This window comes from Ochotona princeps, chromosome 22, assembly GCF_030435755.1.
Source record: "Ochotona princeps isolate mOchPri1 chromosome 22, mOchPri1.hap1, whole genome shotgun sequence".
NCBI classification, from domain to species: domain Eukaryota; kingdom Metazoa; phylum Chordata; class Mammalia; order Lagomorpha; family Ochotonidae; genus Ochotona; species Ochotona princeps.
This window is the reverse complement of record NC_080853.1, coordinates 28,642,066-28,760,539: the sequence shown is the minus strand read 5'-3', so window position 1 is coordinate 28,760,539 and position 118,474 is coordinate 28,642,066. Positions and strand designations below refer to the sequence as shown.

Genomic DNA, 118,474 nt, shown 5'->3' with positions numbered 1-118,474 from the left:
GTCTCTGTCACCTAAATAAATGAATAACTTAAAAATACAGTTTCTCTTGAGAGCAAACCTTGTCAGGAAAAATAAACCAGAACATTCTGATACATTTATAGATAGTTTCTATGATGCTCTTCCTGCCTGGAGCAGCAGATAATTCTCCAATATTTCCTGCAGGATCTGCCAGCGATGTGGAGGCATATTTCACCAAAGCATTGGAGCCCACATCCTCTTTATGATTTTAACTCTTACAGTTACCCCACTGAACCTCCTTTTTTCCTATCTTGGTAGCAGTGGAAGTCTCTGCTCCTGTAAATCATGAGCCTCTGAAAGTACTAATCTGTTTATCCAGTTATAGCAGTAGAAGTTTACTCTGTGACCTCACTTCTCTGAGAGATCTAGGAAGAGCTGTTGGTTTTTCAGTTTGTTCTTCTTTGTATTGATAGGATGTTGCGAAGGCTTATAAGCTTCTTACATGCCAGACTCACAACCACAAGTCCTGAGTTGACATAGTGGCATGGTGTGTTGGGTCACAATTTGCCATACCAGCATCCTACATGAGCCCGGTTCATGTACCAGTTGCTCCACCTCCAATCCAGCTTCCTGCTAATGTGCCTGGGAGGACAGCAGAGGATGGCCTGAATGCTTGGGCCCCTGTATCTATTTAGCAGACCATGGTGGAGTTCCAGACTCCTGGCTTCAGCCCGGTCTAACCCAGCTGTTGAAGCCATTTACTGAGTGAGCCAGTGGATGAAGCATCAGTCTATTTCTCATTCTCTCTCCCTTTCTCTCTGTATCTCTGCCTTTCAAAAAAATAATTCTAAGGAAGAAAAAAGAGGAAAAAATAAACTCAAAACATGGGAAGCACTGAAAAGTCACTGAAATAAATACATTTTTAAAAATAAATAAAGAGAGAGACTAAAGGGAATAGAAGTAGAAATTTTAGGAAATTTGCTTTCAGAATGTAGGAGAAAAATATGCTCCTGTTTAACATGGATGGCTCCTTGTTAGTGCAGAAATGTGAGGTACCATGAGAAGAACTTCGACCCTGCTCCTCCTGAGTGCCCGCTGAGTGCGATTCCCTCAGCCGTGGTTGTTGCTTCACTCTGGGACAGCAAGCTCTCCAAACTAGCTTCCAAAATACAGTTCTTGATTGAACTCACTTCCCAGAATTTACTCCTGGCCTCCTTTTCCGACTGCAGAATATGAACCAAAATCATGGTTAATGTTCCTGAAGAATAAAACTTCAGATGTTCTTTATATTTGAAGAATAAAATAAATTCACTGTGAAGTGTCTTCTGATGCATTCCAGACTGATCTTCATGTTAACTCAGTGAGAAAGTAATTAGACTTCCTCTGAAGCAGAGGAAAAGGTATCTCCCACACGACATACACACAAAACCAATATCACTGGATTCCAGGGCCAGGAGCTATTATAAATGTTCCCATTTGTTTGAAGAGAATTGGTTCTGATCTCACTTCTAATGGACTCAGCATATGGGTCTTGGGTTGATTTTCCATTTGCTAATTAGGAATTCCTTGTCAGCAGTATTTATCGTTATTATTATTGGTGAGTGAATCATCCTCTTTTTCCACCAAATCTATTTTCCAGACTCTTCCATTTCAAATGTTGGCTTCCAGCTCACTTGTTCGTGCCAAGACAACCAGTCCGACGAGTCTCTTATGCGCTTTTCTGTTAAACACCTTTTTCTCTCCAATCTGACACTGAAAGTCTTATTTGAATAACTGCCGACTAATAAAAAATTTTTGGATTGACATTTGTCTTACACTCAAACCATAACATTTTTTGCATTCTTCCAAGACCAAGTCAGATATCTTCAATAAGGCATCATGAAAAAAAACAGATTTGCCTTCAGCTTGATATCTTCCAGGAAAGAACTGTGAATAATCAATCTTACAAATAAATGGATAGCCAGGAGGGGATTTTGCGAGAACCCATAATTTCTCTTCTTCATGCAAAATCATGGCAAGGGAAATTGCAATCAATGTATTGATTCAAACCTGTCCTTCAGGTTTTGAATTTTTAAAAATCTTAACTCTTAATTTTGAAATAATTTTCGACCTCCAAAACACTGTAAAATAGTATAAAAATATTCATAATCCTCTCCACAATTTTACCAAAATTTAACAACATACATAACCACAGATCGTTAAGCTTAGGGAATTGACACTGTTTTAATAGTGACTCACCACTATTAAGACATCTATAACACTTAACTTTTGCTGATCAGCCCACAAAATCTACTTTTTCTTTTCTAAGAGCCAGTTCAGGGTCACATGTTAACATATAATTGTCGTGTCTCCTTGACCCTTAAAATTGGGACAACTGCTGAATCCTTCATTGTTCATGATCTTGATACTTCTGAAGGGTCAGTTATTTTTACAGAAGTTCCTCAGCCTTGGAAATATACTCCTTTTAAAAAAAAGATTTATTTTTTATTGGAAAGTCAAGTTCATAGGGAGAAGGAGAAACAGACAGAAAGATCTTTCGTCTACTGGTTCATACTCCAAGTGACTACAACAGCCAGAGCTGAGTCAATCCAAAGCCAAGAGCCAGGAGCTTCTTCCAGGTCCTCCACGCAGGTGCAGGGTCCCAAGGTTTTGGGCCATCATCTACTGCTTTCCCAGGCCACAAACAGGGAGCACGGGGGAGTGGAGCAGCCAGGATACAAACTAGTACCCATATGGGATCCCAGCACATGCAAGGTAAGGACTTTTGCCACCAGGCTATCATGCTGGGCCCCTGAGAAATATACTCTTAAAGAATGGCTTAAGGCCCAGCGGCATGGCCTAGCAGCTAAAGTCCTTGCCTTGAATATGCCCCGGGATCCCATATGGGCACCAGTTCTAATCCCGGCAGCTCCACTTCCCATCCAGCTCCCTGCTTGTGGCCTGGGAAAGCAGTCAAGGATGGCCCAAAGCCTTGGCACCCTGCAACTGTATGGGAGACCTGGAAGAGGTTCCTGGTTCCCGGCTTCGGATCAGCGCAGCACTGGCCGTTGCGCTCACTTGGGGAGTGAATCATTGGACGGAAGATCTTCCTCTCTGTCTCTCCTCCTCTCTGTATATCTGACTTTGTAATAAAAATAAATAAATCTTTAAAAAAAAAGAATGGCTTATTCTCTTTATGCTCCTCTATCCAGAGTTCTGGAAGCATATTAAAGTTCTATGCTTATTAGGGAATGCATGTTAAGTGGGGGAGGAGAAGGTGAAGCTATGTTAATAAATGCTTCTTGTTTCTTCATGAAGACTCTACAGCTAACTGAATCAGAAATTTGGTCATTCTGTTTCAAGAAACACTCAAGTCAAATCATTATATAAAACAGAAACCCAAATCAAACTTAAGGAAGCAATGGATTAAACTGCAAATGAAGTTGAGAAGTTTACAGAATAAATCCAACTTCAGGCTAGCTCTCCAAATGGTTACTAATTGGCTACCAAAGAATACTGAGTCACTCACTCACTCATGTACGTGCAGAAAACAACAGAATGGCTTCGTACCTAGTCTCTAAGGCTGATTGCCTTAAACCAGTTATAACTCTCTTTGCACTTGACAGTAAGCCTTTCCACCCAATTCACAGGATGTGTACTGTTACCAAGGGAGAAGTAGACAATTACCTAATTTCACCATAAGCCAGAATCTTTAGAACTACTGACAGTTGTGTATACGAGGACTAGAGATTTTATGTCAGTATGTTTCAGTGAACTCTCGGTGCTGGATGGACTTGGTGAAAATGTCAGAGAAAAGACGAATTGCAAGATGTTATGTCTGAAAATTTGGAGATGATGGAATATTTAGGAATACATTATTTTAAATTGTTTATTTGTTTGAGAACCACAGACAACTTCCCTTTGCTGGTTCCCTTCCCAATTGCCTGCAATGACCAGGCAAGAACTGGCCTACAGCCACTAACTGGACACCATACATGGCTCCATGTGGGTGCCAGGAATCCCATTCCTTGAGCCATCTGTGCCATTTATCACAGTGTGTATTACTAGGAAGCTACAGTACGGGCCTCAACCAGGTATTGAACCCAGGCACTATGATGGAATGTGGGATTCTTGAGATTTGTTGACATCGTAATATATTTTCTTTCATGACAATACTGTGAATCCAGTGTTCTACAGACATTCATTAATGAAAATATAGTTCTTACTGAGTAGTGTGGTCTCAACAGGTCACCAAGAATCACCCCTAATGAACAACTCCCAATTGCCATGCTCTTTAGTTGGCCTACTCTCCACTCACATTGAATCTGGGTGGCCTGTGACTTGTATCAGTCAATAAAATGACAAAAGTAACCCTACAAACCTAGCCTTTTAGATGACAGGGCTTAACATAGTCCTCCATTCTCTCTCCCTTAAAATATTTACCTTTGGTAGCTTTGGGTCACCATGGAAGACTGGATATCATATGGGCGAGCCCGTGTAAGAGGGACAGATTGTGTAAGACAGGGCAGAAGGAAAGAGCTGCAGCTGACCAGCATCTTAGATCACTCCCCAAGATAGTTCGAGCCTAGAACACCATCCAGTTAGAACCCAAGTCAGACCAGAACTGCCCAGTTGAGGTCAGTCAACCAACACAAACATAATTAAACTAAAATGTTTCTTGCTATAAGTCATTCGTTTTGGGTTTTTTGGCTATACAACTACAATAGGTAACAAAGAGAGATAGTGGTAGAATAGAGCAATCAACTTGTAATTTTTAAGCTGCCAACAAAACAGAAGGTGTAATACAAATATTTCAGTATATGATTTGTTGATTAGAGGATTTCTTGCTATGCTCAATGTAATTTACTAATTTATTGCGGGGATTTTTTCTATTAAAATTTCATTACAGGGCCCAGCGGCGTGGCCTAGCGGCTAAAGTCCTTGCCTTGAATGCCCCGGGATCCCATATGGGCGCCAGTTCTAATCCCGGCAGCTCCATTTCCCATCCAGCTCCCTGCTTGTGGCCTGGGAAAGCAGTTGAGGACGGCCCAATGCATTGGGACACTGCACCCGCGTGGGAGACCCGGAAGAGGTTCCTGGTTTCCGGCTTCAGATTGGCACGCACCAGCCCGTTGCGGCTCACTTGGGGAGTGAAACATCGGATGGAAGATCTTCCTCTCTGTCTCTCCTCCTCTCTGTATATCCAGCTTTCTAATAATAATAAAAAAATCTTTTAAAAAAATTTCATTACAAATGTCTGTCTGCTCATCCACTAAAAGAGATGAATTTTTTTCTGAGTACCAGGTCGTAAAAAAAGAAGAAAAAGTATTTATTTTAAAGATAGTTACAAAGTGTGAGGAGAAGACTTCAAGAGATGGTGTGAGAGATAGGTCTTTCATCCACTGGTTCGCTCCCCCAAATGGCTACAATGGGCAGGGCTGAGCCAGGCCGAAGTCAGGAATGTGGAGCTGATTCTGGGTCTCCCACTTGGTGGAAAGGACTCAAGAATCTGAACTGTTCCATCCTGCTTTTACAGCTGCATTAACTGGGAGCTGGACCAAAAGCGGAGCAGCCAGGACTCCGACTGGCATCCATAAAGGATCTGCAGCAGCAGGCAGTGGCATTGGCATATCATGTCACAGAACCTCTGACAGCAGTGCTGTAAGGAATCAACCCTTCTGATGCAGTTCATGTGAGGTCTACCCTGGCTCACTGGGTGAATTAGGAATACAGGCATGCCCAATGAGAGCTCTCCTTCATTAGTCACAGGGATAAGTTCAGGGGATAACGATGATCTAAGGCAACCGACAAAAATCAAATATGCTGGCCAACTGATCAAGAAATAAATACTTTCTTTTCTATTGAACTTGCGTTGAGCAACTAAGCTATAAAATTGAGGACTAAAGATTAAAAATTAGTGGCTGGCATGGTGGCTCAACAGGCTAATCCTCCACCTACAAGCACTGGCTCATATTACAACTGCTCCACTTCAAATCTGGCTCCCTGCTTATAGCTTGGTTAAGCAGTAGAGGATGGCCCAAGAGCTTAAAAACCCAATACCCATGTGGGAGACCCAGAAGAGGCTCCTGGTTCCTGGCCTTGGATAGGCTCAGCTTTAACCATTATGGTGATTTTTGGATGGAAGATCTTTTTCTGTCTCTCCTCTCTGTAAACTTGACTTTCCAATAAAACTAAGTAAAAAATTTTTAAAAAGATTAAAAACTGTCCCAACACACTCACACATGCTGGCCTACAATCTGGATATCTCTTTTAAAAACCAGATATATGCAACCTTGCCTGCTATCTCCATTTACATGCTGAGTAAGTATCATAGCTCAGCATGTCTAAAACCAACTCTTTGGAAACATACCAGCTTTGAAATGCTCTTTTCCATTCCATGAATGACTCTGCCACCAACCCACTTTCTCTGACCAGAAGCTTTTCTTCCACATCATATATTCAAAGACATCGGGAAATCCTTTCCAATCTATGCTCAGAGAATATCTAAAGTCCAGTTATTTCTCATTAGTCTCACTAGCCTATTTCAGCCCACCATTTCTCGCCTTGCTTGCTGCAGGAGCACCTACGTCTGTTTGCACATGCTCTTTCCTTCCTCTAGAATGTCAGCTTGCCAATGACTATAAGAACATAAATTTGTTCAGTGGATTTCTTGGGCCCAGCACGACGGAGTAGTGGCTAAAGTCCTCACCTTGAACATGCCGGGATTCCATATGGGTGGCCCAGTGGCCCTGCTTCCCATCCAGGTTCCTGCCTCTGGCCTGGGAATGCAGTTGAGGACAGCCCAAAGCTTTGGGACACTACACCCATGCATGGGAGACCTGGAAGAGGCTCCTGGCTTTGGATTGGCTCAGATCCAGCCATTGCAGCCACTTGGGGAGTGAACCATCAGATGGAAGATCTTCCTCTCTGTCTCTCCTTCTCTCTGTACATCCGCCTTTCCGATAAAAGTAAATAAATCTTTAAAAAAATAAATTTGTTGAATGGATTTCTAAACACAGTTGTATGTTACTGATTGCTCTAGAGAAATGCTTTGTCTTTTTTCTCTTTGTGTCTGTAACAATGAATTACTAATAGCAAGTGTTCAATAAATATTTACGTATTTAATAAATATACACATAATAGAGTCCCCAAATTAGGGAAAGAAGAAAAGGTGCTTCGAGTTTGAGTTTGGGTTTCTTGATTAGCTGAACCTGATGCCTTATCCTTGGGCTTTGCAAGCACATTAGCCAGGAAGTTCTCATTTATGATTGGGCCAGTTTTGAGCTGGATTTCCAGGAATAACTTGAAACGCTATCTTAAATAAGGGTTACTAAATTAATTTACCAAAGAGTAAAATGTAAAATTATTATTATCTTCCCAAATTATTTTATTATTATTATTTAAGATTTACATATTTATTTGAAATAAGTAGAGTGACAAAGAGAGATACAGCAATACAGAGACACAGAGAGAGATCTTGCATCCACTGGTTCACTCCCCATATGATGGCACTGGCCAGGGCTGGGCCAGGCCAAAGCCATAAGCCAGAAACTCATCCAAGTCTCTTACATGGATGAGAGATGCCCTATTAATTAGACCATCATCTGTTGCTGTCCCAGTATATTAACAGAGAGCTGGATTAGAAGCAGAGCAGCTGGGACACAAATTAGTGCAATGATAGGGGATGTCAGCATCTCAGGCAGTAGCTTAATCTACCATACCACAATGTCAGCTCCCTTAGCTACTTTCATAGGCTTGTTAACATTGGTGAAGCTCAAATGAGTTGCCTTAAGTGGAAGTATATTGCTGACTTCAGTATAATTCTGCACAAGGGTGAGCTATTGTTTCTCCTTAATTATGTGAACAATAGAGTCTTAGCATTAAAAGGAAAAGTGAGCTGGGAAACCATTGTTTACAGGTTATCAGAAAGCTATTCTGCTTGCTTAAATGTTTTTCCAGGGACAAGACAAACCCAATTCCACTGACTGAATGACTGAATTCAAAGGGATGATGTAAAACTAAGAATAAAACCGGTTTTTATAGGTTTAAAAAAGGGAGGTGGCAGGGGTGGAAGCGCAGATGGCTGTTGGGTGAGGTGGGGAGATTTTAAGACAACCAGGCCCATTCCTCCAACTGTCACGGAAAAAGCCAAGAAAATGTCAGTTCTTTGTTCAAGGCCACACAACTACTTTTCATAGCAGAATCAAGACCAGAAACCCAAGTTTCTTGGCTTCTTATCTCATACTTTTTCCAATACCGCAAATGTACAATTTCACTCTTATGATGTCTTTCTCTTTGTTTTTCCTCACTCCAAAATTTTGGAGATAAACTGCAGTTTTGGAGATCAAATCTGAAGTCTCCTCCACTGCAGATTATGACCTGTGGTGCAGTTTATATTCAGGGAAGGACAGAAAGAGGCAAGGGTTCACTCCAATATTTCTGAGCTTTCTTGCCCAGAAAAAAAAATCTCAGAAGTTCAAGCCATTGGCTGACTTCTAGTCTCCAAAGACCTGAAACAACTTCTTCCAAAGACTTCTGGCTACAAACTCTTTAAATTACATTGGTCTTGTAACCATTCCTAAAGTCTTTTCCACAAAAACTGAGCTATGTAATTAAAGAAGAGGAGGAAACTGAAATCTCCAAGTAAGAGTCACAAAACTGTGAGATGTGAAGACGGAGGGAGGGGGTCATAGCCACATTTACATACCTGGGCTCAACTCTTCATGGGGCACTTTCCAGGCTAAGGATCAGACTTCGGCAAAATCAACAAAGGAGGACACTAACTTAGACACTTAAGTCTCTATTTTCTGTGACTTTTCAGCAGTCCTCATCCAGCCCTTTAGGTCCATGCTGTGGCTCGCAATCTCTTTCCCACTTTTGAAACGGCACATGGATGTCAAATTGGCAGTTGTAGAAAGATTTGAATTTCAGAAGATACACTTCTGAGTCATTCACACCTTAGAGATTTCCTTAGCTACAAGGAGCTATCTCATCTCAAGTCACTCTCCATTATGATTTGGATATAGTTTGCCCCCGTCCCCCGCCACAAAAACTCACAGGCTGGAAACTTGGTTCCCAGTACAGGGTGTTGGGAGGTGGTGAGAACAGTCCAAGACAGGGCTGAGTGGCAGGTTCTCAGGCCCTTACAAACACTGTCGTTGAAAGAGAGTATTGACTTCTCATATGGTCCTGTGTCCCTTCCTGAGAGAGGGGTTATCACGGAAGAGCAAGACTGGTCCCTTTCCCTGCCCTTGACTTCCTGCATCATGCCATTGCTCCCACTTTCATGGGCTCCCGTTACAACATTACTAGCCATTAAACCTTCCAGAAACTGAATCTATGCAGCTGCCTGCTCTTAGAATGTGAGTTTCCAAAAATGTGAACCAAAGAAATAACTTTTCTTTATATTTTATGTAAACTCAGGCATTTTGTTAAAGCAGCAGAAAATGAATGGAACCATACACTATTTCAGTCTGCTTCTGGGGACTAATCAGTCCCCAAGTTCCGCATTCTTCAATGGGATTCAGATCAATCCTGAAGGCCTGTTCTGGCTTCTGAGCATCTCATAAACTGGCTGAGTCTATCATCAGGCCCGTATTGAATTTTCTTTGCCCCTTTCTGCTCCATTTCCCTCCTTTCGTCAGATACTGAATTTAAGAACATTGATCCAGGAAACATCCTGCATACTACTCCCTTGGAACACACCCCTCCAGTCCTTCTCTCTTGGCCACCCTACCAGGAAAACCTTGGGTGTGCTGAAATGGGGTGATTACATTTTAAGACACAAAATATTGTGCCACCTGTCTACACTGGCACCGCTTGGCAGCCTGGGAGTTAGCCTTTGAACTCTAGTCATTTCTGAAATACCAGCGAGCTCACCAGTGAGTTGCTGAGGTATTAGATGACAGTCACATAGGAAAATGATATATAATGTTTGGGGCTTTGTTTTTTTTTTTTTTCAAATGTTACTACTCTTACCCAGATTCATTTAAACTTTGGCCTTGTTACAGCTCTCCAACTTGTACATTTATGAGGTACTTGAGAGAGTTCATGGAATATGCATGCTATTTTGAGTTCAATTTTCCCACAAACCTTTGGGAGTACCCTCATATACACACTCAAACTACTTCATTGTGTCCTTACTAATATGTAATTAAGTTATCTCATAATTTGCCCATTCACTTTCTAAGTTAAATTCATAAGTGAATGTCTACAAATAGAGTAACCAACTCTCAGAACTTGAGGTTCTGTATTTTATTTAAGCCGAAAACCTACTTCAAGCTTTCAATGACATGAGCCAATATGTTCTCCATTTGTCCTGTGTCATTTTGAGCTAAATTTCAGATTTTAAAAAATTGCAACTAAAAGAATTTCCCTTCCTTTCTTTTCCCTCTCTCTGTAACTATGCCTTTCAAATAAAAATAAAAATAAAACCAGTCTTTAAAAAATTATTAGTATAAAGAGAACAGATTTTATGCATTATATAGGTACAGTTCCAAGAAAACAATCTCTTTTCTCACTCTCCTTTTTCCCACAAATCTTCCTCCCACTCTCCTCTATTTTTCAGTTTTTGCTAAGACGTAATTTTAAGCCACTCTATATTTACAGGTTGAATTCACCACCAGTAATTCTGAACAAGTTAAAAATAGGAAGACACCAGTTCCATTGATTGTTCCGTAAATGCAACAATCATATCCCAAAATGACCATTTCATTGCAACATATTTTTTTGGTATTCTATCTTAACTGCTACATACATCAGAGAAAACATATGATATTTGTGGTTTTGAGACTGGCGTATTTCATTAAGTATAATGATTTCCAGTTGCATCCATTTTGCGACAAAAGACAATCTTTCTTGAATAGGATTAAGCTCTAGTTGTTCACAGTGGCAACCTAGCAACACGCTTTCTGTTTGCTTCCCTCCCTTCCTTGTCTCACTTGTCTGCCTTCCCATTCCCTTTCCTGGAACCTTAGCTCCATCAACGTGCCATTGCCATGCACCTTCCTCCCAGGTTCTTCCTTGAGGAGAGCTGAAATGAAGTTACACTCTCCAACACCTGCTGGACACAAAATACTCTGCTTGATTTCCCTGTGACAGAGACATTGCCATGTTTTGACCAATTGAAGCAGTCTAAACTCAAGCCATCAGTGCAGACTTACAAGTGTAAATGCTAATGACAGTTCATCTCATTAAACCAATGTTGTCAAATTCTTCTTTTTATTCCATAAACAAGTGTGTCTGTTTTTCAAACAATTCTCTGAAAATGTTCTCTTCGATAGATTATGGAGATAAAAATGATAAGCAACTCTAAATTCATAACACTCTCTTCCTTACAACCAGCTAAAAATATATACATGTTTGTAGAAACAATTACATAAACAGGATTAGCATGAAGGAGGCAGAATGTATTTCCACACAATGATCCTGAGTCCTGCAGGATGTGTTGCACCAGAAGTGTCTGCTATGACTTTGAGCAGCTCTTGCACCCGTGGGGATAAGAAACGATAAGACTCTTAACGAGCAAATCCGTGAGTTAATAACCAACTGCACCCAGCGTCAGGCCCAAAACAAAGAGGAAACGCCATATGTTCCCAGGATGGAAGACTGTTGGGCCCCAATGGTCTTATCAGCAACACCTGCACTCCCAGCTGGGGCACATTACTTAGTGGTGTCATCTTCAAAAGCAGAGGACAGCAAAGGAGGCACTAAGAAGCAGCAGAAATGTGGGCAGATTGGGCTAGTGGCTTAGTATGAGGCCCCTGTGCTCACTGAGCTGGAGAGCAGCCAGAGTGGCTTCGGTTTCCTGTGCTGTGACCCCAGCACTGATCTTGCCAGCAATGCATCTCTTAGCAAGGGTGTTTGAGGACTTCCTCGTTCACCACAACCTTATCACTGCTTTCCCATTCTGCTACTTATCCCCAAAACTACATAGATTTCCTTAAGAAAAGCAGAGGCTTGTTACAATTGCACTACTCAAGTGACTGAAACTGGTGACTTTAAAAGATCACAAAAGCATCTCTCACGGTTCTGGAGGCTGAGAAGTCCAAGAGCCAGTGACTGGCATTTGACCTGGTGTGCTGCAGGTCTTCCTGAGGCAGTGGAGCTGCAACCGGCCAACCTCCTTCTTAAGGGCAGGGTGGCTTCTGAAATGTCCCACCTGTAAATAATATAACATTGGCAACTCCTGAATTTTGCAAAAGACACAACTTAAACCATAATTTATATTTGGTTTGCTCCTCTGCCTCAATTTCTACTATTATTCACAGTGTTCTAGAATAGCCGAGTTGTAGACCTTAGTAATAGAAGATAAGAAGAGGAAATAGAAATGGTGAGGAAAAGGTGAGAATAATCAGGTGAATGCGGTAAAATTCCCAACTGGGGAATATGGACAAAATGCTTGTGGGAGTTATTTATTCTATTCTTGCAAACCTTAATCTATGAAAATCATTCCTAAAAAAAAAAAACAATCTTAACTATTAAAGAGGTAAACCAATTCCCAGGGCACTGCCGTGGTTATATATAATTATGGCTACAGCTGATAGTACGTTTTACTGATTAAAAAGCCTATTTGTTACCAAGGACAGAACATCTTAAAAACGAATGTTTAAAAAGATTTTCTTTATGTTTATTGAAATAAGATTCATACACCACAAAACGAATCATCTTAAATTATCTAAACTGCAATGTTTATACAATTCACAACATCAAAACCTTTTATCATCCCCAAAGGAAACGCAGTACCTCTAAGCACACCTTCAGAATCCCATCCTCAGGAAGCCAGGGCCCTGCCTCTATGACTTTGTATGTTCAGGATAGTTTATATACATGGAATCACTCATTTTGCATAACTTTTATGTCTGGCTTATTTCAGTTATATATTTTCAAAGTTCCTCCTATTATGGCGCACGACGTATTTTAAAGACTTATTTATGTACGTATTTGAAAAGCAGAATTATATACACACATACAAGAGTGAGAGAGAGAAGGGGGGGGACAGAGAGACATCTCTGTCTGCTGATTCATTCCCCAAATGGCCAAGACCAGGCTAGGCCAGAGCTGGAACTCCATCCAGGATGCCCATGTAGGTGGAGTCATCCTCCACTGATTTCCCAGGTGCATTGGCAAGGAGCTGAGTGTTCATCTGGGATGCTCTCATCCCAAGAGGCAGTTTAACTTTTTGAGTCACCACACTGCCCCGGCAACAAAATCTGCTTTTTTAGGGCTGGATTGTGCTCATTTTTATACATATACCACATTTTGCTTACCCAATAATATGTCAATGTACCTATGGCTTTTTCTATCTTTTGGCTGCTGTGAATAATGCTGTTAAAAACATAGATGCATATATACATTAAAATTATGTGAAAGCTTGATGCTTGGTGACATGTGATGATAACTTAAAATATAAACTCACCCCTGAAGCACGCCCAAGTGCAGTGTTCTCAGATCCATGAGAAGTATTCTGTGCTTAAGCTATCTTGCATTGAGTTTCTGATGACTTGAAAGAATCCTGACTATGAAATTGTAAAATGTGATCTTTTGGATCTTTGGGGGAAGAAAACTGCTCATGAAAAATACGCTTTTGAAATGAGAACAAATAAAAGTTTTTAAAGCTCAGAGCTCTCCTGTCCCCAGAGGAAACTTGCAATGAATAAGAACTGGAAACATTTCTGATCTAGAAGAATGAGCCCAATGAAGCACAGAACATTCTTGAACTGTGTCTATCACCACAACAATATAATCACAACACACAATCACAAGCCAAAGGCTTTTATGTGAACATTTTAATTATAAATCATCATAATTTAAAAAACTGAATCTTCCCTAAGTCAATAGGCAATCCGTTTTAGCAACCTGTCTGAGCATGAGTCCCCAAGTGTTCTTGCTACCCTTTATTTCTCCTTTCACCATCTGCCTGCGGCCATCCATCTTTCATCCCTTGTGGTTACAAGAATTATAGCATTTTCTTTTCAAAAAGCTTCTAGGAATTGCCTTCGGTTTACTTGGTGAAATCTGTTACCGCACACACTTCTTCAAAAGACCATTTTTTGCTCTAGTTTCTATTGCAGAAAAGCCAAGCAGCAAGAGACTTTATCTGCTGACAACCTCTTTCACTTAAAACAAACTTTCATTGCTTTCAGTTCGTTTTGATCATGGGGTTCTTTTTTTTATTATTATTATTTTTATTGTTTCATTTTATGACACAGTTTCATAGGCTCTGGAATTGCCCCAGTCCCTCTCCAAGCCCTCCCATCGTGGGGTTCTTAGCTCTCTTGGTTAGCCAGGAGACGAGTTTGGTCTGCTTTTTATCCAGTCCTCTTCTATATTACCAATGTGCTCAGCGGGCAGTGGAGTCTCTGCCTGTCACATCCCTCCACTTTCTTATTCTTATCTCAAGGTGACAATGCATCTAACCAGTCGTAGTTCTGCTTTCAGTGGTGAGTGATTGGCCCAGATCTTCTTTTAAACAACATTTATTTACTGAGAAGGCAGATTTACAGAGAGCAGGAGAGACAGAAAGATCTGTCCACTGGTTCACTCCCCAAGTGGCCACAATGGCCAGAGCTGGGCAGATCTGAAGCCAGGAGCCAGGAGCTTCTTCTGTGTCTCCCACATAGATGCAGTGTCTCAACACTCTGGACAATCCTCGACTGCTTTCCCAAGCCACAAGCAGGGTGTTGGATGGGGAGTGGAGCATGCAGGACATGAACCAGTGCCCATATGTGATCCTGGTGCATGCAAGGCAAGGATCTAGCCACTGAACCATTGCACTGGGCCCTGAACTAGATTTTAAAGATGCTGTTTGGGATGTCCAAATTCAATACTGAAATATGTGGGGTCAATTCCACCCCAGCCCTGCTCCAGTTCCAGCTTCCTTCTAAAGCAGAGTCTAAGGCTATACCACCTTGAAAGTGACTGATCTGGTCTGATCTTGGAAGTCAATGCACAACCCAGGAGGTAATAGGTGATGGTTAAGTATCTGAGTGCCTACTACTAACATAGGAAACCTGGAATGAGTTCCAGTCACCTGACTTCTGCCTAACCCAGCCCTGACTGCTGTGAGCATTTAGAAGCAAACTAGCAGATGGAAGGTTTCAATTTCTCTAAGTAAAAATAAATAGATAAAAAATAAATAGGGCCTGGCAGGGTGACCTAGTGGCTAAAGTCCTTGCCTTGAACGCTCCGGGATCCCATACGGGCACTGGTTCTAATCCCGGCAGCTCCACTTCCCATCCAGCTCCCTGCTTGTGGCCTGGGAAAGCAGTCGAGGATGGCCCAATGCTTTGGCACCCTGCACCCGTGTGGGAGACCCGGAGGAGGTTCCTGGTTCCCGGCTTCGGATCGGCGCAGCACCGGCCGTTGCGGCTCACTTGGGGAGTGAATCATGGACAGCAGATCTTCCTCTCTGTTTCTCCTCCTCTCTGTATATCTGACTTTGTAATAAAAATAAATAAATCTTTTTTAAAAAGTATGATTTTGATGCAAGATATTCAAATTCAATGTGGGTTGTTTATTTTAAACAGATGAATTTAGGAATAGCAGTCATTTGGGGGATTTGTGTTTTGCTTTGTCACCAATGACTGGTGATCTGAAGAGTAAAAGGAAAGCAGAAGGAAGAGAACAAGATAAAGACTGAAGTGTGGATGAAGAGAAAAGGGAGAAAGGAGGGGAGCTGAAGAGAGACTGAGAAGAGAAGGGGAGGAAGAAGAGGATATGAGGTAGGGTATTGCAGGTATTTCGTGGTAGTTTAACAGAGAGAGGCATCATAACTTCTGATGTCACTACTATGAGATGTTTGTATGATCTGAGGAATGTTACATAATACCTTTGTGTCTCTGGTATCCCCATTAATGAAATGGAATATTATACTATATATACTGTATATACATTATATATTATATATGTACATATATATGTACACCCATTCAGCAGTATGTGGTGCCAGAGCGGTTGTTTCCAATGGTGGCTGAAAATGGTTTGGGCGCTGAACTTCTTCTCTCTGGATGTGGAGTTCTTAGTGCCTTGAGTGAGAATCTACTTCCTTGTTTGTGTGCGGTAATCAACATGCTTGATTTCATTATTGTGGCCTCAATGGTCATAGGATGAGTAGGGATAAAACAGGGTTTCCAGGATAGCTGTAAGCTAAGCTGATGGTATGTGAAGTTAATGACCCAATAAAAATCAACAAATCTTTTTAAAAAAGAATTTGCATATCTTAAAAATTAACAAATCCTGAGTAATTTGGAATTGCTAAAGATTCTAAAGCAAAATACAAAAATAATTTTTATTATTTTCACATCTAGTTTGGAAATTTTATGAAACTTTTAAATCTTAAATAAGTGCACAGTTTTTAAAGATAAAACAAGTTTTTATTTATACCCTTAGAGTAAAGGGAGAAGCCTTAACTTGAAAGACAACCCTCGGGCCTGGTGCAGTAGCCTAGTGGCTAAAGTCCTCACTGGGTGCCGGTTCTAATCTTGGCAGCCCAGCTTCCCATCCAGCTCCCTGCCTGTGGCCTGGGAAAGCAGTTAAGGATGGCCTTGGCACCCTGCACCCACGTGGGGGGACCCAGAAGAGGCTCCAGGCTCCTGGCTTTGGTTTGGTGCATCTCCAGCCATTGTGACCAGTTCGGGAGTGAATCAACAGACAAAAGATCTTCCTCTCTGTCTCTCATCCTCTCTGTATATCTGACTTTGCAATAAAAATAAAATAAATCTTAAACACACACACACACACACACACACACACACACACACACACACACACACCCTTGGGCAGAATGGAATCAAACAGACTGAGAAATCAGCAAAGGCCAGAAACAGTAGGAAAAAGACAAAGCAATGAGACCTAAACGCACAGACCCCTTCACTTGGGAGCTGCTGATTGCAGCCACGACCAGGGCTGGCTCTCATAAGAAGTTCCAGAGCAGAAGAAAGGGCGTGGGGTGGCGTCCTCACAGGATACGTGCTTAATACCAGATTAACTGCTCTTGCTATTCACATACAAAAGAAACTAACGGCCACACACACGGGGAAGAAAGATTTGATCACCTCTTGATGTATCTGTGGCTTTGTAATACCAACAACAACAGAAATAGATACAGTTACTCAAATTTCACCTGTCAGTAGGACATGAATATCAAAACCTCATTACCCTCAGTACAAAACTTCGATCCCACCCAATCCTCCCCACCCTATCCCACCCCCTAAAAACCAGTTCCCACCATTTGCTGGGGGCGGGGACCTCATACTTACCACAGTAATGTCCCGGGTTCTCCCCAAGGCTGTCGCTGTGGGCGTCAACAGCTGTCCAGGAGAGGCGGGAGACGCGCCCAGAGTTCACGCACTACAAATGTGTCTCCACTTTTGGATGCCACTTCTTCAAGCATCCAGTCTTTCACTAGGAACGAGAAAGAATTTTCCAGAAAAATCCTTCCAGAGGAGGGGAGTGATTCTGATTATTCCACAGGGGTCATGTTCTCCATACAGAGCAGGTGAGCGGTTCACGGAGTCATGAAGTCCATGGCACAAACCCAGGTGCTGGGCAGGGAGGCCCTCGGGCGAGGCCAGGCCCGGCCGGGTGGGCGTCCTCCAGGTCACAGGGCCCGAGGAGCCTGGCCTTACGAGGGCGCCCCAGGCCTGAGGTCGGCTGGCCAGCTTGGTCACAGAAAAAGCTGCCGAAAGGCTGGGTGTTTTAGTTTAAAAACTCCGGATGAGTTCCCCCGTAAGGTCCTCGCCTCGTGTGCGCTGCTGGGATCCCATAGTGGCACCTGTTCATATCCCGGGGCCCTCTTCCCATCCAGCTCCCTGCTTGTGGTCTGGGAGAGCAGTCGAGGACGGCCCAAAGCCTTAGGACCCTGCACCCGTGTGGGAGACCCGGAAGAGGTTCCAGGCTCCTGGCTTCGGATTGGCTCATTTCCGGCCATTGCAGCTACTTGGGGAGTGAATCAGTGGACGGAAGATCTTCCTCTCTCTCCTGTAAAATCTGACTTTCCAATTAAAAAAAAAAAACTTAAAAAAACTTTAAAAATCTGAAAAGAGAAATACAGAAGGAGCATGAGCGCTGTTGTGCAAGAGCGTCTACAGAAAATAATGTTGAGAGAATAAGAAGCCTCTTCAGTGGTCCCGAATGTTCTAACAAGGAACAGAAGGAGGTTGGGACTGGGGAGAGGACAATTTGTGCGACCAGGACCCTCACTTCTTGCTTGCGGGCCCCTGGGCACTGATCCTGCAGGGCGGCCTCCCGCCAGGACCGGCCTTGGAGTGCAGGGCCCCTTTTGTGTTAACTTATCTTCATTTTATTTGAAAGGCAGAGGGACAGAGAGAAAGAGAGAGAGAAGTCTTCCATAAAGTCTTCCCTCCCCAAAGTCTGTAACAGGGGAGTCCCAGGCCCAGGCGGGGAGCTTGGGATGCTATCTGGGTCTCCCGTGTGTGTGTGACAGGGACCCACCTGATCACGGAAGACGTCATCTGTGGCTTACCAGGATGCACATTAGCGGGAAACTGGATTGGAAGCCGAGTAGCTGGGACGGGAACCAGGTATGTGGATAAGGGATATCACTGAATTCAATGTTAATCTCGGAGTTGGTGTTTGGGAAACCCTTGCATGAAATTCTGGATTCCTGGCTTCAGCCCAACCTCCCCACCCCAACCTCACGCCATTGTGGCCATCTGGGGAGTGAACCCGTCTACAAAACCTCTCTCTTCTTCCCTCCTACCCTCCCTTTCTCCATCCCCTGCCTCCATAACTCTGGCCTTTCAAATACTTACTTGTTAAAAAGAGAACACTGAGCATCAGTAAGAACTTGATTATTTACTATCATGATAGAGCTTTTAAAAGGTTACCAAGAGAATAAATTTTCTCAGATTTTTAACACAAAATTTGTTCACTAAGGATCAAATTGTGCATGGTTTTAACATTTTATTTGCCTCTTTAAAGACACTCAGGATTCTTTTGTCATTTGGTTCGAAACATCTTCAAAATTATTGCCTAAATGGTGAAATAGTAGTGAGAAAATTGTTTTTTAAATTGTATCAGTTGGTTTAAGATATTCAAAAAGTAAATTTACTAAGCCACTCTCAAGACTGTGCTGTATATGACACTATAAATTTATTTACCCAATTACATATACTTTGGTGGCATCCTGGAGAAAAATTCAACATTTATTCCCGAGTCACAACTTGGCACAAAATTCCTTTTATTCTTCTATTTAGGTAATGAGCCTGTAACTGAAACGTGTGAAAACTCTACTGGTGTTATCTTACTCTACTCAGCCAGGGGCCTAAGGAGAGGGCACTGTTAACCAACAGCGTGAATGAAGCCAGATGGCCAGAGAAAAGCAGAGCTGAGAGCAGGGGAGTCCTGAGGGTATTCTAGTTCCTGTCTGACCACTGACCGCCTCTGCCTTTGTGTTTTTGACACTGAGGCTCCACAAGTGCCTTATGATAAACATTCATCCTGTATATTTACTACCTGCATCTTTGCTTAAAGTTTTAGTTGGATTCTGTTATATGTGATGTTCCTTAGGCAATGGATTGGGAAATTGAAATTTGAAGGAACACACAGCTATTATTTTTATTTTTTAGATTTATTTATTTTTATTTGTTTTTTTTTTTAAAGATTTATTTATTTTATTACAAAGTCAGACATACAGAGAGGAGAGACAGAGAGGAAGATCTTCCGTCCGATGATTCACTCCCCAAGTGAGCCGCAATGGGCCGGTGCGTGCTGATCCCAAGCTGGGAACCTGGAACCTCTTCCGGGTCTCCCACGCAGGTGCAGGGTCCCAATGCATTGGGCCGTCCTCGACTGCTTTCCCAGGCCACAAGCAGGGAGCTGGATGGGAAGTGGAGCTGCTGGGATTAGAACTGGTGCCCATATGGGATCCTGGAGCGTTCAAGGCGAGGACTTTAGCCGCTAGGCCACGCCGCCGGGCCCAGATTTATTTATTTTTATTTGAAAGTTGGAGTTACAAAGAGAGAAAGAGAGCTGCGTTCCATCCACTGGTTCACTTTCCCAATGACCGCAATGGCGGAAGGCGAGCCCATTCTATGCCTGGAGCCAAGAGCTTCTTTTAGGTCTCACATCAGGTGCAGGGGCCCAAATTGTTGGGCCATCTTCTGCTACCCTCTCAGGCATTAGCAAGGACTTGGATCCGAAGTGAAGCTGCCAAGATTCAAACTAGTGCCCATATGGGATGCTGGTATTGGAGGCAGAAGCTTAAGTTGGTTCTGATACTTCACTGGCTCACTAGTAAAAATTTAAAATTGTCACAGGGACACAAGTGCGTGAACCATCTTCCACTGCCTTAGCTGTATTAGCAGGAAGTCGGATTGGAAGCAGAACAGCCGGGATCAGAACAGCATTTTGGTATGGGATACTGAGATCACCAACAGCAGATTAACCCAACTATCTGAACAGTCAGAGGGTCAGGCCAGACCTAAGCCAGGAACATCTACCCAGTCGAGAGTTCCCACATGGATGACAGGGATGCAAGTCCACGAACCTTTACCTGCCGCCTTGCAGGGCATGCATTAGTAGTAAGTTAAAGTAGAAGCAGGGCTGAGACTCAACTCGGATTCTCTAATACAGGATGAGGGTGTCCCAATTGGCGCAGTAACCTCTGCTCTAAACTGCAACCCTTGCTACATCCTGTAGGGTCATTCCACATCCTACAAAAAAGTCTTTCCTCACTAATTCTTAGCTTAGTTGAAGAATTTTTCCAACTTTTTAAAATGTCATGTACTTTATGGACCACTTCCTGTAATGTTCATCAGAAGAACTTTTTGAAGTGTGATATGGCATGCTGCTTTTTACTCATCCAAAAGAAAAGGCACTGTTAATTGATTTCATAATTTATTTAAAACAAGTTCAAAAAGCTCATGACAGGCTACTCAAGACAAAAGCATGTGTAGTGATGATTGATAATGAATCAATTCCAATTTAAAAAATTTAATGAAAACAGCTCAGAAGTCCAAAGCAAGCATTGCTCACAAATTTCCCTACAAAATATAATTTGTGAGTCTGTTTGCTTTGGCACTGTCAGCAGTGTGGAGTTTTCATGTCCACATTTTGGCAAAATTTAGGTAATGTAGAACCCACATTTAAGGCTGGGTAAAGATTCTCACTTACACTTCTTCATTGTCCCATGTGCCTGATCCAGGCTTTCTCTTGGCAACTGCTCCTTTGTAAACTTTTAAAGGGAGGTGATAATGTGAACCTAGAGATGCTGAAAATAGTTTCTAACTCCAATGTTGGTACTTCTTGTAGAACAAAGGGTCCCACTTGCCTCCTAGAGAGGTTGGTCTCACTTCTTAACTCATGTCCACACCCAAAGACCTGAGAACGTTCCAGGACTGAGCACTTTATTCCAGCAATTTTAAGCTACATCCACTCTGACCACAACATTTCTTTGAGAAGTAGCCTCAAAATAGAGTAAGAGTCAACAAATACTATGGTCCAACATTATTACATTTGGCTGTACGTGTGTTTTAAATGTATATACATATACAGAGATGATTATGTAGCAGACTTGAAAGAATGATTCTCAAAAGAAAAATTTTTTTGTATCACATAGAGGTTCACCACAAGGCACCAGAAGAACCAAGTATTGGTCATGTTCTACCAGTTCTCCATGATCACAATTCAGTCCAGTTCACCACTCCATCATCCCTAGATAACAGACTCTGGGTTTGTCTTCAGGAGCCAACATTGTGGCTAAAGCTACAGCAACTGTAGCTTTAGCTGTACAGCTGTTTGCATTCCAGGGAGAAAGTTCAAGGAGGTAAGAAGGCACAAGGTAAAATGACTCTCATGCTGATTTCAAAAAGAGGTTTCTAGAAGCTGTCATTTGTTTCGATATCAGCTTGCAAGAGAATGGGAAATAATCTTGATTTATACAAAGTTCTTTGCACAGATACATGGTTCTGTTATTGGAGTTGATGAGAAAACAGTATTGTTCTCATGGAATAGTTCGTTACAGTTCCTTGGGGAGCATGCATAACCTTAGTCTGCCCGGCTCAGTGATCTCATTTTATGATGCAGTGGTTGGTGGAGCGTTGACTCTGCTCATCTGGAGTGTTACTTAAAGTCTTGTTTATAAAGAAGAAAGGATTCAATAAAAAACTCTCAAATTGAACCTTTATTGTAATGACTGTCCCTTGGGATCCCCAGACACTTATTCCAAGATCCCCCGTGAATGTCAAACTCAGAGTCTGCTCAAGTCTCTTCTATAAAATGGTATTTTCATAGAACCCACAAACATCCTTCAGTATATTTTATATCATCTCTTGATTGCTTACAATATCTAATGTAATGTAAGTGTTGTTATATTGTTCAGGGATTAATGACAAAAAGGAAAAAAAAAAAAGCCCGTACATGTTCTATACAGATGCAAAGACTTTTTCCAAATGTTTTCCATCCGTGGTTAGTTGGATCCACAGATGTGGAGTTCACAGATTCAGAGAGCTGTTGGCCACACGTTTCTAAGAACTGGGGATAAATTTTCATCAAATGGCCAGTGCAGATTTGATTTTCCAAAATGGCTGTAGGAATGCAGAGATACTTCAAAGACTTCATGGAAACTGAAATTCAAACAAGTTTATTTTGATGCAGATATTTTTAAAATTCATGTGCATGAATATTTCCAGACATACACTCTTTCAGAATCTTGCTTCTCACCATAGGGAGTGGATTTTATATCCTTTATCTGGAAAGACTTGATGACTGCTTCAAATAATTGTACGGATGGTGGCAGTAACAGTCTGTGACTTTATATTCGCTCAGGAACTCAGCCACCATGCTCTCGGCTGACAGACTAACTTGTAAGCCACATGGTCAGGGGCGGGGGAGGACCCTCTTGCTCTCTGGGTGGCCATCCCAGCAGGAGCCATGTAGGAAATAGGTAATTCCCCTTAACAAAACTCTGTAAATTGAAATTCTCAAGATCTCATAATCATTGTTATAACATTTGAGGGCTATAAAAATGGATAAATAGAAAAATCAGCAACTCATGGGAACTTATTTGAAAGGTGGAGTGACAAACTCACACACACTAAGTGTGAGACACAAGAAGAGAGAGGGAGAGGGAGAGAGAGAAAGAGAAAAAGAGAGGGAAAATGAAATCTTCCATCCTCTGGCTCACTCCACAAATGGCAGCAACAGCTAGGTCTGAACTCCATCCTGGTTCCTGAGATGGGTGGCCAGGACCCGAATACTTGAGCCATCTTCTGCTGCTTTCACAGGCCTATTAGCAGAAAGCTGAGTGGCAAGTAGGGTGGTCAGGACTAGAAATAGGACTCCAACATAGGATGTGTTGTAAGCAGCAGCTTTAATCACTGTGTTTTAACACCAGAGTACAAGTGAGTTTTGATGACTGAGAAGGAAAATATAGCTGGACCTCCCATGTGTTGGAACACAAATGTAGGACCAGGATGATCTTTTGGGATCTAGTATGGTTCAAGTGACTGGATTATGTTGGTACACATGAGGATCGATCAACATCCAATTAGGACTTACAGTTTAGACAAGTTTAATCATGCACTGCAACAGTAGTACTACAGACTGAAAATGAAGGGGTAACTGGGGGAAGACAGAGAACTCTGAATACAGGGATCATGTATATAGGGAACAGATACTAATTATAGGTCCAAAGCAGAGACCTCAGATTATAGGCAAATCTGGAAGTCTCCTACCTCAAGGCAGGGGTCTGGAGTCTATTGCTGCCCACTTAACAGTCTGCACTGTGGGGAGTTTGCAGACACACCATGGTGATGGGACTTGTGTCTAACTTTTTACTCCTGCTGCAGTCTCTATTGTATCTTCCTCAGAAAGCAAGTAGCAACATACCTGTGTTATCAAGGTGGTACCCAAGGTTTTTGATGGAACTTGAGGAGCCAGAGCTTCACTGTTGGATTATTTATGACCCTTCTTAAATAGGGCCTTCTTCCATGGTTCTAAACAACAAAAAGTCCAAAAATATGACCTTCAGATCACCAAAGCTACCCTCACTTCTTGCTGAACTGAGGTTGTGTCCTTTAATTTCCTAAATTTTACAACCAGTAATCATTCGCTGATCTGGAGTTGTTGATGTAGCTGTTTAAAAAAAAAAAAGCAACACGTGGAGAGAATCTTTGGTCTGCTTATTCACTTTTCAAATGCTTGCAGTGGCTTGAACCAGAATTCCATCTATGTCTGCCAGAGGAGTGACAGGAGCGCAGCTAACTGAGCCATCGCCAAGTTACAACAGCAAGAAGCTAGATGGGAAGTGGAAATGACTGTAACTCAAGCCTTGTACTCTAATATGGGATGCAAATACCCCAAGTGACAGGCCCAAGGTTCTGCTGCACAATGGCAGCCCTTTGTTCTCCTATTTTTCCAAAAAGATCCTTTTCCAAGAGGAAAGGAGTCAGGGCTGTGTATAACTTACATGTTCAACTTATTTGTTTTAATTATGCGCCTGACAAGTGAAAGGAGACTTTATAATTAAATGCAGTGACTTAAAAACAAAGCTCAAAGACAACAACAACAGAAACCAAACCAAACCAAACCAAATAAAACCAACAAAGGCCTCAGTTTCAGAGGAACCTTCAAATCAAACTCTTGTAATCCCTACGCTATGATTAATGAAACAGCTTGATGAGAACAAAATTTTTGCCTTGAATACAATGAAGTATGAAACATCACAGAAATGTTTACAGACTATTCCCATAAACATATTAAGGTTCATGATCTCTGAGATGATTCAGTAAGAAGACTATTTCATCTGGCCAAAAAAGCTAAAACGGCAGTGCTTCATGATGAAAGCCCAAATCCCTGGTGACATGTGCTGCTGCTTTCCTGTCACAAACACTGACTTCAATGTCCTCTTTCACCACTTCAGGGACTATCTTTACTCCCTTCAGATTTTGTTATCACTTACTCTTCATTTTACATCCCTTCACTCTTAAGTCTAAATTTGCATGGCATGAACGTCAACCTTCTTATTGACCACAAACGTGGCCAGGTTCCTACAACCTGTAAGAAGATTCCGTATTTATAATCAGTTTGGCGAATACTCAAACAACTGAAAATCAACATACCATATGATCCAGCAATAGCACTCCTTGGGATATATCCAAAACATCTTCTACTCAAGAAACCAACATGCACGCCTATGTTCATAGCAGCACAATCTACGATCGCAAAAACCTGGAAGCAGCCAAAATGCCCATCAGCGGAAGACTGGCTAAGAAAGCTATGGTTCATCTACTCCATGGAATACTACTCAGCTATTAAAAAAAACGAAATGCAGTTCTTTGTGGACAAATGGGCCCGACTGGAATCCATCATGCTAAGAGAAATGAACCAATCCCAAAAGGTTAAATACCACATGTTTGCCTTAATCTGAGATGAAAAGAGAACAACTTGGAAAATAGTACCTGTATATTGTAATATTAGTGCAATCTCTAACAACCTGTATCCAATACAATAAGATAATGCGATATAATCTATAAACCAACAATTAATGTCAGAATACTTAAGATCTACATCGAAAAACTGTAAAACCTACTATACCCTCAATACGCTATGTTAACCTGTAATGGGGGGGAGTGCAGGGAAATCTTTCAGGACCATAAAAAGAGTGAGAAAAAAGTACAATATAGCCTATCAAGATCAAATCTGGTAATTCATAGATAACAGACTCAAAACGGCACTAAACAACAATAAAACTACTATACCAATGCATGAGGGGGGAATCGGGTGCGATCCTGACAACCTCTTAACAGGAGGTCATGTGCGTGGAGCAGGGGAGCACTCCAGAGTGGAGCAGGTGGTAAGGAGGAAGCTTGGATCCCAACCATGAAGACTGCCAGACCTTCACCACAAACTATTAATACGAGCAACAAGGACTATATCCCAACTGCCAAGGAGGCCACAGGGAATTGGATGCCCTCGGAGGCCCAGTACTCTGAGGTCACCCACCCCCAACCGGAGCTTCCACAGGGGATGGAAGAAGTCCAAACACTACCGTGCAGAAACCGTCATCGGAAAGACAACCAGAAGCCCTGAGTGGTCTGCAGAAACAGAAGAACAATAAACGTCCTTTGGGACCAGGGAGGAGAGCTTTCTCTGGTCCGAGCCTGGCTCCACCTCTGGACCCCCCCTCCCTCGCAATGACCATCGGGATCGCTTCGAAAACCCCTCACAGCAAACAAACAATCATACAAACTAAAAAAAAAAAAAAAAAAACAAACCTAAAATAAATAAACAACAGAAAGTAGAACTTGAAATCTGACAGGAAAGAGCTGGCATGGATTGGCTCATGCCTCGCTGGGTGGGTCACAAAGATTAGTTACTCCTCACCATGGTGTTGAGGATTTTCCTGCACACCCCCCCCCCCAAAAAAAAAATGTTCTGCACCTAAAATGTTGACATATATCTTGTTAGAGTTACAAGCCAGTCTGGATTATCCTAAAATCTGCCAAGATCAGCAAAATTTTACTTCAACACAACAACTGGCTAAATACTAAGATGAAATGGACACAAAACAGCTGAATGGTGCCTTATGGCCATTTTAAGGTATAGAGCAGCCGGTCCTGTATATGAACTAAAATTGAAATGTCAATGAACTAATCATAGGTGGTGGCTAGGACTTGTTTTCCCTTTTTTTTTTTTTTCTTTTTAATACACTGGTTATTCAAAACCATGTCAATTCCATAACATTGCAAATTGCTGTTGATGTTATATTGGGACTCTTAATAGAATGGGATGATATTCTACCAGCTCTAACTTCGGACCAGAAATGGTCTCCAAGAAACTGTTCAACCCACCTGGACAATAAGTAGCTGGACTCTATGCTTGGTATATGTTTGCAATGAAAGAATCTTGATTGAATTTGAACTGTAATACTGCATCAAGGTGGAGGAATCCACTGGGGGGAGGGGAGGGGGAGGGAGGGGGGGATTCCCAGAGCCTATGAAACTGTCACATAATGCAAAATAATTAACAATAAAAAAAAGAAGATTCCGTATTTATAATTTGTACAAGTGATCGTTTTGGTCCTAGTTCCATCTAGTTATTCATAGTACAACTGATATTCCTGCTCAAGTGGTCAGTGAACAGTTCAAAAATACGTAGGCCAGATAAGATCCAAATGTGTTAAGGCCTTGACAAAGTGTTTCATTTTTCATCTAAAAAAACCCACAAAATTTAGATTTTCTTAAACTCTAGAGTAGCATATCCACCCTTTAAAACATCCCAAAAATGTCAAGGACAGACAGAAGAATTTTCTGTTGCCACAAATAAAGAAAAGCCACTATGATTCTCCTAAACATTTCAAACGCAATCACACGCAATGCAAACCTGGAAAAGAAAGGCTCACATTTTCCCCCACAGTTCATTTGAGGCAAAGCAAAATGGTGTTATAAAAATTTTTTAAAAATTTTGTACTTTTACTCATAAACTATGAGCCCATACTAAACACAGCAAACAACAAAGACAATTCCTGGGTTCTTTCAGTTACAAACATAAATTATTTTAATAACAATCTAAACTGCCTTCTGTCTCCATAGTAACTAATGTATCACATATACATATTTTCAAATTATTCCTTTATGTAGACTTAAGAATAGATACTGCTCTTTTTTTTTTTTTTTTTTTTTTTTTTTTTTTAAGATTTACTACCCACAACCAACTGGATCTGAGCCGATCCAAAGCCAGGAGACAGCGGCCTGCTCCAGGTCTCCCACATGGGTGCAGGGTCCCAAGTCCTTGGGCCGTCCTTGACTGCTTTCCCAGGCCACAGGCAGGGAGCTGGATGGGAAGTAGGGCTGCCGGGATTAGAACCGGCGCCCATATGGGATCCCGGTGTGTGCAACAGGGGGACTCCAGCTGTTAGGCTACTGTGCCAGGTACGATATTGCTCTATTTTTACACGGAATTGTAAAATGCCTTTTACAAAGCTAAATTATAATAATTTTCCACTAGAAGGCACTGAACTTGATAAAATATAAATATTTTATGTATTTACTAATTAAAATAAATTCGTTTAAAATGACTTATTTGTGTAAATATAAAGAGTAAATGTGAAAAACATGGTATAGTAACTATTTATAAACAAAACATTCACTATGGTCAGAATAAGATTATATTCATATTCTTGAAAGGCGACTTTATTCCCAATATTCCTGTATTATTTCTGTACACTTAAAAAAAAAAAACACATTCTTAATCGAAAATGAAAATATGTCCCGTTATTTAACTTTTTGTTTTTTTCTTGCTTGAAACTGCTCCGTTTTGCTTTTCACAGATTTGATCAGCATTGACAAAGCAGGGTCCATGGACGACTTCTGCGATTCCTTTTCCCTCTCATTCTCTTTTTGCTTTATTGCCAGAGTGAGTTCTTGTTCTTTTAGCTCCCTTTGCCGGGCTTTCTCCTCAAGGATTTTTTCCATAGCTTTTGTTTTCTTGAAATTGGGATCTGAAGGATCCAGATTGAACAAGTGCGAAGTATACATAGCCTGAAACCGCGCATCGGTCACGTTCACCTGAAAACGCCAAACCGCACAATCAGTAAACCTAACGGCCACGAATGGGCTCCAATTTATAATGCCTCTGAGTTGCTCATTACATGAGTCTGAGAATTTTGCACTGATTCATCTCCAACAGAGTTTAAGAACTACCTGGACCACAATGTGTAAAGGACACTTGTTAACACAATGAAAATTTCTTTGAAAGGGAACTATTTTGTAGTTCAAGCATGCTGTGACCTGTAACTATAATGACATCCAGACTGACTCAATACAGAAGTAATCCTCATGGCCGGCTTCCCATGTCTACGGTACAGAACTGATTTCTGGAGAGTTAAAAATACATCAATGAGGACATATCCTGCTGGAGTTTCACACGGAATCACTGGACTCTGAGTCCATTTTCAGAAAGTTTAACTTTGGCACCAAAACTAATCTTGGTGCCTCAGTAGCTTCTGAAGGCAGTTTAGAGATCAAAAGATTGAAAAGCTGTGATGGGAAAGAATTCACATCTGAAGCCAAGGTCTGGTCAGATACAAGTCCCAACTTTATCTTCTATCTTTCTTTAAAAAACAGTGTGGTTTGTCTTGGGAGTTTACATTTCACTTGAGCTAGGCTTTTGAGTGTTGCTGATCACAGGCGTGAACAACAAATGTTCACTTGGAGATGGAATGTAGCTTTCCCTTGTAGTGCAGCTAACAGACTTGATACTAAGGAAAAAAAGTCCTGGAAAATATTTAGGCATGACTGTTAACATGTTATGCAGATCTTGTAATAGAAGATTTGATTACAAATTACTCTTTGCTTTTTATAAGAAAACCAATTCATTGAAAACTCTAGTGGGACAGAGCAGATGTCAAACTGGTAACATAAACTGGAGTTCTGTGGCCTCGAATATGCAACCTAGAAGGTAGCTGTATCATAATCTCCATTCTTTCAACAATTTCCCTCATCTTCTGGGTCTGTTCTCCCTTACTTGTTGGAAATCATTAATTGGTTCCTAATAGCTTTAGTTTTTCTGCAGAGTGTTCAAACTATTGCCAGTGGCTGGTTGTGGCCACTGGGCATGTGTGCTCATTTTCCACAGACACAGATGATGGCAACAACAATGCAGAAAACGGCTGCTGTGCACAGTGACGGTGTGTCTCCATCTGTGTCATGGGTTTACTTCTGCAGGTGTTTCCCAGAATGAGCCTCCCACTACACACATGTGGTTCTAACATCACAAGCTATATATTTCCAGTACACAATTGTTATCAAAATACTATTACCTACTTTATCTGGTGCTCGACAACAACAAAAATCAGTGCTTTAATTTACTCTACAAAGCAACTGGTTGCGTTGGCTAACAAACAGTAGCCATTACTCCACCATGGCCCTTCCTCAAACATTTCTAAGGTGCCTTCAATTACACCCAGTTTCTAGATCTGGAGTCGGCTTCAGACTCAAGCTCAGCTTTCAGAGGCTAATCACTGTGTCCCCGCTTACCTCAAAGTCATCCTCCACTAATTCCTTCCTCTTCAGAAGCTGTTTTCTCTTCTTTTTGCTCAGATTCTGGTGCTCCACAATCTTGTCATAATTGAAGTGTTTCTTGCCATCTTCTTCCTCATCCATCACAAGCAGAGCCATTTCAGCCTTAGGAAAGAAAAATGCTCAGATGCACAAGTTTTCCCCTCCAAAGACCCTGGGACTAAGATCTCGCTGTAGGAAGGGGGACTCCATCACTAAAGCTCCAGTGCAATGTCAGAACCTACAGATTGCCGGAACTGGCAGCAATAATTTAGAATCCATGGGACTAGATCGGAGCCCTCTGAAGTTGGGAACACCACCACATGTAGCAGAGAAAACAAAGAATATGCTTCCAGACCTTTTTGGCTCTTCTGATTCTAGCACCGAAGACCATTTCAATTTCCTTTTATTCCATCACTGGTGCTTCCAGTGGCAATGGCTTTCTTAGAGTTACTGCCACTAAGGGAAGATTTTTCTTGTTGTTGCCCGTTGAGGAACTTTACGAGTATTACAGTATGTGCAATGAATAGAGAACAGAAAGATACATAAAGATGCAGAGACTGAGCTCACCCAGTTTCTTGCCTAGACAATGACATACAAACATCAGCTATGTGGCAGTACTTTTTAAAGCATATTTGTTTATTTTTTAAAATCTATTTGAAAGGTGGAATATGAGCAGAGTCTCTACCATGGGTATGACAGCTGGTGTTCACCCAGGCCAAAGACAGGAGCCCAGAGATCTACCCATGCTGCCTGTGTGGGTGGCAGGCTCAAGGCCCTTTGGCCATCTTCCACTGCCTTCCCAAGAGCATTAGCAAAAAGCTGAACTGCAAGCAGAGCAGCAAGGATTCAAATGGACACTCCAACATGGGATGCGAATGTCCCAAGTGATGCTACATCTGCTGAGCCATATTACCTGCCCCAAAGGGGCATTGCTGACTTCAATTTTTTGCCTCAATATAAAATGACTCCAGACTTCTGGGATCACTGAGGCACAAGGCTGAAAGCACTTCTAAGAATACTTAATTTTGGACATGGAACTCATGCTGTTTACAATAATAAAAAGGCAAATTACCTTGCAACAAGGAATAATAACATCTGACATTATATTTAGGTCATAATAGTATTTTTTGTTAAGATTTATTTATTTTTATTTTAAAGGAAGATTTTCCAGAAAGAGGAGGTCTGCCAATCCATGTGAGTGCAGGATCCCCCAGTACGTGGGTCACCCTCCACTGCTTTTCCAAGCCATCAGCAGAGGAGTAAGTAGAGCAGGTACAACACAAAATGGTACCCAGGTGGGATGTCGGGATTGGCATGCTGTGCCACCATGCTGGCACATTAATAGTATTTTCTGTCTCAATTATATTAATAACTGATTGTTGCAGAGTAATGAGGTAGCTTCCACTTGACCATAAAAGGTTGAAGGAAACTTTAATGTAGTAATATGAGAAATCATGTTTGGTAAAAAGGTGACTGTGCTGTCAAAATAATTATGTACCTAAAAGTTTCTTAGTAAATATAATTGTTAAAATCATTATTTTTAGAATTAGGGACTTTAGACACTCTTGTCCATGACATGATTTATACTGTACATATCAATACGTCATTTTACCTTTTGTTTCTCCATTTCAGTTTCTTCCTCTGGAGATGTGCCGTCTTTTGTAGACTTCACTGATTTTTTCTTTACACCTGGCCCAACACACAATGTCAGAGGATTAAAAATTACACGGGTATTAGCAGCACTCTACTTACCCTGTGAACAAAGGTGAAAGACATTCAAACTTTTACTTTAAATCTGTCAAATTGACAAGAATTATATACTACCACACAGTTTTAATTATATCGACTTGAGTGATTTTGTAACTATTTATAATTCTACTTTATATCAGTGAAGTTGAATGTAAGTTAAAAGTATATCAAAAAACAAATATCAAATAAAAAAGATGACATTTAGGAATAATCAGCAATAAGCATGTCATAACTCAAGGAAGGAAAAAAACATGATTTAAAGATTACAATTATGAATAAAATAAAGACAATGATTCCGCTTAGGGCATATGAATATCATAAAAGAATTTCCTCTAGAAGTAATGTATAATTCATATTATCAACTGAAGTAGAAAAGCCATAGAAAATTCCAACAGATAGAGTAATAAGCATTTAAGAAAATTCAACATTCATGCTTGATTAAAGCAATACATACATTAATAAAATTATAAATAAAATTCACTTAAGGAGATTTAAAAAATAGTAAGATTTCACATACTGATGATACAGTGTACTGAAATTCTTACAGCCAAAGTAATAATAAGTGAAGGCAATAGAACAATGGCTTAGTATGTAATACAACATAGGTAAGTGGAAAAAGGGATTATTCAAAACCGGTGCTGGGTTATTTGTTTTATTTTGGAAAACAAACTAGATTTCTGGCTTTATCCCTTAATATACACAAAAGTACAGTGCAAATGGATTTAAGAGTTAAACACAACAAAAGAATACTACAACTTCGAGAAAACAGAAGAAAAGTAACTACCTAATCTTAAATAGAAAAAACATTTTCTTAATGTAAGAACACTGGAATAAACCATATAGGAAAGTGACTTGAATACAGACACTCTCAATACTATACATAAAAAAAAAAAAAATATAAAGCACCACCACAATGAAAAGCTTATCCCTACCCTGGCAATGTGACAGGTGCCACCTGGAGGTACCAGGTGAACAAACACCTCCTCTTCTAAGGGCAGATTTATCTCAGCTGGCTTTGGCCCTTACAGCTAGCCTGCTAGGCTCAGGGGAGGAAGGCGAGAAGGACTGAAAAAGGAAGTCAGAGAAACGAAGCTGAGACACACTTTTGCTCTTCCCCAACCCAACTCAAACCCCATTTCCCTGGTCTGAGCTAATGGCTTTACTATTTGCTATAAAAATAAGAGATCAAAGGTTTTAATAACATGAGTACTCTATGGTACAGGATGGTTTGGAGCTCTTAAGCCAGGTGGCCTACAAGGCTAACTTCTCTGTGCTTCAATGTACTCATTCATAACATGAGCTCTCAACACTATCTATGCTTTTGTTTGCATTAAATTAATGTATGTTGATTGCTGACAATAGTGCCTAGTATAGCGTAAGTACTATGTAAGTGTGGGCGACTTACTGTTGCTTCATGGATAAGCTGTGGACACTGCGGTCTAGGTCAACCTCCTGAGTGTGTAATGGATGTTGCTTTCTTTCTTATCCTGTGCATTTCATTCTGGTCATCATTCCCTTTCTTTCCTGCAACATCAGTTCTGCTCTACTGGATCATTCCCTTAACATACAAATATCACAGTAAATCTCAACTTAAAAATCCAAGGAGAACACTGTGCATTTTCATTTCTTGACATGCTTTGTTTATTTGGCCTCTGGGTCACCTCCCATTTCTCTCCTCCTGGACATGCCCTCTCAAATTCTCTAGTTGTTCTTAAACTCTACACACGATCTGGTCTTCAGGGTTCACTATTGAGATACCTGCTCTATATTTGTTTCCCAGGTCTTTCATGTGATCTCAAGATCTGAAACGCTTTCTGCATGCTGTTGACTTACAATTTTTATTGCTAGTCTGAAATCCTTTCCTCGACTTTAAACTTGAATTCCAACTGATACTTGAGATTTCCTTGCTCCAAAGAACAAAGGTAGAATATATTCCTAAGAAATTTTTGAAATTCTTCCTTCAGCACTGCAGATAAATATTAACTAAAGATCAGGAAATCAAGAATAAAAAATACAATTTGCTCCAAATCAGTGTTACTGCAATGATCAACAATCCTTAAAGAGAGGCAGTAAGCCACAATGGCTACAGGCATTTGATTATGGAGGTGTGGTTCCTGTCTGACTGCACCACCTTCCAGTTGCAGTAGTCTATGCATGTGTCTGAGGGTGTTAACAGAAGCATCTCTTTTATAGAGTATTGTGAATTCCTCAGTATACAGTACAGAGTGTAGATAATGCCTGACACAGGCAGGCAGCTACATTATTGTGTGGGCAGCTGACTGCACGTACCTAAGCTAGCTTGGGTATTTTGATGTAGGTATTCACATCATACTGTTCTTCCTTTTTTGTGTCATTAGAGTGGGAGAAGGTTACAAGGAGTAAGTGTTGGGGGACAAGTGTGAAGAGCGATCAGGCTCAGTATCACAAACTCATCTTGTGTGATTCTTGAATGTTAGCGCACAATGTCAGTCCTTTCTGACCTGCTGCTTTGACTGTCTTCTTTGGTTACACTGTGTTCTATGCTCCTGCAGCAAGGGAGACAATGTTCCCTGCAGTAGTTTCAGTTAATATTGTACCTGTTTTGTGTCAGGCAATAGTACTGTTCTATTCACATTAAGTTAACTGGTCAACCCTCACAACAGTGCGATGATTTGGGCTTATTATTTATTGCAATTTTAATGATTTTGTTGATAAGGAAAAAGGCGTGAAGACAGTATATAACCTGTCTCGGGCTTAGCAAACGAAGGAACAGTGAGTCAAAGGCAAGTACTGTAACTCAGCCCCTGCTGAACTCTTTTTGCTAGAAAGTATCATTGTCTCTGTGACAGCCCTTTAAATTTATGATCTTCTTGTGAAATAAGAAAGGTCAGGTATAATAACACCTAAGGAGGGCTGAGTAACTGCAGCTGGTGAGGGGAAACTGCAAAAGCCTGCAGTGGGATGTGGCCTGGATACTGCTGTGCAGTAGGTCACCTGCAATATCCGTGCAGACAACAGAACAGGCCAGTGTAATGAAGCTGCCAGCTCTGTCCTCAGGGTGATGAAGGCACTTGGTTGATATTCCTAGGGATAAACACTGTGTGCAACACCTGTCCCTGAGGTGGAAATCTTTATTGTCTTATCTCAAAGTTTTTCAGGGAATGATGCTTTGCCCTTAAGATGCAAGCTTTTCTGCCAGTGTATACATGTTTACATATGTAAGTGTCATCATGGCTGTGCGCTATCAGGATCTGAACTCCCATCTTCTCTGCTCCTATGCTGGCAAGTCAAGAGCTCCTTTTGAATGAATAGACAAGTGACACAAGCAGGGAGAAGAACCAGGCTGTAAATGATTAATACATAAAAGAGATCAAGATTTTCACATACAGCTGTGGAAACTTCATTTCAAAAAGACCACAATGAACTGCTCTGGATTTTACAACAACCTGGTGAAAAGTCATAAAAATAAACTTGAAAGGAAGATTACAGCAAGGAAAAGACATGAACATCCAAGCTGGTGAAGGGTAAAAACAATACCCAATTCCAATGTGATGAAAACGTCTTTGCTCACAGAAATTTACTATGTACCAGACTGAACTGTTTAGTCAAAAGATAAATAATGTACAGAAATATTAGTTTTGCACTGTTAACAAGATCATGGTAAGACAGCATATTAAAGTGCCTTTTCTTCTCTGAATACTTTCAGACTTCAGATAGAGAATTAAGGAAATTACAGTTCCTCTTCTAAAATGTTACCTTTATTTTCAAGTGAATCTTTTGGCAAATAAAAATTTTTATCTCCCATAACTGTATATCTGGAATGATCTCAATAAATCAAATACTAACACAGGCTTAAAATCAATTTTTAGAGTTTTTACTTTTAGTTAATTAAATAATTTTAAACAATCCTGACTGAAGCTACTGCTATTGATTTTAGTACAACAAGCACTGGGATATACAGAAAAAGCTGAGTAGCAAAAACATAAAATCAAAACCCCACAAAAATTATTTGTAAAGGATATTTTACTTTTGGTTATCTGTCATCTTGAGAACTGAACCCATTAAAAACATTAAGTTCTAGGTTTTGTATCCATGATCACTTACTGACAATCAGGTAGTGTCTTCCTCCAGGGCCAGGAAATTCTGGCTCTGCTTGGAAGTACAGCAATTTTTCATGCCCAGCTCATGTGGGTCATGGTGTGGACTCTGGTCTTGAAAACAAATCTGAAGAATTACAAAGACTAAAGGGAAGTCCAGTAGGGTTCAAATTTTGTCAGTTACCATCTGGCCTTTGAAGCTATTCAGCTATGTTTCTTGAGCTTCAGCTTGCTCATCTTTAAACTGGGCAGAAGTATCGATCAGAGGACTCAATGTAGATAAAAAAGCATTTGTATGTTGTGAAAGAACCAGTAAGCAGCACATTGCAAGCACACGACATACCATTGGTTGAATGAACCACATCTGTGTACTGCATATTAGATTGTCAGAGTGGTCTATCACTATCTTAAACCAGTAAGATAAATGAAACATTTTGATAGTGATGTGGTTTATTTCAGAACCACCCTTCCATGAACAAAATCTTCCTTAAAAGTATATGTAATTTTTTTAAAAAAAGTATATGTAATTACAGACCAAGAAGCATCCTGTTCCCCTTCCCCCGTTTTATCGCTAAAAGAAAAAAATAACTTCAAAAAATGTCTAATTTGCAAAGAAGGGAGAAAGAAAGTTCACACAACAGTGCATTCCCATCTGTTGGTTTATTCCCCAGAAGCCACGAAGGCTGGACCTGGGGTTGGGGCCAGGAGCAGCGAACACAGGTCAGGCGTGCCACATCCTAGGCACCTGAAGCCACCACTGCTTCCTCCCAAGTCGGCATTGATAGCAGGCTGGAGTCAGCATCTAGAGCCGGGAACCAAACGTGGGATGAAGGCCTCTTAACCATCTGGCTAAATGTGTGCTTCCAACAAAAAAACAGCTTTCAAATCTACTTAAAAATACATTTTTTTAAAAACTTCCATTAGCTTTCATTTGTACAGTTCAGGTAACAAGAAAAGGACACATCATAAAAGATCTCTAGCATTAACAGTGCCTCCTAACATAAGCCAAATATAGCAGGTTTGGCAGCAAATCATTCACACAATTCCTTCCTTATTTGGAAAGGTGTCCAGCTTTCTATGGGTCAGTCTAGAAAAAAAGGTTGTTGTGACTATTCATAATGAAGGCAATACTGTGGCAATAAAGTGAAATACCAAAACAGGTCATCTGAGTTACTTAATATCTATGTTAAAAAGAAAGAAAAAGAAGACAGCAGCAAGCCCCTGGTCTAGTGCCTGAGCTGCCTACCTGGCTTGCTGAAATGCCTTAGCTTCGGTACCTGCTGCCACTCCTGAATTCAGCTTCCTGCTACTCTAGACCCTCGTAGGCAGCAATGATGGCTCAAGTGAATGGGTTCTTGCCACTTTCTGGAGGAAGTAAATTGGGTTCCCGCTGCTAGCTTCGGCCTGCTCTAAGCCCCAGCCATTGTGGGCATTCAGGGAATGAACCAACAGACTGAAACTCTCAAAAACAAAACAAAACAAAACAATCCTTCAACTTCTCTTATTTTTTAACCTGCTTATGAGTCCATTTCCATGAAGTTATAACTCCACGTGCCAAGCATTTAAACTGATCTCCTGGTGGCTGGTATCCCATGTCCGAGAGTCTGGCCTGAATTCTGGCATTGCTTCCTGTTCAGATACACCCCAGGAGGCACTGGATAATGAATGATTCAAGTCCTGGGGTTCTTCCCACCAGGTGAGAGGCTAGGACTGACCTCTGGGCTCCTGACTTTGGCCTAGCTAAGTCCTATTATCGCGGCACACGGAGAACGAAGTAAAAGATCTCACAGTCTGTCAGTATCTCTTTTGTCGTTTCCAATAAAATTAGAATACATGAAATATTCTTCTAGATTAGGAACACAAAATTTCAACATTCAATATTTATTTTTCTTCTGTATACTTTTAAACACATTTTAGCTTTTTTGGAAGGGGTTCTGAGTTGACTAAAAATTCCTTAAACTCATCTATTTTAACATACTCCCAGTACATTATCTAACATATTTTTGAAAACCACAATATACCTTATCTAGTCAGACTGAAATGTTTGAGAGAACTACGGTATTCTCATATATAGCCAAGGTGGATATTCTGAGAACTGCATTATTAGGCAAACCCGCCACTGTATGAACTTCACAGGTGAAAAGTGACACTATGAGGTGACACACACTAACCGACTGCCATAATATGTGTAGTCTGCCACTGTCTTACATATTATACTGTGCGGGACTATATTTAAATATTTTTCAACAAGTACTGAAAATAATACAGGAAGGCTGGGTGACTAATACTCAATAACTGTTAGCTGACTGAAAGAGTTCATAAGCAAATGAGGGTACATGCCTTACGCTTTATGTGTGAACAGTCACGCCTGGCATTATTTACAAATGGTTAATGTTCTTGGGACCTGCACTGTGCTGCAGTGGGTAAATCCTCTGCCTGAGACAGACGGCACCCATCCCATAGGGACCCCAGTTTGAGAGACCTGGTCGCTCCACTTCTGATCCAGCTTGCTGCTAATGCGCTTAGGAAAGCAGTGGCAGTCGGCTAAATGCTTAGGTCCCCAGCTCCAAGTCAGAGATCTGGGGAAAGCTCCAGACTCCTGGCTTCACCCTAATCCTGCCCTAGTCATTGGAGCCATTTGAGGGGCTGAACCAGAGGATGAAATATCTCTGTCTCTCTTTCCTTCTCTCTTTCAAGTATATATACATATATATATATATTTTTTTCAAAGGAGGTTGCATTCTTCCTTTAGATCAGCCTGACCATGTGGTTCTGGTGGCTCTCCCCTCCATTTCGGCCGCCCACCCTGCTGCCTTTGTTGCACATTCCAGTTGTGCTTCTGGGCTGGCCTGCAGACATATTTGGCCCATCTCTCTCCATTTCAGCTGTTCTGACAGTAACACTCCCTGAGAAGTCTGGTAGTTTAACAATCAAGTGTCTTAGGCAGTAATCCTTCTCAGAATTACAATTCTAGGCTCTTACTGTACCTTACTTGCCTACCCAGGACAGCTGTACTTCTTTTTTTTTTTTTAATTGTAATGGAAATTTTTTATTATTTTTAGTGGAGTAGACTTTTAGAACAAGATACAAATTATGCTAACCAACAAACAAAACGAACTTGGTAAATTATGTTAGCATCAAGTATTGTTCATCAAAACAGAACTTAAAGTGAAAACAAGCCAAACTATAAAATTTATCAGATACTTGTATGATACAGCAATTATATCGTAACTTGGAATGCTTCCATTCCGTATCAGACTGCTTGGTTCAAGTCCACCTTCTTCATGTCAAATCTAACTTCCTGCAGGTGACAGTTCCAAGGCTCGAATCCCTGCTACCCACATCAGAGAAACAATCCGAGTTCCAGACTCCTGGAATTGGTGTGGCCTACCCCTGACTGGTGCAGGTATTTAGGAAATGAACCAGTGCATCAAAGACATCTCTCCCCTGCTCCCCGTCTCTCTCTCTCTTACTCTCTCTCTTCTTGTGTGTCTCACTTACTGTGTCTGGTGTCTTGCATTTGTGGGAAAAAGACAGCTGTACTTCTACAAGTAAATGGACAAATATAAATATATAAAGTACTCAGGAAAATTCCTTATATTTGTGCCACCAAATAGACATGTTTACCCACTCAGGTACTTAGTTTGGTCTCCCTCCTGGCTATTTCCAAGTCAAACTCCTGTAGCTATGCTCTTAACAGTTAAAAACATCAATCTCAAAAACTAAATAAAGTATTGAGGCTATATTGCAGCACCTGCAATGCCACCATCCCATATGGGTGCCAGTTTGAGTTCTGGGTGCTCCATGTTCATGCATCTCCCTGCTAAGGTTCCCAGGAAAGCAGCGGAAGGGATTCCAGGTATTGGGTGCCTATATCCATGAAGGAGACCCTGATGGAGTTCTAGGATCACAGCTTCAGTCTGGCCCAGCACAGGCCATTGCGGCCATTTTGGGAATAAATCAGGAGAAGGAAGATCTCTCTTCTCCTCTTTCTGTAACTCTGCCTTTCAAATAATTACATCTTTAAAAAACTACTAAGGTTTCTAAAAGAGAACACTTATTTACCCACATTCAGCTGTGTTCCGTGTCTTCGTTTTCTGTCACAATAACACCTCTGGAATGTTCTACCTCTACTTCTTTATTTCTTATTCATACCTCAACCTACTAAAACTACAAGTGAAGTCACCCAATGACCTCCCTCCGATCAAGTGTCTGTAAAAGATTTCTACATATGCCTGATGGCACCAGACACAATCCACCACATTGCTGTAAGCACTCTTCTACCCTCTTCACTTCACATGACACGTAACACCAACATTTTTGGTCCTTTTTTCACAGCTGTCACTTAGTTTCCTAAGCTTTTCTGCCACCTCCCAGGCAGCACCTTGTCCAGTATGACAGAGTAATGGCATCTTTTGTCAGCTCCGTCTGACCTCAAGCTCCAATCCAGCATCTTATCAATGTTTTCTCCTTTCAATCCCATGCTTTGAAGTACTGTATGTCTTAATTTTACATGCTACTGCTTTAAGCATGTTTGTTCTCTGATCTCTCTACTGATTTCCCAGACTTGTGGTATAAATATCCAACTGACATTTCCATTTGGATATCTAACTGACATCTGAAAACAACTCTGCCCCAAAAAGGACCTATGTACTTTACTTCTGACCCAAACCTATTGCTTCCATTTTCCTTCCTAACTCAGAAAATACAAGGACATTTTCCCAAAGAGTTATGTTGAACTTACTCTTTATCCAAATAGATCAGCAAGTTTGTCTCCAAAGTACACCTAGAATCCAGTTCTCTGAGCATTTCTATTAAAAGGATGTAGTCTTGATCATCACATTTTATCTAGACTCATGAAAAAGTCTGCTCCCCCAAATTTTATCATATCCTTTCTTTAACCTGTTCTTTTTGCAGGAACCAGGATAATATGCAAATAAGATATATTAGATCTTGTTATCTCCTTGCTTAAAGAAGTGGGTTTCCAGTGTCAGCAAATTCAAGTTTGTTGTCATGGCAACAAAGCCCTGCAGCTGCAGCTCCTACATTTCCAACCTGACCCAACACTGAATGTCCTGACTGTGCTGGTGTTTCGATCCCTACAACACTACACACGTCCTTCTCATCGAGGCTTTCCCATTTGCTTCCCCTCGTTTTCAGTGTCTTCTCCTCAGCCCTTCAGACCTGGCTTCTTATTCAGTATTACCACCTCGGATTCCTTTCAGTTTTCTCTATGAAAAGTGATCCTTCTTTCACATCTCATCCAGCTCTGCCCTCTACTCTACTCAAACCCTTTCCTTTAAAAACATTTACGACACTCTTATATTCTTACTTACCTGTTTAGAATGTCCTAGCTAAAACCAGATCATCTAGCGACGCAATCTTGCTTGTACTATTACTACAGCTTTTCTCTAAGAACTTTTAAGAGAAGTTTGTTTACAGTTTGAACATGTTGACTCTAAGAACCTGGTTATACCTGAAGCCATCAACCATTTAACTTACTCTTTGAATGCTACCCAGACTTTTGAAAACTGACCTGATTTCACATGCCAAATGAAGCACTTTGGATACAGAACAAGGAACATGTAAAGCTCCGCATTTCTCCATTTTCAACTTGATTTTAGCCAGAGGATAAAGCTCAAATCCATCATCTTATAAAAGGGACCTCTCAGGTATGATAAAAAGCAGAATATGTAAAGTTTCCAGTTCTCTTTCCAATTCCCCAGAATCTCACATCCTATAATAGACTTTATTCATCTTCATCTCCTTTTCATCAATAAAATGTCAGAGCTAACAGGCTGTAACAACCGGGAAATAATTTTGAGCAATTTTGACTTTCCTGTGGAGAACTATTCTGGCCCACTTAGTCAGGAGGGACAAGAAGCAGGAAAAGTTCATAAAATGTTTCTCTTTACAATGCCAGCTTGGCCCTGCTCCAGGAGCAGGCCTTTTGGGGATCATGTGTGTAGTATAAAGATCAGGAGAAAGCAAAAAGCATGAGAGCCAATGGAAAGTGCTCCCAACAGCCTGTGAACGGACTTGGCCAAATACGGCCTGAATCTTTCTTACCAAACCTTACACAGACCAAAGAAGTAAGAACGGGGGCATTCAGGGGAGAATGGATGTTGTACATGAAATGGAAACAAGCTCTTCAGAAGCAATTGCAGCATTCAAAAAAAAAAAGGGGGGATGTGGAGGAGGAAATTAAGAGTTCCCTTTTAGCTTTAATTAGGCAGGATAAATGCAAAAGGGATAAAATGAAACATAAGTGCTCCTGTATATGCGAGTAGAAAAAGATGTTATGCAAGTCAGTGTATAGATTTTAAAAATTATTTTAAAACTTTAAAAAGTAGGCTATGTGTTATACTAAACATGTAAAAAGATTCAATTTATACTTTTAATTCTTCATAGCCTTCGCAGAGAAAAAGAGAGTGAATGTGTGATTAAAAAAACAAAAACAAAACAAAAAAAGTAAATCTAACTGGTTATATGACTATTTCCTAGAAAGGAATACCCAGTAAAGTGTTGAGTAAACTACGTTACCAAAAACCTCCCGAGATAATACTTTTCCATATATAGTATCATCCACTCAGTGTTTGCAGCATAAAGGGTAGAGCTGCATGTACGTGACTAATGCAGCTATACAGATACCAGCCATTTTAAAATGACTGATTATTTCCACAAAGCCAAAAATTCTAATAGAAAACTACAAATCAAAGTTGGCTTACCTATTTTTTTAACTTCTTCAGCAAAGTACGGGTCATTCAAATCAACATCAGAGGGAAGCTCATCTTCACTGCCCTCTTCAGCAAGCGCCTTCAAGTACATTGAAAAATACATAGAGTCCCATTACTTAGCACAGAACTACAATAAATGTATATGGAGAAAACATATATGCATTTTTTAACAAAAATTAGTAGTTCAATCTAAAAGTTTTCTTTCAATATAACAATTTAAATAACTGCCAAGACAGTGTCTTATTTGTCCAACAATTATTTTATAAATTGAAAAAAACTAAGTAAGCCTGTTGGAAAAAAAGAACATTATCCAACACATAATCTCTGGCCTCAAAATTCTATCACTCATTAAAAGTAATTAGACATGTAAAAAACCATATATAAGTAGCAATACTTCACAACAAGGATGCCAGAAGAGAAATGAGACACATAAAACAGAATACTTGCAGCTGGTTGATTAGTGAAAACAGGTAGCCTTATTCCTTACTTTATTTATCTTTTCCTGCAAGATTTATTTATTTATTTTTATTGCAAAGTCAGATATACAGAGAGGAGGAGACAGAGGAAAAATCGTCCACCCGATGATTCACTCCCTAAGCGGCCACAACACCCAGTGCTGCGCCAATCCAAATCCAGAAGCCTAGAGCCTCTTCCAGGTCTACCTCGTGGGCGCAGGATCCCAAAGCTTTGGGCCATCCTCCACTGCTTTCCCAGGCCACAAGCAGGGAGCTGGATGGGAAGCAGGTCTGCAGGGACATGAACCAGTGCCCATATGGGATCCCGGAACGTATAAGGCGAGGACTTTAGCCATTAGGCTACTGTGCGGGGCTCTCTTCTTTTTTAAAGTGAGAAATGGCAGTGACTATCCACAGCTTGATTAGCGCACTGCAGGTCAGCTCTTCAGGTATTATTTCAAACACTTAATTTGCTGGTTAGTGGAAGTTACTAAATTTTATTATGGAATTTCTAAAAATACAGAAAAATGGTAAGGACAGTATAATCAATCTTCTGTTCTCATGATTCCATTTTGATTGTATCTAGTTTTGACATCTGGAAACTACCAGGCTATTTTTAAAAATAAGTCTATTATTTAAGGTTTCTTCATGAAATTTGACCACGCTGTTCTTTAGATCAGTACATTAAAGATGAGAAATCATGTTTATAAAACAAAGTTAAGATCAGATTAACTTCATTGAATTTAATCTTCAGGATCTAAAAATTGCTATGTCATTTTAACAAAAAACATTATTATTGCTAAATATCACCTTACATGTAAGAAGACTCACTAAGTCATCAGGAATATTCATTTTGACACTAACACCCTTTTAAGAACACGTACTTCTAAAAACTTTTTCACCAAGCCATTACAATGATTTAGCGGCAACACGTCATTACTGACAACAATGGAATACATATATCTATCTATACATGCGCTCACAGATTTCCTTAAATTGAGGTATAGATTAAATAAAAACAGCAAATACAATTGCACTTAAACAGCTTTTCACTTCTTCTGCAGCAATTTCTCAGAATCAGAATTGAAGTCCTCATGGGAACTGGGGCAGAAATATTTTTAACATGGAGGAAACACATGGAATTCTTCTGCATCAGGAGCAACTGTGTGGTTGAAAGGGATTTGAGTCCTGAAGCTCAGTATGGATATGCAGTCAAGAACATCCTGGACACTTATCAAATGTGGTTTGAATGCTCTTTCTAAAACCGTCCAAACTCAGCCCAATTAAGGGAAAAAGTAAAAGATAAACTCAGAGCTCCTGGCAAATAAATATCAAACAGAACAGCTGTCAGAAGTTTTGGAGTGCCTATTATACTGACCCCATAAAGACCAGCCCCAAAAAACTCCCAACTGCTGGCTTAATCACTGTGGAATCATACATTCAAAAGGTATTCTAGTACCCGCTTGAGCTTTAAAGGAAGTTCAAGGAAAGAAAAAAGGTAAGTTATCAACGTAGGTACGGTTTGTATTCCATTTCCCCACTTTGTTGCCCATTTCCACCAACTGTGTACAACAAGGGAACAAACATTATTCCATGGCATTGTTTGGCTTTGCATACCTTAACAGCACAAGGCACAGTTGTACCAAAGGCACTGCAAGTTCACACAGTGCCGACAGAAATGACACTACAGTAGAAAGCACACTGGACCAAGAGATGGTGGTTTTTAGTCTTGGATGGGCCACTGACAAGCTGGGTAATCTCAGGCAAATTATTTTTCTACAGGTATAAAGCAACAGGGTTGGAGTAGAATTAATATTGTAAGATTTCCGAAGTAGGGAAATTTTCTGGTCATCATCAACTGACAACACGGAAAGGCAATAACCGCACTACCAGAAGGCTAGTATTTACAGTGGTCAAAGCCCTAAGGGATCACTGTTATTATGAAAGACTCTAAGCAAATGACGGGACTCAAATGATAAAAACATGTGAAAAATACAGGTTGAGAAATGAAAAGATATGGCATATCTTCTCACAGAAACAAGACTGCATGTACTTGTCTTCCTCAAAAACACAGAGCCATATTGTTTACATACAGGTACCAACTATACTGCGTTTTACTTAGATCACATGCAAAGCAACAATATTACAGCACGATGGTTAAAGTGGCTCGGGCTTTTCCAGGCTTTCTATGAATACGGTCCTACAGTAAGGACTGACTTTCACTTTCTTCTTTACACTTGAGATAACAAAGCCTATTCCAGTTCACAGTGCATTTTGAAATAATAGTGCCATGCATCTTGTGATGGTCAGTATTCAATAAATAGATAACCAAACTTAATACTGATACCTTCTGTTTCTTTTTCAGTCTTTTTTTCTCTTTCTTCTTCTCTAAAAATTGTTCCCACGGGGTCAGCTTATCTTTTCCTTCCAGTTTATTTCTGACCATCTCTTCTGCACTTTCTTTAAGACCTGAAGAAAAACCCAGATAATTTCATTTGAAATGTTATATCTTCAATCACTTTAAAATGCAATTTATAAGAAAAAAATCAAGAAAATAAAAATAATTTACATATTTAGTAGAATAAAACGTAACAGGTACAAATGAATATCTCTAATGCTCCCCAGACAACACAGTGACACAGAATCTATTTCTCTACAAGCTCTTCCTTAGGAAAAGTAGTAAGAAATAGCAGCAAACAAAATCAAATGGACCAACAATGAAATCCAGTAAATTGATAAATGGTTAAGTCACTGCAGATAATCCTATACTTAGATTCAATTTTCATTTTTCTATACTAGTGATGAACCTAAGAAAAACTCTAGAATGAAGATCTTAATAGCTTATGATTGGCTAGTTATTAATAACCAAGCAGCTGGTTTTGTGGCACAGTGGAGTCAGGTGTCACTTAAAATGACGGTATCTGGTTTGAGCTCCAGCTGCTTCACTTTCATTTTGGCTCCCCACTAATGTGTCTGGGAAGGGAGCAGCAGACAGTTCAAACACCTAGGCCCTTGCTCCCAGTTGGGAGACCTGGAGGGGGTTCCTTGCTCCTGAGTTCTGCCTGGCTCAGGTCCTACCATCGGGCCACTTTGAGCATCAACTAGAGGATGGAATTCTCGTGCTTACAAAAGTAGGATGAACCAGTTGAGCCATCATGCTAGGCTCAGTCAGGGACTCTCTTTTTGGAACATTATACTGTAAAATCCTGCGTACAATGTTCAAAGGGCATTTATGCAAACTCAGATCATTCTTGTGTGAAGATTCAATCCAGGTGCATTAGGCAGGCATTTATGAGAGCGGAAGAGACCTAAGGCGAGAGGATGAGAGTCTATCTCCCTCAATTTCATTGACATTTGTAGATTCTACATTATGGTTTCTCAATCTCAGTACTATTGTCATGTGGAATAACAAAATTCTCTGTTGTAAACATTTATCTATCCTACTCATTGTGAGGTAGTTAGCCATCTCTCTAGTCTGTTAAACAGATACCAGTGTCCCAGTAGTGGCAATGAAAAATGTTTCCACATTGCCACGTCCTCTTATGGTAACATAAAAACAAAAAAATGCCCTTAGTTAACACTCAATGTTCTATGGGGCACTGTGAAGTAGCAAGTTAAGCCACCGCCACAGATGCTGGCATCCCATTTGGGAAACGATTTTAGTCCCAGCTGCTCCACTTCATATCCAGCTCCCTGATAATGCGCTGGAGTTGGCCCAAGTACCTGGCCCCCTGAAGCTGCACAGGAGCCCACAGGAAGCTCCAGGCTCCTGGCTTCAGCTTGTCACAGAGCCGGCTGTTGCAGCCGTTTGGGGAGCAGGCAGTGGATGGGGAATATCATTCTTCTCCTCCCCCGCCCCGTCCCCTGTAACTCTGCCTTTTAAATGAAGAAAAAAAATAATCTTTAAAAAATAACTGGTTTAAACAATGATTAGAAGTCTTTTCTGAAAGAAAGGACTATGTCATAATTTGTACCACGGTGATGTGCTATTTTATCTGGAACCTGATTATATATAAAGTCTTTCTACTTCGTAAGTTTCATCTAAGAAGGCTTTTACTTTCAAGTAGGCCAAAAGCAGCTTATCGTCACCTTTTTTGTATTCTACAATATTTAGCAGAGTGCCAGACACACAGTAAATACTTAATAAACACTTAATTGATCTGTGTTGAAGGAGGAATTCTTACTTCAAGCCAACTGTTTGAACTTTCAAGTTGGAATGTATTCTCTCCAACAGAAAATTAATCAAAACTTAAGGGTCTAAATAGATGGCCTTTATCCCTAAGTGGTTCATATGGTTTAAAAAAAAAGTTGGAGGGAAGGAATCTGTAGCTCTAGAATAATTTATGAAATATTTATCCTTAGAAAATAACATTTTTCTGGTATTTAGTTCGTTCACAACAATAAAAAAAAGCAGCATATTTAAAAATAGTCTGTAATTTTTTTGTTTGGCTCTTATTTAGTACAGCAAAAGAGTAAAATGACAAACACATTGCAATGAATTAAAACACCACCATGATAACTCAGAAATGCTTTGTTCTCATTGTCATCATGAGGTCATTTAGAATCTCCTGCCACAGATCACAGTTGTTTATGTTCTAACTTCTTAAAACTATGCCCATCCCAGAAGCTTCTTGGCCCAGAAACAAGAACATTCTTCAGGCAGTTTTTGCCTCATTTGAGAGTCACCACTATGTGACTGAAAAACAAGTTCATTGTAAATGTTTTTAGTTTTGCACAAATTTGCTTTAAAAAAATCTGAGTGTATATCCAAAGACTTCCCCAATAGTTAAAAATAACATCAATAATCCTGCAAAAAAAAGGGTCAAAGATTTCTTTCAAAACCAACATGAACCAGAATGACTCAATCACGACAGTAATGATTTAATCATAATCCATCCACACAATTATTTGGCAGTTCACATTCACATCAAAATATTTTTTAGCTTTCCTCACAAAATCCATTAAGAATGTACACTTTTGACATTACTTCTTTGAAATATTTGAAAACTCTTCAAAAGGAAGAATATGAATAACTCTCAGTCAGTCAACCAGGTACTGTGTTTGGCTCTGCTTATAATACACACCTTTTACAATTTCTGACATGGGGTGAAACTTTATTTAAATGAAGATTTAGGATCTATATTCATTAACACTTATAGCTGAATTTTTTAAATGACTACAAAATATTACAAATAAGACTATGCAATCCTGAATTCTAAATCTGAAAATACAACTGCTACTACCAGAACTCCAAACTTGAAATTCATTTTGGGTACAAAGTTTTACAGAGGAAAACAATGGGCCATACGCCCACAGAATACTGCCATCAAAGACACACTTTCCAACTGAACTGTTCTCCCCAATGGTCTGTTGGAAAGGAAGGATCCCTCATCTCATATTCCACTGACCAAGGGTAACTTGGCCTAGACCAGTAAAGGGAATCTCTTCTATTGCCATTTTTATATCCAAGGTAAGGCAAATGTATGCAACAGTTATCTTCACAGCTTGCAATTTCTTGTTTGAACTTCTGTAAAAATTTCTTTCCTAAACTTTTACAGTATTATGTTGTTCTATTATTTATCTCAGTCGCAACTTTGTATTTATTTGTGAGATCAACAACATTATTATTATTAGTGACTTTATAAGTTGCAAGGGCCATGAGGGCAGGAGCCAGCTTGTTTCCTTACTCTAGTACCTAGTGCAAGGCCTGTACTTATGTGTGCTGAACAAAAGAGCAAATGAAAGAAAAATTAGTCAAATAGAATTCAGCCTTCAGGATTGGGAGCAACAATGCAAGAAATCAAAAAATAAGATAAAGAGAAATGGCGCTGTGGCATAGTGCATTCAGCTTCTGCCTTTAGTGCCAGCATCTCACGTAGGTACTGGTTCAAGTCCTGGTGGCTCCACTTCCAATCCAGATCCATGCTAATGTGCCTGGGAAAGCAGAAGATCGTCCAGGGGTTTGTGTCCTTGCACTCAGGTGGGAGACCCAGAACAAGCTTCTCTTGGCCTCAGCTTGGCACAGACCCGGCCATTGTGATCACTGCGTCCCCCTGGAGAGTGAGCCAGCGGACTGCCACACAGATCTACCACACAGAATTCTTCCTGTCTCTCCCCCTTTCTGTACTCTGTCCTTCCAAAAACTAAAATAAAATAAAATAAAACAAAAAATAAATAACATAAAAAAACTAATCCTGATAAATAAATAAATAAATATCTGTTTTTTAAAAAGAAGTAAAATAAAAATTAGCCCTGAGAACAATTGTCTATCCACCATGTGGACACAGCACACACAGATAAAACAATAGTAAGAATAAAGATAGAGCTGAGCTGCTCACAACAACTGTTGCCATGCAATTGTCATTCTGCATCTCCCAAACATTCAATGACATCATTATTTATTTTAAAGATTTATTTATTTTTTATTACAAAATCAGATATACAGAGAGGAGGAGAGACAGAGAGGAAGATCTTCCGTCCGATGATTCACTCCCCAAGTGAGCGCAACGGCCGGTGCTGCGCCGATCCGAAGCCAGGAACCAGGAACCTCTTCCGGGTCTTCCACGCGGGTGCAGGGTCCCAAGGCTTTGGGCCGTCAATGACATAATTATAAAAGGTATCCCCAAGGTACTCACCGAATGAACTGTCATCTTCTAGTTGCTCTTGTTGACTGCCTAAAAGCTATTTCACTGGGTAGTAACTGTCTGGAATCTGAGCTAAGCACATGCAACCCTCTTCTAATTCTTACTCTCCCTAAAAATGATGCCTCCCATTTCAAAAGTGCATTCAGCTTACACTAATTAAGCTGTTCCTGCGTCTTAGAATCAAATGTTCTTTAAAAGTCCACTTTAAATACAAGAGAACATTTGGGACTCATTATGGAACTATTGCTTCCTGTACTTGTTTCTAATTTATTTGTATGTTTTCTTTGCCTTTCAAGCAGTCTGCCATCACAATGCAGATAATATCAAGCTGTCCTAATATTAGCAGACAAAAATTCTGGCCAAGTATGATGAAATCATTTTGCAGATTAATTTATGACAAAGAGGACTGAAGAACTACCTGTTCTATTGTTATTTTTTTTTAATTTATATTACTTTATTTTTTTTTTTATCCATTTTATTGTATTGTTGTTGACAATCTTTACATAGTTAACCATAGTTGAAGGAAAAACAAGAAAAAGAAAAAAAAAGGTTCAGGGGGATAGGGAGGTGGGCAATGCTGTTATGTCCATATTGTTTCCATCATGTATCTGAGGTAAAGGGGGATATTGAGGGAGAAGCCCCACCCGGTTTCCCGCCCACCCCAAGTCCCGGATGTGGGGCATGCTCTGAGATATGTGCTCAAGTGGAGTTAACAGTTCTCCATTTATGAGTCACTGCCAGTTTCGCTTGATGAGGTGGTCCACTGATTGATATGGTCCATCATGAAGTCTCCATTTGTCCCATATTTCGCTGCCAACATGTAGCTGAGATGAATGATTGTCCTATTCTGTCTTCTGTCTTTTCTTGGTTAGAATTCTGAGTCCAGCAGTTCAAGTGGGGAGATCTCCAAAGATACTTTGAGGTATTCCCAGATTAGTTTCTTGTATGTTCTAGCAAGCACAGGGCCCGGCACAGTCCATCACCCTGATCAGCTGGTGGCTGCAATTGCTGTGTTGGTTCTGTTTTCAGTCCCGAGTTGCACTGGAACCAATGGGTGTTGCAGTCCAGTCTGGTTCGGCCCTTACATCAACCAGTGGGAGCTGCAGCCTAGTTGGGGCGACCCACAATAACCCCCACCAGGCCCGCCCCCTATCCTGGTTTGCCAGTATGTGTAGCAGAAGACCAATCTGTCCCCCATCCCATTTGGCTCTGGTACTTGTCAATGGGTAGTAAAGCTTAGTTTTATCTAACCAACTCAACCATCCAGCCCTCACAGATATTGTTGAGTACCTCTCTATCTAGCCATCCCAGCCCCCGTCCTAGTTTTCATGCCCTCCCACGGGAATAGTGACCCAAGAAGGGGGAACCCACTTTTTCCCTCCCAGGTCTCTCTGTCCCAGTTTATGCACTCTTTAGGTGGTCCTGTGATTTGACTCGACAGAATTAGTCCCCAGTGCCAGCTTCTGCCAGCTGATGCTGTGGCCCTGATCTAGTCCACATGCAGCGCACAGGTGTTGTAGCCTTGCTTAGTCGTGTCTGTCTCTATCCCAGCCCACGCTCTCCAGTGGGAGTGGCTGTCCAGCGAGGGGACCAGCCCCTTAACCCCCCCGCCAGCTCTGCCCCTCCCTTCCTGGATCTCACGTGTGCTGGATGGGTGCTGCATTCATATCCAGTACAGGCAACCACGCCCTGGCGTTCCATAATGTGTACTGGTTTTGTCGCAACCAAACCCGGCCCATTCCACACTCTGTTCTGGTGATTGGATTTGCCAGAGGATGACATGAACTGATTCAGCCTGGTCTGCTCCTGACCCATGCCGAATGCATGCCAGTGGGAAACTTTCCATGGCCTATTCTGGGCTGTTTCCAATCATGCTTCTCGCGCTTACCTGCAGGGACTGTGTCCTGCCAGAGGAGTTGCCCAGGCTCCTCCATCAGAACCCCTCCCAATGCCAGATTTTGCGCTTGCCAGGGGGTTCTTGAGCCAACCCTACTCAGTTCACCTCCTGTCCTAGCAGGAACAGTGGCTTTTCCTGGCTGGCTTTCACCCCATTCTGACTCGTTGTTGGATGTTTCAGCCCAGCCATGGCTCGTCCATACCCACATACAGCTCACACATGGCTCAGAAGGGGATTGAGACCCAGCCTAGTCAGTCCCACATCTACCCTGTTTCTCCATAACACCAGATGGTGCTGGGATCTGAACCGGCCTGGTGCATCCAATCCCAGCCCACACTAGTGCCTCGGGTGACTGCAACTGTTTCCTAGATAGAACGCAGCCCCCATTCCAGCACATACACCCCTTGGTGCGAACCTCATCCCAGCTGTGGCATCCCAGATTGGGACCGTTCCTAGCCGTAAATCACGCACCTGCCCGTGGTTGCTCCGAGGACCATTAGGTGCCAGCCTGCTAGACGAGCCGGAGCTTATCTTTTACTTGATAGGTGTTCAAAGCTCAGCATTATTAAGGGATTGGAAGTTCTTCAAAGGAAGAGTTACTGGCATTGGGAATCTTTAGGATTGACTCAGATCCCAGAAACAGTGGGGTCACTCTAGAGCTATCTCAGCAGCGATTCAGACGTCCAATACCCCAGAGCTCCCCGGCCGGCCGGCCAGCAGGCACAGCCTGGCGCCAAATGGCGCACTGGCGGCCCGGGGCCAGCCCGCCATGAGCCATGGGCACATGGCGGACTGGGTTCGGGATCCGAGCTAGACATCCTCTCCCGCAGCCCTCGGCTCACCTCTGGCAGCCGGAGGTGTAATCCTGCAGGCCCAAGGTTGCGCCCCTCCCCAATCCCGTTCACCACCCAATGAGGGTGGTGGGTGGGCCCCGGACATGCCCAGTCACGGAGGCCTCCCCCCTCGGCGTACTCACCCCAGAAGGAAGCAGGCCCCGCACCCAGGCATGTCCGGGCCCAGCCCGCCATGAGCCATGGGCACATTTCAGAGCGGAGCCGCACTAAGTTCCTGCTAGCACAGCAGCAGGGAGCTTCCCTTGGGGAGAGCACTGATTCCCCATGGTCTCATCCCATCCTGGGTTGTACCGGGCTGCTGCCCAGGAGGCCAGAGACAATGTCTGAGGTCTGATCATTGTGGGCGGTCACCTGAGAGACTTCTACACAATCAGGAACCTTAAGAGAACCCTCAGTGTATGTTGCTCCTCCCTTTACAACTTTAACTACATGCCTGTTTGGGTTCTGTCTATGGGTACAATAAAGGAAGTAAAAATACAACATCTCACAATGACCAAATTCCTAGGATAATTTATAATCACAAGTTTCAAATCCATGGGTTTGTGGCTGGAATTCTCACTGCTTGTGTGACTCAAAATAATAATAAGGCCCCAAATTTTGGTTCAACAGATTATGAATTAGTACAGGCCTTAGGCACTGAGCAAATACTCTGCAAAACAACTTTCCTACAGGTTAACAAAAATCCAAGAACAATGAGATCATAATCAAAATCCCCATGGACTACTGTTAAAAAATTAAAATCAGAGACTTGGAGACCATGGATTTTGGAATTATTACACACGGATGAGCCCATTATCACATACAGACGAGCCAACGAAAGGAACAGATTTTTGAAAGGATGAGACGGCGGTTGGTTTGTGCTGAGAAGGGTGAAGCTACAGGCTGCGAGGACAGCATCACACAGGGGTGCACGCTCGTGTCCTGAGTGCTTGGCTTCCATGCCAGCTCCCTGCTATTGGCCCTGCACCCACGTGAGACGGGATGGAGCGTCCGCTCCCGGCTTTGGGCTGGCTCAACGCTGGCTACTGCTGCCACCTCTGAGCGAACCAGAGATGGAAGATCCAATTTTTCTCCCCACTCCTCTCTCTCTCACTAAATAAATAACCCTAACTCTGACTTTCAAATAAATAAAACTTTTTTTTAATGAGGCAGTTGGAGAAATAATTATGAAGCAAAAGCCATAACTAAAATGATAAACTCAGTTGCTAACTCAACCAGCATATCAGAAGTGAAAAAAGAATAAATAAACTGAAAGACTTTCACAGATATGGATCATGAGTCATCAGATACAAAGTCAGTATGTATCACAGAGGAGTACTGGAATGGAAAAGCAGAGCAACTAAAAGAGAACACTGCTCATTTGTACAAAAAAGGCTTTTCTAAAGGAAGCACATTCACTGTTAACTACAAAAGAAAATATAATGATTTTAAAATCAAGCATATTCATTGTTCACTAGATGACACAATACAGTGAGAAAAGGACAAGGTATAAATGAAAAAAATTTACTATTCTACAGAAGACAAAAGATTTAAAAGCCAACTGCAAGAACACAAACAATAAAATGGAAAAATGCTCATTTTACTGAGAAGGAAACACATAAGGTCCAAACTCATTGCTAATAAAAGAAATGCTAATCAAGTATAGACACAACTCTAATAAGTTTAGTGGAGGGAGAGTAAACTACCATTATCACACTCACAGAGTTGGACATTCATATAACCTATGACTCAGCAATTATTATAATCCTTAATAACCAGAAAAGTTTACTATACACTACGAGACTTACATGAAAATATCCCCAAAAGCATAATTTACCACAATAAATACATACAAACAACTGAAATATTTGTCAAACAGGATATAAACTGCTGTGTAATAGTCAAATGAATAAACCACAGTAACATAAAGATAAATCTTAGCCATATACAAGTAAGGCAAAGTGGGGCTGGAGCAAGAACTCAACTGGTTAATGCTCTAGCTGCAAGTGCAAGCACCTCATATGGTTGACTGCTCCACTCTCTATTCAACTCCCTGCTTGTGGCCTGGGAAAGCAGTGAAGACGGCCCAAAGCCTTGGGATGCTGCACCTATGCGGGAGACCTGGAAGGGGCTATTGGCTCCTGGAAGTTTTTCTCTCTCTGTAGACCTATCTTTACAATACAAATAATAAATAAAACTTACTATAAATAAATAAATATTTTCAAACTATAAAAATTTTATTTGCACCAAAATTAATGTGCCTTTAATTCCATTCTCCATGAACTTTTTGAAGTATTCCTGAGACTGAACAAACTACAGAAATTAGCAACAGGAGGACTATATTGTGACATATTAATACAATGCAATTCGATGTAGCAGTGAAAATGAAACGAACCATTTCTGCATCTATGTATATAGATGGCTCTCTGGCTAATATAATCTCAAATTGCACTATGGGCAGCCTGTGATTCATAGGTTGACATTTGAAAAAATTTCCCTGTAACCTGGTTGCTTAAAACTAAGGAGTACCTAATTGCCTTTCTGCCTGGAGGTTTCTGACAATGGAAGCTATGAATATATTGGGATGAATACAACACAACTGGCATATCTAATCCATTTCAAAAAGACTTCCTTGCTATGAAAACAAAGACACTTCAACCTTCCTAGTATTGTAATATTCGACAACATTCATAAACGAAATATCCCCAAATTCAAGCCAACTTTGTCCTGTTACATTCTAAGTATTTTCTTCTGTATTCATGCATACAAATTAATCATCCACCCTAAAAGATTTTTGAAACACCTGTTAGGAATAAAGTACCTTCCCTGACTTTCTCCTATTATTATAGTAGAAAATTTAGAAAATTATATTTGAATGGAACATCAGCGCAAATGTAAGGGGTTAAGAAGGAAACAGCCTGGTCTAAGGATTGTAGGAATTAATATTTTAAAAATTTGTCATCTAATGGTGCTATGTTGATTAGAAATCTTTAAAACACAATCGTTCAAGTTTGCTCTTTTTGCTTATATTTTTAATTAACTGAGTCAGTTTCATTGGCAATATCCTCTATTTAACATAAAACAGAATCAGAGTAATGCAGAATCAAACAAACAATAAAATTTAGGACTTAATGACAGCACAGTGGCCTGTCAGGGTAACCCTCTGCTTGTAGTCCCACATCCCATATGGGGGCTGGTTCCACTGTTCCACTTCTGATCCGGCCCCTGCCAATGGCCTAGGAAAGCAGAAGAGGATGCGTGTAGGCCCTCGGTCTCTGCACCAACCTAGGAGAGGTGGAAGAAGCTCCTAGCTCTCAGCTTCACACAGGATCAGCTTTGCCCTTTGTGGCCATTGCAGAGCTAATCAGCAGATGGAAGAGCTCTCTCTGTAACTCTGAATTTCAATAATAATAAATCGATCTTTTTTAAAAAGTTAGCACTTTAATCTTCCCATGAGTTATCTCAGAAGCAAGCACTGTTTCTATCCTGACACAATTTACCATGGACATCGATGACAGTTCAAGCAGTTTGGATACAAAAAGGAGAGAAGAATCTAGGAATCTCAACTAATAATATATTTGATGTATATGAACAAATACATAAAAACCTCCTTTTGGCTTTTCAACATTTAAAAAAATCTATTTGACAAATGCCAACAACAGCAGAGCCGGGATCAAACTGAAGCCAGGAAGCAGGAACTTCACTGGGTTTCCTATGAGGGTAGTGGGAACTCTAGCACTTGAGTCACAAGTTACTGCCTTGGTATGCATCAGTAAGAAGCTGGACTGAAAGTGGAGCAGCTGGGACTTGAACCAGGCCATTGGATACAGAATGTGGGCAACCTAAGCAGTGTCCTTTTATTTTTATTTATTTATAGAGAATAACTTGTTAATCAAAAGACAAACTTCTTAGACACTGTCATAGAGAACATTGCTACAGACCAAAGTGCTCTCCCATCCTGATTGATAGTACAGTCTGGGGGCACTGCAGGTAACTACTTAACTGTCTGGGTATTTTTAAAAGATTTATTTTGTTTATTAGAAGGCAGAATTACAGAGAGGGAGAGAGGGAGATACAGAGATCTGAAAAATCCTCCACCTGTTGATTGACACTCTCCACAATGGCCACAATGGCCGCAATGGCTGGGCCAAACTTAAGCCAGGAAATGGGAGCTTCTTCTGGGCTTCCCACATAGGTGCAAGGGTCTAAGGATTTGGGTCATCTTCTGCTGCTTCCCCAGACTCATTAGTAGGGAACTGTTTAGGATTGGAACAGCTGGGATTTGAACTATGTTAGATGCCAGAATCTCAGGTGGTAGCATTTCCAATTACTATGCCATAACGCTGGCCACAACTATTTACTGTTACTAGCGATCTGAAAAATACTGTCCGTAATTTTCACTTCATTAAGATGGGGTAATCATCATTTTTAAAGAATGTTTTAAAAAGTCTATTTATTTGGAAGACAGACTCTGTACAGAGGTGTGTGAGAGAGACAGTGATGGAGAGGGAGAGTTAGAGCACTTTCCAAATGGCTGCAAAAGCTGGGTCTGAGCCATGCTAAAGTCAGGATCCTGGAATTCCAGTCAAGTCTGCTAAATGTGTGACAGGTACTTGGGCTACTTTCCACTGCTTTCCAGGTGCATTTGCAGGGAACTGGATGGGAGACAGAAGCTGAGACTCAAATCAGCACTCTGACATAAAATGCCAGAATTGCAAACTGCTACTTAGGCCAGCGTGAGCCACAGTGGCAGTCTCAGAATGCAATACTGCTTGTAAAGCACACAGCAGGGTTACTGCTACTCCACTGGCCTAGAGTAAATGCAAGTCTCTTAAAGATATTTTAGAATGGAATTTCATTCAACGAAATATATAGAATTACCTAATTATGCAAGCTAACTGGAGGGAAACGAATGCATTCACAGTACATGCTTCCATTCCCTGCACATTACACCAAACACCAAAACAACAATCCAAGTCAGGTAATCCCCATGAGATTTCCAAGTTCACGCCAACAATGTTTACAGATAAGCTTTTCCTTTCACTGAGTGAGTACACGGAATTAAGGACCTATCTTCTGTCAGTTCATTTGAACCACCCACCCTCAATGAAGTTACAGCAAGGAGAAAAGTATTTTTACATACTCCTCTCCCTCTGGATATGACATAAGTCAAATGCTGTCAACATGGAAGGCAGCACACAGGCACCTCCCACAGGAAACCAGAACACTAATCTTGCCTGTCCATAATTCAAGCCACAGAAGTTTTCACTGGCTCCACCTTGGACCTCAAAGTAGAAAAATCACCACTGCAGTATAGTCAGTAATCAATTGCCTAAAACAGTCTAGTCGAAAAGATACTGAGAAGAGCTGGCAAATCTTTCAGGGCACAGAAATATGGCAAAGCTCCCCAGAGTGGGATTAAATTTCATATCAGACCAAAGATAAACAAAAAAGTACTTACACTCTACTCTTCATCTGGTTTCAAAGCCTGAATATATAGTATAAACTGGATTTAGGTTTCTGTGTGATTTTATCATCAGTTCTGAACGTTCAAAAGTTAAAAACTAAGAAAGTGCCTCAGATTTAATTAACAGAACCTTTCAAAAAAAACATGACAAGATGTGAAAATATTCTACTCTCAGGAAAATTTGCCAACAGGTTGTCATGTTATCAATTACAGTAAGACATTACAAGAAACCTAAAACATATTATGAGAAAGATGTATAATTTATTCATGAGAAACCCAATGAAATGTAATGCAAACATTATAATTATAAAGATTACTTAGGCTAAAACAAAAGCCACCTCAGAAACAGGAGGATGCAGACCAGGAGTATAATTCAATTGTGTTTGCTTAATGAGGATAATTTATAAAGCTGAATATGTTAAGATGATAAGACTAAAAGGTTGTATGATCTTTTTATTTTAGAAAAAAGCATGACAATAACCAACATAAAAGCAAGTAGTCTGACATAATGATGTCAAGTAACATCACGGAGCATGTATGAAGAAAAGTGGTAGTTAGCCAGGCAGTTAGTATACAGACACAAGGATGTGGACAAGCACAAATACAATAGGCAAAGACTACTTCAATGGCTACAGCCGGAGAAGGCTTTGGCACAGCAGCTGCAAAACCTGCATCCCACTGAGAGCCTGGGTTCAACTCCAGGCTTGTGGGAGTGCACTCTTTTCCCCCCATTGGCATCTCCCCATTCCACGTTGTCTTGAAGAAGTAAATATAAACAAAGACCAAAACAATTCATAATCTCAAAGCAGAGCTCTGAGTTGTACGGAAACACAGGAGGGTACTTCAAGAAGTTATTGCAAAAACAGAATCAAAACAATAAACTTACTGTGGCACAAAATTTTTGTTTTGAAATTTATGCAGTTTTTCTAACATGAATTTCTTACGAATGCTTGAAGACCTGTGGTACACACAGCAAGATCTCTCTTGGACTGACTTTGAATAAAGGCAACAAAAACATTACCAAGTGAAAACAGCAGCTCAGATGCCAACAGCACCTGTGCACATAGCTGCAGAGGGAAGGATCTCATGAACAAAATCATCCGAGGTGCGAGAAGCCACAGACCTGAATGCTTCTACAAACTGAACTTGGATCACACAAAGCTAAAGAAAAAAAAAAATGACTTGAAATTCCTAAGCTGTGATTATTTTAACACTTTCTGAAATGATCAGGATAAAAGTAATTCTTGGGTTTTGGTTCAGGTTTTTTTAACGCTTCTTGAAAAATCATTTTAAAAATTGAATTTAATATTATCGAGAGAAAATAATTTTTCAAGTCACCTAGGAAACACTGAGAAACTTGCTAGTAACTCTAAGGGAAAAATGTATAGGCCACATTTTTAGACAACGCTAGCTGCTTCCCATCTATTACACATTCCTCACATGATTCAATTTTTTTTTTTTGCACAGTATGAAGTTTCAGTTTACTGCCCTACAAAGCTCTTGAAGTCAACCTGTGTGTGCAAGGAGCACACACACCCAAATTTCAGAATTCTAGCCATTTACTGACTTTGTACAATTTATGATACTATATTGTGACCTTATTTCTTCTCTATCACCACAGGATGAGGCAAATACAAATTCTTTTAGCTTAGGGCCCAGCGGCATGGCCTAGCGGCTAAAAGTCCTCGCCTTGAACGCCTCGGGATCCCATATGGGCGCCGGTTCTAATCCCGGCAGCTCCACTTCCCATCCAGCTCCCTGCTTCTGGCCTGGGAAAGCAGTCAAGGACAGCCCAATGCATTGGGACACTGCACCCGTGTGGGAGACCTGGAAGAGGTTCCTGGTTCCCGGCTTCGGAGAGGCGTAGCACCGGCCGTTGCGGCTCACTTGGGGAGTGAATCATCGGACGGAAGATCTTCCTCTCTGTCTCTCCTCTCTGTATATCTGACTTTGTAATAAAAATAAAACTTTAAAAAAAAAATTCTTTTAGCTTATTGTTAAGTTCCGGTTTCCATTTAATGCTGTTCTCTATATTCCACTTAAAATCTTAAATGTCTTATTATTTTTAAAGTTCTGATCAAGAAAACATTTTTATCAATATATTTTTAAAAAAGGGATACATCGGCAATAAGCAGAAAGGGAGTATCCTCACACGGTTGGACAGTTTGAGATGTCTGAAAAGAGACTGCCTGACAATCTCACCAGAGTCCATCATTACTAAAATCACTCCCTTGGATGCCAATTACAATGCCTTGCCCCTTTCTTGCTTGGTTGTACTTGGCTGGCAAAATTTCCAGCCTGGCTGATTGTCACAGCATCCTTACTTCACGCTTGTACCACATCACTAAATGTGTTTACACAAACTCCAGTCACTGTGATGATGTCTCACCTTATTTGACTTGATCATGAGCTTCCACAATACAGAGAAGGAGAAAAAGAGAGACCCATCTTCCATCTGCTGGTTTACTCACCTAATGCCTGTAACAACCAGGTCTGGGCAGGTTAAAGCCAGCAGCCAGGATCTCCATCTTGGTCTCCCACATGGGTGGGGTAAGCGCCAAAATACGTCTTCCACATCATGTATCATTCCATCCTCTACCTACTAAACTCCTATTATTCTCCTTGCTAGTCATCAAACACAACAGATAAACCCTAACTTCTAGGCCACTCATATTCCTTCTGCTTATACAGCTCGGCTGTGTACAGCTCACTCCCTGATCTCTTCTTTCTGTAGCCTCTGTTCAAATATTTTTCTGATCTGTTTATCAGAGATTAGTCTCTCTCTTTTTTAGCTAAAATATAGATTATGAGATCAGAGATTTATACGTTTTATTTACTCAATATCTAGAAAAATCCCGGTACAGAGTAAGTGCTCACTAATTATTTGATGGATTAATGAAAGATACTGATAAAAAGACAGCCTGTTTACTAGTGTTAATTAAACTAGAGATAGCTAAGTAAACTTTTATTTCATAGATATTTAAACTCAGTTGTTTTTATCTATAACAAGTACTATCATGCATATATATGTAAGATATAAAACTATACCTCTTTTACATAATTTCATTTAAATATCTTACAGTGAACATTTTCTATAATCGTAATAAGGAATTAAAATACCAATACAAATGGTTATTTTGTATTGAGCCTATTATCTATCTCCCTTAATACTTAACCCTCAGGAAGTGAGATTCCTTACATTATCATATTACATAAGCCAATGTAAAAAGAGGAAATATGAATAATCTAAACAAGAAATCATTTAAAAAAGTCAAACCAACTCTGTATATCTGACTTCCAATACAAATAAATTCACCTTAAAAAATAATCAAGCCAAGGGCTATTGTGATAGTGTATCAGCTTACACCCCCTCTGTGGTGTCACAACCCTTATGGGTACTGGTTTCTTTCTCACCTGTTCCATTTCCAAACCAGCTCCTTGCTTATGACTGGGGAAAGTGGCCCACGTCCTTGGGATGGTGCACCAATATGGGAGACCCAGAAAGAAGCTCCTGGCCTCGGGCTTTAGCTGAGCTCAGCTCTGGCCATTGCCATCTGGGGAGTAAAGCAGTGGATGGAAGATCTTTCTGTTTCTCCTTCTGCTCTGTAAAATCTTTCAAATAAAAATAAGTTCTCTAAAAGAAAACAAATCAAACCAAATCATAGTCCTAGAAATGATTAAGAGTTGCTTGGAAAGCCAAGCTCTGGAAGAACCAAGGAATGACACAATACGATCTTATTCTGACCCCTCTGTGGCTTATGCAAGTATAACATCACCAAAGCCCTAAAGTTCATTCAGGGTAACTGTTCTTAAAGGCTCATGTCCCTTGAAGACACAAATCCACCAAGATCTACATATAGCATTAATAGTACTTTTGTAATTTACCAAGTATCTAAATATTTCAAGTTAAGAAAGAAAAAGACATTATTAGCTCCATATTCCAAAAGAGGAAACAGGTACAGAAACATCAGCTTCGATTTCCTCATATACTCTGTATAATGTATACAATAATACCCTTAATATTTTTTACACTTACATACAGACATGTGCATGTATACAACAAACATTAATAAGTAACAATGTCCTATCAAGAGTCTTCAAAAAATATCATCTGACTTTTAAGACAGTACTGTATATTAGGATATCAATTTTCCTTCATTCAAATATAAGAAAAAAATATACATTCATATATACACCTAGTAGTGATAATTCTATGAAACTGACACTCACATTGATTGCTATAAGCTGGTATAGTACTTACGGAAAGACACTTGACAACAATCCTATGCAAAAAAGGTCAAGATTTGGAAAAAAATTATAATGCCTAGAACTAGGCATCTGAGATTTAACAGTCAAGATTTTGACACTAGTAGTTTCAATACTGTATGAGAAGAATCCAAGTTGACATAGGGCACATGTAGAGTTGCTTTACCAGTGAGAACTATCTAGATATTGAGTGGACAAACCTTAGCTTTTGTTTGTGGCTTGGTTGCTCTCCTTAAAAGTATAAAAATGTTTCTAAAGCAGGAGCAAAAAGTTTATGCTAAAAAACAGCTTTTAAAATTAACAAAGGCCTACCTAAGCAAGTTGATTATTTGGCTAGAAATGACAGTGAAGAGAACTAAGAAAGAACTGATATTTATGCATTTCAGATCTTTCACATTTCTTTACAATGATATATTCTACTGTAGTGAGACAGCAGAAATATAATTAGACAGTTGATAGGAAAATATACTAACTGCAATCTACCCAACTACTGATTGAATTAGTGTCGTGGAATTATAACTCTATTATTTTTTACATTTTCTAAATATTAAAAAATGTCAACACAAAAATATACTGCTAAACAGAAAACTAATTCATTTTGTAATGTCAGCATTATCCTGAAACAAAAGCCTACGATAATACAAAAAATAAAAACTGAAGTTCACTATGACTTGTTAACACAAATAAAAATTTTTGGCAAACTATTAGTAAATGAGTCCAAGTGTATACACACACACACACACATACACACATGCACACACCAATGGCTAAATGGGGTTTATTCCAGGAAAAATGTACCAGTATGGCTTAAATCTTTCAATTACAGATACAAGTATAACCGCCATGCTTTGTATTTACACTACCTAAGTGTACTGCTGGAGACAAAGGCCTGACATGACCTCCTTACTGTAGGACTCTGTACCACAGATCTATACTGTAAGCCTGGCAGGTGTATTATGTGAGCTACAAAAGTTCTCAATTAAATCTCCTTTCTCAAATCAACAACTGAATATTTCAATTTAAAATATGTTCATTTACAAATAACTTCAATAAGCTCAATTCTAACAAGAGAATTAAACGACAACAACATATTTGAATTAAACAATCAACATTTTAGAATCATAGTCCAGGGTTTCAATTAACGTTTTCTGAGAAACATCTCTCAGTGTTAGTATTCAGGCATTTTATAGAAATTCACTGACACAGGGCTCTCATCCCCTTAATACAGCCCTCATACTCTTTGGCTAGTGAATTCCTACAGCACAGAGATTTGCTATTTATATTACACTGAGATCTAATTCAGTTCAACTTTTATCAATGGGTAGTAATAATAACTTCTGAAGTCATATAAGAGATTAGGTCTCTACATAATTTGCAGGTGTATGAAAATTAAAACTTTAAAGTTACTTTTCAAACTTTTCTTTTCCAGGTTAAATCAGTGAAGTTCTACTCATCAGTGATATTCCATAATACTGCACTTCATTTTTACTTACTCCCCCCAATCCCTGCAAAAGCCAAATATTTAAACCAAATGTGTTGTTACAACATGCTCCTGCAGAAACATGTGGAAGACTTAAGCCGATCTGGCTGCAACACTCAGTCAATTATTAAGTAACAAGATATGCTAATTTTTCTCCAAATGAAAGCAACTCACATAATCAAATGTTTTATCCCTACTTAGAAATAACTGCTTATAAAAAGGCTTTTAAGGGTTTAAGCAATAACATTTCACACTGATATTCTAATCTTCCAGAGATTATTGAGGCCCAAAACTGAATTCCCACAAAAAAAATCATTAAGGTTTTAAAAGACATGTTGGTCATCTATATCCATAGGTGCTACATCTATGGATTCAACCAACCGTGACTAAAAAAAAATACTAGAAAATGAAAAGCAAAAGAAAACAAAAACACCTAAGCATCTGCAGTGAACATGTATAAACTTTCAACATCCCCCATTCGTAGCTGTTAAGCAGAATTTATACTGCATTAGTATTATTAATAACTGAAACAAGCGCAGTAGCCTAGTGGCTAAAGTCCTTGAACATGCCGGAATCCCATATGGGTGCCAGTTTGTACTCCGACTGCTTCCCTTCCCTTCCCTTCCAGGTCCCTGCTTTTTGCCAGGGCAAGCAGCAGAGGATGACGCAAGGCCTTGGGACCCTGTATCCACGTGGGAGGCCTGGAAGAAGCTCCTGCCTTCAGATTGGCTCAGCTTTGGCTGTTGCAGTCACTTAGGGAGTGAACCAGCAGATGGAAGATCTTTCTTATTGTCTCTCCTCTCTGTAAATCTAAGTTTCCAATAAAAATAAACAAATCTTTAATTTAAAAAGTATTAATAACCCAGAGATGATTTAATGCATACATGATGATGTGCACAGGTTGCATTAAACACTATGCCATTTGAGCTAAGGCACTTGAACGCTGCCGAATTTGGTACTCATGGGATATTCAGGAACCAATTCCTTGTGGATATCAAGGAACAACTATATATAAATAGCAGTAATGTAGAAAAACAGCAATGGTTGCAAAAATACATGCTGATTTGCCCACAACAGTTGAAAAATGTGTATACTAGAGAGTAATTCCAGCTAATCGTAGCTTTTATCTTTGTTTAGCTTTGGCATGGTTTTAATTAGTATATTGCTTTAACTTACTACATATTTTTTTTAAATTTTTCCAGTAACATTGAGACAGAAGACTGTGTAATAATGCAGAGTTGCATTAGTAGAGATTAGAAGGAAAGATGAAGCACAAACTGCGTTTTGAAAAGAAGTCCCTCCCCCTGCTGTGTGGGAGGCCTAAGGGTGGAAGGGGAAACCCCTGTGCCTATGGAACCATATTACGAAACATTAAGAGGAAAAGAAAAAAAAGTATAATAATTCCAGTCGTTTATTTTCGTTTTTATTTTTGTTATTCGCAGGGCAGAGGGTCAGAGGGAAAGAGTGACAAAAAGACTTCGCATCTGCTGATCCCCTCTCCGAATGCCCTGAGCCAGCCAAGGCGGAGCCAGGAACTCAATCCGCATCTACCAGATGTACCTCAAGGGTGGCAGAAACCCACATCTCTGCACCAGCACCTACAGAGCACAACTCCTCGGGAAGCTGGAATAAGAAGCCGAGCTGGGACCTGAACTCAGAACTAGCATGCAGGAGGGGGAGGCCCAGGAAGTATCTTCACTGCTATGCCAAACTGCAAACCCACAGAACCTGGATTCAAGCTTTCATAACTGACAGCACTGTAGTCAAACCTAGGAAAACATCTACTATCACAAAAGGACAGAGTAATTAATCTGTGGTTACTAAATGAAAGAAGCCAATCAAGAATAAGCTAGCTAGAGTCACTAATGTCCTGAGTTAAGCAGTGTATGCTAAATAAATAAATAAATAAATAAATAAATAAATAAATAAATAAATAAAAAATGTTAACTTTCTCAAAAATACATTACTGGAAAATACGTTTCCACAGAAAAGTTAGCTGCTTTACATGTAAAAGGCATGCAACGTTCCCAAAAGAGAGAAAAGAGGAAAACCTTTAGTTAGAATTAATTCTTACCTGGAACCCACTTGATCTCCATTTCCATATCATTTTCTTTGCCTTTCTTTTCTTTTTCTTGAATACCCTGCAAGAGCTGCCTGTATTTAGCTATTTGTTCTTCGTCGTCCTTCTGACTTTTCTTTGTTTTTGCATCTTCTAAACTGACTCCATCATCACCTACCAAAAAGAATTATTACCATTAAATATAAAGAAACAGTTCAGTTCTAACTTTACTTAGATCTCAGAGTCACTCCAGAGACTTTAAAAAAGATGCTGTCAGCTTGTACAGCAACCACAGAATCTGAAATTCAAACTTAAGTCTCTGAAAATGGAAAAAATTAAATGAAAAAGTCACACAGAATATCTGGAGTTCTTTCCCCTATAGGTTCCCAGAGTTCAGATCGCATTTAATCTTCCCCTTATGTATCTCACTATCCAAAAAAGTCATACTATACGCATGTTCTGTCAGTGCAAGAAGGGTAAACATTGTGAGGAAGCGCATTCATGGATTTCACTGTTGAACTGAGAAGAAACCATGAAGTTGTTTATAATACAACACTGAATTCTTCTCATGTAGACTCAATAAGTTGCTGACTTTAACATCTTTAAAGGAAAAAAAAAGATAATCTATCAGACAATTCAATTAAATTTCACCATGCGAAAATATAACATTTCCTAGCCTAATAAAAATATTCAGAAAACAAAAGTGAAGCACAAAACTTATGGACAGTGAACACCAAAGAAAACTCATACATGAAAAGTTCATCGCCTTTATAGTTCTGTTATAACTCCCAAGTCAAAAACACAAATTAGGAACTTAGATTTTAATTTAAAACACGCAAATTTATTCAACTCACTATACGTCCCCTGTAATGGAAAATTCAGAAGCAGCATGGCGAAGCCCTTCTTTTGTGTAACCTATGGCCAAATGATGACTTACAATGTCTGACATTACTAAGCATTCAATTGTGAAATATCAATGTCAACAGATTGTCCTTATATCTTGTAAAAGATGATATGGAAAAAAATGGGTAAGTAAATATTTCTGTATTTCTTTTCTCAAGATGAATAAAAAATGATTTAGAACATTCTTTCCATCCTATCACACTTTCACATTTTTACTCAAACAGCTGAAATTAATTTTTTTTTCTGTTTGTGCTTTGTGCCACAATAATACTGTTGGAAGGAATTCTGTCATGTATCCCGTAATTCAATGGATAAAACATCAGGAACAAATTAACAAAATGGCAATGTATTTCTTTCTATTAAAAGCTCACTTCTGAAAACATAATTAGAAGCAAGCTCCTTCCAGGTTGAAATTCTAGTGGTAAGTCTCTGATGGCTTACTTCAAATTGATTTTTTCCAGTACTAAAATTTTATTTTCTGAAGCTTTAAAATGTGGGATAGCTCATGTAGGTCTGTTTTACTCCAAATCAAGGACAATACTTTCTGAAAGCCTTAACAGTATTCGAGGAGTGAAACAGATAACTCTAACAGTAAGCCCCCTTGCCATGCTCTCTTACTAAGAATACCAAATAACTCGAAGACAATCAAGTATGTTTGTGTGCTCACTGGAGGTACTATGTGAGTGAGTTTGCAGTCAATAAAAATACTAAATAACAACACATGATTTCACAAAAATTAGTATAGTTCAAGTAAAAAGCATTATCCTTAAAATTTTAAGAAATAAAAATACATGCTACAAAGTAGCATGCTAAGCATCTTACGTCCACTATGTTCAACTTTCCAATCCTTAGCCAGGTATTAATAAGAACCTGATTTCAGAGCGAGGGAAAGAAATGGGGAGCTTAAGAAACTTGACCTGCAAAACTTCACAATGTTACGATGCTTGGATCTGAAATCAAAACAGCCAAATAGCCCAAGATCTTAACAATGTTCTGACACATGAATACACGCAACAGTCAGTATCTGAATGTTTGTATCACTTTAACGGTGATTAAAGTTTTTCCAAAGCAAAAAGTCTACTTGAAAATTTTGGACTCTTTATTTCCTACTGTACATGGAGGACTTATCTTTTCTCCTTTGTATTAGAGCTCCTAAGGATGAAAAGCAATCCAGAATTTTCAGAAGTTAAATTTGAAAAGTGTGAATAAACAAATGTAACCACTTTTCACACATCTTTTGAGAACAAAATATAAAAGTTACCAGAAGAAAGGACTCAGGTGTCCCGTGAAAACAAAGAAACAAAATGTCCACTCAGTTCTTCAGATTGCCAAAAAAGATCAACAGGCACCAGCACTTCAGCCTTGCAAACTGTGAAGGCTTTTGTGTCCGACATAATCACCATTGCAAATCCTACATTCTGAAAGTCTATTAAATACTTACGCAATTATGTGGTTTTATTAATATGAGATGTCTGAACAAAGAAATTGGAGTGATTACACATAATTTTCCATTCCATGTATGGAATCCTGTTCAACAGTATTTTATGAAAAACAGAGAAGAATGAAGCACTATCTACAGCAGTCTAAAAGAAACAATGACAGGCCACTCACTGGATCGAAGAGACTAAAGGTTTCATGGCCACGTGGTAACTGCAAAGAAGCATTTTAGGGTTTATTAAAAATGATATCTGGCTATAAAAGCAGTACATCCAAAGGAAAACCAAGAAGATGGCTATGAAAAATGTTACAGTATAAATTAAAGAATACTCATTCTAGCTGAAATATATATTAGTATTTATTTACCTTTGACTTAAAATTTCTCATGATACGTAATTCTTCTGTTTTTGTAAGAAGAATGTATTGAAGGGAGATTTATAAACCAAGCAACCAAATTTCTAAATGGAAATAGATCAAAATCAGATAAAAATAATTTTTTTCCTTATTTTAATCTAACAAGTTATCTTAAGCAAACAGTATATAATCTAAAGGTAGAGTGTAGGGCCCGGCACGGTAGCTCAGTGGCTAAGTCCTCGCCTTGCACGTGTCAGGAGCCCATAGGAGGGCCAATTCGTGTCCTGGCTGCTCCACTTCCCATCCAGCTCTTGGGTTGTGGCCTGGGAAAGCAGTAAAGGACGGCCCAAAGCCTTGGGACCCTGCACCTGTGGGGGAGACTCAGAAGAGGCTCCTGGCTTTGTTTTTGGCCCTTATAGTCACTTGGGAAGTAAATCAGTGGATGGAACATCTTTTTCTGTGTCTCCTTCTCTTTGTAGACCTAGCTTTCCAATAAAAATAAATAAATCTTCAATTTAAAAAAATCATTTCAACCAGCAAAAAAAAAAAAAAAAAAAAGTAAAAATTGAAAGAAGGTAACAATAATTGGGAACTGTTACCATTAATAGCAATTTAGGTACTTCAGACCAATCCTTGCCCTGAGGATTTTAGGCTGGATGAAATATTTTAAAAATCTTTTAAAAAGCTTCTAAGAGGTTAAAAAGAGGGAAGAAATTTTCAAAAACTGATGTTAGTGAAGATTTACAATGACAAAAATCAAGAAAAATATATTCGAAGAAAGAGATCTCCATGTTAAGGAGCTATTTTGCTCTGCAAGCATTTCCTACTTCTAGATTCTCATGGAAAACGAGCTGTGAAGCCCAAGTGCAGGGCTAGCCCCTCAGGGCCAGCAGGCCGCAGGCTGAGGGCCTAAGGAGGACGGCATTTCAACCGGAACTCAGTCCTGAGCAGGAACGCAGGGGGACGCAGTGTCAGGGCAAGCGGCAGCAGCAAGGAAAACAGTCCTCAGGTGGACTTTTATCAGCCACAGAAGCTCCAAATCCTTAAGCCTGGAAATAATATAAGCCTAGTCCGACTGCAGGACGCTGAGGACTCCATTAAAGGCACTCTCATCTCAAACATCAAGCTAGCACTCCAAATGAACTAGTAGATGAAAGAGAAATAGCTTGTGAGATAACAGGCACGAATGAGAATATATGCAACATATTAAAATTATCAAATAGTGACTATAAAAACATGCCCACTCAATAAAAACAACAAAAAAAATCCAAGATCAAATAAAAAAAAACCAATATCAAATTAAAAAAAAAACTCAAGATCAAAATCTCAGTGGATATGTCCTAGCAGATTCAACACTACTGAGTAGAAAATCAGTGAAAATTATAATTACTGGAAAATTGGTCAGCAGTAAATATCCGGAATGTAGTACACAGAGATGACAGATACAAACAGAGGAGTGCAGATACCAGGAAGAGACAGTGAAAAATTCTAACATGTATCTACTTGGAATCCCAGAAGATGAGAGAAAAATACACAAAAATACAATTTTCCAAAATAATTAAAGATAAAACAAATCAAGGTAATCCAACAGACAATCTCAGATCCCCACTCCCCTCTAAGGTATATCATACTAGGACTGCCAGAGGACAAGGAGAGAAATCTTTGGAAGAAGCAGGCCTTTGTTCTGGCAGTTAAGAGGCACACATCCCACATTCTTGACTTCTCACCAGTGGAGACATGAGAAGCAAGAGTAATAGCCCAAGTAACTGGGTGCCTGCCACCCACATGGGAAAACTAAGCCGGATTCTGGCCCGGGCTGTTGTGGGCACTGCAGAGTCAACTAGTGGACAGGAGCTCTGTGTGTCTCTGACTCATATTAAAAACATTTCTCTTCAAAATAATAATAGAATCAGTCAAAGAAAAAAATCCAGACGACCTTCAAGACACTAAGAAAGTTAGACAGCTGATTTCTAAAAAATTACAATGATGCCAAAAGCCAATAGAATGTGATTCTCAAGCTAGGGGAAAGGGAGTTGCCAAGCGAGAATTCTTTACAAGTAAATGCAGAGTAAAGATATTTTTACACAAAATCTCAAGGTGGTCTGATACCTGCAAACATTTACAAAGAAAATTCTCAATCCCAGACAGAGGCAGAAGATTGAGAAAAACAGAGCAAGGAAACCAGAAAAAATGGGAGTCAGTTTAACAACGGTAATATAAAACAGCAATATTACAGCCCATACACTTTAATCAATCTAAATGAAGTTCTTCGGTTTAAATGAGCAAACAAAACACAAAGCAGAGGATAAGGAATAATCTCACTGCTTCATTGAGAGTTTACATAACTGTATCAATCAAAGAAAGTCTAAAATGTCAGGTTTATCTTGTCAAGTCAGGCCATTAAACATAACGTTATGGTTAATGAAATTCAGTTAAGAAACCAGGTGCAATACTGTCCACTACTATCCACTGTGTAGGTAATACTATGCATCTGTGTATGCTTTACCTACAGTGTACAAAATTAGTTAGGGCCATAGACAGTGCCATTAGCTAGTGACCAAAAGGTTAACAAGTACCTTGTAGCTCCTCCTCTGTCTCCTCTTCATCTTCACTGGAAGATGCTAAGTAGGCTTGGAAGTCCATGTCTAACAGCTCTTCCTTTTTAAACTTCCTATTGAGCATTGTGATTCTTTCATGATCAGTCTCATCCCAAGTGATCTCCACCTTTCAACAACGAGTAAGAAAACAAAAAATCCAAAAGCCACAAACTTAAATATCAACAGCCTAAACATGAAATGCATTCACAGTAAGCTAAACAAGACTTGCTTAGGCAAAAACAGGATCAACAGTCTCCTCCTTGTGGAATGGGTATCATTACCATCCCCATTCAGGTCTCTGCTCTATGTACAGGACCCCTTTCCTGGGAAGAAAACTTGAAAGTGTGGCTTGATTATGGTGGCTAAAAAGTAAAAAAAATGTACTGCTGCAAAAGTTCACGTTATTATGAATGGGTGGAGACAAGTTTCTCACATGGGGTCTTAAGGTACTGGGAGATGGATAAACTGTGTTGGTAAAGCAACACAATCTCAGGAGCATATTTTCAAAGAAAGAGTAAGAGATGAGAAAGGCATCTGGTAGTCAGAAAGACAGCAAATCTTCATGGTGCAGGGATCCATGTACAGTAAGGCCAATCCAGTGCTGGGTTCCAAGTTCTCCACATAGTCCCTGCTGCCCTGTAAGATTCTGACAAGGGTTCACTCTTCATCGCGGGGCAGATCCCAGGTACCAGTTTTTCCCCTTGGGCCAATCTCTCCGGATGAGAGTAAAAAAAACACCAGTAAACCCAAAGAGCCTTAAAAGACAGTGCTGCCACTTGTTAGAAGTGTCAACTAGTCACAGGGTTCAAAACCATGCCGACTCTGACCCTTCCCACCAAACATGCTGTCGCAAATGGAACAGATGCTGGTAATACAGCCAGGACCCAGGAACTCGAGCACAGCCTGCTCCTGGTCATTATTTCAGTCATGAAAAGAACATGACTATGTATTTTATATGACTGAATCTTATTTTTTTCTTTTAGGGTTTGTTTTTACTTGAAAAACAGAATTACAGAGAGAAGGAGACAGAGAGATCTTCCATCTCCTGGTTCACTCACTAAACAGCCACCATCACTACAACTGGGCAGGTCTGAACCTTGGAGCCAGGAGTTTCTTCTGGGTATCCTACAGGGTACAGGGGCTCAAAGCGTTAGAATTGGAGCAGCTAGGATACCAGTGCCACAGGTAGAGGATTAGCTTGCTATGCCAGCTACCACACCAGCCCATAACTAAACCTTTATTATTAGACTCTATTGCACAACAGTGGGCCTCTACCATACTCAATAGCCAATTAAGCCAGCACAGAAAGTGGCAGATTGAGCAGTCCTTTCTCTGCCATTAGCCTCTTCTCAGAAGAGCACAGTGGTTTATCACACAGAAAAAGCAGAGGAAAATTGGACATCTATGGGTCTCTGGGGAGGAAGAGAGGTAAGAGGTGCCCAGCTAAGCAATAAGCTATATCAATGGACAGAAACCTTCTGGCTGTTTGTTATTTAGCATCAATGAAGTCCTGAATTATTTTATTTGTTTTTACAGTTTTTTCAGATTGTATCTACAGAAAAATTTGGTCTTATTCAAAATTTTCATAAGTTTTGTTAAACTGGGAGTTGAAGCAATTTGCTACCTCTTTTCCCCTGCTCCCAAAAACATTAAAAAAAAATGACACATTACTTATTAAAAGAATTTAACTGGAGAAAGAAGAAAACAGAAAAAAAAACCACGAGTGATTATTTGACTCAGCCTTAAAAACATACCAAGAATCTGAAAGCAGGTTTAAACATATGTGGTAGACAGCACAGACACAAGCATTTCATTTCTGCCTCTATTTGTACCTTTAAATTCTGAATAGCTTCCTATCTTAAAGATGGCATAAGTAAATGATACACAAAGTGTCCTGTTAAGGCAACAGAGACCTGCAACACATTTTTAAAAGAAATACCGTTGATGTGCCCATTGCGGCAGATGTGAAATATTTCGGTTTGTATGCTGTTAAATCCACTTCTGCGGCTACGTCCTTGGGCTCATCATCAAAAGTAATATCATCTGGTATAAACCTAAGAAGCAAAGAAAAAATAAATATATTTAAACATCCAGCACAGTGATAACAACCAGATTTTTAGATCCTCAGCTAATTAGTTTAGTTTACATTTGCATTCTGTATAAGCTGCTACAGAACACACACGTAGAAGGAGCAAACAATGTGAGAAAGAACCTTGGAACAGCATTTCTGAACTTCATAAAGCTGTCCATCTGGAAGAATGCTATGTATACATAAACAGGGCATTAGGGGTTAAAGAGGCATGGACACAGGTCCTCGAGCACCGGACAGCAGACGCCCCGCTGCTCAGGGGATTCCGAAGACCGAGGGGAATTATCATTATCATTATGATCACTCTTACTACAAAGCATAACACACACAAGACATGTCACTGAAAATAAGGAAAACTCAGCATACATTTAAGACTTAGTATCCTAACAATTTTACAATTTTCATTTCAGAAATAACTAGCTCTTCAATGCAGATTTGCCACTGTAATTGCTAAATTTTTTGGTATGAAGCTAATGGAAAAAATGTCAAATGTTAAATAAATATGGGTTTGTAATTTATGCATTTTTACAATAGTATATGCTATGTATTTGATCACAAATGACTTTTGGAGGGAAGCAATAGCTAAGGCTCTGGAGGCTTATACAGATTTAAATATATCCTCCTACAGCTGCATTTTTACACACTGTCAGTGGAAGGAAGTATGATATAACGTATGACAGAATACAACAAGAAATACACGCCTTCCTCCCACAGCCAAGGGCCTTATTTTCCTAGCACCAGAAGAGGTTATTTCAACAGTACATGGGAATGTTCCAAACAGGAAACAAAGACCTGAAAACACGTTAAAATGAATGCTTGATACCTACAATGTTTGGCAATTCATATTTAAACACTCAAAATCAGAGTGTCCTGTTGAAAAGTACTAATTTGCTTTTTTTACAATTTAATTTCATTTTATGGCAGTTTCATAATTTGCTTTTACAGTAAATTATCAAGTCAAAATTTACTATTTTTTTTTATATTTTTTCCTTTAGAATAATTATCTTTGAAAGAGGAAATGATACATCTTTTTCGAACGTGTCTCATTTTAAGAATAAAGCCTCAGCCAAACTGGAACCAGCAAACTGATGTCTATTCAAAGTGTCACACTGGAATGGTGTACCGGGTTCCAAAGAATCAGGCTTACTGCAAAACGGTACAGCGGCCCAGTTCTCCTTAGACCGGTATTCGCACCATCACGGATCTTAGTGTGGACCAGAGAAGCCTGGGGTGAAGAGGATGCCCACGCCGGCAAGAAACAGCTCAGCTCTCAGAGCGCTCTGCTGCTGTCCCAGTGGCAACTCTCTGTATCTTGTCCGTCCAAAGTGTGGCCATGACTTACTTGCAATGTGTCCGGGGAGACTAAGCAGTGGCATTCAAACTATTCAATTTTAATTGAACAAATTAACCAGAAATTACCAATGGCTGCTAGTTAAGCAATACAGGTTTAGAGAAGAATCTAGCGTTTAACAGCAAATTCCTCTGTACCTACCTCAATTTTAGAAAAACACTTCATCTGCTTTTCTAATTGCAGAGAAATATCATGGCATAACAACACATCATTTTAAAAACACAGCCAGCATATTTAAAGGCACATAAGTAAAAAGCTAAAAAAATAAACAACAAAAACAGAAAGACACACGTAAAGGGATGTTTCAAACATACTTAAGCATTTTCTTCTTCATTTTCTTTCTCAGGAGTGATGTTTCATAATGTAAAGTTCATTCAAAAACAAACAAAAACCCAAAAGCGCAAAAAACCAGTAGAATGTACTACTCATTAAAATATTTCACTTGATCAAAATCATTTATTTGTTCATTCATTTACTTAGAGCAGTAGTCAGGGAGAGATGGAGCGCTCTCCTCTCTGCCGGCTGTTCCACCCAAAGGCTTGCTGTGCTTGCAGGTCCTGAGGCTGGGGGCTGGAGGCCAAGGCGAGAACTGAGAAATGGCAACAGTTCTCCACAATAGGCTCCCATGTGGGAAGCCTTCCCAGTGCCTCCGCACTGCGCCCGCAGGAAGCTGGAGTGAGGGGCTGGATCCAGGTGCCAACCCTAGGCACTCCTATAGACATCCACAGGCAGCCTGCGCATTAGCAGTCATTAGGCTAGCCGCTTGCCCTATTTTGCTTCTTATCATCATGTTGTGCTATTAAACTACATCGGTAAGAATTGATTACCTCAGATCAATGAATGAACAACTGCTTTCGAATTCCAGGCCATCACAATCCTCATAAATTTTACTGGCTGTTTCAGGAGAGTCGCAGTCCACTACAGCGTAATAGTACTTCAGCCGTTTGAACTGATAATCTCTCAATTTTTCTCGAGAGGTCCTAAAGGGAGAAAAACTCACTGAACTTATGTAGGAACACAAACACCCATCTCTTCGAAAAGTAAAAGTAACTCTTACAAGAAGATCGGATTACAAGCAGACATTTTTCCTCCAGGACTACCAACGCCAGCTGCACTCAGCAGTGTGACAAGGTACAGAATGTAGGTATTTGGATATAACCGTGTATTCAGAAAAGCAGAGTGTGAGAACTACATACTTGATGACAACTTCAGCTTCATTTCTTAGGACAATTATTTGTTTGTTTTGCTATCACACTTAGCCTTCTTAAGTAAAACCACAGGGTATGGTCAGTATGTTTTTTTTTTTAAAGATTTATTTTATTTTTATTACAAAGTCAGATATACTGAGAGGAGGAGAGAGAGGAAGTGGAGCTGCCGGGATTAGAACCAGCAGCCATATGGGATCAAGGCGAGGACCTTAGCCACTAGGCCACGCTGCCAAGCCCCCATGGTCAGTATGTTTTAAAATATTTCGGAAGGCATCACCTCCAATCACACAAACTCTTGATCTTGAAAAACGTTTGCTCCAGATTCGTATGTCATCAAGTCTAAAAGAGTTGTAAGTCTAATTTCAGAGAACTACAACATATTTTTTTAATGTCTTCATCTATCAACTTCTGCCACTGATTTATTAAACGACTGTAATCATTCAGTGTACATAGAGCTCCACCTTGTGGCTTTAAAACTAACTTAATTTTTTCTACATTGCATTGTCATTCTTTCACTTTTCTATTTAATCCTCAAACAAGGAAAACTATGCAATTTGAAACTAAGCAGAGTTTTAATGTCATTGTCAAATAGTAATATTTAATAAAAAAAGTAACCAATTCAAAATAGTGCTGAATCAACTGAATCATTATGTTTTCTAAAACTTGCAATATATTCACAAATATAAACATAAAATGTTGGAATAGTGTGCTTTTTTTTTTAAAGATTTATTTTATTTTTATTGGAAAGTCAGATATACAGAGAGGAGGAGAGACAGGAGAGAAAGAGCTTCCATCCGCAGACTCAGTCCCCAAGGGGCCACATTGGCCACAGCTGCACCAATCTGAAACCAGGAACCTGGAGTCTCTTCTGAGTCTCCCATGCAGGTGCAGGGTCCTAACGCTTTGGGCCGTCCTTGACCAACTTCCCAGGCCACAACCAAGGAGCTGGATGGGAAGCGGAGTCGCCGGGATTAGAACCAGCGCCCACATGGTATCCCGGTGGTGCAAGCAGAGAATTTTAGCCACTAGGCTACCATGCACGGGGCCCAGTGTGTTACTTCTGACGGACTTTAATCTGGTATGCAATCTACATAACCACAAATGGCACAATTTTAAAATGTAGTTCAATTAATATCTTCCACTGCTGACATGAATTTACGAAGTTGGTGATGTTCTACAGAGATACAGTACCAGTCCTTTTCAGGGGCATCTTCGGGGATGCTCAGTAACTCCACTGGCCCTTGAACTTGTTCTTCTTTCATCCTTTCCTTCCCAAACTCTGAGGGATATATCTAAACAACAACAACAAAAAGATCAGTGTAATTCCCATATTCCCTTATAAATAATAACTAGAACTGTCAAAATTAAGTGCTCTTAAGAGTCACAACGAAAACTACAAGGCTGATTTTTTTTTTAAGATTTTATTTTTTTATTTAAAAGGCAAAGTTATAAAGAAAGAAGGAGAAACAGAGGGGTACGCAAAATCTTCCATCCACTGGTTCATGCCCGAAATGGCTGTGACATTCGGAGCTGAGCCAATCTCTACCTAGGAGTCAGGAGCACAGTAGGCAGATGTTCAGCTTACTACATTATGGTGCCCCCAGGACCAACCCACTTTCAAACAGACTACAGGAAAATAAAGCAATATGAAGTATTTCCCCTAAAATAAATCATTTTGGGGGCTAGAGCAGTGGTGGCGCAGGCAAAGTATCAGCTTATAGTGCCAGTATCCCATACAGACACCAGTTCAAGTCCCTGCTGCTCTACTTCTGATTCTTGGCCTGGGAAAGCAGCAGAGAATGGCTCAAGTCCTCGGGTCCGTGCATGCACATGGGGGACCTGGAGAAAGCTCCTGGCTCTTGCCTTTGGATTGTCTCAGTTTTAACCGTTGTGGCAATTTGGACAGTGAACCAGTGGATGGAAGATCTCTCTTTCTCTCTATCTTTCCTTCTCTCTGTAACTCTGCCTTTTATATAACAGTAAAAATAAATTTTTTTAAAAAAGAATACTATTCAAGGGCTGACATTGTGGTGTTGTGGGTTATATTAATTGTAGCATTTAATATTCCTCATAGGTGCCAGTTTGAGTTCTAGCTGCTCCACTTCTGATCCAGCTCCCTAATGATCTGAGAAAGTGGCAGAGGCTGGCCCAAGTCCTAGGGAGTACACTTGGGACTCCCAGAAGCAGCTCTTGGCTTCCACTTTTGGTCTGCCAACCCCAGCCATAGAAGTCATCTGGCGGAATGAGCCAGTGCATAGAAGTTTGCTCTCTCATCCCCTGTAGCTCTGTTTTTCAAATAAATCAAATATATCTTTTTTTAAAAAAAAAATCACATTCACTGAAATTTGACTTTGTATTAATTACTTTGAGCCAAAAAATAAAATTTGATTAATTTACAATGTTTTGCTACTACTGTGATTCTTAAAGGGATTTATTAAGTGGTATGTGTGTTTGAATTTTCTGAAAATGTTACTGATCAGAGCATCAATCTTTCTTACTAATGTGAGTTAATATAACAGGTATGACATAAATGCTTACATATATATGCAGTTATGTTTACATATATGATACATAAATATATATAACAAGATATAACAGGATACAAAGAAGTACACTAAAGCTCTGAAGTTTTCTATACCACGACTTGTCCATGTATCTCAACAACATACCCAAGTTGTCTATTTTAAATCATGAAATCATGAAATGAATTCTGTAACTTGTTCATTCTCTTCTATTAATTTGTTTCTTTGACTCAAATCCATTAACCTTCACAGCCCCAGGGAGCATTTAGATACTATACCCAGTAGGGGTAATCCTTTCACAACCTTCAAGACACAAAGACAGTATCAGAAAGAGCTGAAGGAGAGACTTTCCACCATCCCCCTTTCTGCAGTGCTGGCAAACATCGCCAGTTGGGGCTGGAGTCAGAAACACATTCCATGCCTCCCACATGGGCAGTGGACTCCACCTGCGCCATCACCTCCCAGTGTCTGCACTGGCAGGAAAGTGGAACCAGGAATTAAAATTGAGCATTGAAAACACACAGTACCACATTTTCACAAGGAATTCTGGCACTTCAACCAGTAACTCAACAGCTAGGCAAAATGCCTACCCTTATGTGTTTATTAAGGTCATTTCCAAGGATGACACATGGCTTTTTTTTTTTTGCTATCTTACTTAAGGTTATTAATTAATGCTAGGAGTAAAGAATGCAATTGGCTTACTTTAAATATTCATCTTATATCAATACCCTTCACTGAATTTCTGCATCTCAGGGTTCAACCAACCTCCCAGTAACAACTTTCTTTCTTACTTTCTAATGCTTATGATTGTTATATTTGCCATAAACTGACTGAATCAAGCAATTCCAGATTATTTACAGGAAAGCTATCACTTTAGTAAACAAAACTAGATATGAGTTAAAATGCCTAGAAATACTTACTTCAAAATTAAAAAAAAAAAAAATCAATTCTTACCTTTACAGAAAATACAACACCTCCTTTAGGTTTAAATGAATTGAATAGAGCCAGCAAATCTTTCGCCTTTAATCTATCCCAGTCCATGTTGCAAACTGCTAATCGATGCGTAATCTGAGAAATAAGTGTTAAACATTGCATAATCCGTATCATTCTTAATGTTTGAAAAATAAAGAATCTAAAAATGTAGTGCTTTCTTTCCTCAAAGGTCAGAAGTACCAGCAGCTAATAACCCAAGTGATTTTAATGTGCAAAAGAGAACTAGAACGAGGCCAACAATGGTAGAACCGTGATGGTGAGTGGCTCCTGGTTCTGACTCAGAATATGATCATGATCTGCTTTGCAACCTAGAGAATGTGATGAGTTAGTTTGTTATCTTTGTATCAGTGGGGAAATTGAGTATGTTACCGCACAGCATTTCTAATAACTGTATCAGAAATAAAAACACGTAACTGCTAGACAAACAAGTAATTTCCTGAACTACTCAAGGGCTTTCAATGATCTCTACAGAACCTCTTTGATGTCTGCCAACACATCTTCTCATTTACATAACTGTGAGCATATTCCACAGCAAGAAGTCTTAGAATCAAGAATATTATTAGCACCCGAGCCTTTCCCTACTCAAGTTAACGCAACTAGTGCGGCCACCCACAATCGCTCTGTATACAGTATTCTCCCTGAGGAATCTGCTGTGATGGTTACCTCATCAGCCCGAGGAGCATCTCTGTCTAATTCTCTCCAAGCATGCTCGAACGTGGGTTCTTCCGGGGATAAATCAGCCCAGTCATCTTCATCTTCAGAGCTGGTTTCTATGTTTCCTTTACCTCGTGCAAGATCAGGGCCACTGTCACTTTCATCTTCCTCCTCACTATCCTCTTCTTCCTCTTCCTCCTCATCTTCTTCTTTGCTATCATCATCATCAGCCGAAGTTCTAACATCCGAGACTTCATCTTCAGATTCATCACGTCCCATGTCACTAACACTTTCTGATTCTTCCTCCAAGTCATCTCTGTCAAATTTCCTGCTATCTGTTGAGTTTTCAAAACAGTCACTGTCTTTTGCCATCATGCGTGGAACCACTAAAAAAAAATTAAATGAGAAAAATTAAGGTGATACATATATGGAATTGAGTCTAATTATTTTGATATCAAACCCAGTAAAGACATAATTTCTATGAGACAGAGTCAAGGAAAACATAAATTTAACACAAAACAACACTTAAACAAGTTATTCAACTTAACACATACTTACATCACACAAAGTAGATCCATACACTCAATCTTTATGGAGTTCCACTTACTCAATCTATAGTCATTGACAAACGAAAGATAATCAGTACCCTAACTGAAATGTTCAGTTGTATGAGGGGAGAGATAGAAAAATATCAACAAAATCAAAGCAATATACCTACGTAAAGTGAAATTATAACAAGGAGTAAGGAAAGCATCTGGAAAGATCTATTAACAGGCAAAAGCCCAACAATCAGGTTTGAACTGCAGGAAACAAGGAGACAAGTAACAGACGGAACTCAGGAGGCAGGAGTCATGCCATCCAAAACCATGGAGCAGTGGCAGACGTTTCACAAGAGTGACATGGGATTTGCACACTGAGGAAACCACTGTAGCTTCACCATCGAAAACTGGAGGGAGTTAAGAATGGCCATGGACAGGACAACTGGAAGGGCAGTACAGTACTCCAGGAAAGAAACGAAGGACCACTAAGCCAGTGCACACAGAGATGGAGAGAGTGAGCGGCCTTCAGGGCCAGCCAGGAGGTCAACCAAGAGTGCTCACGCGGGAGAGACTTGACACAGAGAACAGAGATTTGAAGAGTCAGAGACAGACTGCTGGAGCTAGCCAGAGAAACAGAGAACACCAGAAGGGAAATTACACAGTTTGTTTTGGACAGGTTGAACTCAAAGTGCTTTGAGTCATCTAAGAGAAAACACTACATGTGATAACAGAAGCTCGGATATGGACGAGATCACCTAGAGAGACAGAAATACTAACTTTTCCTCTAAAACCTGAACTTTGCAACTGGTACGGTCGGCAATGCACCCAAACTGTTCTTATTTCTACTGCATTATTTTTCATCGCGCCTCTGGAAAAGGGCTCATGTTCTGCTTCCTTGGACTCACGTTAGAAACCTGGGTGGAGGTTTGGACTCTTGGCTTTGGCCCAGCCCAGCCCAGGCCACAGAGTGAATTTTGGAGGTGAACCACAGACAGAAGACCTTTCATTCTCTCTTGCTTTGTCTCACCCTCTACTCTGCCTCTCAATGAACAAATAAATAAATCTAAAGAAAAAAAAGTCATACCATTTCCTGTAATGATAAGATAATAATGAACACTAGATTATTTTACAGAATGAGTGAATTGCTGATAGAATGCAATGCTTTTTCTAGACTGTGGAACCAACACAAATGACTGCAAACAAAACAATAGGGTCAAGACTCACAAAACCAACTTGTAGGGGCTGGTGTTGTGGTACAGTGGTTAAGCCACTGCCTGCCATGCTGGCACCCCATACGGATGCCTGTTCAAGTCCGCACCACTGCACCTCCAATCCAGCTCCTTGACGTCATACCTGAGAAAAGCAGAAGATGTCCCAAGTGCTTGGGCTCCTGCACCCACGAAGGAGACTGAGAAGAACCTCCTGAATCCTGACTTCAGCCTGGCCCAGACCTGGCTACTGTGGCCATTTGAGAAGCGAACAATCAGAATATCTCTCTCTACTTGTGACTTTATCTTTCAAATAAATAATCATTCTATAATTTTACTTATTTTTATTGGAAAGTCAGAGTTACAGAGAGAGGGAAGAGACAGCATATTTTCCATCAGCTGGTTCACCCCAAGATGGCAGAAACAGTCAGAGCTGGGCCAGGTCAAAGCCAGGACCAGGGAGCTTCTTCTGGGTCTCCCACATGGGTGCAGGGGCCCAGGCTTTGGGCTAGCCTCAACTACTCTCCCAGGACACTAGCAGGGAGCTGGATGGGAAGCAGAGCAACCAGAACTCGAAATGGTGCCCATAAGGGTTGCTGGCACTGCAGGCAGAGACTTAACTTGTAATACCAACACACCAGGCCTCAAATAAATAAGATTAAGAAACTACAACAAAAAACCCCACCAGAGTTGTAGTCCCCAGCTCTGGGTCATTATATATATTATGACACAAATAAATCACTTTAACTTTGTTCCTGCCTCATACCTCAAGGTGGAGGAAATGAAGTAACTCCTTATTCACCATGAAGTCTGCTGCCAGGTTCCATTGCAAATGCAATGAGACGTCCACCACTAACCACTGTCCCTGCCCCAAAGTCCTGGTTCCCTTTTTAGAATTCTGTTCCTGGACTGGAATATCCTATTATCTCCACCTGCTATTTTCCCAGTGCCCAACACCCTCGGCCTGCCCTTTCCCAGCTCTCAACAATCACCACTCATTTCAGTCATGGCCTCAACGATCAGCAACATCAACACTGAGTTTCCTGTCTGCAACGGGTGACATAAAATTTTAATTACTTTACCTTAGTAAATATATAATCACAACAAGAATCAGCTGCTTCTTACCTAAATCCAAATATCATTTCTAGCTCTACTATCCTTCTATTCCTTCAAGACCTTACTATCTAATCCAACAAAACTAATGAATTCCTTTGAAAATGCCCCAACATGTCTTTGCCTACAAAATTCTTTCAGGGGCTGGTGGTGTGGTGAAGTCGGTTAAGCCACTCCTTGTGATACCAGCATACCACATCTGAATGAAGGCTGCAGTTCTGGCTGCTCTGCTTTCAACTGAGCTCCCTGCTATGTATCAAAGATGATCAAGCACTTGGGCCCTTGTCAAATCATGTGAGAGACCTGGCTGGAGTTCCTGGCACCTGGTTTTGGCCAGGCCAAGACCTCGGCAGATGGAAGCCCTATCTCTCCCTATCTACGCTTTTCCCTTTCAAATAAATAAAGGATTTTAAATTAAATAAGGTTCTTTCCACACAGAATGCTTCAGTCCTCAAATTTAACAGTATATTCCTTATGAACTTTTCTGATTACATCATGCATGACCTTTTCCTTTAAATTTCAACAGCCCTCTGCCAAACATTTTCATGACACCTGCTATTATTCTACATCATACTATGGTTCTTTCTTCCACTTTATACCTGCACTGTTAGAAGCCAATGCTCATTTGTACAAACGGGACTTGACACAAGTCTTGTCCAACATGAGATCAGTAAGAAAATAGAATGTAACATATATCATTAATTTTAAAATATTACTAACTAAACCAACCTTTTTACATATGGGGTTAAAGACACTATTAAAATTAATGTTACCTTTTCATTATTAATAATTATTAGAAAGTCTCAAATTACACATCTGTATCAGACAATGCTAACTTTAGAACAGGGCCAGTGAGCGTTCAGCAGGTTGCCTTTGCACAAAACTATTTATGAAGAGGCAAAAAAGGCTGACCTCAAAGCCAACTTCTACTCAGCAAGTCCCACACCACACAGTAGGACTTACGGGAAAACCACCCGTGCCTTTATTCGAAAGGCCATCCCCTCGCTAGCCCACCATTTGCGGCATTGTTGTGTGTTCAGAAGGCATCACTTGTTCTAGCTTGTACCATAGTACCACACAGCAAAAGTGGGAATTGGGAGCACCAGCCTTATTCATGTCTGTCCAACTGCAGTTACTAACCATGTATTGAGGAAATGAAGGCATCAGTGCTTATTTCTACATACTTCAACTTCCCAATGCTAGCACCGAATACTTTACCTGGCTGGACAATTTAGCTTTCACTGGTCCCCAACACAAATTAAAATCATGTTTAAGACTCCCAATTTTCTAGCACCAGATCAAAAACAAAATCTTTTTTTTTCCTTTCATAGCTTTAGCTATAGTTCTAAGGATTCCCAATGCACTATGAAAACATTTCTTGCTATGCTTACTTAGCAACATTACAGAATCCATTCTTCCCAACTCACCTGATGTTGCCTTAGGTCCCTTGATCTTGACAGATTTTCCCATGTCTGTGGTTTCTGAGTCGGCACACCTCAGCTTTCCTTTGCCAGGAAAGTCCGCACTACTTTGGACGATGTTTTTTTTCTCTTTTGTACTCTTCCTTACAGAATCTTCACTACTCTTCTTAGAACTTATTTTTGAATCTATCTTAGAATTATGTGCATTTTTCCTTTTCTGAATTCCTTCAGAATTATCATCTTTAGTTGCAGAAACCTTTGGATTGATTTTCTTGGTTTCTTTCTTTTTCTTCTCAACCAAATTGTTAGAATCTTTTTCTCTTTTGGTCAAGGGCTTTTTCTTTTCCTTCTTCTCTTGGCTCAACACTTTGCTCTCTTCGTCAGAGAGATCAGAGTCAGAATCAGAAAGCTCATAGAAGCGTTTCAAGTCCTCTGTAGTACTGTGGTGGATGGGGCGCCCTCTTTTATCCACTGCGTAATTTAACTTGAACTTTTTGTCATGAAACATGGCTCGAAATCTCTTGTCAATTTTTACTTTTCGATCCTTTTCAGGCATTTCCCAAAATCTCGGGTCCTTGGCCACCCTCCTAAACCGCTGGTCACTCATGATTTCTTGCTTGGCTGACATTTTTAAGCGTTAACGTTGGACAAACACGTGAAGGAACCAAACCCTTAAAAAAAATTAAAGAAATCGTTACTAGCATAATACATTTGAAAACCACATTAACTCACATTATACACTAAGTTAAGCGTTTACATGAAGATAATATAAGTATTATTTCATCTCTCCCATTTATTCTGAGTCACCTGCAGAAAAGCTACAAAACATACAAAATGTCTTCTTTGTTTCCCCTTGGAGAAACAAACTTAAGGCAAAGGAACTAGTTTTGCAGTGGGATGGTGGGGCACCAAATGTTTGTCATTTATAATTCCTATAGTTTCAGTTGTGTAACTTGCAAGTTAAAAGCAAATACAGGGGCCCGGTGGTGTGGCCTAGCGGCTAAAAGTCCTCGCCTTGAAAGCCACGGGATCCCATATGGGCGCCGGTTCTAATCCCGGCAGCTCCACTTCCCATCCAGCTCCCTGCTGTGGCCTGGGAAAGCAGTTGAGGACGGCCCAAAGCCTTGGGACCCTGCACCCGCGTGGGAGACCCGGAAAAGGTTCCAGGTTCCTGGCTTCGGATCGGCGCGCACCGGCCCGTTGCGGCTCACTTGGGGAGTGAATCATCGGATGGATGATCTTCCTCTCTGTCTCTCCTCCTCTCTGTATATCCAGCTTTCCAATAATAATAAATCTTTAAAAAAAAAAAAAAAGCAAATACAATCAAATGGGCCAGTCCCCTAAACAAAAAGGTGAGAATGCACTGAAGTTTAGCTCACAAAATTCGCTGTTTAAATCAAACCATCGTCCAAAAACAAACACACAAAAGGACCCCTCCCAAAAAACCAGAAAGATCCATTATCACTCCCGCTCACAGAATCCCTTTCCCTAATTTTTTTTTTTCATTAGAGGAAGTGATTAAGGCCCAGATGAACAGATTGTCCCCTCTCCCCCACCACGCACGAACGGCTTAGCATCTCTGGATTCAAAGCTGACAGAAGTCACTGGTTATTCACGGCTTGGGGGGGAGAGTACTCCTGCACGCACCTAATGAAGATAATGTCTACAGCGAGAAGCCCAGGCCATGCGACTGCACCCCGTCGTGCCCCACAGCACCCACCACCACCACCACCACCGTGTGGAGAATACCAGGGTCTCCCTGCACCCCCCCCCCCACTTGAGGAAGCAGCTGATAGGCTCAGGTCCCCCTTCAGAAGCGAAACGAGGCACAAAAGGTTAGGGAAGCGAAGGCCCGACCCTCCCCAAATCCGAAGCCGACCCTGTCAGACCCTTCTCCCACCCACCGGGGAGCCCCGGCTCCAGAACCCAGGGTCACTCACCGCCGCGGAGCCCTCTCAGAGCCGCACGTGGGGAGGCACGCCCACGACCCGTCACGTGACGCTGCGCCGGACGGCACGCCAGCTGGGCCAAACTACTCCCTGAGGAGCTGCGGAAGTGGCTTCGGCGCGTGCGCGGGCGCCGGCTCATGGCGTCGCGTCCTGGAGATGCTGCTGCGGACCGGGCTGCGGCGCGTGTGGTTGTCATGTCGGGTGACCGGGAGCGTCTCTGCACAAACCCTGGGCGGCAGGACCGTCGCCTCTGGTGCCTCTTCCCCGGGCGGCCTGTCGCCCGGAGCCCTAAATATCTTCGATCGTAAATTGAAGAGGAAACAGAAGAACTGGGCGGCCCGACAGCCTGAGTCGACCCAGTTTGACTACCTCAAGGAGGAGGTGAGAGCGGCGCCCAGACGTTGCGAGTTCGAGGCCGGGGTCGGGGCTGGGGGCCGGGTGACCCTGAGCAGCAGACGTTCCGCTCTGGGGCCCCTGCTAGGACCGCAGAGAGCTGCAGTGTGCCTTCTTGTTGAGTCTCTGAGGTCAGGCTCGCTGTCCCTCGGGAGAACTGAGGGGAGATCGTAGAGGAGAGATAAGCGATGGAGGAATTGCTGCCCAGGTCACTAGGAGCCCGTGAGGTCCAGGACGGGACCTGTGGCCCTGGGTGGCCTTTCGAAGTGAAGCCGGTCCCACTGAGATGCAAAACACGTGCTGGGTTTCAGCGACTGAGTATGCAAAGGTGGGGCTATCAGATATCCCAGGAGTAGTCTTGGCATTCATTACACCTGCAAATAACCTTGGTGTGGCGGATTAGAAAAAAAAATCAAAATTCCCTTTTTAGCTTTTTTTTTAATGTGATTACTAGGAAATTTGTGATTACCCACCTGGCTGTTGTTATTTCGCATAGCAGTGGTCTGGTGAGCAGGGCTCTGAGCAGATCTCGATGCTGTCTCAGAGGCGCTGTCCTTCCCACCCGGGTGGCCTGCTGACGGAGGGAGCCCCCCATTGCAGGCCTCGGCGAACCGCTGGCTCTTCAGGAGCCAAGGTGCAGGCGGCTCTGAGCAGATCTCGGTGCAAGCATGGGCCTGCTGAGGGATCCGCAGTGGGACTTTCTCAGAAAGCCTCTGTTGCGACAGCATCTCGGAGATGTGTAATGTCTGTTTCGGGGATAGAAAGTTCGCTCCTAGCGAATATTCTGTATTCTAGCCATCCGGCCTTGGTCTGCCAGGTTGCCGGCTTCTTCTGGAAGGGTTTGTGGGGTCTCTTCCCCAAGGAACTTGACCGAGTGCCTTGCCAGTGTACAGAAGCAGGCTTAATATGACAGAGTGTGTGAATATTCTTGTTCTAATAAACATGTGATTCCTGGTGGGAATTACGTGCACAGTGGGCTCTTCCACTCTCCTGGAGCGCTTTCTGTGCTCTGCCTCCGAGAGGCAGACACATCTGCGCGCTGAGCGTTCGAATCCTCGGAGCGACTCCTCGGAGCGACTCCTCGGAGCGACTCTGGGATTGTTCAGAGAGGAGGAGTAGCTGTGAAGTGTGTTAGACTCCCGTATCTTTCTTCCCACTATAGGGAGGAAGCCCAGTGAGAAGCGGTACTTCCCTTGCGCCGCTGTTAGGTGGGAGGATGAGCGTTCTTCAGATGGAGATTACTTTTCAAAGATCGCTCAGAAGAATTATCCATTCATTTAGGAACACTGCAGAATTTATTGGTAGTCATTGAATACAATTTTATTTAAATGACCATTTGCACATTGATCAGTAGTGACACTATAGATCAATAATCTAAACTAAATAATCTTTGTGTTTTTGTGCAATTCATAGTGATTATCTGTGGGTAGTAATGTGCCTGTTGCTGCTGCTTTTTTTTTTATTGGAAATGCAGGGTGTTGTTTTTTGTTTTTGCTTTTGGAAAGGCAGAGACAGAGAGAAAGATCTTCCATCCGCTCATTTACTCCCCAAATGGCCACAGTGGCCAGAGCTCAGCCAATCCCAATCCAAGAGCCAGGAGCTTCCAGGTCTCCCATGTGGGTACAGGGTCCCAAGGCTTTGGGCTGTCCTCTACTGCTTTCCCAGGCCACAAGCCGGGAGCTGGATGGGAAGTAAAGTGGAGCAACCTGGACATGAACCCCGAGGCCCACATGGGATACTGGTGCTTGCAAGGGGAGGATTAGCCAATTAAGCCATCACGCGGGGCCCACCTGTTGCTTTTTATTCCTGTTATTTCATGTGGCATAGAGTGTAATGCAAAGGTTAAATATTTTTACAATGGTTAGTCTTGTATCTTGTGATTGTTCCTTATGATATTTGCCTCTATTTGTCTCGTGGGATATTTTATTGCACAGTGTCCTGAATCGGAGAAGAAAGGTGCAGTGGGAAAGGGGGTAAGGAGAGTGCTTGCCACGTTGAAGCATGTGTAACTTGCAGAGCGTTGTCTGTCGCTGTGTTTCCCTAGTACACCTACTCAGCCTACCTGCGGTTCGTCTCTGCCTCTTAGGTTGGAAGTCGCATCGCAGACCGTGTCTATGACATAGCCAGGTAAGTGATGTTTATCATAACAGCATGCAGAGCACTTTGCAGGGAAGACTCAAGCGAGTCAATGTAAAAGCAGCAACTCTTTATTTTTTTAAAGATTTCATTTATTTTTATTTGGAAGGCATATTTACAGAGAGAAGGAGAGATGGAGAAAGAAGGTCTTCCTGCTGGTTCACTCTAAGTGGCTGCAGCAGTCAGAGCTGAGCTGATCCAAAGCTGGGACCAGGAACCTCTTCCGGGTCTCCCGTGTGGGCGCAGGGTCCCAAAGATTTGGATCCTCCCCGTTGCTTTCCCAGGCCACAAGCAGGGAGCTGGGTCAGAAGTGGAGCAGCCGGGACAGCAGCAGTGCCTGTGTGGGATGCTGGTGCCACAGGGTGCACAATGAGCTTGTGGAGCCACTGCACCAGCCCCCAAAGCAATAACTGTTTCAGTCATATCTTAGACACATCCTTGCAAGCGGATGGATTTATTTTGAATATATATACTTGCCAGTCTTGTGATGAGCTAATTTTGTAAGTTAAAAAAAAAAGAAGATGCTTCAGTGCTATGACAGCCCGTTTATTAGTTCTGTGATTCCGAAGATGTAAAAAAATACCACTATAATCATTAGTGATGTAATAAATGAAGCCTTAAATGTAAGTCAGTTTAGCTTTCACAACTGCTTTCTCATGGCACTAAGCAAAACTGAAATCTGTGCAAGGATCCGGGATTCTGGCTAAAAGCATACGCTAAGCTAACATTAATTTTTTTGGAATTAAAGTATTAAAATTGAGGTCAAAATATTCCTTGCAATAAATAATGTTCTATTAAAAATGTAATGTTGCTATTAAAAAATGGTAGTTTATGTTGTCAGTACTTACCTTTTGATGATTTTAACCAGCTCCAGATTCTAAATGTTGTCTCATTTGTGGAAACTGAATTTTGTCTTATAGTGTTAAAATCAGTGATAATTAGGACTTGAACTCTGCTGAACACTTCACATGCATATTTTCGTTTCATTCCCTCATCCTGCTGGAGGGCGGCAGTAACGTCTATTTTATAAATGGGGAAATTGAGGTGCAAAGATACAATTTCTTGTCTGTAGTCAGGAGGTGAGTAAATTGCTGTCCTAGAATTGTAGCTCAGGTCTTTGTAATTCAAAAGCCTGGGTACCACCACTGTTACATTGCATATATTCATAATGAAGATAGAAGGCTGTAGGTGAGCAAGTGGTTGGCTGTCACCAGCTGTTTGCCAGCTGTTATTCCATACTGTTGGCAGAGTTTCAGAGAAATTGAAAAGGGACTTCTTCAGTTTTTCAGGAAAAACGCTAGGAGTAGAAAAATTAGCTTTTTATTTCGTAAACTTTTCTTAAACTTGTAGCTTACCATGAAATGCCTGTGCTGATTTAGGTAAGCCTTGGTATATTTTAAAAGGAAGCATTGCTTAGACGATATTAATGTAGTTCAGTCTTCAAGCTGATTGATTTCCGATTATGACAGCTGATTATTAATTGAGGTGCCTAGATGGATTTAGCTTCTGAGACTTACTATAATACTTTGAAACTAGTAAGTTTTCAGTGAAAGTTAGATGTTAGTTTTTTTTTTTTAAGTTTAGCTATTACTACTTCATGGATTTCACAGGATGATTTCTTCCTAAGTGTTCCTATCACCTCCAAGAATTTTGTAAATAAGACTAGTTGCTAAATTCCAGTGAAGTATGCTGTTTCTTTTCCTGTTAATTTACATGAGCTTCTTTTCATTCTTCATCTGATTGCATTCTTGAATTCAAATGGACTCATTAAGTCTGTTCTTCCTTCTGCATCATGGAGTCCGCTCTGGAAAGCTCTGCACATGTGTGAAATGGACAGATTCACAGGATACCCACTGGCAGGTGTAGCTTCCAGGGCAGGGCAGAAGGGGTCCGATGTGACTTGATGAAAGTTGCGTTCACTCAAATGTTTTTCCCTAAGAAGAATTAGTTGTTAATTATTATATGAACTGTGTTATTTCAGACAAAGTGTAACTTCTGTGTGTCTTTTTTTTTAGAGATTTCCCCCTGGCCTTGGATGTTGGTAGTGGAAGAGGTTACATAGCACAACATTTGAATAAGGTATTTATTTGATAATTTTTTGAGAAACAAAATTGACTGATTTAAAGGGTAGACCTCTTTTTTTTTTTTTTTGAAAGGCAGGTATACAGAGAGAGGGTGGGGGATCTTCCTTCCGCTCAGTACTCTCCAAATGGCTGCAACAGCAAAGTTGAGCCAATCTGAAGCCAGGAACTCCCTTGGGATTCTGCATGTGGGTGCAGGCACTCTAGCAGCTGTCTCCTGCTGCCTTCCGAGTTGATAAGCAGGGAGCTGGATAGGAAGCGGAGCAGCCCGTAGAGGACGCTGGCACTACTGGTGAAGGAGTAACCTGCTATAGCACTGCGCTGACCCCAGGATAGACTTTCCTAATCAATGTAATTTGGATTATATTTGTATTTTGATTATATTGGTGCTGACATTTAATAATTTTATTCAATATCCCTACTGGTAATTTCTTTACATCTGTGTGAGGTGTATTTTATTTTGTTCCCAGTTTGTTTTTTTGAAAATTCGTAATAAATCAGATCAACATTCATAACAAATAGGTTAGGAAGCAATTTATTAGCTAGATGCAATATTAATTGCTTTTCAAGAAAAAGATTTATTTATTTTTATTAGAAAGGCAAGTTTACAGAAAGAAAGACAGAGGAAGATCTTCCATCCTCTCATTCACTGGTTCACTCCTCACATGGCCACAATGGCCAGGGCTCAGCTGATCCAAAGCCAGAAATCAGGAACCAGGAGCTTATTTCTGGGTCGTCTCCCACATGGGTGCAAGTCCCAAGATTTGAGCCATCCTGTCCTGCTTTTCCAGGCTATAAGCAGGCAGCTGGATTGGAAGTGGAGCAGCTGGGACACAAACCAATGGCTATATGGGATTCTGCCGCCATAGGTAGAGGGTTAACTTGCTACACCCTCACACCAGGCCATACAGTTAAATTCTGAATACAGTTTACTTTGTAAAAATGGATACATCATTAGAATAGGGAGGAGGGAGTAATGTTCCTAAAACTGTTTATTAGTAACAGTAAATAACACAGAAATGGTACAGGCACTAATGTGTCACTGGAGTTAAAGGAAAGCAAAATAGTAGATGAGAACCTCTCAGAGTCTAACCTGTGATTTTAAAGAACTAGATTGGCTGTTCTTAACTTCAGAAGTCAGGAAACAGGCTAAGGAGGAGAGCTTTAAGGTGCTATTGATAACAATGATGCTTGAGTAACTTGATTGTGGTAAGCAGGAAGGATTCGCTAGAGGAACAGACTATTAGGAGCACTGTAGAAGAAGTAGAGTTTCCACCTAAGTGGGGGCAGCGGAGAGAATTAATAGGATGCATGAGAGAGACCTGTCAAGATCAACTAAAGTTCATGATTTATCAAATATGATGGGCAGGAGAAATCTATTGTGGTTTTTAAAATTTAAACTCGCATGCATTGATTCTTCTTGTATCCTTTCACACTCAACTATTAGCAATAATTTTACCACTTCTTACCATCTTCACCATTACTACATTGGTCCGAAATCTTATTTCACTTCAGTGATCTCCCTACTTCTACCTTTACCGCTGCTGCCTCCTCTCACATGAAAGTAATTCTTTTAAAAATAAATCCAATCATGGTTAGCCCTCCACTCAGAACTGTTGGCTTCTAACCATCCCCCTTCAAGTGCTGGATCCCATATGTGCACCAGTTCATGTCCCAGCTTCTCCACTTCCCATCCAGCTCACTGCTTGTGGGTAGGAAAGCAGCAGAGGACAGACCAAAGCCTTGGGATCCTCGCCCATATGAGACACCCAGAAGAAGCTGTTGGCTTCAGATCAGTTTAGGTCCAGCCATTTTGGCCACTTGGGGAGTGACCAAGTGGATGGAAGATGTTTCTGTCTCCTCTCTATAGATTTGCCTTTCCAATAAAAATAAAATCTAAAAAAAAAAAAAAAAAAAAAGCAAAAACAGCCTAGTGATACTGCAGGGTCCTTATCCCTTAGCAGCCCTGGACTCCTGCTGTGCCTCAAGGAGGCAGGGCATCGTATCACACTCATCCTTTGTGTTCTTCCCGTGTTAGGTCCCTGCTCAGATGGCCACTCATCAAAGATTGCTTTCCCAACTATTTTATTTTAAACTAATTCCCCCTTTGCTCCACTTGTGAGTTACCTAAAATGTTTTCCTAGAATTTCATAATTCCTAATATATGTTTGTTTATTTACTCTCTATCTTTTCTTCCTGGTTTTATTTTTGTCCAGTTAAATTCCCAGTACCTAGACCATACCCTGAAGATTTACTAAATGACTATTAGATGAGTAGATAGAGGACAATTTTGGAGTTTTGACTTTTGTAACTAGAAAAATATTGGGAAAACTGGGTTGAATGAGGAGCCAGAGATAATTCCAGTTGAGGATCGTATTCTACTGGCATTATGCAGAAAGATACCCACATAAAGCTGAAAATCAACCTGGGAGTATCATCTTTTTTTTCTCTCAGAAATCTATCAATGGATTTTTTTTTGTTACTGGGTGGGTTTGATTTGGTTTGATGTCTGATCAGCTTTCATTATTCCATTGCAGGAAACTGTTGCAAAGTTTTTCCAGACAGACATTGCAGAAAATGCTTTGGTAGGTGTCTTTGAATAGAACTTGATTTTTCCCCTGGTTTTAAAAATGGCACCCATGAAGCAGAGTTAAACAGTATAGAAAATACAAAGGAAAAAGGAAAAATGACCATTCCGGGGCAACCACTGATGACATCTGGGCTCGACCTTTGCAGATGTTAGCTCCCTGCCACCCTGCGCACAATCTTATGCACACAGTATCATGCTAACATTCTGTACTTTTAACAGACGATCATTCTGTTCTGTCAGTCCATATTGTGTATGTGTGAGAGTACCATCTTTGCAAATGAGAACATGATATTCTAATGTGAATAATCCTTGGTTTGTTAGCTACATTCCTATTAAGAGGCAGTTGTATAATTGCAGAGGACATCCTTACATGACGCAACTTTTGCATTTGATTTAATTCTTTGACAACATATGCTTGGTAATAAAATCTATGACGTCACCAGTCTTCATTTCTAAGTTCCGGATATGCATCCCCAGGGTGTCTTTAGGAAGACTAAGAAACGATGTTAGGTGAAGCTAGTATTTTCTCCTCTTTGTCAGTCATGGGCTGGTCCTTTTTATCTTTGTCAGTGTGATAGAAAGAAAGTAAAATTTATATTTCTTTAATAACTTGTACAACTCAAGAGCTGTTGATGTCTTTTGATAGTTTCTAGCTTTTTGAGTTGTGCTTCGTTAGACTTTCCAAGTATGAGGGATCACCTATATTCTCATCTGTTCTCTTGTACCTCCAGTTATTCCCCTGACGCTTTTGACTTTCTGAGACTTGTTTTATTGTGAAGTATGGGTCCTGTCAATGTTTTTCTCAACCAGTTGCCCAGTTTTCCGGCTGATGTTAAGTGTCATTTATGAAATATTTGTTGAGTCCCGTCATGTCATCTTTTCTCTGACAAAAACTGCCAAGTGAATATCCCATTAACTTTAGCAATGATCATGTTAATAATTTAGACTATATAAAAATGTTTTTGATCTTGTATTTTTTATCATTAGAAAAATTCTTTGGAAACAGAAATTCCTACCGTTCACGTTTTAGCCGATGAAGAATTCCTTCCCTTCCGTGAAAATACATTTGACCTAGTGGTTAGCAGTTTAAGGTTGGTAATCTGTTTATACTTTTAAAAACATGTATGTTATATTCATGGGTAGATAATTCATGCTGTAGCATTTCACTATTTTATATTTGTTAATTTTACAAGTTAATACAGTAGACTATGGAGCAACTTTGACAGTGGAGTAAATTCTTAATAACTTTGGGGTTTTAAATGTTGAGAATACTGGTATTTTTTATTTTTACAGGTTAGAGGAGAGGGGTTTTTTTCCCCGTTTTTAGTTATTTGAGAGACAGAAAGAGATCCCCCATCCTTTGAATTCAATGTGGCTCTCCCCTAGAAGGCAGGCACTCGCTGCCCCCTTCCCCCCGAACGTCCATTAGCAGGACACTACTGTCAGAGGTAGAACCAGCACTTGAATCCAGGCACGTTGATGCATCACACAGCATCTTAACCCCTGTCCCAAATGCCAGCTGTGTTAGTAAACTCTAACACATCCAACGGATTCTGTGCTCCCCATGAAGAAAATGTTATATAGTCTCTCAAGGTTTGTGGGTTACTTTGCTTGCGTGCTTTTTGTTTTTGGTTTTTGCTACAGCTTTCCCCCCGATGTAAGCTACTATTTAGGAATTAATATTGATGGTGACCGAAGTTGTACACTGGCTTCACTGGACAAATATTAGCACAGATTTATCACAAACTCATCTGACAAACAAACAATACTAGAATTTCCTTCAACTTCAATTCTCATAGGGATATAATCTTCAATGTTCTTGTTTTTTTCAAACTACCATGTCCCTTCACATTTATCACACACAAGCAGGTATTCTGTTCCTTACATTATAATATGTGAAGCACTGACCTTAATTTTTTTGGAGTCAGGTACCCTGCCTTCAAAGAACTCAGTCTATAGAAAGAATATTCTCTGTGATAATCTTGTTTTTCTTGTCTTATAGTTAAATCAGCTTTCTTTTAGAGTTTCCATGTTAGGTGTATTTAAAGTGATCAGTCAGGGCTGGCGCAGAGCAAGCCAACCCTCTGTGGTGCCAGCATCCCACGCAGGCACTGGTTCATTTCCAGCTGCTCCACTTCCAGTGCAGCTTCTTGCTAATGGCCTGAGAAAGCAGTAGAAGATGGTCCAATACCTTGGACCCTGCACCTATGTGCGAGATTCTGAAGAAGCTCCTGGGTCTCCACTTTATACCTGCCTAATTGTGGCCATTTGAGTAGTGAACCTGCAGATGAAAAAGGATGGGAGATTTGCTAACGCTTTCAAGTGAAATAAATAATTCTAAAAAACAAACAAACCAAGTGACCAAATCACAGTCTTCCCAGGGCTTTGCCAGGTTTAGCATATGAAGTACTATAGAAGGACATTGTGATTTGTAGAAGGACAGCAAACATGGGATAACGATTGATAGGATATCACTTATCTAACAACAACTGACTGGGTATCATTTGTATGAGGATACTTGATTGGATATACAAAACAGAGAGTTTCAAACAAGGATGTGGAAACAACTGATGGGTTCTATGGAAAGGTTTATGGGAACTATATAAGCTCCTCATTATCTCCTCCCTTACCTTATGTGAGCCTCAGTCTATAAAAGCCTGGTGCCACTACTAAACTTCGGCTATCTTACCAACATGGTAGTCCACGCGTGTTATTATAGGCTCCCTGCACCAAGTCTATCACTGCAGAACAGCGTACAAAGTACTATGTCGCCGATCATCTCTCAGTCCCAGGCAAGCTGGGGGAGTTGAGGACCCCTGCTGTTTTGTACAGTGTGTGCCTTTTTTTCCTTGCTTTTTTATCATGTACTGAAAGTTTTATGAAAGTACACAGATTCCACTATGAAATGAAAAAAACAGAATTGTGGTTTAAAGAGCCCTAGAGAAGGAATTAGAACCCACTTTTTAAAAAAGTTTTATTTATTTTCATTGGAAAGGCAGATACAGAGAGAAGGAGAGACACAGAGAAAGATCTTACATCCTCTAGTTCACTTCCCAAATGACTTCATGGGCCAGAGCTGAGCCGATCCAAAGCCAGGACTCAAGAACCTCCTTTGGGTCTCCCAGACAGGTGTAGGGGACCAAGGCTTTGCACCGTACTCTACTGTTCTCAGGCCATAAGTAGGGTGCCGGATGGGAAGTGGAGCAACAGGAATTAGAGCCAGAACCCATATGGGATGCCTGTACCTGGAGATGGAGGATTGGCTAGTTGAGTCAACACACTGGGCCTAAACCCAAGTTTTAAGTTTGAACTGACAGTACCCAATGCTGGCAAGGCTGCAGAGCAACTGGAGCTTATCATTAATCACTGCTGAGAATGCAAATGGCACAGCCACTTGGGAAGACAGTTTGAGCCACTTTGGGTGGCAGTGTGGCACTTTCTGTGAAACAGAACATGTCATACCACATGATGCAGCATTCGTGCTCCACACAGAAATCTGCACATGAATGCTTAGAGTAGCTCTTTTCATAATTCTCCAAACTTGGGAGTAACTAAGATGCCCTTTGCTGGTTGAATAGATGGGTGAATCCAGACAGCACTCCAAGAATACTTCATTGTCTGCATAGACCGTTTATTTATTCAGTACCAAAGGACATCTTAGTTGCTTTCAAATCATCTCTCAAGACATTCAAAGACATGTAAGAAACTGAACACATATTATAGAGTGCAAGATGCCAGTCCAAAAAAGGCTGTACTGTGTGTCTATGACATTCTGGAAAAGATAGAACTTGGGACACTAAAAAAGGCCAGTGGCAGCTAGTGGTTATAGTCGAGGGAGGAATGAAATAGGCAGGGCGCAGAGGATTCTTTGAAGCTACTCTTAGTGGTACTGTGGTGGTGGGCGTATATCACCACAGATCGGAGCACATACAGTATCTGAGTGGACCCTGGTATAAACTGTGGACTGTGCACGACAGTGAGTCCATGTAAGCTTACCAGTTTGCACAGACATGCCACTCTGACAAAGATTGAGCACAGGTTGGCGGGGGTGGAGTGGGAGATGGATTTATGGAAAGTCGTTTCCTTCCTTTCATTTTTGCTGGGAACCTCAAACTCATGTAAAAATAATAAAACAATCCTAACAAACAAAAGTGGGATGTCGTTTATCAGAAAACTCACTGAGTTCACACTTTTGGTGAATTGCCTCTGGAAAAGCTTTAATTGGCTTATGATTTTTTTTCTAGGAAAGTAAGATTTGGAGTACAGTATTTCTGTAGTTTACTTTCTGAATTTAATTGATAAGCCCCTTTGAATATGTCATGGTAATTTACATTGCTTTCTTCATATAAGGGGTTTGTCCACCACTATTTTGATGAAATGCCTAAGTAGAAATGACTTACATTATATTTAGGTGAATAGTAATTAGATAGCCAAATTGAGTTTTTAGTTAAGCAAAGTGATAAGCAATGTGGCATGGGATTTTCTAATGTGATAAGCACTTCCCTGAGAAGTTCATTATTTTAAAACCTATATGAAAAGAATCTGATTTTTAATTTGTGATTTCAGGCATTGACATTAAAACTATTTTCATTGTACAGATAATAGTTGTATGAATTAGACGAATTTTAAGCTAAAACAAATACATGTTTTCATATTATAGTTTGCACTGGGTGAATGATCTTCCTAGAGCACTTGAACAGGTGAGGAAACTTACTGATTTTACTGTTTTTGCTTTATTTTATTATTAGAAACTCAGAGGTGCATTCATATTCATAAACCATTTCCTTGGCGGTCTGACAGTTGGCAAATAGTGGAATTGAGTTCACTATTTATATCTTCTGTGGGCTGGGTATACTCATACTTGTTACAGTTTGTAATTTTTAAGATGTACATTGAGTGACTGTCTCTGAGAGTTTAATGAATCAAATTGTGGAGATAATTTTTATTTATGAGAGCTTAATGAATACGCAAAAATATATTGCCGTTTTCTCTGTAGATTCCTTGTGTCTCTTAATCGCCTATAATTTTTTATGGGTAGACACATATTCCCATTTCTTTCTTCCTATGCATTATAGGGTATAGATTAGTACTAGTTGATATTTATTCATGAACAGGTAAGACAAGGACTCAAAGGAAGGGAAGAGATCATTGTAGCTTCGAATGGACTAGGAACACTTGCACAGTAAGGAATCACTTGGACAGGATTTAGAGGATAGGTAAGATGTGAACAGGAGAGGCATTCCAAGAAGACAGTCACGGAATATGGGAGATGACTGCTAGGATGTGGGGCGTGTTAAGATCAGATGCAGGAGGACTTGGATGCCAGTCAAGACATGTAGGACTTATTCTTTGTGTAATCCAGACTCGCTAGCGAACTTTGAAGAAGAAAGTGACATGATAAAGTGTTGTGGCATAACAGATAAAGCCACTGCCTGCAACGCTGGCATCGGATATTGACACCTGTTTGTGTCACGGATGCTCTGACCTCTACCATTTATGAGGTAGACCTGAAAGAAGCTCCTAGCTTCAGCCTGGTCCAGCCGTGGCCATTGAAGCCATCTGAGGAGTTAGCTGCTAGATGGAAGATGTCTTACTCTCTGTCTCTCCCTCTGTCTGGAACTCTGAATTTCAAAATAAATAACCAAATCATCAAACAAATAAAAAGCTTTGTGGGCAATCGCCCTAGGCCCCTGCCCTGCTACCTGGTGGGCGTGGCTCAGAGTTTCCCTGCCCATGGCCTGAGGTACAACTAGAAGGTCAAGGGGAATACACATGGAACATGACTGGAAGGTCAAGGGAAATAGATGTGTCATATAGCCACTTACAGTGGGGGGAGAGGGGTCTGTCAGAAGATGCCCTCCTGCCCTCCCCTTTCTTACCCTTTAAAAACTGTAACCTGCACATAGTAAAGCAGACATTCCTCACCAGCTTGTTTCCTGTGCTTCTTAAAGAGCACCGTTGTCTCACCCTTGGTGACCCTGGGGCCTGCTGGCAGGCCTAAACCCTGAGAAAGCTGGTGGCAGGGTAACTGTCTTGTGGTGGGAGCACAGGCACTGAGCCACCATTGCCAGTCTCCCCAGAGGTACAGTGGGAGTTGCTGGAAAATGACATTTCAAAGGGCATAGGTGTAGCAAAGATTGTGATTTTTGCAATCTTCTACACTGAAAACTGTTGTTTCTTTTGGCAGTTTTCTGATTGTGTGAGTGAGTGATGTCTGTTGTAAACATGAAAAGATTCAGCATATTCTTCCTCTTAGTAGTAACAGGATCGTCTGTCTTTACAAATCCATTATACAGCAATGATATTCTGACCGTTGCTTATTTAGATGTTTTAAATCATTGTTTGGCAAAATAAGATTGGTCGTCATGAAATGGTTGATTCAGATGCCCCTTAGTTATTCTTTTGACATTTCGACACGTAAAATCCTGTTGTCTTGTATTTATTGCAGATCCATTATGTGTTGAAGCCAGATGGCGTATTTATTGGCGCCATGTTTGGCGGCGACACTCTGTACGAGCTTCGGTGTTCTTTGCAGTTAGCAGAAACGGAGAGAGAAGGCGGCTTTTCTCCCCACGTTTCACCTTTCACGGCGGTCAATGACCTGGGACATCTGCTCGGGAGAGCTGGCTTCAACACACTGACCGTGGTAACTATCCAGGGAACCATGTCAGCTGGTGACCGCACAATGTAGAAACAGCTTCTTTTCAAGACTGAAAACTGTATAATCACAGCATTCTACAAAGATTTTGGATGTATTTTTTCTCCTCCCCCATCCCTCCCTCCTTATTTTAAGATAAAGCTCCAATTGAGGTTAAGGTAGAAATGTAAAATTTTTGGTTGTTTGTTACCTGAATTAGTAGGTAAAAAACAAAAACAAAAAAGGTGCCATGTTAACATGGAGATTGTTTTCTTAAACATATTATTTCTTCCCAATCTCCAAATCCAGAGCTGAGTGTTAGATGAACTGAGAGCATTCCAGATGACAAGCAAAAGTGATTTAAATGCTGCTTCCAGCACCAGCAGCCTTCTGAAGCAGGGATGAGTGCATTCTCTGGGCCTGCCGCTCGCACGGAGCTTGCACTTACCGGCTAGGCGAAGCGGGTCAATTACTTCACCTCTTTCCAACGGTCATTTCTTTTAAAAGACGCAAATGCTGCTAACCTCAGGTGGCTGTTAGTTTTACACAAGACAAAGGGCTTGTAACACATAGGCCATGCTAAGGTCTTCTCCTTCCCAGTCCTCCGCTCTAGCAGCTTCTAAGGTTAGGCTCGCAGAGGGGTGTCAGTCCTCGGGAGAGGTTGCCTCTTCACGTCTTCCAACATCAGTGCCATTCGAAAGAATCATTACTCTGTTCAGACGTGAGTTGAGTCGATTTACTGCACTTGATTTTTGTGGGCTCCATAGGCCTATAAACAACTCTAAACCTGATTAGAGGAAATTGGAATTCCTTGATGAAGTAAGTTTTTTTCATTGCATGATTAAAGGTGATAGGCTTGAGATTAAAATGATTATTTTTGAAGATTTAGTGTTTATGTGTTTCATATAATCATCTAACCAAAAATAGGTTGCCCTAGCCTTCCTTGTTTTGATAAAAAGTACAGAACATGGACCAGCAGAGCCCCGATGGTGGGAAGGGTTATCCAGAGAAAAACAACAGACTAGAATAGGCTGAGAACTAACCCAACTAACCCTTGGTCCCTGACACCTGTGTGCAGGATTGCCTTTCATAAGCTTTTAATATGTTTTAAATTTTTTGAAAGATTTATTTATTTAAAAATAGAACTACAGAGAGAGTTGGGAAGAGACACAGAGAAAGCCTTCCATCAACCCCACTCCCCAAATGGCCACAATGGCCACGGCTGGTCCAGGCTGAAGCCAGGAGCCTCTTCTGGGTTTCCCAAGTAGGTGCAGAAACCTAAGCAAGTTGCTCATTCCTTATTCCCAAAAGTCTCAGTTGGTCTCAGGATCCTTCTGCACACTTAAAAATAATTGAGGCTTTTGTTAATGTATTTTACAGATGTCAGTATTAACTACATTGCTTTAGTATTTAAATTCAGCATTTAAATCCATGTAATACTAACAACAATATACTTGTCACTTATTAACCTGTTTTTGTGTAAAAGGTTTATTTTAGTGCAAATTTAAACCCATGTGGAATTTTTCTGTAACATGTATGTTTCATTAACTTTTAAAGTCCCCTAACGTGCCTTAGTAAAAGAGATTCTCATACCTGCTTCTGCATTGAATTCCACTGCTGTTCCACGCATCATGTAGTTTCTATAAAATACCACTGTAGGCTAAGAGATAGAAAGGGCAAATAGCGTCTCCGCATTACTAAGGAAACGCCCTGGGTCCCAGGGAACACGGCACTCAAACCAGACTTTGCGAACTGCAGTTGTAGTGATACTTACTATTATCAGTCTGGCACGCCATGTTTCGCAGTTTCTTTTTTTAAGCACTGCTTTGCTGTACTTTATATAGACACTCATATTATATGTACATATTTCTGAAACTTAGTTTATATTCATAGCAGTGTATTTTAAAAACGTCTCTAAATTAGTCTGGGTACGTTTGTCCTCATGCATGCTGCTCATTTACTTAACTATTTCCTTATGAATGGCATTTAAATTTGTTCTTTTTTTTTTTTTTTTGGCCAGTAGAAGCAATACTACAGTGTCCTCGTGTTCCATTTTATTTAGTTAGCCTTACAAGAAACACTGAGTACTTTTAGGTACCAGATCCTGTTTTAAGTACTTGGGATACAGTAGTTTTTCTATCCGTAGCAGATCTGTTGCTAGTGTGTAGAAGATCTAATATTGGGACATTGTATACAAATTGGTTGTTGTGCATTTGTAGAGGTCAATTTAGTGGTTTTCATGAGATTTCAAGAAATCCGATATGGCTAAAAATTGATGAGAAACCAGTGATTTTAAAGCGTGATCTCTACTAATCCCTTTACTTATACTGCCCGAGCAGCTGGCCCACTGCCCCTTTTCCCTTCCGTGACCATAAGATAAACATTAGATGCTAAGGCTTCAGAGAAGAAAACTTTTTACAAGCCTCTAAATGGTTGAGAGAGAAAAAACAAAAATACAAATGTGTCTCTGTACACAAATGGATTTGGGAATTTATGGAGTGAGGGGACGTGAGGTAGAATTGGACACAACTAACTGATTTGATAGGTGCTGAGGAGCAGGAACTTGGGAAAAAAAAGTCCTGTGAACATGCACATTAACACGTCATACTTAACATATGCTGCATGTTCAGAACTGGCTGCTCAGAGGTCACTGGCGGTGTGCCATTTAACATGATAACCACGTCGAGGTAACTCTCGCCCATGTGAATTGCCCCACGCACTCTGGTCACAAAGCTGGCTGCAGTTGGTCCGTCTGGTTTTATCACAGAGACAGCTCATAAGATTTTTAGGTACAATATCAACGTTATAGCAACATATAATGTCACAGGTGGGCAGATGCCTTTTATGGGCTGTTGGCACATTTGACAATTGCGGGAAGCTTGCTGTTAAGCAAAGGGAGATAGATACTTGGTTGTCCACAGTTTCACATAAGTGAAAAAAATATATAGGCCACCCTCTTAATTTCCTTCCATATTGCTTTGTTATAAGCCTATAATTGAGCTAAAAAGAATCTGGGATCGTAAAACCCCTGAAAAGTGTAGGAAAATTTTTAAAATTGAAGTGATTAAAAAAAAAGAATATAATCACTCAGGAAACAAATTATAGGTGAGGATGTAGGAGAAGATTAGGTGATATGGGGAGGTATGGTGCAAATTTTCATGGAGTGACATTAAAGCATACACAAAACCTGATCCATGTTTATGTTTAAAGAAAAGAAGAAAGAATAAACTATATAGAGTTACATTATGCCTCAAGTGAAAAGTCTGACTTCTGATATCTCTTTCCTTGCTCCCTAAAAACTCACTGCTATGTCTTATATGTTCTTTCCTTATAGGCTAGAACAGACAGCTTGGAAAAGGCTGATCAGCTCTTTACTATCTGCCCGTCCATTTTTTGTGTGTTTAAGGCTGGGAGGAGCCAGGAAGCACTGGGCTGTTGGGAGATTATCTGCAGTAGACTCCTGCTTCAAGCTATCACTCTATCATCACGCTATCCTTTATTTGGGAAATAACCTGTGTGTGGTCAGCAGAGTATACATTCCCTCACCCGGTAGTGTTGTAGAAGCTGAGTCATGAGGACCATATTGGGCTGGGTCCTGCATGCCGTGTGTTAACATTTATTCATGCTGACTATGTACAGGGAAATGTAGTAAAAAACTGTTGTGAGGACCTGGCACAGTAACCTAGTGGCTAATGTCCTCGCCTTGCACATGCCGGGATCCCATATGGACACCAGTTCGTATCCTGGCAGCCCCACTTCCCATCCTGGGAAAGCAGTCAAGTACGGCCAAAGCCTTGGGACCCTGCACCCATGTGGGAGACCTGGAAGACGCTCCTGGGTTCTGGCTTCGGATTGGCGCAGCTCCGGCCATTGTGGTCTCTTGGGAAGTGAACTAGTGAATGGAGGATCTTCCTCTCTGTCTCTCCTCCTCTCTGTATATCTGACTTTCCAATGAAAATAGGTCTTTAAAAAAAAACCACACAACAGAAAAAACAGTTATGATCTTTCACTTTTATCTAGAAGATGAGACCCTTCCTTTCCACCGTCCTAAAATTGAGATATCTAGAAGGAATTTTCAGTCTTAGAGAAGAGGGTGATAAATCGTAGCTTCCAGAACAGAGTAATTTTATGTTGTTCCAGAGAAAAAATAAGAATCAGTTAATGAAACTGAAGGGATTGTCTCACAGTAGGGAATACTTGTTTAGCAATTTGAGACCTTCATAAATAACCAAAAGTCAGGTTACAGAGTCTTCTATCTTACTATGAGAGATTGGTCTGGGTTATCTATACAGCCCCTTTTCAAACCTAGGTCTTATTTAAAATGATGGTTATCAACTGGATATTGCTTTTTTGTTGTTACATAGGACACTGATGAAATTCAAGTTAACTATCCTGGAATGTTTGAGCTAATGGAAGATCTGCAAGGTAAGGCACTTTAAAGAAGCTTTTTACCATGTTTGATAACACATATTTTGAATGCACACTTCCTGGCAGATAGTGGATCCATTGTTGAGGAGGAAGCAAAAAAATTGTAATGGCACTTGTGTACAGAGTGTAGGAGGTGGGCCCCAGGCAACTGTTGCAAAGAATTGTGGTCAGTGCTACGAATTAGGGGCACATGTGCTATGGCTGCTAATAAAAAGATGGTAAGACTTCTTTAAAGAGTGCGTCTGAGGATGGGAGGATGTATCAGTAAGTTTCCCAGCAACACTTGACACCTTGGGTGCAAGACAAGGAAGCAAATACTTGAGTTAGTGTAGTATTACATTCTGTCAGGTTCTGACAGGTCCAGAACGAAGACTAGAGAAGTCTTAGGTGAGGAAGTAGCAATTTAGCCATGCTGTAGAAAACAGGGATGAGTTAATGAAATGGAAATGGCAGGGAAGTGAGTCCCAAGCAAAGACAATGGCAGATGCAAAGGTCCCTTTGCAAAAAACGTGACAAGGACTGCAGCACTACAACCCCATAAAAATGCTGTTTTGAGTCCTGGCTGCTCTGCTTCCAATCCAGCTCCCTGCTAATGTACTTGGGAAAGCAGTGAAAGATGGCTCAAGTGCTTGGACCCTGTATCCTCATGGGAGACCTGGATGAAGCTCCTGGATCTTGGTTTTGGAGCAGCTCAGCCCTGGCTGTTGTGGCCATTTGGAAAATGAACCAACAGATGGAAGATCTCTCTGTCCTGTCTTTCCTCTCTGCCTTTCAGGAATCAGGCCTCGGAACCTTGTAGGTCTTGTCATGACTGTCCTTGATGCAAGAGAATGTCATATTTGTGTTTGTAAAGATTGGACTGGCAAGCTAGGTGGTAGGAGATGGTGATTTGTACTAAGATGATGGCAACATAGAAGGAGAAAATTGCGTGCCTTCCAGAGCTATTTAGGAGATAAAAGTTTCTGCTCTTACTGGTGCATTAGATGTATTCTGATGAGGGAAGGAGTCATTTCCTAGTGGACTTACAGCTCACATAACCAGATAAATGATGCCCTTCAATGATTAAGGAAACAGAAGTAGATCAAGAAGGCATGGAAGCAGCACCTGAGTTTACATCTGGGCATATCAGGTCTGAAGTGCTTTTGAGATATTAAATTCATATCAAGCTAGCAGTTGGGTATTTGAGTTTAGCTTAGAGGAGGCTACTGGCCCAAGTGAAAGGTTGTGAGTCATTTGGTTTGAGTCATTTGAAGAGATCACGGAAATGAGAACATGCATATTTAGGAAGCCACTTGTGTAGCAACTGGATAGAAGTATGAATCTGCAAAGGAGAAGCCAGAGAGTTGTTAAGGAGAGACAATAGAAAGGTGAACCTAAGGAGAAAGAGTGTGACAGGACAGAGAACACTCAGCAGCACCTAAAGCAAAAGGTGAGCTACGAAGGAAATCCACCGGACTTCAGAACAAGGTTTTTGGTGGCCTTGATAAGAGCTCTCCTGTTGAAGTAAGGAAATGAAAGGAAGTACTGGGATTTGTTCTAAGGGATAACACATACATTGTTCTCTCAAGAATGGCTGTGAAGGAAAGCAGACTTGAACTTGTTTAACTTACAACTGGAGAACTCATGTACTTCCATGTAAGAAGGGATCTTTTCTTAATTTTGAGACATAGAGACAGACAGAGGCTTCTCTTGTCAGTTCACACATCTAAAGTCCCACGACTACCTAAGCTGGGCCAGGTGAAGACAGGACCCTGGAACTCAGTCCAGGCCTCTTACCTGGTAGAGGGACCCAAACACCTGAGGTATACCTGCTGTCCTCCAAGGTGTCCATTAGCAGGTGGCTGCAGTCCAGAGCAGAGCCTGGCCTCAGACCCAGGCGTTCTGGCAGAGGAAGCAGGTGTAACAGCCAGCATCCTACCTGCTCCAGCAAACACCTGCCTGAGAGGTGATTTTGGAAGACACAGGAGGTGATGGTGATGATGAGCGTGATGTCAGATTCCTGAGAAGGTGGAAAGGGATGAGATACAAAGGCTGGAGATGAGATTTACTTTGGTTAAGAGGAAGAGCAGATTTCTAGAAGAAAAAGTTTAGTGCTAATGGGCATGTGTGCTTGGTAGCAGAAGTTCCTATCCAGTAGATCCTTTTATTATTATTATCATCAGGAACTAATATCATAGATTGCAAATGAAAGGGTAAAGGGTTTGAACATTGAATGGAAACCATTTGAAATAGTCGCAGAGAGGGAGAGGAAAAGGAAGGGAGGAATGCTGACTGGAAGAGGGAGGACTTGGATTTGCTGGCTGACACTCCGCATGCTCACAAGTCCCAGGGCAAAGTTAGCCTGACGCAGAATCCGGAACTCTGGCTCATCTCCAGCATGGGTGGCAGGAACCCAAGCATGTGAGCCACCTGCTGCTTGTAAACACAAGAACAGGAAACTGGATCAGAAGTGAGAGCAGGACACCTGCTATTCCAGGCGGTGTCCTAACCTGCTGCACCACAATGCGGAGACTTTGGATTTGAAAGGTAGAGTTACAGAGAGGCGAGACAGAGATCTTCCACTGGCTTTTTCACTCTCCAAATAGCTGCAACAGCTGGAGCTGAGGCAATATGAAGCCAGGAGCCAGGAGCTTCTTCCAGATCTCCAACATGAGTGCGGGGCCCAAGAGCTTGAGCTTTCCTCTGTTGCTTACCCAGGTCATTTGCAGGAGCTAGATCGGACGTGGAGCCGCTGGGACATAAACCGGTGCCTGCATGGGATGCTGGCACCACAGATGAAGGCTTAGGCTACTATGCCACAACACTGGCCCCATGAATATTTTTAGGGGCAGGCATTTGAACTAGCAGACACTGGTTAAGAGTCCATGTCCCACTTTGGAGAGTGGGTTCACCCTCAGCTGTGGCTGTGAAGACAACCCTGGGACACAGCAGTGACACAAGACAAGTAGATGGGTTTCTGTCACTCCTAGGGAGCCTTGGATTGTGTCCCCAGCTTTTGGTTCTGTCCCTCTGGGGTTGTGGGCTTTTAAGGGGTGCATCGATGCATGAAGACTTCCTTTATCTCTTTCAAATAAGTTAAACACTATAAAAAATTTTTTTTGAAATCAGCATTTATTTTGGTTCTAGTCTTAAGTGCTGGGCTAATGATTCATTTCAAGAAAAGGCAGACTAGAAATCAGACCAATCTGTTAGAAAAGGTTAATGCAGCTGATTTAAAAATACTCCGTGCAGGGCAATTTGCTGAGGTTTTATAATAACATAATTTTACAAGTGAGCAAACTGAGGCATTGATGAATTAAATATCTTATCTGGGATCCCAGTAAATCTGGAATTATGAGTTGAATCCACAGTTATACTGTGCCCTTGCTAGTTTTTATACATTGAAGTTACTGTGTAAATTCAGTCAAGTACTCTGATCTTAAAGTGACAGCTGCCTGTGTTTTTAATCAGACCAAGTTACAGTACACTTCCAGAAGATGACATTATGCCACTTCCCCACTGATAATCCCATTTCCCTGATGGTTCTTAAATGGGTCATGGATTTTCTACACTTGATCTTAGCCAAAAGGCCGAGAAGAGATGGTCATGGATTTTCTGAAACTGTTTCTAAATATTTACCTGGAAGAGACTTGACCAGTTTTATTTCTGCTGTAAGGCCTTTGCCAAACTCTGCATTTTATCCTTTGATAACCCTTATCCGTAGGAAAATTAAGGGGGATTATCTAAAAGTAACTTGTAAAAAATATATTTACTAAAAAAAGTAAGACTCACTGGCTGGTTTTACATTCCTTCACTGTATCGCACATCTGCCGTGTCCAGCCGCTGAACTGCTGGTGGAAACATGTAGTTCCTGAGCCCAGGCAGCTCATGTCCCAGGAGAGAGGTGGGGAGACGCGGGCAGTCAGCTGTGCAGGAAGAGCATTTGGTGAAGCACATGGAGAATCCAAGAGAACAAGTCGCTCACCGCACTCCCAGCCTCCGAAGCTCCCGCACAAGAGGCAGCTGAAAGAAGCGTGCTCCTGAGGGGAATGGAGGGGGCGGTGTCGCTGTGAGGGGAGGCTTCGCCTTGCACACAGATGCAATGGCTGCTGGAGAGTACCCAGGCCTCAGAGGACACTCGCAGCCTTTATCCTCTGGCGCTAACTCAGCACTGCCTGACTGTAAGAAAGGAGGGAATCACAGGAGTGACAACCATTAACGACTGCTGGGTTATTTGGGGAGGAAAATTGTGGTGTCTTGGGAGAATTTTCCTGAGGAGAGGCAGCCAGCAAAGGGTGTTGAAGAGCTCACCCGGCATTGTTTTTAAGGCATAGTTTCTAAGAAAGATACAGCTAAGACCTAGCATGTTCAGGTTGACCCGGTACACACAGGGAAACATCAACACAGAAGTTAAGTGACTTATTCAAGCGGGAGGAAGTTTCTCAGTGTTAGAGCCAGGATTTCAGGGTAGTCAAACAGCCTGGTTCATGTCCTGAAATCACAAACCGTCTACCCTGAGAAGTCAGGGGCTGCCAGGGTGGGACTGGTGGCAGTGGGCTGAGCAGTGGGGCCGAGTGCCTGGGTCCTCCCGGGGCTGCAGCTTTGCTGAGCAGAAGTCAGCAGGACCTCCACGTTGCTCTGAAGTTCAGTTCAAAGGACATTCGTCTTTACGTTCCTTTCTTGATTATGTGTCTCCTGATTTAAGCTGACATTATTATTAATTCACAGAAAAAAAGTCCAAAATGTTGACTTAATCTTACAAAACAAGTTGCATACCAGCTGATGAAAAATTATCAAGGCTTTCACAGTGATTTTAAGGTAAGTTCTGTTCTTTTTCTTAAAACAATACTCAGTATTGTTCATAGTAAGCGAAGTTAGGTTTTTTACTAAGAAGTTGAACTTAACCTTAAAAACACTGTGAGAGTATTAAATGGCTATGTGCTAATCAGATTTTTCTATAGCTCTGAAACTTAGAAGTCCTGGATATTTCTTCCTGAAGGTCTTTGGTCAAGATGTGCTGGGAAGTTTTATCATTCCATTTTGAAAGTGAATAAACTGAATTTAATGGACATGGAGTGACTTTGCCTCAGGTTGCATAAGAATTAAAACTGGGAATATAATCTTACAGTCCAGAATATGTTTTACCACCTCACTGATTCCTGAAGCAGAAGGCAGTTCAGCAAGGCCACGTGTTCCTCCTCGGAGGCAGAGTGGGCTGCACATCGGTGCACCCGGATTCTTCTGTCAGATGTTCAGAGGCAGTCTATGGCTGATAATCTTGGGCTATCCTCATTTCAGTTGTTTTGAAGGCATTTTAGAATTTCTAGTGTATCTTACATTTATTATTATTTTTTAAACAATTTGTAATTTCCCCCTGTGCTCCCCTCATCCAGTGATGCAAGTCACGGGACAGGACACAGTCCACAGCGCCACACAGGTGGCCGCAAGAGTCTGCCAGCGCGTTGCCTCCACCCACCTGGTGTTCGGGGCCTTTGGAGTAGATTTGTGGTGGGCATGAGGTGATGGCACCAAGGCCGTCAGAGAGCTCAGCATTCCCTTGACTGCAGAAGCAGGAGCTACATGTATTCATGGTTAATCTGTGATTTTATGTTTGTTGATCTTCATGAATTGAGGCTGTCGTACTCAAAGAAGGCACGTCTGTGGTTTCAGAGGCAGATTGTCATGAGCAAAATAGGAATTATTTAGGATTGAAGAGAAAAAAAGGTTTAGTTAATTTGTTAATTGCTTAATAAGGCTGATTAACGAATTTTTTAAATTTAGGAAAACATCTTTTTAAGATTTATTTATTTTTATTGGAAAGTCAGATATACAGAGAGGAGGAGAGACAGAGTGGAAGATCCTCCATTCCACTGTTTCACCCCCCAAGTGGCTGCAGCAGCCAGAGCTGAGCTGCTCTGAAGCCAGGAGCCTAGAACCTCTTCCAGGTCTCCCACATGGGTGCAGGGTCCCAAGGCTTTGGGCCGTCCTTGACTGCTTTCCCAGGCCACAAGCAGGGAGCTGGATGGGAAGTGGAGCTGCCGGGATTAGAACTGGCACCCATATGGGATCCTGGCATGTGCAAGGTGAGGACTTTAGTTGCTAGGCTACCGTGCCAGCCCCAAATTACTATTTTTAAAATATGGAAGAACACCAATACTGACAGGTTTATTTCATAAATTATGAAAATAAAACAACAAAACAAAGTGAGTGACACTTGATCATATACTTACAAAAGCATTGCTAGTACTGAGATTCTGATTTTACATACTTTCAAATATGGATATTGGTAACAGTTTGTGTTTTTGGTTTTTTTTTGAGAATTCAATCATACTAACTTTTAATGAATATTAGGTTAGTATTTATCACCCTGGTTTTTAACGATTGTCTAAAAGAATTCTACAAGTGAACTGTAAAGCATTAAAGAACTGTCTCAGGATGAAGCACCTAATCCCTCCCTACGATGGGATTAGTACAACCTGAGGATACATAACCACATGACCGGTTGCCAAGCCTGCATCCAATTGTCACCATCATACGTGTCATGGTTTAGGAGGAGTGAAGCGTTGTGGCACTATGCCATCCTCCTCACAGAGCAGCTAACAGAGGCATCCTGTGGCGTCCTTAGAAAGGTGCTAGTGCTGGTAACACCATGGGGACGGGTGTGCTGTTGGACGACATGGGGTTGGGTATTTGCTGCACTCTCTCAAACTGCCTGTACTGTATTTTCAGGTATGGGGGAAAGTAACTGTTCTTGGAATAGGAAAGCGCTGCTGCACCGAGACACGATGCTGGCGGCGGCAGCTGTGTACCGAGGTAAGGCCGGGATGCAGGCCCCTCCCGCCTGCTCTGATGCAGTCGGCTCCCTGGACCCTGTCCAGCAGACTCCCTTCACACTACCAGTGGCTTTTCTTTCCTTGTTAAGACACTGTCAGCTGTCATGTTCTTCCTTTGGGATCACAGGTCCAGTAGCCTTAATGATTTCCTTGCTATCAGGCTCTCAGTATTAAGAATTTTTCATGGGCCCAGTGTGATAGCGTAGTGGTTACAATCCTCACCTTGAATGCCCTGGGATCCTATATGGGTGCCAGTTCTAATCCCAGCAGCTCCACTTCCCATCCAACACCCTGCTTGTGGCCTGGGAAAGCAGCCAAGGACAGCACAAAGCCTTGGGACCCTGCACCCGTGTGGGAGACCTGGAAGAGCTCCTGGCTTCGGATTGGTTCAGCTCCAGGCGTTGGGCTACTTGGGGAGTGAACCATCAGATGGAAGATATTCCTCTCTGTCTCTCCTCCTCTCTGTATATCTGCCTTTCCAATAAAAATAAATAAATCTTTAAAAACAAAAAAGAATTTTTCACGTGAGGTACTGTCAGAATTCTGTGAGTGTTGTGTTATCCATTTTTCTTTGGAGGATATGATTTTTGTTGAGTAGAGGTTTTTCTTTTTCCTACTTGTATATTTGGGGGCTTTAACCATTATTTATCTTTGCAGAAATGTACGGAAATGAGGATGGCTCTGTACCTGCCACATATCAGATTTACTACATGATAGGATGGAAATACCATGAGTCACAGGTAAGCTTATGAAGACAGATCACTTTTCTTGGTGGGTTCATGTTTCTGTTTATTTTTTTAGTTAATTAATTTGCAGTAGAGTTTTTTTTTTATATATAGATCAGTATTGATGGGGTTAATCAGGATTGTGTGCATCTATTTTTAATAGCTTTATTTATTTTTTTTTTAATTTTCAGGCTAGACCAGCTGAAAGAGGTTCTGCAACAGTGTCATTTGGAGAACTGGGAAAGATAAACCATCTCATGTCACAGGAGAAAAAACCACAATAAATATTTTATTCCATGTGAATGTATTCCAGATTTTTCATGAGAAGTAATTTTCACATCTAAAATTTTGACAGTTTGAAGAAATAACCTGTAAGCTGTTTACCAACAGACTTTTCCGATCATAACTTCATACTACATGTGTATTAAGTAGCCATTTCTGCTTCACTACTTTGTTTCTGTAAGGATGCTGCTGTCATGGGTCTCTTATTTGCAGCTTTAGCCAAAAAACAAAGCAACCACTTCCCAAAGAGGCTGCAGAAGGGCTCACACACATACTTGCCTGGCTCGGGAGAGAAGCGCCGCTCATGTGACATTTGGCACCTTTTCCTTCTTCCGGCCTGATGTCATTTCTGTGGAAGACCACAGCCATCGGGACAAGGGCAGGAAACACATCACTGGGTTCTTTAAAGTTTGCCTATTAAGAATGAAAACATCGATTTTTGTTTTCTGTAACAACTGCTGTTGGGTACTTAGAGCCAGAATTGTCACACACGGATATTTGTCCTGAAGACAGAGGTTTCTGCACCTGCTGCAGGGCTCTCACGCAGTGACAGCCTTCAGAAAGGCGTGTGTGCTTACTGAACGCCTTTCAGCAATTTTGGAAATTGATTTTACTATTTCTTTTATTTATGTGAGAGACAGAATTCTAAATATTGATGTAGTCCTCTAAATGACCGTATAAAACGGGCTGGACCAGACAGAGGATGGAAGTCAGGAATACAATCCGACATGGGTGGACGGCATGCAGCTACGTCATCCATCACATGCGCTCTCCCAGATTTGACGTTAGCAGGGTGTTGACATTAGGGGCAGAGCTGGGGCTGAGCTGAGGTGCTGTTACAGGATGTGGCCATCCCAACTGGTAGCTTAACTGATAGGCCAAATGCCCACCTCCAAATTTTTATCTTTCTGCAAATTCTATCTTACCAAGAATATTGCTTTAATTTATTCTATACCATCAATATATATGGAGATAGTGGAGTGGGGCGAGATGGCATTATACCCTAGGCAGTCTCAAAAACAAACTCCATTTTAAAAAAGTAAAGCAAAATTTTAGATGAACACAACTGGTTGAGAATCTTTATTATTAAGGCGACCGTAGTAAGATTATTTATTTTAATGTAAGCAACTGTAGTGTTTTCTTTGGTTAAATAATGTGATTGAAATAAGCTTTCAATCTTTAATTAATTGATTAATAGGAAACTCATATGCAGGTCCCAGATTTTATGTGAGCAGGATGTTGAAATTAGGAGCAGAGCTCCATGAAAAGTCATTATTTTAAGTGAAAAAAAATTTAATTTTCAAAAATCTTTCCCAAATGGTTACTTTTTTGTTTGTTTTTTGAAAGGCAGTAGGGTGGCAGAGATCTTTGGCTGGTTCCCTACCCAAAGGGCCACAGCAGCCCAGGCCTAGGCCTGGGCCAGGCCAAAGCACTGCGTTCTGCTGCCTTCCCAGGCGCTTTAGCATGCAGCTGGATCTGAGCCAGTCTGAAGCCATCAGCTTCTTCCTGGTCTCCCACATGGGCGCAGTGACCCAAGGACTTGAGCCATCCTGCACTGCCTTCCCAGGTCACAAGCAGGGAGCTGGATGGGAAGTGAAGCAGCCGGGATATGAACCAGCACCCATATGGGATGCTTGTGTTTGTAGGTGGAGGATTAGCCTGTTCAGTCACCATACATACCCGCTCCAATAAACAGTTTCTTGATAACCCCACAGTTACCATAGACTCACATGTATTGCTGTTGCAAGACGACTGGACCCAAGAATAAGCAGGCTTGTTTCTGTTTCCCAACACTTCTCACTGTCTATTGTCAGTCTTAACAGCTTGACATAGATGAACTTTCAGCAGTTGTTTCTTACCCCTTCCTTGGATTTTCTGTCAGATTGAAATTCAAGTTGGGAGGTTTCCAGGTAGAGAAGAAGAAGCAGGTTCTGCGAGGACTGGCCTTCTTAAGAAGATACAGGAACTTCATCGATGCCCCAAATAGGTTCTCAGGAGGTCGCATGTGCCCGACACGCAGTGCTTGACTCTCCTAGTTTATGACTAATAGGGGCTCGGTTTAAGGACACAGTAACATCTGGTAGACGGGAGGCTTTTGTGCTGCTTTCTTGATTCTTGGCAGTATCCTAGGTTACCAGCCTAGAGAATTCCAGAGGCAGCAGTATATATGAAAGCTTACATTTAGGAAGCAAAGATTGCCTGCTTTATGTAAACAAAGAGCTTGTGTACAGCTTGTTCTCATGGAAGGTACTTAGCTAGCTCAAATATGTGATCTGATGGTGAAAAGCCCACAGAAGTGTCAAACTCCTAAAATAAATTTCACGTGATTGTTTTTCAAACCTGGCCAGTACCATTTTCATCCACTAGGTGGAAACAGTTACAGGATGGCCTGTTTTAGACCATTCCATATGAATATCCACTAAGTAAAAATGCACTAAAAGTCTTACCATGGGTTGACTTGTGTCCAGGAAACATGAATAGTAACAAATAGTTGGCAAATGGAAATACACTCAGGTTAATGGCTACTATTTATTCCCTCATAAGTTACCACTAGCCTCTCCTACCTAAGAAGAAATGTTTGGGACTCTTTGGAATGGTAAGGGAGCTTATTATTATTGATAAGGTGAAGTTTATTTTTAGGAAACTTATAAATGGATTTGTTCTGGAAATTAGTGTATGTTACTTGTATGTGCTTGGATACTTATGCTGGCTTAAAAAGCATTTATTTTGAAAATATTAGGTGGTAAATTGTTGTCAGATAAGGAAATACTGCTTCAGATTCTGGTGGTTTTAAATTTACCCACAGCGTTTTTTATATGCCTTCTTTTTAAAGGATTTATTTATTTAGCTAGTTAGGTTTTTTTGGGGGGGGGGGAATAAATAATTCAGATTTTCAAACACAGAGAAACTTCCATTTTACTACCAAATAGATGCAGTGGCCAGAACTGGGATGGGCTGAAGCCAGGAACCATGAGCTTCTGGGTTTCTCACGTAGGTGCAGAGGCCCAACAACTTGGACCATTCTCTGCTGCTTTCCCAGGCATACTAACAGGAAGCTGGTTTGGAAGTGAAGCAGCTGGGAGTCAAACTGGTGCCCAGATGGATGTGAGCACCAATAGTGAAAGTTTAACCTACTACACCATGGCCCCTCTGTGCCTTCTTAGACCTCAGGTTTTTATTCCCCTTCCTTCCTCTCACCTGCCTTTGATTTCAGGTTGAGGTTGGTGACTCCCTTCCAACAAGCAAAGTCAATTCCAAGATTAGATAATAAAAAGCATTGCTCCCTCATCACTGACTCTTGGGCCATTTACTCTGAGGAAAGCAGCTGCCACAGTGGAGTCTTCTGACATAGCCGCATGGAGATGACCTAGGAGTGAGGATCTGGCCTCCTGCCCAAAGCCACCTGAAGGCATCACTTTAGAAGCACATCCACTAGACCCAGTCAGCTTTTAGATGCTGTGGTCCCAGTGCCAAGCCACTCCCAGATTTCTTACCCACAGAATAACACCTGTTGCTTAAGCCATTGTGTTTTAGAATAACTGCTTATGCAGCCATAAATCATCACAACACTCTCTTTGGGAAAAGCTGGGCTCTCAGGGTGTGCTTGCTTATTTAAAACTAGGTGAACGGATGGGGCCAGCGCCTTGGCTCAATTTGCCAATCCTCTACCTACAAGCACCAGCATCCCATATGGGTGCTGGTTCATATCCTGGCTGTTCCGCTTCCCATCCAGCTCCTGGTTTGTGGCCTGGGAAAGCAGTAGAGAATGGCCCAAAGCCTTGGGACCCTGCACCCACATGGAAGATTCAGAAGAAGCTCTGGGCTCCTGGCTTCAGATCTGCTCAGCTCTGGCCATTGGCAACATCTGGGGAGTAAACCAGCTGATGAAAGATCTTTCTGTCTCTCCTCTTAATAAATCTGTCTTTCCAATAAAAATAAATTTTTAACAAAAATTGGGCAAAGGAAGCAGGCAGTAGCCTAGTGGTTAATAAGTCCATGACCCTCGTGAGAGTGCTTGGTTGCTAACTCCTGAATCCAGCTTCCAGCTTCCTACCAATGAGGATCCTAGGAGGCAGTGGTGGTGGCTAAAGTCATCGGATCCCGGGCACTCACATGGGGAACCTGGATTGAGTTCCCGGCTCTTAGAGTCATCACGGACAGTCACCAACGAAAACAGCAACACTCTTGTCCCTTTGCCTCTCAGTTTCTTTTTTTAATAAAGTAAAATGAACTTGTTACATTTTTTTAAAGCGTCAGACCTGAGATATACTTGCCTACAGATCTGATTCCACAGAAACTCGAGGCAACTGACCTCCCAAGGTAGGCTGCAATTTTATTTGTGAGGATCAATTTCCTATGGCAGGTCCCACAAAGAATGTAGAGAGAAAGTCTGCCTTTGAGAATCCCGTGAGCTGCACAGCTTTGCCTGAACTTCCCAGTCAGAACCCGTGCATCTGAGCTGCCGAGCTGCTGACAGCTCATCATCGGGACAGACTGCTGACAGAGAGGGAGACATCTTTCACCCTCGGGTGCACTCCCCAGAAGACTGCAGAAGCCACAGCTGGGCTAATCAGGAGGTAGGAACTTCAGCTAAACCTCCACCACAGGTGCAGGAATCCAGCTGCTTGGGTCATCTTCCACTGTCCTCCCAGGCATGCTAGCAGGGAACCGGGCCAGAAGCAGAGTAGCCAACTTGAACCTGTGCTATGGTTCAAGTGTACTGGATGCCAGTGTTAACTGGCAGCTTAACTCACTATGCCATGTTGATGTAGGTAAGGGCTTTTTTGAAAGCCAGAAACAGGAGTTCTCCATCTGCTGGTTTACTCCCCAAATGGCTGCAGTGGAGAGGCCTGGGAGAGCCAGACCAAATTCAGGAGCCATACACTCCCATGTGGTTTTTCTTGTGGGTAGTCAGGGCCTGAGTCGTTGGTCCGCTTACCTTCCCAAGGTTGGTCCCCTACCTTCCCAACTGCTTTAGCAGAAGGTTGGATTGGAGTAGCTGGGACTCCAATACTCCAGTGTGGGAAGATAGGATGACAACCAGAGGTCTAACCTGCTATATCACAAAGCTGGCCCCTTAGGAGTAACTCTTGCACTGCGGGATATTAATTAGTGGTGCATGAGAAAACAGCAGGGAGAGAGTTTCTGGAGTAAATATAGTGAGGAAAGCTGAGTTAAACAAAACTGGAGATCTCTCTTGTGAGACTTAACAGAACCTTTGATGTAACCGTAGCTCTCCCAAGGGAGCCTGTATTTTTATAGTATCTGTGACGCTTTGCCACCCAATAACCCTTTTATCCAGGATTACCTTGAAAGATTTTGAACCTATTTTTGGAAACATTGGGTTAGCACAACAGTAAGCATTGTGGCAACTTGTAAAATAATTCGAGAAAATTATAATCGGTTATTAGTTTCTTCACCTACAAAATTAATAATGAACTTTTTCCAGACAGACAGTACGGTGGTTAAGGCTTGGCAGTGTGTCCTCAACAAGTTACTTGACCTCAGTCTTCCCTTTCTAGAAAAGAGAGATGATGATGATGATGATGATGATGATGCTGATGCTGCTGCTATATCCTCCTGGGAAGGCAGTTGTGAAGATCAAATGAGTTAATAATATAGTCGGTTAGGAGGGTGCCTGGCACATAATCACATGAAATGTTAGCCATTACGCTTGACAGAATGAATTTTAGAGACGCGTTCAAGAATAAGTTATTCATTTCTGTTATGATGCTAGCTTACCATTTGTCTTATGTAAAATTGCCTCCTCTTTGCATTAGAAGATGGATTAATACACAGGTACTGCTTAACATCACTGCCCTGTTTTTTTTAAAAAGAGTAAATCACAAGCCTCTGATAGCTTTTTTGTTTCTGTGACAAATATCCAAATAGAAGTCAAATATGTAAGGTCTATGTTAATGCTCTATTAGGTGAAAGTGGGATTTTTTTTTTTTTTAGAGGCACTTAATCATTACTTAGAAATTATTTTCAGATTAGTGAGACAGAATTTAGGATAATACCACCAAAAGAAAAAAAAAGAAGACAAGAAAAAAAAGCAAATACTTGTCCATGAAACACAGGTACAGGTGAGGCATGAGGTCCACTGCGCGGCAAACAAGAGCCACCCAAATACGCCTCACAGCCTGAACAATGACTGTTTGCCACATCTGGGAATATTTTCTCATCTGAGATGTTTGATCGGAATTCTAAAACTTCTGAGCATACACAGATTAATCCTTTGTAGTTGAGGAAACTGTGTCCCTCAGAGGACTGATTCACCTAATGGGAGCAGAGCAACTGAGCTGGAAGCCTGGGTCTCACTTGTGCCTTGTGACGTATGGCAGCCCCGCATCATCCATGCGACCCTGGCAGAGCTACAGGCCCTGCTGGTGCATCTGCTCTGCTCACACGGGAAAATCAGGAAAGGTG

At 41.0% G+C, this 118,474-nt stretch overlaps 2 protein-coding genes across 2 annotated transcripts; one reads left to right on the top strand and one right to left on the bottom strand.

Annotated features, from left to right (window-relative positions):
* Positions 1 to 27,872: 27,872 nt before the first annotated feature.
* ESF1 (ESF1 nucleolar pre-rRNA processing protein homolog) lies at positions 27,873 to 86,027 on the bottom strand. Its single transcript, XM_058679632.1, has 14 exons — positions 85,953 to 86,027; positions 84,019 to 84,683; positions 79,741 to 80,117; positions 79,039 to 79,152; positions 76,754 to 76,854; positions 75,182 to 75,334; positions 72,854 to 72,968; positions 70,894 to 71,041; positions 65,639 to 65,797; positions 45,325 to 45,446; positions 42,514 to 42,601; positions 31,573 to 31,649; positions 29,937 to 30,083; positions 27,873 to 28,466 (listed from the first exon to the last, which is right to left on the bottom strand). The coding sequence occupies exons 2-14, from the start codon at positions 84,638 to 84,640 to the stop codon at positions 28,173 to 28,175; spliced, it is 2,517 nt and encodes an 838-aa protein (XP_058535615.1). The 5' UTR covers positions 84,641 to 84,683; positions 85,953 to 86,027; the 3' UTR covers positions 27,873 to 28,172.
* Positions 86,028 to 86,284: 257 nt separating this feature from the next.
* Positions 86,285 to 112,066, top strand: NDUFAF5 (NADH:ubiquinone oxidoreductase complex assembly factor 5). Its single transcript, XM_058679647.1, has 10 exons — positions 86,285 to 86,342; positions 88,441 to 88,481; positions 93,109 to 93,156; positions 94,149 to 94,252; positions 97,822 to 97,861; positions 99,610 to 99,807; positions 104,163 to 104,223; positions 110,935 to 111,018; positions 111,696 to 111,778; positions 111,955 to 112,066. The coding sequence occupies exons 6-10, from the start codon at positions 99,652 to 99,654 to the stop codon at positions 112,045 to 112,047; spliced, it is 477 nt and encodes a 158-aa protein (XP_058535630.1). The 5' UTR covers positions 86,285 to 86,342; positions 88,441 to 88,481; positions 93,109 to 93,156; positions 94,149 to 94,252; positions 97,822 to 97,861; positions 99,610 to 99,651; the 3' UTR covers positions 112,048 to 112,066.
* The last annotated feature ends 6,408 nt before the right edge of the window (positions 112,067 to 118,474 follow it).

Coding starts and splice junctions, on each gene's coding strand:
- ESF1 (XM_058679632.1), bottom strand. CDS start 84,640: ATGTCAGCCAAGCAAGAAATCATGAGTGACCAGCGGTTTAGGAGGGTG. Junction 30,084..31,572: donor CTGAAATGGAGAAACAAAAG/GTAAAATGACGT, acceptor TTCTTTCCTAAG/GCTGAAATGGCTCTGCTTGT. Junction 28,467..29,936: donor TAGTGGAGGATGACTTTGAG/GTAAGCGGGGAC, acceptor TGGCGTTTTCAG/GTGAACGTGACCGATGCGCG.
- NDUFAF5 (XM_058679647.1), top strand. CDS start 99,652: ATGTTTGGCGGCGACACTCTGTACGAGCTTCGGTGTTCTTTGCAGTTA. Junction 111,019..111,695: donor GGCGGCAGCTGTGTACCGAG/GTAAGGCCGGGA, acceptor TTATCTTTGCAG/AAATGTACGGAAATGAGGAT. Junction 111,779..111,954: donor GGAAATACCATGAGTCACAG/GTAAGCTTATGA, acceptor TTTAATTTTCAG/GCTAGACCAGCTGAAAGAGG.